This window comes from Onychostruthus taczanowskii, unplaced genomic scaffold (assembly GCF_017590055.1).
Source record: "Onychostruthus taczanowskii isolate IOZ18803 unplaced genomic scaffold, ASM1759005v1 scaffold194, whole genome shotgun sequence".
Taxonomy (NCBI): Eukaryota; Metazoa; Chordata; class Aves; order Passeriformes; family Passeridae; genus Onychostruthus; species Onychostruthus taczanowskii.
The window spans coordinates 69115-182285 of record NW_024499173.1 but is presented as its reverse complement, the minus strand read 5'-3'; the positions used below and the strand labels follow the sequence as shown (position 1 = coordinate 182285).

The following is a 113171-nucleotide window of genomic DNA, read 5'->3' as shown; positions in this document are numbered from 1 at the left end:
CCCAAAGGTCCCAGTGTCCCCCTCAGGACCCCAAAGGTCCCAGTGTTCCCATAGGACCCCAAAGGTCCCAGTGTCCCCCTCAGGATCCCGAAGGTCCCAGTGTCCCCTTGAGGATCCCAAAGGTCACAGTGTTCCCATAGGAACCCAAAGGCCACACTGTCCCCTTCAGAATCCCAAAGGTCCCAGTGTCCCCCTCAGGATCCCAAAGGTCCCAGTGTCCCCCTCAGGATCCCAAAGGTCACAGTGTCCCCCTCAGGATCCCAAAGGTCCCAGTGTCTCCCTGAGGACCCCAAAGGTCCCAGTGTCCCCTTGAGGATCCCAAAGGTCCCAGTGTCCCCCTCAGGATCCCAAAGGTCCCAGTGTCCCCCTGAGGACCCCAAAGGTCCCAGTGTCCCCCTGAGGATCCCAAAGGTCCCAGTGTCCCCCTGAGGATCCCAAAGGTCCCAGTGTCCCCCTCAGGATCCCAAAGGTCCCAGTGTCCCCATAGGACCCCAAAGGTCCCAGTGTCCCCCTCAGGATCCCAAAGGTCCCAGTGTCCCCATAGGACCCCAAAGGTCCCAGTGTCCCCCTCAGGCTGGGATTTCCATCACAAAGAGGTCTGAAGTGTTTGTGAAGTTGACAATCCCATAAAGGAATTTCCTGTGCCCAAAGTTACAGCATTTCCCTTTCCAGTGTTTCTTTGGATCCTTTGCTCCCAGAAGCGTTGTCGTCGTTGGAATAATTCCCCGAGTCTCGACTGCTCTGCTTGCAGTGTTTGTAGTCTGTAAAAACAATCTGATTTCCCTCCTCTGTGACCATGGATTCAATCACACAGCAATTTTCCACTGATTCCTCTGCTGCAGCTGACAGGTAAGGGCTGCTGAAGGGCCGTGCTCCAAATCCCTGAGGACAGAAGGGGAAGAGAGGAACATCCATAAATAATAATTATATACTGATTTAAATCATTAAATACTAATTCTGCTAAACATCACAGTCACACAAATGTGATTTATATTTACTGTGAAGGTGGGCAGGCCCTGGCACAGGGTGCCCAGAGCAGCTGGGGCTGCCCCTGGATCCCTGGCAGTGCCCAAGGCCAGGCTGGACACTGGGGCTGGAGCAGCCTGGGACAAGGGAAGGCGTCCCTGCCATGGCAGGGTGGCACTGGGTGGGCTCTGAGGTCCCTTCAGCCCAAACCAGTCTGGGGTTCCATGCTCAAGTTGAGCAGCATTGAGTGGTTTCCCACCCCTAACACAACACTTGTTTCCCTAGGGTGACCAACTCAGATTTAGGATGAAGTTTAGTTCACAGAATCCCAAAATCCCCGGGGCTGGCACAGCCCTCCCAGCCCAGGCAGTGCCAGCTGTGCCCCATGGCCACCTTGTCCCCAGCCCAGAGCACTCAGTGCCACCCCCAGGGGACACCTGCAGGGATGGGCACTGCAAAGCTCCCTGGGCAGCCCCTGCCAAGGCCTGAGCACCCTTTCCATGGGCAAATTCCTGCTGCTGGCCCAGCTGAGCCTGCCCTGGCCCAGCCTGAGGCCGTTCCCTCTGCTCCTGTCCCTGTTCCCTGGAGCAGATGCCAGCTCCCATCTCCCAGCTGCATTCACAGATTCCAACACTAAAGGGTGACTCCAACATTTTATCTCAGCCCTTTTCCTGTTCTCAGCTGTCAATCACCACAGAACTGCAGCATTTCATGCATTGGAGCCTGAGGAGGCCACACAAGAATTAAAAGAGGTACAGAGGTTTCAAGACACACTTGAGTGTTGCCCTTCTCATTCCAGAACAGGATCCCAGCTAAGCAGCACCTGTGCCAAGCTGGAGACTGGACAAAGCTCTGGAGACCACTGATAAAACCTCTGAAATGAACCCTGACTGACCCATAAGAGATAAACATATTTTTTTCCATGATATTTAAAGTTCATTGTCCTACAAGGAAGCTGTGTGATGACTGAGAAGCCAGAGCTCACCTCGATGTTCAGGGGGGGCTGGCAGGAGGGGAAGAACACGTATTTGATCTTGTTGTAGGCTTGGTAGAGCACAAAAACAAGAGGAGTGGCCACCAGCAGGACAAGCAGCAGGGCACCCATGAAAATCCCAAAAATGATCAGAGGTAAAGGTGTACCTAAAACAGGGAATAAAAACCATTCAGTCGAGGTGTTCAGAACCAGCAGAAATTAAAGCACAGCTCCAAATGTGCTGCAGAATTTATCAAAAAATTCAACATTTCCACATCATGGAAACACTCCACAACATTTCCACAGCCATGGGCACCAGGGAAAAGTGATGCTGTGCCAGTGTCTGAGATAATTTTGCTTAAAGAAGCCACAGTGTATCTCCCAATACAAGAACACAGAATCACCAAGGTGGGAAGAGACCTCCAAGATGCTCCAGTCCCTCCATCACCCCAGCACCAGCTGGGAATGCTCACCTGGAGAGGAGAAGCTCCAGGGAGAGCTCAGAGCCCCTGGCAGGGCCTGAAGGGGCTCCAGGAGAGCTGCAGAGGGACTGGGGACAAGGGATGGAGGGACAGGAGCCAGGGAATGGCTGCCAGTGCCAGAGGGCAGGGCTGGATGGGATCTGGGCAATGAGGAATTGTTCCCTGGCAGGGTGGGCAGGGGCTGGGATGGAATTCCCAGAGCAGCTGGGGCTGCCCCTGGATCCCTGGCAGTGCCCAAGGCCAGGCTGGACACTGGGGCTGGAGCAGCCTGGCACAGGGGAAGGTGTCCCTGCCAGGGCAGGGCTGGCACTGGGGGTGGAATGAAATGATCCTCAAGATCCTTCCCACCCAAAGCCTTCCATGATTATCTCAGCAAACTGAAAGGAGTTTGGTGATACTGGAATTAACAGGCACCAGCAGCCCCTTTCCAAGTAATCCAAAGGACACAATCAGGTCTTATTTCATGATCAAAGAATGGAAGATTTTCAGTCAGGGCTATAAAAACGTGGGAAAGACAAAGCATGGTCTGTCCTGAAGGCATTGCTTGGATTTAAAGAGATTCACTGAAACAGCAGGATAAAGGGAAGAGGAATACCTAGGAAAATAGATTAAAATATTTTTCTTATTCAGGTAAAAAGTAGCATTTGGTTCTTTTTTGGCTTGATAAGACACAGCAGTGAGGACCACAATTTAAATGAATCCTGAACGTGAGCCAGGCATTGCTGTTATTACATTTTCTTAGCTTTAAGGCAGTTTGAAGAGTCAGAAATTTTCACAGTGTTAATAAAATTTTATGTGGCAAATTATCTTCACCATGATTTGCTCTTGTGTTCTGAGTGAGTGCAATCCCCCCACTCTCCCTTGGCACCACGATGAGCTTTCAGCCCTAACAAATCTGATTTATCTCCTCACTCTTCAGCACAGGAGATTCCTTCCCAGAAGGACTAGTTTCAAGGATAAAACACCCTTGAAAATGTGGAATTTAGGGATTCCTTGCCCCCTGCCAAGATGTAGGGCTGGGAAGCCAAGCTCTCTGCCCGGCCAGTGCTCCCAGTGTTGATTTCCCAGGGAAGGGGTAACAATCCCAGCTGCAGAGGGGGATTGCTGCCAGGCTGTGCCCACCTGCAGGGGTGTGGATGCATTCCTGCTGGCTGTAGGCACTGCTTTTGTTGTAGGGCTCAGAGAAGGCCTGGACTCTGACACAGTACAGCGTGGAGGGGGACACATCAGGGACTGTGGCTATGGTCTGCTTCACCTCCTTCTGCTTCACCTCCTCCTGGGAAAAGCAAAACAGGGAAAAGGAGGGATCAGATCCCATGGACAGGAATCTCAAACAGGTGAGAGCTGCAGCCTCTGATGGAGGAGTGACTCTGTGAAATGTCAGACATTGCTGCAACCCCAGGATCTGCAGGGCTGGAGACTTTCCAGCTCATCCAGTCCCACATCCAGGTTGCCTCTGGAACATTTCCAGGAACTCCATCCCTCCCTGGGCACCCAGATTCAGTAAAATAAATAAACCAGCCCCTTAGATCCCAAGCAAAACTCAGCAAACACTTCCTGGGCAAGAACCAAGTGCTTCCCCCATTCTGAAATGTCACAATTCCAAGTTTCCAGGAAACTCCTTCCTGCTGCAGTTTGCTTCCTTCTCTTCTGCCCCCCTTTTGCCAATTACTGTGAAACATTTTACCCCAAGAAGTATTTAAAGAACATGGAAAGATCCATTAAAATGTGAGCTAAAAGGATGCAGGACTTCAGTGTTTGAGGAGCTTTTTCCATCCCATCACACACAGCCACATCCATGGAAATGGAGATGTTACCCCATCACTGGGAGATCAAATCACAGTGAACAGATTTCTAAAAAAGTTACATAAAAATCCCAACCACTGGGTGACAAAAGCCACAGTGCTCAGGTTTTTGACAGAATCTTTCATTAAAAAGTCCAATAAATTGACTTTTTTAAAGACTAATATACCACAAATGTGCCTCTTTTGGAAAGGAGCTCCTCAGGGAGAATGGAAACTCAGGATTTAAGCCAGAATCAATTTTATATTGCATGTAATTTGTTCACACCTTCGTATCTGAGGAATTTTTCCAGTACAGGATCCTGTAGGACAAGTCATAATGGTCCCTCATGACTTCATCCTCATCTCCTCCTGGAGGAGAAATAAGGATGTGGAGCAAAGTATCACTGAGGTCCAGCCTTACACCAGGAGGGCCAATTCCATCTGAAAACAATCAAATAAATAATTAAAATCCAATTAACACATTGCTTCAAAGACTGCCACTGATAACTTTGAAGAATCATAGAGTTAGAAGTACGATTTCATAGTTTTATACAGAATATCAAGTCCTGAGAATCATTTCAATGAATTTCACTATGTTCTTGTGAAATCCCCTCTCCAGGCTCCTGCCAGCTCATAAAGCCACGTGGCAGAAGTTTGCTGAGCAACGAGCACTTCAGGAAACCATTTCCTTACTTGTTTTCAGGGGATCCACTTTGACTTCCCTGGAGAAGCAGGATTTGGTGTGTCCCTCCCTGGCCTGCACTCTCAGGTAATAAAACCCATTGGGGGTGATGATGGAGGAGAAGTTGCAGCTGGTGCTGGTGGTGTTCTCACAGCCAGGGACACTGAGCCACTTGTCTGAGTAATCACCATTGAGCTTCTTCCAGAAGCCACTGCAACAGAGAATTCAAGAGTTTTCATGTCAGCTCCCTGAACTCCTCTAGAAAATCACATTTGTTTGTGCTGCACTTGGCTCAGTTTTGGGCAAAAAAAGGCCTCTAGTAATAAAAAAAACCCAAAAAACCAAACCAAACCAAACACCCAACATTTGAATATGAGACATTTCTGAGTGGAACAATGAAGATAAAAGGGCCAGGGAATACAAATCAGGGCTTTGGCCAAGGCTCAGCAGAGAAATGAAAAGTGGGGTGGGCACTGAGAATCCAAATGAGAAGTTCTCACGTAGCTCTGTGCAGTCCACTGCTTTCCTGCCATGCCAAAGAATTCCCAAGGAATGCCAGGGGATCCCTCCTCTTCTGTTAGGTGCTGGCCACAATATTTATGCAGCAGCTGGAGATTGAGATACAGATTTTAGAGCTGCTTCCTAATGGGATTTTATGGATGTGATTCGATGGGTTTTTATGGGATATCATGGGGGGTTTAATGGCATTCCTTGTTTTTTGATGCAATATGATTTTTATCTGGTTTTCTTTTTGTGACACAGTGTTTTTGTGTGTGATATGATGGGGTTTGATGTGATACAAGGGTTATTGCATGTGACATGAGGGGGTTTTTGTATGACTTGATGGGTTTTTTATGGGACACAACATTTCCTTTATGGGACAATATTTCTTTTATGGGACACATTCTTTTAATGTAACACAACATTTCTTTACCTGACACATTTTTTTATGTGACACAGTGTGCTGCCTTGGGTTTTCTCCCCTATTTGGGTTTGCCCAGAAGAAATCCAAGCTGCTGCCAACTCAAACCTCCACCACCTGTACTTCTGCTCACTTTTACTCATCTAATTTCTTCACATTCAAAAAGCCACTAAGCAGTTCAAGCTTTAAAAATGTCCCTCAGCATTCAGGAGTCCCTTCCATCAGGAGTTTAACCCCCCAAAAAATCCCAGGTGTTACATCAACAGCAGTGAGCCATTCACGTTCCCATTAACACACGAAGCCAGCAAATATTTCATTTTAACCTCCAGGAAACACTTGGAGAACACAATAAAAGGGATTTCAGATGGCAGGGCTGGGAATGGCTGGACTCACAGCAGGTACTGCACGTTGTAGGTCACATCCTGATTTTCCTGGCTGCTCCAAAGCAGGTGGAATTTCATGTTCAGAGCCAGGACACTCAGGTTGGTGGCACACAGGGGGTCGTTCACTGCTCAGGGGGAAAAAGAAAGCCAAAGTTACCAAAAAACTTACAGATTTTAGAGCTGCTTCCTAATGGGATTTTATGGATGTGATTCGATGGGTTTTTATGGGATATCATGGGGGGTTTAATGGCATTCCTTGTTTTTTGATGCAATATGATTTTTATCTGGTTTTCTTTTTGTGACACAGTGTTTTTGTGTGTGATATGATGGGGTTTGATGTGATACAAGGGTTATTGCATGTGACATGAGGGGGTTTTTGTATGACTTGATGGGTTTTTTATGGGACACAACATTTCTTTTATGGGACAATATTTCTTTTATGGGACACATTCTTTTAATGTAACACAACATTTCTTTACCTGACACATTTTTTTATGTGACACAGTGTGCTGCCTTGGGTTTTCTCCCCTATTTGGGTTTGCCCAGAAGAAATCCAAGCTGCTGCCAACTCAAACCTCCACCACCTGTACTTCTGCTCACTTTTACTCATCTAATTTCTTCACATTCAAAAAGCCACTAAGCAGTTCAAGCTTTAAAAATGTCCCTCAGCATTCAGGAGTCCCTTCCATCAGGAGTTTAACCCCCCAAAAATCCCAGGTGTTACATGGAATTCTTCCAACAGCAGTGAGCCATTCACGTTCCCATTAACACACGAAGCCAGCAAATATTTCATTTTAACCTCCAGGAAACACTTGGAGAACACAATAAAAGGGATTTCAGATGGCAGGGCTGGGAATGGCTGGACTCACAGCAGGTACTGCACGTTGTAGGTCACATCCTGATTTTCCTGGCTGCTCCAAAGCAGGTGGAATTTCATGTTCAGAGCCAGGACACTCAGGTTGGTGGCACACAGGGGGTCGTTCACTGCTCAGGGGGAAAAAGAAAGCCAAAGTTACCAAAAAACTTCATGTTCTGGACAGGGAATGGACATTTCTAATGTCAATAATGAAAACATAAACATTATTAATTATATAATTAATATAATTAATTATATTGCAATTCAAAGGCTGTGAAGTGCAAAGCATCCTATCAAGCCTTTAATTTAAAAAGTCAGTTAAAATCAATTCAGAAAAAAATTGAAGTGTACAAATATTGAGAGGAGCAGAAATGAACTGGTTTGGGAATAACATGAGGAGAAAAATGTATAAAATACACATCTGCATTTATTGTACTTTTTTTTTTGTTTTAATATTTTATTAAAATAAGAATGTGACACAATATTTTATTAAAATAATAAAAATTGCATGTATCAGTTATTGTAATATTTTATTAAGATACACATATATTATTTTAATATTTAAAAAATACACATGTATTCTTTTAATATCTTTTAAAGACACAGATGTGTATTAATTAATGTATTATGGGTATAATTTTCATTTACCATCAATCATTTACATTTTGATGTACCATCAACTCATTATGATGCACCACCCCTGTCCAATCTAATATTTGACTTTCTGCAGCTATTTTTTCCTAAAATAAACATCTAAATCAACTGCACAGCACAGAAAATAATTTAATTTTACATAACAAGGTGGCAAACTGCCCCCTCAAAGCCTTTCTTCAGCAGCTGTAACAATCAATTCACCAAGGATTATATAAAACCAGCATTCTTTTAAGCTCAGCTCAACTTTCTGTGCATTCATTGAGTGCCAAGTATTTTGGTTTTTTACCTCCTGCTTCAGTCACTGATTCAAAGAGAAGAGTTTTCCAAAGCACACAAAGAAGTTTTTGTTCCAAATGAATGTCAAAGTTTGCCTCATGGCAAAAAAACTTTCTTGTACTACTAAAACTCTACCCTTGACGTATTTTATGTTGATTGAGAAGGGCAAATATAGATAATATATATTTTTTTATACAAAATGAGGAGGAATTTGGCCCTTCTGCCCATTCCTGCTGCCTCAGAACACCTGGCTGTGTGCCAGTTCAAGAGAAGCCATCATTTGCAGGTAACCTGATTTCCTGGGTACCTTTCTGGGTGGTTTTCACACAGCTGGTGGGGCTGAACAAGCCTTCCTTTCCCTCCCTGGGGAGATTTGCTTGGACTTTGAAGCAATAGGTGCTGTCTGGGGCAAGGTCATGAATGTTGTCAACAGGGAAAATGTTTTTACTCTGCAGCTGCAAGAAGCAAACACAAAGAGCCTGTGAGGGGGACTGTGCTCCCCGGAACATTTTTAAATGATCATTTCAGCCCATTTGTATCATCCCCCACCTCAAAAGGTGAAATGGAGAAAGCAGGACAGTGTTTGAGCTGGAGAAATCCTAAAGGGAGGTTTGCAGCTTAGCCAGAGACTGACAGGCAGGAATATTTTGGCTCCTTTGCCATGGCAGTGGGGAGGGATTGTTCACCCCACAGACATCCCAGGATGAAGCAGGACATTCCCATCCCTCCACCACCCAAACACTCCTCTCTCCTCTGCCTTTGGCTCCCCAGACTGACCATACCCAACTGTACTTCTGGGCCTTTTGCTCCTTTGGTGTGCAATCCCAAAATCCCAGAGGTGGGAAGAGCCCTCCAGGATCACCCAGTGCCACCCCAGCCCCAGCAGCATCACCCCAAAGCCTGTCCCCAAGGCCACATCCAGACTCCTCTGGGACAATCCCAGTGACTCCAAACCTCCCTGGGCAGCTCAGCCCAAGGCCTGACCACTCTGTGAGGGGAATTTTATTCTGTCTTTAATCTGAACTCCCCTGGTGCACCTTGAGGCCATTCCTCCTTGTCCTTTCCTCATTCCTGTGCTTCCCCCCCGGCTGTCCCCTCCTGGCAGGGACTTGTGCAGAGCCACAAGGGCCCCCTGAGCCTCCTTTGCTCCAGGCTCAGCCCCTTCCCAGCTCCCTCAGGAATCCTCCAGCCCCTTCCCAGCTCCTCAGCAATTCTCCAGCCCCTTCCCAGCTCCCTCAGCAATTCTCCAGCCCCTTCCCAGCCCTGGACATTCTCCAGCCCCTCAAGGTTCTTTCTGAAGTGATGATGTTGAGCTGATCTCCCAAAAGAACACAGACTGCCCTTCGATCCCTGCCCTAATTTAGATGACTCTCACTTCCCTAAAAAAGATAAAAAAGGAAGAGTTTCTCCCCTGCTCCTCACAGGAGAGCTCTGGGTGCTCTGCAGGACACACATGCTGACTTGGAACCCAGTTCACAATGGCAACAACTCAAAAAAGTCCCTGGATGAGGGCAATCCCAATAAAACAATCCTATGATAAGAACAAAATCTTCCCACCAAGAAAAAACCACCTCCCCCAGCCTTCAAACACACAGGAGCAGTTCCACAGTGACAGAAGCAAACAATTCCATTTCAGAGTACAAATTAAATTCCATCTCTGACAGTTCTGGTAAGGTTAAATAACAAAAAAGAAGTGCTGATACCTGAGCATGTGAGGAGTTTTCCCAGAAGACCAGGTTATATTTAAAACTCAGGTCATTGATCCACATTTTTTTCCTCTGATTTGCTTCTGGAGGAGAAACCATAACTTTTACAACTCCATTTGTGGACTGCAATTCCAGTCCTGGTGGACCAATCTGGGCTGCAAATATGGAAAGAAAAAAGAAGTTAAACATGTCTACTTTGAGAAAATACACCCCAAAAGCAGTATATAATAATAAACCTAAAGTACCTGCCTATGGTATATTATTTTTAATTATTTTGAATAATCACCTACAGGATCTTAAGTTTTCATGACTCAGGTAGTTTCTAAAAGAAATTTAACCTAACAACCAACTACCATCTCCAGGTTCTAAAAGCAGTTAAAATTAAATACTACCAGCAAATGTTTTCCAAAAAAAATCAGTATAAATTATTCTAAAACCTGCAAGGCAAGAGACTTAGCTCAGTCCAACAAATCCAGCATCAAAGGAGGGCTTCAGTACCACTGGAACTGCTGAAAAGCCACAAACTTCCCAAAAATGGGGTTCTTGGAGCAACCTGGTCCAGGAAAGGTGTCCCTGCCCATGGCAGAGGGTGGAATGGGATGGGCTTTAAGGCCCCTCCCAATCCAGAGAAATTTGGGATTCTACAAAAATCTACTGTCAAAAAGGACTTTTCCAAAAAATAATATGGGAAACTACAGAGTGACAGGAAATTCAGTCAGAAAACCAGCACCACCTGGAATAGTTTTCCCTCTCCAGAAAAGACAGAATTGCAGCACTCCATGACCTGCAGATGCCTGATCTTATGTTCCTGCTGGGAAACTCCACCTGTCCTGCTGTTACCAGCACTGGAAACCACATATGGTTTTTCCAAAATCCCTCATTCCAGACTGCTCCTGCTGTTGGTGTCCCAGGGCTGGGGGCTCTGCAGGTGGGGTCCCACCTGAGCAGGTCCAAACCCTCCCCGAGGTGCTAAAGGAAGCAAAGTGTCCCCAGCAGCCCCGAGCTCGTACCGACTTGTTCTGGAACCATCTCCAGGACCTCGGACCACGGGGACTGCAGCGGCCCTGCCTGGGCCCGGACGCGCACGTAGTGGGCATCGTAGTACTCGGAGATGGCCGAGGAGAAGTCACAGCCTGTGCCAGCCACAGCCTGGCACCCTGGCAGCTCCTGCCAGCCCGTGTCCTCCAGCTCCGGCCTGCGGGACAGACAACAGCCCGGATTAAACAACAGCCACAGGAGAAACAACAGCCCCAGGACAAACACCCCAGAATAAACAACTGCCTCAGGAGAAACAACAGCCCCAGGAGAAACAACATCCACAGGAGAAACACCCCAGATAAACAACAGCCCCAGGAGAAACAACAGCCCCAGGAGAAACAACACCCCCAGGAGAAACAAAATCCATAGGAGAAACCCCCCAGATAAACAACAGCCTCAGGAGAAACAACACCCCCAGGAGAAACACCCCAGAATAAACAACAGCCCCAGGAGAAACAACAGCCCCAGGAGAAACACCCCAGAATAAACAACAGCCCCAGGAGAAACACCCCAGAATAAACAACAGCCCCAGAAGAAACAACAGCCCCAGGAGAAACACCCCAGAATAAACAACAGCCCCAGGAGAAACAACAGCCCCAGGAGAAACACCCCAGAATAAACAATACCCCAGGAGAAACAACACCCCCAGGATAAACAACACCCCCAGGAGAAACACCCCAGATAAACAACAGCCTCAGGAGAAACAACATCCACAGGAGTAACAACATCCACAGGAGAAACATCCCAGATAAACAACAGCCCCAGGAGAAACAACATCCACAGGAGAAACACGCCAGAATAAACAATACCCCAGGAGAAACACCCCAGAATAAACAACAGCCCCAGGAGAAACAACAGCCCCAGGAGAAACACCCCAGATAAACAACAGCCCCAGGAGAAACAACAGCCCCAGGAGAAACACCCCAGATAAACAATACCCCAGGAGAAACAACACCCCGAGGACAAACATCCCCAGGATAAACTACACCCCCAGGATAAACAACACCCCCAGGACAAGCAGCCTGGGATAAACACTCAAGAATAAAAGACACCCCCAGGACAAACACCCCCAGGAGAAACAATACTCCAAGATAAACAACACCCCAGGATAAACAACACCCCCAGGATAAACAGGCCGGATTCAACAACACCCCCAGGACAAACCACAATCCCCAGGAGAAACACCCTGGAATAAACACCCCCAGGAGAAACAACACACCAGAATAAACAACACCCCCAGGACAAACAGCCCAGATTAAATGACACCCCCAGGTTAAACAGCCCTGATAAACAACAGCCACAGGAGAAACAACAGCCCCAGGACAAACACCCTGTGAGAAACAAGGCTCACTCTAAGATTTTGAGAAGTTGAACAAGGGCTGGAAGGGACAGTTCCCAGCGCGGGGTGCCTGGCAGACTGCCAGGAGCACACACGAACTGACACAGCTCTGAGGTGCTCTCTCATTGCATGGGCCACATGAATATTCATGAGGATTATGCATATTCAACCTTCCCTCGGCTTCACATGCTTCAGCAATATCTTCCTTCGGGCCCTGGCCTCACCTTCTCAGAGCACAATGCAGATGGGATGGGAGACTTTTGTATTTTATTTCAGAGATGGGGTTTTGAGAGTTTTGTGGTTTATTTCCTCACGAGGCTCCCTGGTCTGTGGTTTGACAGCTACTGATACCCAAGGGGCAGTGGTAGATTCTTCTTTGCTCTTTTGGTGTTATTTGCATGGTTCTTTTCAATGTTATCTTATCATACAGATATTTTAGCCATTTTTACAAGTACTTTCAATCAATATTAGCTATTTCACTCTTGAATAGATATTGCATAGATATTTCACTATTGTCAGTTACAAAAATAAAGGCATTAGTTATTATTTCACAACTTCAATTATTATTATTTCATTAATTTCTTTTTAATTGTGTTGTATTGTATTAATTATTATTAATATTAATAGGTATTACAAATTAATAAGATATTATTATTATTAGTGTTGTTATTATTATTATTTCACTACTACAATTACTTCTGCAAAAGTTAAAGTTATAATACACAGTGCATAATATTTTGCAAAAGCCTAAACTATAATATATATTTATCACACTAAGATACACAATCCACACAGGGATTAGAGTATTAACTATGAAAGGCTGACAAATTATACTACATCAAAAGCAGTTAAAAAGAGATTACAAACTGCAGTCTATCAAAATAATTTACAAAAGCCAATAATAGCAAAATACAATAACTACATAGTTATTTATAACACACCCCCAGGATAAATAGCCTGGGATAAATCCAACCCACAACCACTGAAATTATTCTTATTTTCTTCTTAACTTTAATAAACATCACCCCTTTTCATGCTGCTTTATCATCAGTGCAATCAGTGTTATCTCCTTATAAATTATCCCACAACTGCCAGAACACAGAATTACATCCTCAGGATTATGATATTTCCTAGCCTGGCAAAGGTTTTATAATTCATGGGAAGGATTTGAAAGTCTTGACAAAAGTGGTTAAAGGAGCACAAAACCAGCAGAACTCCACTAATCATAACATGAGCCAGGAATGGAAATTAAGGGAAAATAAAAAACACAGAGGTGAAAAGTGGAGCTCAGCAATGATCAGGTTTTCAGCAGCTCTTTTTTAATCAACACACATCCACACCTCAGTAAAGAAAGAGATTTATAGAGACATTTAAAATGTCCTGGCCACAAAAAGGAGGCACAGACTTGAAGCAGTAGTTGTTTATCCTCAACTCCTACCTTGTGTTTCAGACCAGTCTGATATTTTTTAAAAGAAATCTATTTTCAAAGCAGCTGCTCTTATCTACATATTGGAAAATAAGAGCTATTTTTTTAAAAAATCCAAAATCACAGAATGGTTTGGGTTGGGAGGGACCTTAAAACCCATCCTGTTCCACCCCTGTCATGGGCAGGGAATCTTCCATAATCCCAGGTTGCTCAGAATTTCAGTAATTTTATCTAGAAATGTTTTTCAATATTTACTTCTCAGGAAAGTGCCACAAAATGCCTGTGCTAATGTGTACAAAAGAACTGGGATATGGAACAACTGAAGGAAACCAAGGAAATATTTAAGAACAAACCTTAAATAGTTTTTGTCTGGGCATTAAACTTGCAGCTGAGAAACGTGGGTTGATGAACTCTGAGAAATTAGCTGAAAGTTGTACTGAAAATTCCCTCAAATCCTCTGTGTGTGGCCACAGCTGCAGAAACCAAACAAACCAGACTAAATTTAGGAAGGACCTTGGGACACTGAGCACATCCAGAGGGGACAGCCAGGCTGGAGAGGGGCTGGAACACCAACCCTGAGAGGAAGCCCTGAGGGAGCTGGGGGTGCTCCCCTGGAGAAAAGGAGACTCAGGAGTGCCCTCCTCACCCTGCACAGCTCCTGAAAGGTGCCTGTGCTCAGCTGGGCTGGGCTCTGTCTGCAGGGACTGACACAGCCAGAGCACACAGCCTGCAGCTGCACCGAGGGAATGCAGGCTGGAGAGCAGGAAAGAGTTTTTCCAGCAAGGTGATAAAGTTCTGGAATGGCTGCCCGGGGAGGTGCTGCAGTCACCATCCCTGGGGGTGTTTAACAAAGTCTGAATGTGGCACTGGGGGCCAGGCTTTGGCTGAGCTGCTGGGGCTGGGCTGGACTCAAAGGTCTCTCCCAGCCCAGGGATTCTGGGATTCTGTAAATAAACCTAAATTCCACTTCTAAGTGTGCCAGCAAATGTCCTGCAAGAGCCCTGCTGGTGGTTCAGCATTAGCAGCAAGCTCTGTGTGACAAATAACCTGATTTCCCACAGCAGTGAGACAAACCTGGGCCAGCAGCAAGAGCAGCCAGGGATGGCTCCAGGGATGGCACTCAGCACTGGAACTGTGCTGACAATGTCACCCTGGGCTCAGTGCCCCTGTAACCCCAGTGCCAGCAGCCAGGGCTGGCCCCAGGGATGGCACTCAGCACTGGAACTGTGCTGACAATGTCACCCTGGGCTCAGTGCCCCTGTAACCCCAGTGCCAGCAGCCAGGGCTGGCCCCAGGGATGGCACTCAGCACTGGAACTGTGCTGACAATGTCACCCTGGGCTCAGTGCCCCTGTAACCCCAGTGCCAGCAGCCAGGGCTGGCCCCAGGGATGGCACTCAGCACTGGAACTGTGCTGACAATGTCACCCTGGGCTCAGTGCCCCTGTAACCCCAGTGCCAGCAGCCAGGGCTGGCCCCAGGGATGGCACTCAGCACTGGAACTGTGCTGACAATGTCACCCTGGGCTCAGTGCCCCTGTAACCCCAGTGCCAGCAGCCAGGGCTGGCCCCAGGGATGGCACTCAGCACTGGAACTGTGCTGACAATGTCACCCTGGGCTCAGTGCCCCTGTAACCCCAGTGCCAGCAGCCAGGGCTGGCCCCAGGGATGGCACTCAGCACTGGAACTGTGCTGACAATGTCACCCTGGGCTCAGTGCCCCTGTAACCCCAGTGCCAGCAGCCAGGGCTGGCCCCAGGGATGGCACTCAGCACTGGAACTGTGCTGACAATGTCACCCTGGGCTCAGTGCCCCTGTAACCCCAGTGCCAGCAGCCAGGGCTGGCCCCAGGGATGGCACTCAGCACTGGAACTGTGCTGACAATGTCACCCTGGGCTCAGTGCCCCTGTAACCCCAGTGCCAGCAGCCAGGGCTGGCCCCAGGGATGGCACTCAGCACTGGAACTGTGCTGACAATGTCACCCTGGGCTCAGTGCCCCTGTAACCCCAGTGCCAGCAGCCAGGGCTGGCCCCAGGGATGGCACTCAGCACTGGAACTGTGCTGAGAATGTCACCCCGGGGTCCCTGCCCTGGTACTCCCAGCTCAGGGTGAAATTGGTGTTCACCACGTGCACCCGCACGTCCTCTGGGCTCGGCAGGCTGCTCTGGCCTAGGAGAAACCAGCAAGCACAGAAATCAAATGTTACAATCAGAGAAAAGATACAGATAAAATTAAAATAAAATGTTAAAATAGAATAAAGTATTATGCTAAAAAGCAAATACAACATTAGGATAAAATTAAAATAAAATAACGTATTACAAAAAAAGACAACATGAAGATAAAATATTACAATAAGAAAAAAAAATAAAGTATTAAGATAAAATTAAAATGTTAAAATAAAATAAAGTATTACAATAAAAAGCAAATAAAATATCAGGATGAAATTAAGATAAAATATTACAAGAAAAACCAAAGAAAAAATTAAGATAAAATTAAAACAAAATGTTAAAATAAAACAAAGTATTATGATAAAAAGCAAATAAAACATTAGGATAACATTAAAATGAAATATTAAAAAGCAAATAAAATATTCAGATAAAATTAAAATAAAATGTTAAAATAAAATAAAGTATTATTATAAACAGCAAATAAAACATTAAGATAAAATTAAAATAAAATACTAAAATAAAAAGCAAATTAAATATTAAGATAAAATTAAAGTAAAATATTACCATAAAATAAAATCTAAAGTAAATAAAATATAATAATAATTGTAGTAAATGCAATAAAAATTAAGTAGAACAAAAATAAAATTAATAAAATAAAAACTAAAAAGTAAAAAATAAAATAGATATAAAATTAAAATAGAAAACAAAATAAAAATGAATTAAAATTTAAAAATACACACAATAAGTAAAACACAATAAAAACCAATAAAATATTGAAAAAATTTTCTACAGAATAAAAATTAAATCAAAATACAATCAAATTTAAATAAAATGAAACAAAAATAACTACAAATTTAAACAAAATAAAAGAAATAAAACACCCCTCTTGGCCTTGACGTTCTCTTTTGCCTGTTCCTATTTTACCTGAGGTCATTTAGCAAGGCCTTCCCAAGGGTTACAGTTCCAAAGCCACATCTGCAACTGCCCTTTGGGATCAGCCTGATGTTTGATTTGATGAGGAGGAAACCAGAAGCAATAAATGCCATTGCAGCTGGGACTCCCTGGCCACTCATGGCTTACCCTGAGCCTGCCTTTGGGAGAGGCTCTTCATTACAAATCCAATATTTGATTTATTTTTCCCCCACAGGTTCCCTGTCTGCAAAGGGGGACGTGTGGAAAAGCAGAATGACTGAATTCTGCAAAATCCTTTTGGAGAAGTGGGACCCACCGGCTGTATGCGGATTTTGGGAAATAACTCCTGAAAGCACAAAAACATGAAAGCCAAATCGTTCAACAAACCCTTGTGGCTCCCACTAAAGAATTTATTCCTCTTCTGACAGAGTAAGACAAACCCAGAGAATGCCAAAGGATGTTTGCTCAGAAAATAAGAAAACAAAGGAAAAAACAGATTTTTTTTCCCCCAGATATTTATCCAACACATGGCTACAATTCAACCAAAACCCTTGTGACAACAAGGGCCCCACGGACTCCAAGTGATAAAAATGCTACCACATTCCAATTATTAGAGTATTTATGTTAGCCTTGGGCAGAAATTCAAATATTTAGTGTATTTTGCCAGCTTTTCAAATCCTTAATTTACAGAGCACGAGGCTTTCCAGGACTCCTTGTCAGACCTCAGCAGGCCAGATGGCAAAAAGCAGCAGTGGGAGCAGGAGGGAGATCCTGTCCCTGTTGTGAGCAGAGATTTTCTGTGCTTTAACCCAGCCTGTGTTTCCTACAGCTGGGAAAAACCCCAGGAAGGTTATTTCCAAACCAAGAGAAAGCTGAATGGCAGCAGCAATTCTTTACGTTTTCCTTTTAAGCCAAATTTCAGCTTCCTGAAGGAATTGTATTGTTCTCTTTTGCATTCATTCCAAACGGTTCAACTTGCTTGAAGCAGTGTAAAAAAAATCACAATAAATGGCTGAGATTAATGAATGGAGGTCTAATTTATGAGACATGACCTAATAGTTCTCTTCTAATGAGCACTGCTATGCCCTGATACTTTTGGGGTTTCTAAAAACACCCAACAAAATAATGCTGTGTAATTTATGGGTATTTTTTTTAATTTACAGGTCTGCTATTTTAACCCTCCTCTCTTTGCCCTGCACTTGTTTGCTGGAGTACTGATCCAGTTCCTCAGGATACTTCTGGATCCTCCACCCTACAGACAGGAATATGTGATCCAGCCATCCACCCTTTCACATATTTCACTATTTCCAATGAGTTTTGTGCTTGCTTCCCTAAATTAATTCCACAAATCATTAATTTCCCAATGAATAGCTATGCAGGAAGGAAGGAGCAAACTCAGTGATGTTTAATCAGCAGGGAAATTTTGTGAGGTAGGAACTTGATATGCAAAGAAAAGCCTAAAAATCAACACCTCCTCCTGGCTTCTTTTATTAATGGTTAAAAGCCAGACATTTAAAACTAATTCCTGTTTGTCCACTTGAGCATGACGACACTTTGGTTCTGAGAAACCATTATAAGGGATTAGAATTTTGTGGAAAGAAGAGATTAAAAAGCAGAAATGCCTATCTCCCTCCCCTGTCAAATTCCAGTAAATTAAACCAACCCAAACTGTTCTAACACAGAAAAATTACTGCTTTGTTCATGAGATGCTCAGCAATGTTGACGGTTGAAAATAATAATGATTACATAACAAAATCTATTCAGCAACAGGAGAAAGCAAGAAATGGCAACACAGCAAACCCCTGGTCAGGGGAAATCCCAGGAGGAGCACATGATGCTCGCTGCTTACGACATCCTGGGGTGCAGGAGCCAGTGGAAAATTTCAGTCAACGTTTGAGCAGAAGAAGGAAGAGGAGGCCCCTCACATGTGACACCAGAAAAGGCTCTGAAGGACTCTGATGTGCAAAGAAACTTTGAGCAGCAGCACAGGGAAAGCTGGGCTTGGCTCAGGGGAAGGGAGAGGGCACTGAAGCAGAGCTGTTGGAATTTCCAGAGTTAGAATCAGACACTGGCTGGGATTTCAGAGCCCACCCGTACCCAGGTGGATCCAAGCCCCAGTGTCCAGCCTGGCCTTGGGCACTGCCAGGGATCCAGGGGCAGCCCCAGCTGCTCTGGGAATTCCATCCCAGCCCCTGCCCACCCTGCCAGGGAACAATTCCTCATTGCCCAGATCCCATCCAGCCCTGCCCTCTGGCAGTCTAAAACCATTGTCCCTGGTCCTGTCACCCTCTGTACAGTCTCTCTGCCCTCCTTTGGAATGCTTCGCAATCCTTCCTCTTCCAGCAACAGGTTTTGGGCAATCGTTGTTTTTTGCTGTGTAAGGGCAAAAGACAAGGCACAAGCTCCCCGTCCTGCCAGCCAAAACCCCCATCCTGCCATTCTACCTCTCATTTCCTCACTCATCCTTTAGGCTCTGCCAGACTGTGACTTCCAAGCCAAACAACGGGAATCCAAAGCTGTTTCACCCACAGCGGCTGCAGCCGCTGCAATCCACCGGGAAGGGGTGGCGTGGAGGAGAGGGACAGTCCACAGGGAATGGCTGCCAGTGCCAGAGGGCAGGGCTGGGTGGGATCTGGGCAATGAGGAATTGTTCCCTGGCAGGGTGGGCAGGGGCTGGGATGGAATTGCCAGAGCAGCTGGGGCTGCCCCTGGATCCCTGGCAGTGCCCAAGGCCAGGCTGGACACTGGGGCTGGAGCAGCCTGGCACAGGGGAAGGTGTCCCTGCCATGGCAGGGGTGGCACTGGGTGGGATTTAAGGTCCTTCCCAACCCAAACCCTGCTGTGATTCCATGACAACCCTGCGAACACGACACATCCTCACCGACACCGTTATCCCGCCCTCATCCCCGCAGAGCTCCGGGACCGCGGCGGGACCCGCGCCCCGCTCTCCCCTCGGCCCGGGGAGGGGGCCCCGCGCCGGCCCCGCTCCCTCAGGGCTCCCGGGACCCACCTGCGCAGCGCAGCGGGACCAGCAGCAGCGGCAGCACAGCCGCCAGCCAGAGCCCGCCCGGCACCCACAGCCGCCGCCGCTCCGCCGTCCTTCTACCCCATGGCTTCTCCGTCCGTCCATCCCCGGGCTCCTCCGGCTTCTCCGTCCATCCATCCCCGGGCCCCGCCGCCACTCCAGCCCCGGGCTCCGCCATCCAGGGCAGCGCTGCCGGAAGCGCCGGCGGCCGCGCTTGCGCGGAGCGGCCCGCGATGTCGGGACTGTGAGGGGCGGTCAGGGCTGTGTGAGGGCGGTGTCAGGGCCGTGAGGGGCGGTCAGGGCTGTGAGGGGCGGTCAGGGCTGTGTGAGGGCGGTGTAGGGGCTGTGAGGGGCGGTCAGGGCTGTGAGGGGCCGTCGGGGCCATGAGGGCGGTCGGGGCTGTGAGGGGTGGTCAGGCCTGTGTGAGGGGGGTGTTGGAGCTGTGTCGGTGCAGTGTCGTGGCTCTCTGAGGGCAGTGTGGGGGCTGTATCGGAGCTGTGTCAGAGGGCTGTGTGAGGGCTGTGTCGGGTTGGTGTCGGGGCTGTGGTGAGGGACGGTCGGTGCTGTGAGGGACGGTCAGGGCTGTGTGAGGGCGGTGTCAGGGCTGTGTGAGGGCGGTGTCGGGGCTGTGAGGGACGGTCAGGGCCGTGAGGGGCGGTCAGGGCTGTGTGAGGGCGGTGTAGGGGCTGTGAGGGATGGTCGGGGCTGTGTGAAGGCGCTCTGAGGGCGGTGTGGGGACCCCTGGCCCCTCCCGGAGCTCGCCGTGCCGCCCCAGGCCCCGGCCGGTGTCACCAAGTCACAGCATAGCCCGAGCTGGAGGCACACGCGGCGGTCACCGGCCCTGCACAGCCCTTGGCACAAACCCAGGGTCACGGAGCTGCTCCAGGGCTGGAGCCCCTCTGGAGCCAGGCTGGGAGAGCTGGGGGTGCTCCCCTGGAGAGGAGAAGCTCCAGGGAGAGCTCAGAGCCCCTGGCAGGGCCTGAAGGGGCTCCAGGAGAGCTGCAGAGGGACTGGGGACAAGGGATGGAGGGACAGGAGCCAGGGAATGGCTGCCAGTGCCAGAGGGCAGGGCTGGATGGGATCTGGGCAATGAGGAATTGTTCCCTGGCAGGGTGGGCAGGGGCTGGGATGGAATTCCCAGAGCAGCCCCTGGATCCCTGGCAGTGCCCAAGGCCAGGCTGGACACTGGGGCTGGAGCAGCCTGGCACAGGGGAAGGTGTCCCTGCCATGGCAGGGTGGCACTGGGTGGGCTCTGAGGTCCCTCCAACCCAGCCCATTCCATTATTCTGTGATTGTCTGGGAAGGGAGGAATCTCTCTTTAGCTGCAGTTTGTCCAATTTCTCAAATGTTCAATTGAATGCTGCAGTGAACATTAAATGCAGTGTGAGTGTTACAGCCCCTGAACTGTGGCTTTTGCTCAGCTCCGTTTTGCCAGCCACAAGTTCTGACCACAAGATCAGAGAGCTCCTCTTCTCTTTTTTTCATGTCATATTTACCATGGGCCAGCTGCAGGCTTGGGGAGGTAAAGGCAGGTGTTCACCTTTCACTTCCCACCCCTCAGCGGGCAGACCAGTGTTCTCAGAGAGGAGGATTTGAAACTCTGGTGGGCAAAGGTCTGTGCCCTCAACATCCTGGCTGTTGTAATCAGGACAGGCTTTGCTTCTTAGGGAGAACACAGACTGACTTTTGGATAAAAATGTTCCTCACTGCTGCTGCCTGTTGTGCCATGGGGTGCTGCGTGTCTGCTGCTCTCAGATCCCTGAATCCCCGGATGGGTCAGGATGGAAAGGCCCACAGTGCTGACCTGGTGCCACCTCTGGGTCACCCAGAGCCCAGGGCACAGGGTTGGGTCCAGGTGGCTCTGGAATGTCCCAGGGAGGAGACTCCAGCCCCTGTGTGGGCTCTGCTCCAGCTCGGTCCCTGCCCAGGGCAGAAGTTGTGCCTCCTGTGAGGGGAATTGCTGGGCTCAGGCCCTGCCCGTGGCTCTGGGGCCATTGCTGGGCCTGGAGCAGAGCCTGGGCCTGCTCTGACCTCTGCACACAGGGACAGAAACAGGGACAGAAACAGGGACAGACACCAGGGACAGACAGGGACACCAGGGATAGACACAGAGACAGGGACAGGGACACACCCTCACCGGGGCTCCTCCCCAGGCTGAGCAGCCCCAGCTCCCCCAGCCTCTCCCGGGCACGGGGAGGCTCCAGCCCCCGGACTGCTGAGCCTGTAGAGCTCCATCCCGGGCTCCAGCAGCGTGAGGGGCATTGCTGAGGCACGGCTGAGCCTGAAGCACGCTCAGCCTGAGGCACGGCTGAGCCTGAGCTGAGGCACGGCTGAGCCTGAGGCACGCTCAGCCTGAGGCACGCTCAGCCTGAGGCACGGCTGAGCCTGAGGCACGGCTCAGCCTGAGCTGAGGCACGGCTGAGCCTGAGGCACGCTCAGCCTGAGGCACGGCTCAGCCTGAGGCACGGCTGAGCCTGAGCTGAGGCACGGCTGAGCCTGGGGCACGGCTCAGCCTGAGGCACGGCTGAGCCTGAGCTGAGGCACGGCTGAGCCTGAGGCACGCTCAGCCTCACAGGGCTGTCACCTCCTGCCCCAGCAGCTGATAAGGAAACGCGATTATGGCATTTCTTTATGTAACCACACCTCAGGGTCACCATTTTGAACCGAAACTGCTGAAGCAGTCTGGCGCTGCTAGAAACATTTTAGAAGCTGGTAAATGTTTACAGTTTGTCTTCTGCTGAGTTTGAATGCAACTTCCTCACCGATGTCAGAAGAAAGGAGCAGAAGCTGGGGCTGTCCAGCCTGCGAGGAGAGCAGAGCTATCTGCAGAGCACAGGCGGCCTGGGGGAACACTGTGTGTCCCTGTGGCCATTGATGTCTGTCCCAAAACTCCTGTGATGGAGGAAACGAGGCCTGCTGGAGTTTGGGCTCTGCTGGGTTTATTTCTGTTGGCTGGCAGACAATGAAGACATCATTTGGTGGTTTCTTCTCATGTCAGCTCTGGAACAGGATGAAAGGGGCAAATACAGCACTTCAGTGTGTGGGAAGTGTAGGAACAGTGGTGCAGGAAGGAAGGACCTCAGGGAGCCCAAGGAGGGATCACATCTATCTACCCTTCCCAAGGGATTTGTGTAATATCCCCCTTCTCAGGCAACATCACCTGTGGGGTTTTTGTTTGTTTCATCATTAGAAAACTTGCCTTGTCTCTGTTTTGTTGCAGTCCTGTACCTGCTCTCAGCTCCCTCAGGAACGCAGAGCACAGGTGATTCATCCCCTGCCCTCAGAAGCCTTTCCCATTTTTTAACACTTTCTTTGCCATCACACTCCTTTCCCCAGACCACCAAACAACATTTCCTGTGTGTTCCTTGTCCCCCTCCTGAGTCCCCAGCCCTGCTCACAGCTCTGCACAGTGCTGAACAGCAGGAAGGATCATCTTTTGGGTCAGGCATTGGAATGATTTCCCCAGGGAGGTTTGGAGTCACTGTCTCTGAAAGTGTCCCAGAGGTGTCTGCATGTGGCCTTGGGGACAGGGTTTGGGGTGATGCTGGCGCTGAGGTGGGACTGGATGATCCCAAAGGGCTCTTCCAGCCTTGATGATGCTGGGATTAGGTTTGGAAGGACAGAAGTGTCTAGGTGGCATCGACCAGGCTGAAAGAATGAGGAAAGCCTGGCATAAACCTCTTTTTACAGCCTGTGTGCCTTCCAAATGTGTAATTTTGAACACATCTGCAAGTTCCACCTTCATGGAGAACATTTAGAATCCCAGACTGGGTTGGGCTGGGAGGGAGGGACCCCAAATCCCACCCAGTGCCACCCTGCCATGGCAGGGACACCTTCCCCTGTGCCAGGCTGCTCCAGCCCCAGTGTCCAGCCTGGCCTTGGGCACTGCCAGGGATCCAGGGGCAGCCCCAGCTGCTCTGGGAATTCCATCCCAGCCCCTGCCCACCCTGCCAGGGAACAATTCCTCATTGCCCAGATCCCATCCAGCCCTGCCCTCTGGCACTGCCAGCCATTCCCTGGGTGCTGTCCCTGCATCCCTTGTCCCCAGTCCCTCTGCAGCTCTCCTGGAGCCCCTTCAGGCCCTGCCAGGGGCTCTGAGCTCTCCCTGGAGCTTCTCCTCTCCAGGCTGGAATTTCTCAGAGATCAGTGAGTTCTGCCCTGTTCAGGGGAGCTCCAGAGCCCGGGTTCACCCCTGGGTCAGCAGGGCTGAGAACCCAACCCACTGCAAATCCTCTTGTCAGGCCCCTCACCCAGATGGGAGAACCTCTCAGGAACTGTAACGTGGCTTCAAAAACTGCCACAGACCCAGAGGGGCAGAGAGGAGGGGTGGAAGTTGGAGAGGAGAGCTGAGTGACTGCTGGCAGAGCTGATGGGCACATGGAAGAAGTTGTTCAGCAGGTTCTTTGGTGCTTTGTGCAGCGGGGAGCCCTGGGCTTGGTGCTGCTGGAGTGAGGATTTCCCCTCTCAGGTGTCCCCAGGGCCTTCTCCTCTGCCTCTGTGCTGCCACCATCATCGCACGCCCTCGGTGGCTGCAGTAATGGCCCGAGGGATGCACAATGAACGTCAGGAGCTCCAGTCCCTAAGGAAGGAATATTTCCAGGACGTTGCTCACAGGTGGCCCAAAGCCTGTGGATTATTCACAGCTCTTGCTGTGAAGCAGCTTTTTGCAGCCCTGCTTTCCACAGCAGTACAATCCCAAGGGAAGAGCCTTGCTCTGCACCCCACTTATTCAATAATAATTTTCTAGGATGATGAATCCTAGAAAATGACATTTTGCCAGGTGATAATGGATCTTTCCCAGTCTGGAAAAAAAAAAAGGCATGAAGCTCCAAGCACAAGTGTTTCTGGTTAAGAATCAATTTAAAAGCTTTTCTAGAGCTTGGTATGGATTTTTCTGAAAGCCTCTCTGGCTCTGCTGTTCAGCTGGACTCCTTCTGGACTTGGGGGGACCTGCTGGGCAGGGAAGACCCCAAAGTTCCCAAGAGGGAGAGATAAAAATGTGGAGCAGGGGGGTGGCTGTGTCCCTGACCCCTGGGTGCCCCCTCTTTGTGCCTCCCCTCCCGTGACTGGTGTTCTCTGAGCTGCTCCTTTCTGCCTTCCCTCTCTGCCCTCTCCTGGAATCTGCTCGCTGACCGCGAGCTCAGACTCTCCTCCTTCAGCTTCCTATTCCTTATTCATTCCACTTTTCTTTGCATTTCAGGCCTGAAATCTTTCCCCAAGCACTCCCAGGCCTTCAAGGGCTGTGTTTTGTCTCTGGCTTTGCCAGAACACTCCGTGCCAGAGCGAGCAGCCTCCAGCATCCCTCTGTACTTTCAGTTTACATCAGCGCGCGGCCAAAGTCCGCCTGATTTATTGACTTGCTGTCATTGCAATGTCCGCAAGCTCAGCTCAGCACGAGCTCTCCAGTGAATCGCTGCTTCCCTCTAAATTATTGCTCCTCCTCTAAATTATTATTTCTTCCCTGTGGGGCCACCCAGCCCACGTGGGGACAGAGGCTGCCCCTGGTCCCCAGGCCTGGCTCGTGCTGTGACTGGCGGGAGCCGTGGCACAGGAAGAGGCCTCTCACCCACAAAAGCTTTCCTGGGTGTGGGGCAGGAAGATTTCTGCAGCAGGGCAAAGCGCACGGCAGCCTGAACAAACTGAACGAACACAGCGGGGTTGATTTTGGCAGCCTGGAAGCGCCCAAGGCCGCGGGGCAGGGACGCCTTCCCCTGTGCCAGGCTGCTCCAGCCCCAGTGCCCAGCACTGCCAGGATCCAGGGGCAGCCCCAGCTGCTCTGGGCACCCTGTGCCACGATGTCCTGGCAGACACTTGTCCTGCTTCCGTCTGAACTCCCAACACCCCTGAGCAGCCCTGGCTGTCATTCTGCCCTGGTTTGCCTCAGCAGTGAGCCTGACTGAAGTGGCACAGCCTTATCTCTGCCTTATCAGCCTCAGCAGAGCCAGCAGCTGCATTCCATAACTCACTGTCCTGTGCACGAGGGAGAGGCAGGGATCTCCAGCCCCTCCTCAGATCCATGTGCAGTGGGCATTTTGCCCCTCTAAAAACCAAAATAAAAGGGGAGAAAATGGGAGAAAAGAAAATATAGAAAAGCTGTGGGAGGAGGGACAGGGAACACACAGGGAGCTGGGCTGGTTCCTTGGAGTGGTGATCCACACACAGGATCAGCATTCCCAGAGCAGCCTTGGGGAGAGGGGCACAAAAGCACCAATGAAATACTTTGAAAAAAAAATCAATGCAATAAATTCCATATTCCCCATGAAAGAATGCGACCAAAATTAAAAAGTGCAGAAAAACCAGGTACAGATTCCATAGAATCCCAGCATCCCAAATCCCCGGGGCTGGCACAGCCCTGCCAGCCCAGGCAGTGCCAGCTGTGCCCCATGGCCACCTTGTCCCCAGCCCAGAGCACTCAGTGCCACCCCCAGGGGACACCTGCAGGGATGGGCACTGCAAAGCTCCCTGGGCAGCCCCTGCCAAGGCCTGAGCACCCTTTCCATGGGCAAATTCCTGCTGCTGGCCCAGCTGAGCCTGCCCTGGCCCAGCCTGAGGCCGTTCCCTCTGCTCCTGTCCCTGTTCCTGGCAGGACCTGGGGACACTGGGAAGGTCCCTGAGCCTCCTCTGAGGGGAGCTGGGAGATGAAAATGGATGGAATCAATTCCTGGTTTCTTCCTGCAAGCGCTCCCCAAAAGGAGACATTTACCCACCAAGTAACAACCCCCAAAGCGTGCGATTCCCGCGTCAGGCTGGGACACAGCTTCACTGCTGGCAGCTTCCCTTTGGTGACAGAGCTCAGTTTCTCCCTGTCACCCTGGCACAGTGACACAAGCCTGTGCTCCTGCCCCAGGGCTGGGGACAGCCCTTACCCCCCTGTGCAGGCGAGGCTGCCTTTGGAGCAGGGAGTCACAGCTCCCTGCATTTTTAACATTAACAACACACATCAGCAGGTAATTAAAATGAGCCTAATTTAATTCCCACTTCAGCTGCCAAGTTTCCCACAGGCATCAGTTCATCCCACCCTAAAAACATCACAACTTTGCATCAGGGAAGAATAAATTCCATAGAAAGATGATTCCCTTAAAAACACATCATTTCTCATTAGGAAAAAATAAACCAGATCAGGTCTTTCCTTACAAAATACGATTTTCTTTTATAAACGTTTTGATTACTTTTTGCAATAAATAGTTCATCAAAGTTCAATTAATTAGCATTCTATACAAATATGACATTTCCTTTTTAGTGTCATAATCAGTGCCAGAATTGCTACAACTCCTCAGGGAGCCACATCCACCAGTGGCAAAAGTTATGGATCTTTTAATTCCTAATTTAGAGCCCAGTTTCTCGCACTTAAAAAAATAAAATGATTCTGTCAAAAGTCTGTGACCCCGTGTTTGGCCGTGGGGTTTTCCTGCTGGGGAACAGCAGTGAGATGAACCCAAAAGTCCTTTTGCTTCTCATTCCCAAGGAAGAATGAGGAGGATATTTAGGATATTATTTCTCCTGAGGCTGCTCCCACTCCTGAGTGGGGGTCTCCTGGTGCAGAGTCCTGAGGGAGCTCTGCTGTCCCCTCGTCCCCAGGCCCTTCAGTGAGGGTTTGGGGTTGCTCTGGAATCACTGTCAGCTCGTCACAAACCAGGAGCTCTTCTCCAGGAGGGAAAGGCTGCGGAGCACTGGGAGGCTTGCTCAGAAACTGGAAAACAAAGAGGAAGTGAGGATTAGGTCTCTCCAGCTGCCCCATCCTGTTTGCTCAGAAACACCGGGATTATTTAACAACACTGGGATTGTTCTGCACACATCAAGTGGCTTTCTCAGGCCTTACAATTCCCACAGGGCCAACAGTGTCATACCCTCCCCAAAAACCCTGTTCCAGCCTTGGGAGCAAGATGGAAGTGCTTCTCAAGAATAACCCCAGGGCTCAGAGGCTTGTTTGGGACAGAAAATTAAAAAAAATAATCAAAGTTTTGATTGGGAACAAACACCAAATGGTAACTGGGCTGTAGGGGAAGAGAGATTTGTCAAGAACCCTGCCCTCTGGCACTGGCAGCCATTCCCTGGCTCCTGTCCCTCCATCCTTGTCCCCAGTCCCTCTGCAGCTCTCCTGGATCCTTCAGGCCCTGCCAGGCCACAATGAGGCCACCCCAGAGCCTTTCCTTCCCCAGGCTGAGCAATCCCAGCTGTGCCAGCCTTTCCTCACAGAGCTGCTCCAGCCCTCTGCTCACCCCAGTGCCCTCAGACAAAACAATTCTGAGCTGAGTTTGGAATGAGAAACCAGCTGCTGTCAGGAGTGCTGTGCAAGGCAGGTACAAAAGGCAGCGCAGGCATCTTCACTGTCAGACCCTTTCCCACCAAACTGGCATTGGGAATGCTGTGGCCCAAACCTGCCACTGAAACATTCCCCTAGTGAAAGCACTGCCTCGGCCAAAGCACGTTTTGGGGAGGCACAGCTGCCTTTGATTCCTGGGCCAGCAGCAGCCCAAAGCTCTCCCTGTCTTTAGAGGCACCTGGAGCAAAGGAGCCTCGAGCACGTCCTGTGTGGAGCTGGTGCTGCTGGCCTGGCTGCTGAGCTCCAGCATCTGCAAACCCAGGGAGGCAGGGACAGGAGCAGGGAATTGTTTCTGTGGTTTTTGTCTGCAGGCAGGGCTGTGGAGATCCTTGGGGGATGTTGTGTCTGTGAGTGAGTGCACATTTCTGGCTGAGGCTGTTTGCTGAAGGCATTTCCCTCTGGAGTTTGCCATGGCTGGAGCTGTGACCGTCAGCACAGACTGAGCCTGTGGCAGCCACTCCATTTGGGTGTCAGGAAAGGAGGAATTAGAGCGAGCACAGGCACTGGGTGTGACAGAGGTCACCTCAACACCAGGGAGCTGGAACAGGAGAGTGGCTCAGCAGGGACTTGGGGAACTTGTTTGCTGAGCTCTGCCTTCACTTTGCATTTCGTGGATTTCACCTTTTCTTGTCCTTTCCCAGTGACTCTGGAGAGGTAATGTGCACTCAAACCAGACTCAGAATCTGTTTGGGAATTAGGTATTGCAGGGTTTCATGTGGAGCACTGGGGTTGGGACTCTAAGCAATGAGGTTTATGTTCTAATTCCTGGACTAATTCCTGGTGTTTTTGTGCAGGGGCCTGAGCAGGGTCCATAAAAGAATGATGTGGTGTAAGGTTTAAAAAATTTATGAACAATCTTACCTTTCCCTTTGAAAAAGTGGCTTCTGTTTCAGTTTGTCACCATCAGTGTAATCAGTTCACAAATGTGACTCATTTTTCTGAAGGTTGCTTCTATTTTTATTCCCTTTTTCCTTCTAAACACACTGTGCTGCTGAAGAAATGTCAGAGCAAGTGGTCAAACATTTTTTGTTTTTCCAAGCAAATTCTGTTGAGGTCTGTTTACTCCCCCTTTCCCAGACACACCCCTTGGTTCTGGATTTATCAGCTCAATTCTGGAGCCTGAACTTGCTCCCCAGAGCCGGGGCTGTGCTCAGGGGCAGCCCTGGGGAGCTGCTGGGTCACTCACTTGTGCTGATCCCTGGGGTGCAGAAAGTTCTGGAAAGTGCAAACCTCCCTTCCATTCTTGCAGGCACAGCAGAGCAGAGCTCCTCTCAGGGTGGAAGGGAAGCTGGGCCCTGTGGCTGCCCTCAGCAGAGCTGGTGTTCCTGCTGGGAACAAGGAGCTTTCCTTGGGAGCCTGGCTCACCTGGCAGCAGGGCAGAGCAGCTCTGTGCTCACTAGGATTTTGGCAATGAGGAATTGTTCCCTGGCAGGGTGGGCAGGGGCTGGGATGGAATTCCCAGAGCAGCTGGGGCTGCCCCTGGATCCCTGGCAGTGCCCAAGGCCAGGCTGGACACTGGGGCTGGAGCAGCCTGGCACAGGGGAAGGTGTCCCTGCCTGGCAGGGTGGCACTGGCTGGGATTTAAGGTCCCAACCCAGTTGGGATTCTGTGATTCCATGACACTCCTGGTGCTGAGCACAGCCTAAAGCAGGAGCCAAAGTCAGCTGCAAACCTGGGAGTGCTGAGCTGACTGAAAATGAAAGCCCCAGAGGAACTGCAGGGACTCAGGAGAGCACAGGAGTTTTTGGTACATCCTTGTTTCTGGGAAGGGATCCTGCTGCAGCCTCTTTGTCCTCTGGCTGTGTGACAGGGGCAGTGGGTCCCCATCAGCATTGGCTGCTGTCACTGCTCTCCTTTTAGCTGGAATTTTCAGACTCCACAGAATCACAGATTCCCAGAATGGTTTGAGTTGGATGGAATCCCAAAGCTCTTCCCACCCTGCCATGGCCAGGGACCCCTCCCACAGCCCAGGCTGCTCTGGTGCAGCTGATCCAGCCCAGGTTCCTTCCTCAGACACTTCCTGAAGTTACAACTCGTGGTCACACTCGTGACAGGACTTTGCTGCAGGAGAAAAAAGGAGCTGGGTTAAGTCTGAAAGGAGGCAGGAGAGACACAGAATTCTGTTGCTCACTGGCTAAATGAGGAACTGAAGTTGACACCTGGTACTCTCTCACTTCAAAATCAACAAACCCATCCTGTTTCTGAGCCATAAAAAGCTGGTGATGACAAATTACAGATCACTGACCATCAGGTGCCAGGGAAAGGAGGCAAAATAAAAGAAGCTCTAAATGTTTTGGCACTGAGAAAAAAAACAAGTGAAAAAACAACTGGCTCTGCTGGAAAAGCTGATTTTCACGTGTTAGGCAGGAAACAAACCTCTTTCAAGTGCTGTGGGAAAATGTAGGAAGGGCAGAAAACATGTTTGGTGAGTCTGTACAGATAAAAACTGGAGAAGAAACAAGCGGTGACAGCCGTGCCCACGACCAGCATGGACCCCACCAGAACAGTCACAATCATCCACACAGGGGTTACACCTGCCAGAGACAAGCAAAAGAACAATTACAACTGTCTCTATTAATTTCTCAGTAATTCTTTTCAATTCTCACTTTCTCTGTGGCTGCCCCTGGATCCCTGGCAGTGCCAAGGCCAGGCTGGACACTGGGGCTGGAGCAGCCTGGCACAGGGGAAGGTGTCCCTGCCAGGGCAGGGTGGCACTGGGTGGGATTTAAGGTCCCAACCCAGTTGGGATTCTGTGATTCCATGACACTCCTGGTGCTGAGCACAGCCTAAAGCAGGAGCCAAAGTCAGCTGCAAACCCGGGAGTGCTGAGCTGACTGAACATGAAAGCCCCAGAGGAACTGCAGGGACTCAGGAGAGCACAGGAGCTTTTGGCACATCCTTGTTTCTGGGCAGGGATCCTGCTGCAGCAGCGTGGCCCTGGGTGGGCTCTGAGGTCCCTCCCAGGCACCCCAGTGCGACTCCACGACCTCCAGCTGCCGGGTTACCGTTGTGGCTGGTCTGCTGACAGAGCTCCCTGCTCAGCTGCCCTGCCTTGCTCCACTCGGGAACCAGCGCCTGCACGCGCACGCAGTACACGCTCCAGGGCTCCAGCTGGGCCAGCACCTCAGAGCTGTGCCCCGTGTCCAGCTCAGCCACCTGCAAGCACAAAAACACGGGTGGAAGAGTGGGAGGTCAGAGACCCAGCTGTGGGATTAGCCAAGGAGTAAGCAAGCATTTGCAATTCCAACTGTACTGAATTACAAGCACGATTAGTTACTGCGCCACCATCCGCACCGCTGACCTTTGCAGCGGCGCTAACGAAGTTTTAGGCTAATGAGGGATGATAAATGAGATCTGCTGTCAGCCAAGCAAGTGAAATCAGCTAGGAGCACAGCTACACACAAACACCATCTAACTGCAGAGGGAGCAAGTGGGATGGAGGAACAGCACAAGAGGAAAAGGCTTGTGCCAGGGGAGTTGGAGATTAGGAAACATTTTTTTAACATTTTTTAAACTCCAGGAGAGTTTTAGATTAGGGACATTATGAAAAATTCCTTCACTGAAAAGCTGTTGAGCCCTGCTATAGGCTGCCCAGAGAAACGGTGCAGCCCTCACCCCTGGAAGTGTTACAAAATGTGTAATGTGGCACTTGGGGACGTGGGCTAGTGGTGAACACGGGCTGCTGGGCTAATGGCAGGAACTGATGACCACTGAGGGCTCTTCCAGCCTGCCCAACTCTGTGATTCTGTGATCTGTCATCTAGGCAAAACCAAAAAAAAAAGAAAGGAATAAAATATTTCTGGGAGCTGTGAGCTGGCTGAGCAGATGAATTTGCTGCTCAGGATCAGTTGTGTCCCTGTGACTGCAGAGCATCCCTCAAGAGGAACAGGAGGCTCTCCAGGCAGGTTTCAATCCTGGAGAAGCACCCACCTCACAGAGAAGCTGTGCAGTTCCCAGGCTCTGCCTGCTGCCTCTTGGGCCCCCAGGGAATGTCCCAGACTCGCACTTGGAAGTGCTGCAGTGCAGTTTGTTCCTCTGGTGAATGCACTGAGGGCAGCCCAGCTGCAGGAACACCTGCATCCCTCAGGAGCCTGGGAGGGGAAAAGCAGGCTGCTGGGTGGGAAGTGGTGGCCCCTGATGTCTGGAACTGAATGGCAAAGCACTGTGCAGGTAACAGATGCAAATCAGAATGACACCTGGTGGAGTCCATTGCATAAAACTGCACTGATGGACAAGGCACTCATTAACTGGGATGGGGTCTGCTGGTCAGAGGCTTCCTATTTGTCTGAAACAGAGGCCAAAAGGCTCTAATTAATACATTATTAATGATCTTTCTCCATGCACTGTGCATGGAGGAGCACAACTGCCTGTGGAAGAGGCTGTCCCTGAGAAGGAGAAAAGGAACTGCAGTGGATACAAACTGCAGAGCTGCACGTGGCCACAGTGAGTAAAAGCCTTAGGCATTTTTAGTATTTTGGGGGGTAAAAAGCCCAAAGTCCCACTGAGAGGGAAAAAAACAGAGTTATTTATAATTATGGAAAGAGAAAATTCTGTCCATGCTGCTGTTTAACTACACAGCTCCTGCATTTACTTTGAGTCCCAGCTGTAGTGAACAGACTTGATTAACTGTAATTAGTAGGGATCCATTTTTACTCTTAGAATCACAGAATCCCAGACTGGGTTGGGATGGGAGGGACCCCAAATGCCACCCAGTGCCACCCTGCCATGGCAGGGACACCTTCCCCTGTGCCAGGCTGCTCCAGCCCCAGTGTCCAGCCTGGCCTTGGGCACTGCCAGGGATCCAGGGGCAGCCCCAGCTGCTCTGGGAATTCCATCCCAGCCCCTGCCCACCCTGCCAGGGAACAATTCCTCATTGCCCAGATCCCATCCAGCCCTGCCCTCTGGCACTGGCAGCCATTCCCTGGCTCCTGTCCCTCCATCCCTTGTCCCCAGTCCCTCTGCAGCTCTCCTGGAGCCCCTTCAGGCCCTGCCAGGGGCTCTGAGCTCTCCCTGGAGCTTCTCCTCTCCAGGGGAGCACCCCCAGCTCTACCAGCCTGGCTCCCGAGCTCTGTAACCTGTGCCAGACCCTCCAGGAGCTCCCAGGACATTCCCAGGATGGCATTTTCCAGGAAAAGCAGAGATGAAGGTCAGGGAAGCAGCATACCCGGGAAGAGGCCGGGTCTGTGTCTCTGCTGCCCCTCTTCCAGTAGAGGATCCTGTACCTCCAGGAGCCGTAGTAGAGCCTCAGGGGCCACCGCTCCTGCTCGTGCTCTGCAAAGGGCCCCGACACATCCACGTGCAGCGCCCCCGAGTCCGACCTGAGCCGCACCTCGGGGGCACCGATGGTGGCTGCGAGGGGAGGGGAGGGGAGGGAGAGGGAGAAAAGGAGAGAAAAGGAGAGGAGAGGAGAGGAGAGGAGAGGAGAGGAGAAAACAATGCATTAAGAGAAGAGAAGAGAAGAGAAGAGAAGAGAAGAGAAGAGAAGAGAAGAGAAGAGAAGAGAAGAGAAGAGAAGAGAAGAGAAGAGAAGAGAAGAGAAAGAAAAGAGAACATTAGATTCAGCTGGACATTCTCACACAGCCCAAAAGTCACCTTTTAAATCATGCATTAGAAAGAAGTAGTTCCTTTTCCTGGGTCACACATAAATTAATGCTTTCCTCACATAACTGCTCTGCAAAGGGGTTTTATTTTTGCAGCTGCATTTTTTGCACCAGGTACCAATGCAAGTCCCATTCCCACACCCTCTAAATGAAGCCAGTTCCCTTTTGCCAGCCGTGGTGGCTCCAGGAGAGGAAGGACCATTTCCACGGCTGTCACTCACCTCCCCTTCTGGGCCACACTGCCATAACATCTGTCTGTCCTGAGCAGAACCCCTGGAAAAGTGTTTTCTTGGGGGCTTTGTGGGTTTTGATCATGAGCAGCTTGAAAAATGAAAACATTTGAATTATTTCTGCCTTGTGCAATCAAGACTTCTTGGCTGAAAATTAACTTTTCTATGCGAGAGTGGGTTTTTTTGAAGTAAGAAAAAATAGAAATTAATTTTTTTGCCTGGCAAAGCAATAAGCAATAAGGAAGTAACTGAATTTATATACAGGAAGTCTGGCTCCTTGAAGACAACTTCTCCCTGTCTGGAAAATAGAAATGTTCCTTATTTTAGAAGAAAATGATGCTTTGTTTGAAAATCTCCTCCAAAGAGGTGATCAATACTATGACAGTGAACGACTCTGCTTTCTGTCAGTGTTACAACTAAGATTTTATAGTTCAATGTAATTAAATTTATCTAGTTCAGTAATTAATGATAAAATGTAATTAAATGATAAAATAGAAAATAGAAATGTTCCTCATTTTAAGAGAAAATGATGCTTTGTTTGAAAATCTCCTCCAAAGAGGTGATCAATACTATGACAGTGAACGACTCTGCTTTCTGTCACTGTTACAACTAAGATTTTATAGTTCAATGTAATTAAATTTATTTAGTTGGGTAATTAATGATAAAATGTAATTAAATGATAAAATAGAAAATAGAAATGTTCCTCATTTTAAGAGAAAATGATGCTTTGTTTGAAAATCTCCTCCAAAGAGGTGATCAATACTATGACAGTGAATGACTGCTTTCTGTCACTGTTACAACTAAGATTTTATGTATTATGTAATTAAATGTATTGAATTATGTAATTAATAATCAAATGTAATTTAATGGTAAAATAGAAATGTTCCTCATTTTAAGAGAAAATGATGCTTTGTCTGAAAATCTCCTCCAAAGAGGTGATCAATACTATGACAGTGAACGACTCTGCTTTCTGTCAGTGTTACAACTAAGATTTTATAGTTCAATGTTGTTGGAACCCAGGAACTGAGAATTCCAGACTCTCTGTGCTGCCAGGCTCTGACCCCCAGGAGAACACTGCACTGACCTGAGGGCCTGGAGAAGCTTCCAGAATGGAATGACAGAACTGGGATTGTGGGTGTGCAGTTTGGATAGAAGTGTGTGATATCACAGGGTGGGAAACTCAGAGTTTAAGGGTTTAGAATGCAGTAATGGATATAAAGCAAGATGGAGGGTTTAGGGTGGAGGCTGCTCCTTCTTCACCTTCTTCTCCATGGCTTTGGGTGGTTTTGTGTCATTGGATAAAGCCCACATTGTGGGCACGGGTGGTTGGGTATTGGGTTAAAAGTGGAAATAATTGAGGTATCACTTCTTAATTGGGTAGTTTAGCCTTAAAAGACCTTGCAGAGAAAGACAGTGAGCCACTTTGTACCTTGTTTTATTAATTCTTGCCTCACTGGGAAAAGACCTCCAAGAGCATAAGGTTAGTTTGTATCCGCCAATTATTGCCATTTTTTTCTTGGCCTTGCTCTCCAAAGGGCAATACCACATCTGGTCTCTGTTTTGCATTGCCAGGGTCTGGGTACATCCTGGAGTGTCACTCATAATCACCCGTCACTCAGCAACCAGCCCACAGACCTCTGGTTCTAACAACTGGGGGAAGGAGAAGAGAAGAGAGGAGAAGAGAAGAGAAGAGAAGAGAAGAGAAGAGAAGAGAAGAGAAGAGAAGAGAAGAGAAGAGAAGAGAAGAGAAGAGAAGAGAAGAGAAGAGAAGAGAAGAGAAGAGAAGAGAAGAGAAAGAAAAGAGAACATTAGATTCAGCTGGACATTCTCACACAGCCCAAAAGTCACCTTTTAAATCATGCATTAGAAAGAAGTAGTTCCTTTTCCTGGGTCACACATAAATTAATGCTTTCCTCACATAACTGCTCTGCAAAGGGGTTTTATTTTTGCAGCTGCATTTTTTGCACCAGGTACCAATGCAAGTCCCATTCCCACACCCTCTAAATGAAGCCAGTTCCCTTTTGCCAGCCGTGGTGGCTCCAGGAGAGGAAGGACCATTTCCACGGCTGTCACTCACCTCCCCTTCTGGGCCACACTGCCATAACATCTGTCTGTCCTGAGCAGAACCCCTGGAAAAGTGTTTTCTTGGGGGCTTTGTGGGTTTTGATCATGAGCAGCTTGAAAAATGAAAACATTTGAATTATTTCTGCCTTGTGCAATCAAGACTTCTTGGCTGAAAATTAACTTTTCTATGCGAGAGTGGGTTTTTTTGAAGTAAGAAAAAATAGAAATTAATTTTTTTGCCTGGCAAAGCAATGAATAAGGAAGTAACTGAATTTATATACAGGAAGTCTGGCTCCTTGAAGACAACTTCTCCCTGTCTGGAAAATAGAAATGTTCCTTATTTTAGAAGAAAATGATGCTTTGTTTGAAAATCTCCTCCAAAGAGGTGATCAATACTATGACAGTGAACGACTCTGCTTTCTGTCACTGTTACAACTAAGATTTTATAGTTCAATGTAATTAAATTTATCTAGTTCAGTAATTAATGATAAAATGTAATTAAATGATAAAATAGAAAATAGAAATGTTCCTCATTTTAAGAGAAAATGATGCTTTGTTTGAAAATCTCCTCCAAAGAGGTGATCAATACTATGACAGTGAACGACTCTGCTTTCTGTCACTGTTACAACTAAGATTTTATAGTTCAATGTAATTAAATTTATTTAGTTGGGTAATTAATGATAAAATGTAATTAAATGATAAAATAGAAAATAGAAATGTTCCTCATTTTAAGAGAAAATGATGCTTTGTTTGAAAAGCTCCTCCAAAGAGGTGATCAATACTATGACAGTGAATGACTGCTTTCTGTCACTGTTACAACTAAGATTTTATGTATTATGTAATTAAATGTATTGAATTATGTAATTAATAATCAAATGTAATTTAATGGTAAAATAGAAATGTTCCTCATTTTAAGAGAAAATGATGCTTTGTCTGAAAATCTCCTCCAAAGAGGTGATCAATACTATGACAGTGAACGACTCTGCTTTCTGTCAGTGTTACAACTAAGATTTTATAGTTCAATGTTGTTGGAACCCAGGAACTGAGAATTCCAGACTCTCTGTGCTGCCAGGCTCTGACCCCCAGGAGAACACTGCACTGACCTGAGGGCCTGGAGAAGCTTCCAGAATGGAATGACAGAACTGGGATTGTGGGTGTGCAGTTTGGATAGAAGTGTGTGATATCACAGGGTGGGAAACTCAGAGTTTAAGGGTTTAGAATGCAGTAATGGATATAAAGCAAGATGGAGGGTTTAGGGTGGAGGCTGCTCCTTCTTCACCTTCTTCTCCATGGCTTTGGGTGGTTTTGTGTCATTGGATAAAGCCCACATTGTGGGCACGGGTGGTTGGGTATTGGGTTAAAAGTGGAAATAATTGAGGTATCACTTCTTAATTGGGTAGTTTAGCCTTAAAACACCTTGCAGAGAAAGACAGTGAGCCACTTTGTACCTTGTTAGTGAAATACTGCAGAACTCACTGCTGTGAGACTGCAACACAGATAAGAAAACATAAACATCCAAGGCTGAAATCACATCTCGAGTGCCTTCAACCCTGACCTCGACAGAGGTAGAAAAAAGAAGCCAAGAACCAGCAGAGCGTAATTAAATGACAAAACAGTGTTTATCCTCTAGCTTCTCTCCCAGAGCAGGCAGTATTTTGGGAAGAACGGGGAAAGGCTCACTGTCATCCATGGGCTTGAAGGTGAGGGTGACCCAGGGGGAGCGCAGCCGGCCCGCCTCGGCCCGCAGCCGCAGCACGTAGCTGCCGTAGGGTGACAGCGAGGACAGGTCACACTGGGGCAGCCTCGGGTGTGTCCTCAGGGTCTCATAGGTGTCCCCGGGGTAGTAGATGCTGCAGGGAACAGAGACAGATGGTAATTCCAACTGCCTAAAGGGCTTTCAGGTAGCAAAGCTGTTAATGCCAGCAGTTTGCGCTTGTGGATGTGGAAATGTTTCCCCTGTGTATAAGACTGGCACTAGGGATTTTACAGCCGTCTATAAATCCATGATAAACGTAAGGATTAAATGATAAACTGAAGAATTAAAATTCCAACTCTGTAAAAAATGCCCATTTCCTGGCAGGGTCACAAGAGTGCACTCAGCAGACAGGAGTTCAGAGAACCAGCAAACACACAGCCAGTGCCACAGCCAGGAAATGCTGTCCCAGGGGGACTCTGCTCAGAGCTGTCTCCAGGATTTGCACAAGAGGAAAAGCCAGAGAAAACAGGGCTGGGGAGTGACCAGGAGCTGCTCATGGAACAGAACCACAGAGGGTTAAAGGGACCCTAAATCCCACCCAGTGCCACCCTGCTATGGCAGGGACACCTTCCACCATCCCAGGCTGCTCCAGCCCCAGTGTCCAACCTGGCCTTGATCAATACATGATTTAATAGATTATATTTAATATATTTTATTCTTTCTGCTCTGCATCAACAGCCTGCCCAGAAATGTACTGATCAAGGGACCGTGGCTACAGAACCCAGAAAAATCTTCTGTCAACTAAGCATGAAGAGAAGGCTCTGGGCGAGGCTCAGAGCTCCTTCCAGTGCCTGGAGGGGCTTCTAAAGAAGAGGGAGAATTTTTATATGGGCAGAGAGTGCCAGGGAATGGCTGCCAGTGCCAGAGGGCAGGGCTGGGTGGGATCTGGGGAATGAGGAATTGTTCCCTGGCAGGGTGGGCAGGGGCTGGGCTGGAATTCCCAGAGCAGCTGGGGCTGCCCCTGGATCCCTGGCAGTGCCCAAGGCCAGGCTGGACACTGGGGCTGGAGCAGCCTGGCACAGGGGAAGGTGTCCCTGCCATGGCAGGGTGGGATGGGATGGGATGAGATGGGATGGGATGGGATGGGATGGGATGGGATGGATGGGATGGGATGGATGGGATGGGATGGGATGGGATGGGATGGGATGGGATGGGAGCACCTCAGAGATCAGGGAAGGACAAACACTCAGCACAACCAGGTCTCTTCAATCACAGAAGGGAAAAACCACACCCAGAGCCAATAACAGCCAGTGTCAGAACGTGTCTGTGGTTCCAAAACAAACAGCACAAAGCTGCCTTGGGTGTGAATGCCCAGGAAATGCCTCTGCCCTGTCCATCAGCTCAGCAGAGAAGCCTCTCACAGGCTGAAATGAAGGGACAGCTCCTGGGACAGCAAAGTCCCTGGAATAAAGGGACAGGCTGTGCTCTGCAGAGGACACAAGCCCCAGGCACACAGAGCTGCAGGGTGTGAATGAAAGCAGCCCAGCCCAGCCCCACCTCTTGGACTGGACAGTGTAGGTGAGGTTCCCTCTGGAGAACCTTGGTGCATCCCACTGCAAGGTGCTCTGAAGGTTGACTGAAGTAATTCTCACGTTCCGGGGCACTGGGACCATTCCAGAAGCTGTGGGAGGAACCAGAACCAACATTTCAGTGTTTGCTCCAGCACTTGTCACTCATCCTAAATTTAAATGCAGCCTCTGCCTTGCCTTTGGTGCGTATTCAAAACCAGAGGCCGATTAAATTAAATTTAAATGCTGATGCCTCTCCTGCCTCCTTATGCAACAAAACAAATTACTGGCACCAGTGGCTTCCAGTAAGAGCTTGTGACAGGGACATTGTTGTGCGTGACTGAGCTGGTGCTGCCCAGCACTCGGGGCATGAGCTCTCCCTCAGACTGAGAGAAGGGCATGGGGATTGATAAACTTCAGCACCTCTGAAGGTAAGAGAGTTATTACATGTAATTAAATGTAATTAAGGATCACTAATCAGCATTATTCACAAGTGACAAAACCCCAGTTGTTTTCCTTTCTTGGAACTGAATAAAAGAAACCCTAAACTGGTGTAAAGCATCAATGAAAAGTCATTACTGTTATGATTTAATTATTCTTACATAATTGTAGGTATTGAGACCAAAATAGCAAAGATTCCAGCCCATTACTGCACCACCAATGAGCAATGCAAACAAACCCTGCCAGAGCAGAGCAGTGCTTAAATGTCACAGGAGGCACACCCGATGAGAGACTCTAAAATAAATAACACATTTTGCATGTCTGTGGTTCACAGAATCATCAGGGCTGGAAGAGACCTTAAAGGTCACCCTGTGTCACCCCAGCAGCCCATAATCACCCCTGAGCTGTGTCCCCAGCTGATGCAGACACAAATGAAATTCCTGTGTCAGTCACCCCCCCTCTGGCAGGCAAGAGTTTAAAATCTGAACCTGGCTTAAACAAAACCGGTTTCAGACTCTGGTCCTGGAGTGTGACCCTTGCACCCAACAAATAAATCAAACACAGTCCACATCACAAATACACAAGTTCAAATCACAGGTGGGCTTGGGCTAGGAGGGCCCTCAGAGCCCACCCAGTGCCACCCTGCCATGGCAGGGACACCTTCCCTGTGCCAGGCTGCTCCAGCCCCAGTGTCCAGCCTGGCCTTGGGCACTGCCAGGGATCCAGGGGCAGCCCCAGCTGCTCTGGGAATTCCATCCCAGCCCCTGCCCACCCTGCCAGGGAACAATTCCTCATTGCCCAGATCCCATCCAGGCCTGCCCTCTGGCACTGGGAGCCACTCCCCTTGATCCTGGCATTCCACCCCTTGTCCAAAGTCCCTCTGATTTCTCTTGGAGCACTGCCCCGGCTCTGAGGATGAGGTGAGGCAGACATGCAAATTCCCAGGAAAAATCACATTTCCTTGCCAGGCTCTCTTCCCTCACAGTGCTGCCTACCTGAGGAGCCTCCAGGTAAATTGCTTCATTGGGCACTGTGGATCTGAAGAGATGAGGAAATATTTCTGGGGTTTCAGGTTTGTGCACAGCCCTCCCAGCCCAGGCAGTGCCAGCTGTGCCCCATGGCCACCTTGTCCCCAGCCCAGAGCACTCAGTGCCACCCCCAGGGGACACCTGCAGGGATGGGCACTGCAAAGCTCCCTGGGCAGCCCCTGCCAAGGCCTGAGCACCCTTTCCATGGGCAAATTCCTGCTGCTGGCCCAGCTGAGCCTGCCCTGGCCCAGCCTAAGGCCGTTCCCTCTGCTCCTGTCCCTGTTTCCCGGCTGTCCCCCCTACAGACAGTGACACGGGGCTCTCCGGCCGCGGTTTCGCCGCCACGCCCGCCTTTCCTCGCCCGGACGTGCAGTGTCCCTCTCCCGGCAGCACCGGCCCCGTTTCCCAGCACAGACTGAGCCCTGGGCCAATAACACGCACAGAGCCGGGCGGGCTGGCCCCGCTGTCCCTTCTGTCCCTTCAGGGCGCTCCCGGGGCCGGCTTGGTTCCTCACGGCCCCCGAGGAGCCGCGCCGGGCTCGGGGCAGTGCGGAGACGCCGCCGCCTCAGGCGCCCCTCGCTGCCGCTCCCCCCGCGGGCACCGCCGCTCGCCGTGCCCGCGGCCAGGCGACACCAGGAGCTCGCTCCGTTCCTCCGTTCCTCCGTCCCTCCGCGGTGGACTCACCCAGGAGCAGCAGCCCGCTGCAGAGCGCGGCCCGCAGCGCGGCCGCCATGGCGGCTCCCTCAGCCGCGGCGGGGCCGCCGCGCCATGGCAGCGGGAGCGGGGCCGCCCCGGCACCCCGAACCCTTCCGCTTCTCCACGGAGCGGGCACCGGGAGCCCCGGCACCCCGAATCCTTCCGCTTCCCCACGGGGCGGAGCGGGCACCGGGAGCCCCGGCACCCCGTATCCTTCCGCTTCCCCACGGGGCGGAGCGGGCACCGGGAACCCCGGCACCCCGAACCCTTCCGCTTCCTCACGAGGCGGAGCGGGCTGCGGGCACGGCGGCGGCCCCGGAGCTCAGGTCTCCCCTTCACACACCGGCCCTCTTTCCTCTCACATGCCGCTCTGTTCCCCCTCACACGCCGGCTCTCTTTCCTCTCACACGCCGGCTCCCCTCACACACTGCGGCTGCTCACGGCGGGGATTTTAAATGTCATAACAAAATTTTACTATGAATCAGTAATTGTACAAAATTATACAAAAATAAATTCAAGAAGTGTATTAATGCCTCGATCTGCTCTTTTGTCAGCTGAGTATTCCCGTCTCTGCCCCCATTATTCCACTTGATCAGCATTCTCTGTACAAATACGGCATCCAGCCAGCAGAACAGGTTTCACTGTAAATCCAGTAAGAGACATAAAGAATAAAAAATACTGTAACAGTGGCCTGGATGGGAGACCAGCCTTCCCCTGTGCCAGGCTGCTCCAGCCCCAGTGTCCAGCCTGGCCTTGGGCACTGCCAGGGATCCAGGGGCAGCCCCAGCTGCTCTGGCAATTCCATCCCAGCCCCTGCCCACCCTGCCAGGGAACAATTCCTCATTGCCCAGATCCCATCCAGCCCTGCCCTCTGGCACTGGCAGCCATTCCCTGGGTGCTGTCCCTCCAGCCCTTGGAAACTGTCTCTCCCCACCCTCACAGGGAAAAATCTCTAATCCAGAAGTGCCCCTCAGTTTGAAGCCATTCCCTCTTGTCCTGTCCCTCCATCCCTTGTCCAAAGCTCCACCTTTGGAGGCCCTTTAGGCACAGAAGGGGCTCCAAGGTCTTTCTGGATCCTTCTCCAGACAAACACCCCCAGCTCTTTTGGCAGGAGCCCACACTCACAGGATATTAATGAAAGGACAAAGATCTGTGTGTTCAGTCCAGAAATAAGAGTTGAACAACACCAATTCCTATGTTATAAAGTAAAAGCAGTTCTCCCTTCTTCATCTCCTCATGTACCCCGTTACTTGCTCTGTGTCTGAGTCCAAAGAGTCGCTTTCCTCAGAGCAGCAGGAGGAGTTTTGCCACTCATGGAAGTCACTAGAACAAGGCGCTCCCTGCTCACTTCCCGTGTCCTCCAGCAGCTTTTCCTCCAGAGCATGAGCACAGTGCCAGTCACCCGCATCCTCCCGGGCTGGGGGAGCAGCTGCAGGGCTGTGCCCGTCCTGCTCCAGGGTTCCCAGCAGCACCGTGTGCAGGCTGATGGTGAAGCACTCACCGTCCCCCTGGGGCTCACAGCTGTCCCCAGACAGAGGGCTCAGGAACTCGCTCCTCGTGTCCCTGTCCCCTTCAGGGCGCCCCTGGGGCTCCTGTGGCTCAGCAGCTGGCGTGTCCCCAGCCTGGCTGCTGCTGTGCTCACAGGTGCTGCTCACCGAGTACTGCCCCAGGCTGCTGGGGGTGTCACAGCCCTGGGGGACACTGCCCCTGCCCAGCCTGCCCCGCCTCGTGTAGTTGTGGTCACACAGGGCACTGCTGTCACTGTCACTGTCACTGTCAGTGTCATCACTGGCACTGCCTCTGCAGCCCCTGGCCTTGCTTTTCACCTCTCTGGGGATGATCTCCACAGAGGCCACTGTTTCTGACTCAGACACCCAAGGGGAGTAGGCCAACTTCCTGATGCATGCCTGGAAGAGTAAAAGGAATTAAATCAATCAGCCACTTTTGCACATCTGCATACAACACCATGAGAAAAAAAACCCAAATAACCTCCAGCCACGAGGCTGTCAAACAAATGATTCCTTCTGTGCCACAGTTTGGGCTTTTTCAGCAGAGTTCAGGGTATCTAGGATCATTCCTTCTTTTCCATTCCTGAACATCACAGAACCCCTGAAAGGTTTGAGTGGGAAGGGATCTTAAAAAGTCATCCACATTGCAATCCCCTGCCATGGCAGGGACACCTTCCCCTGTGCCAGGCTGCTCCAGCCCCAGTGTCCAGCCTGGCCTTGGGCACTGCCAGGGATCCAGGGGCAGCCCCAGCTGCTCTGGGAATTCCATTCCAGCCCTGCCCACCCTGCCAGGGTGAGCTGAGTCTTGTCACTCTCACAACTCTTGCAGTCACCTCTATCAAGGCTGAGCAGTTTTAATGTCCTTTAGAAATTATCTTTTGAAGCAATTTGCACCATTTTAACATCCCAAGCCCTGTCTTCCCTCTGCACTTCAGGGGATTATTCAATATTTGAAGCATTCATCATGTTGACAATAAAAAATAAATAAACCTTAGACACTCCTTAGTAACGTGTTCAGCAATTGTTGAGATGTGAAAGTGACACAGCAAAAAAAAAAAAAAAAAACATGAGGAGAAAGTCTTAGAAAAAAGTGATACCCATCTGCTCTGGGTATGTTTGTGGAAAATGAAAAATATTTATGCTGAAAAACCCTAAAGAATTAAATGTCAAAGAAGTCAGAGACTGTAAAAAATAAAACAAGCAAGAAAAGATAAAAGATGGAAACAAGAAATCTTGTTATTTGTGATTGAATTTAAATGGAGAATTTAATTCACAAATAATTGTGCCACTAAATTTCAATCTATGGAAATAAAAAACTGGCTCTGGACTGGCTCCCTCTGTGCTTGATCACAGAGAAAGTCCAAGAGAGATTATTATTATTAAACAGTGGAACAACTTCTCCTCACAGGGCAGCTTCTCCAGCCCTCTGCTCACCCCCTGGCCCCGCTCTGGGCCACACCTTTCATGTCCTGTGGGGACCAGAACTGGGTGGAATATTCCCTGAGCATGGTGGGATGATCCTCTCTGTTAGTAACTTGTCACAGAAATAGCAAGAAATGGTTTTGAATATTTGTTCTGAAGATCAGACAAAACTTAGCAGCATCTTTGCCTGAGGTAAACTGCAAACACAAACATGGTGTGCTCTTACAGAACTTGTACCTAAAGCACAGGATTGGAAGTTCCAGCTGTTAGACTTGCCCCTGGCAGCCAGAAAGGGCAGAGCTGAGATGTTACATACCAAGGTCTGAGGAAGGGAAAACTTCGGGAGGATAAAACCTGCTCTATGCGCACACTTCAGGACTGCAGCAATTATCAGTGAAACACAGACAGCACCTGCCACTGCAGCTTCGTGATACCCTGGAGAGAACAAAATCAAATGAACACACGTGGAGGAAGTGTCCCACCACATTTCAGATGTCACAGTAACAAGAGCTATTAGGAATCACCAATAATTTTGGTGAGAAGGGACCTGTGAAAGTCAATTTCAAAACAAGACCAAATCCCAAATCAGCTCCAGGAATTACAAAAGAAGTGACTCCATCTTTCTGCAGACCTAGTGGAGATCTGTATGGCTCAGGGGATAGCCAAGAGATTTGTTGCCCCAAAGTGCTGGGGCTTTGTATTTCACTCCTAAATACCCACAGTGGTTCTCTCTTGGAATGTTTCTCTCTGCAGGGAGGCTCTGAGGGACAGCACCAGGGAGCAGCTGGGGCTGGCCCAGGAGGGATTTAGGTTGGATTTTAGGGAAAGGCTCTTCCCCAGAGGCTGCTGGCACTGCCCAGGGAATGGGCACGGCCCCGAGGCTGCCAGAGCTCCAGGAGCCTTTGGCCAGCGCTGCCAGGGATGCCCAGGCTGGGATTTTGGGGCTCTGGGCAGGGCAGGGGTGGCACTGGAGGGTCCCTGGGGGTCCCCTTCAGCTGAGGACATTCCATGACTCTGTGATCACTTGTTTTTTAGGACTGAACTATAAATGTCCCTGCACCAAAAGAACACTTTGCACACCCAGCCCAGCCCCCTGCCCCACAGCTCCATTACCTTGCTGAGCCTCCGAGTCTGTAGTGACACATTTCCAGGGGGAGGGGACAGAATTCTTGTTCAGGGATGCAGTGACCCCCACAGACACACAGTAATTCCTGCTGGGATACAACTCCTCAATGAGAACACTAAACACCTCTGCAGTGGTTCTCTGCCGTGGCCTCTGCCATGAAAAGCAATGGTTTGAAGTCAGTGATAGGCTGAAAAGAGCCCCTGCTCACCCCTCCACACCTGCACCCTGCAGTGAAAGCAAGCTCAGATTCTGCTGGCCATGGTCTCTCTTTTCTTCTAAGAAATCTATTTCTATCTTTTCTTTTGCTTCTACCCACATATTTGTTTTTGGGAACCTGTTAACCATCAGAGCCATTTCACACCCTCTGTGTTCCTCCCCTAAAGCACAACTATTCCCAAATTTCCTGACCTTGTGCTCTCCATCCTGTGATTTCAGGGTGATATCAAAATCCATCTCTTCATAGATATCAATTAAAGACAGCAGCTTCCCCTTGTCTCTGAAGTGAGAGGATGGCAGCTTTATGGTGACATTGAGGCAATTTGGACAGGAAGTGATAGTCACTTCTGGTGGTCCCAGAATTGCTGTTGGAAAACAAGAAAGAGGAAAAAATTATAGAAAAAAATACACATTTTATCCAGCACCAATTCCATTTCTGTGATGCACACAGAGCTGGCTCAGCACACTCCAGAGAGATCACTGCTGTAAATCCACAAGGCCTTGCAACATTTAACTTCCACAGCCAGACCATCATCTCCCACATGGCCAGACTTTAAAGGAAAAGGAGTGGAAGGAAGAAACAGAAAGGGAACAGAGGTTTTGCTCCAGCTTCAGAGATGTGATCTTTGTATCTACACGAGATTAAAGCTGAGGTTAAAGTACAGAATAGAATCCTGGAATGGGTTGGGTTGGGAAGGACCTCACAGCCCATCCAGTGCCATGGCAGGGACACCTTCCCCTGTCCCCAGTGTCCAGCCTGGCCTTGGGCACTGCCAGGGATCCAGGGGCAGCCCCAGCTGCTCTGGGAATTCCATCCCAGCCCTGCCCACCCTGCCAGAGAACAATTCCTCATTGCCCAGATCCATTTAACCCTGCCCTCCTCCAGCTGAAAGCCATTCCCCCTTTTCCTGTCCTCTTTATTAAACCAGCTGCTGAGGGACTGCAGGGCTCCTCCTCAGGATGCTCTCCTTGTTTTCCTTGTCCCACTCTCCTCATTCCCTACAGTGTTCCCTCATTTCTGACTCTGGAAGGGGACACAGCAGCTGCCTCTGCTGAGCTCAGAGGAAACATCAGCAGTTCATCCTCCACAGCTCTCCAGCTGTTCCTCAACATCTGTTAGCTCCAAACTCTATTTTAAGCAGAGCCAAGGGTGAAGCCACCTCTGGCAATAAAGACAAATATCTTCAGCAGGGAAAAGGGCAGATTGATGGATGAACAATCCATCTCTTCCCTACACCTGGTGCAGACCTGGCACTTTTTAACTCAACATTCACCATCTGAACACACTATTTGAACAATACAAATGCTGTTCTTTAAGTTATGTACCTTATACAGTCAAGAGATTTTTACTTGGTGTTTGTCAATGCACAGCTGTATTTCCTTTATAATTATAATGTATTTATTTCAAAACCAGAGCCTCATTCCTTTAGCAGAGCTACTAATCAGGACTACTCATTTTAGAAACTTATGCATGTACTTAAGGCTTTGTAACAGATATATGAAATACCACATACAAATAGCCACCAACACAGTCACTGTGGAGTCTTACAGCAAAGGCAGCAGAACATAATTCAGGCATCAGCTGCTAATGAAAACTACAAAAAGAAGAAATGCAGAGAGAGAACTTACTCTCAGTGAGTGGCACAAAACGCAGCACAGAAGAATTGAGCACCTGAGCTCCTCCAGTGCTCTGAACAAGTGCAGAATACTCAGTGGATGTGTCCTTGAACTCCTCTGTCAGCTCACAGGAGAGCTGGGCAATGCCTGAGCACTGCTGAGCACTCATCCAGCTCTGGCTTCTGCACAAAAGAGCAAAACAGTCTCAATTCTCTGATGTGAGAAGGCATGGCAGTGTGAGGACACCATTTCTCAGGGAAAAAACCCAACAAAAACAAACAAAAAAACAAAAATCCCCCCCCCCCCAAAAAAAAAAAAAAAACAAACAAAAAACCCCCCCCCCCCCCAAAAAAAAAAAAAAAACAAACAAAAAACCCCCCCCCCCCCCAAAAAAAAAAAAAAAACAAACAAAAAACCCCCCCCCCCCCCAAAAAAAAAAAAAAAACAAACAAAAAACCCCCCCCCCCCCCAAAAAAAAAAAAAAAACAAACAAAAAACCCCCCCCCCCCCCAAAAAAAAAAAAAAACCACAAACACCCCAAAAAACCCAGAAAACAAACAAAAAAAAACTTAAGAAAAAACCCCAGGAAAACAGAGAAAAATCTCAGCCTTACTATTTTCACAGAATCCCCAAATCCCTGGGGCTGGCAGAGCCCTCCCAGCCCAGGCAGTGCCAGCTGTGCCCCATGGCCACCTTGTTCCCAGCCCAGAGCACTCAGTGCCACCCCCAGGGGACACCTGCAGGGATGGGCACTGCAAAGCTCCCTCCTCTTTGGGTCAATAACAGTAAAAGCAGAATTTGTGCCTTATTTTGTGTGACCTGCCTGCGGTCTCTGTAGAGAACGTTGTAGGATGCTGGCACAGCTGGGTCATGTTCTGCCTGCCAGGACAAAATGTGCTGGAAATTGTGGGAGTCCATCTGGAGGTTGTAAGGAAGCCCCTCCAAAATTCTTTCTAGAAAGGAAAAACATAACAAAATCCCAGCCCCCAACAAAGAACTCTGAGTTTTGCAACCATTCTAATAAATAAACCCATTTAGAGCAGCTCAGGATTTGCCCCAAAAAGCAGCCACAGGGGAGAGCTCAGCACAACAGACACAGCAATGCAAAGCACTGTGCACATGGATTACACTTCTCTCAATTCTTTCTCCAAAAAGCATGAAGTTCCAAAATGATGATTGGTGAGGATGTGCAAGCTATGAAATGTGTTAGGAAAAGCATTTTAAAGATGGTAACACTCTTACCAGGCTGGCTGCAAACAGCTGCAGACAGAAATGTGAGGCACACTGGAAAGTGAAACTCTGTGTTAATGCATTGGTGCATCCACAGCACCTGACTTGTATTGCAAGTATTCATTTGCAACAATTGGCTTCACCCCAGTACTCCCTGGTGGAACTGTTACTTTCTTTCACAACTTCCTAGACTTCCCTACACTCCCAGAGCCTGGGAGAAGGGTCCATGAACCTGGGGCTCTGAGGAGGAGCTGGGTCCTGGATCCCTATGCTGCTCCCTCCATGTGATGTTCAAGGCTCAGTGTCAGCAAAAGCACCCAAGATGTTCTCATCAAATGATGTCTCACAGGACTCTGACTGTATTTCAAACACCTTTTCAAGCCATCCCAAGAATTTTAGAACTGATCTGGGAAAATATTCCATTATTGCTTGAGTCACCCTCACGGATCCCAGACAGGTTTGTGTTGGAAGGGACCTCAAATCCCATCCAGTGCCACCCCTGCCATGGCAGGGACACCTTCCCCTGTGCCAGGCTGCTCCAAGCTGGCCTTGGGCTCTGCCAGGGATCCAGGGGCAGCCACAGCTTCCCTGGCAATCCTGCCATTCCAGAGGTTCCTACATCTTCCTGTAAAACCTCCCCAGGAGGCTGTGATCCACCCTGCCTCTCACTGCACCCAGGATTCTTTCCCTTGACCGACCCAGCTTCTCACTGCTCCCATCTTTTCAACACAGTGCTTCAAAACACTTGAAGTTTTTGTTCTGACTCTATTTTTTTTTTTTCTCAAGAACCTTCAGCCTCCCTTCTGCTTTGAGGGCAACGAGGAGAAACTTCCTGTTCTTGTTTTAAGGCACTTTGTGGTCATGCCTCTGACTGAGGAGATGCTGACTCCCACACTCAGCTGGCCAAAGCAGTCACTACTTTAATTCCAAACACATGTCTTCTCTGTTTGACATGAATTCCACGGGAAAATCTGGAGAGTTCCTTCCTTGTCTTCCCTAAAACTCTCTTTTCTCTTGACCTGTTGTGTTAAAAAGATGTGCCACAGTCAGCATGACTGTGAAAAGAGAAGAGAAATCTGAGCCTTGAACTAGAAAATTTAAACAATCTTTATGGAAATCCACAAATAATGGGTTTAACTGCAGCTAAATGCAGAACAATGGATTTCTCATGAGGTAGGAGATCACCCATTTGAAAAAAAAAAACCATCCAGTGGGGATAAATAAAGCAATATTTTAACTATTATTATTATTATCTGAACACAAGCTCAGACTTGTAATAAACTGTGTCTGCTGAATTGCTGCTGTATTCCAGTTAGCATTATTTGAGTTCTCAATGCCTCTTCTCTACCCAAACCAAATTCCTTTCAGTTCACAGCTCAAACTGCCTCTGAACTTTGTTTCAACAAACAAAGTTAGCAAAGGAAGTTGAACAGTTGCAAAACTGTTTGTGTTACACTCTTACAAAGGAGACAGAGCCAAGACAAACATCTGAGAACAAGTAACTGGGAAGATTCAGCCTGGGGAAATACACATGGTCTGGGAACTGCATGGGGAATCTTCTTCAGCATCTTGGCCAATTTGAGCTTCCACTGCCCCTGGCAGTGCCCCAGGCCAGGCTGGTCCCGGGCTGGAGCAGCCTGGCACAGGGGAAGGTGTCCCTGCCATGGCAGGGTGGATGGGCTTGCAGGTCCCTCCAGCCCAAACCACCCTGGGGTTCTGGGATGATGATCTGGCCCATTTTACAGAATTAAAGGATCCTAACCTAACAAAGCCCCTTCTCACAAGTACAGCTCAGCCAAACTGAGCTTGCTTCACCTGCTAAGCCAGAAACTGAGGAGTGCTGGAAAGACTTAGAATAAAAAATAAAAACCCTCCTATCTGAGTTTCTGAATGGGCAGGGAGGCAGAGCCATGGAATGGAATGGCCTGGACTGGACCTCAAATCCCAGCCAGTGCCACCCTGCCATGGCAGGGACACCTTCCCTGTGCCAGGCTGCTCCAGCCCCAGTGTCCAGCCTGGCCTTGGGCACTGCCAGGGATCCAGGGGCAGCCCCAGCTGCTCTGGGAATTCCATCCCAGCCCCTGCCCACCCTGCCAGGGAACAATTCCTCATTGCCCAGATCCCATCCAGCCCTGCCCTCTGGCACTGGCAGCCATTCCCTGGCTCCTGTCCCTCCATCCCTTGTCCCCAGTCCCTCTGCAGCTCTCCTGGAGCCCCTTCAGGCCCCGCCCGGGGCTCTGAGCTCTCCCTGGAGCTTCTCCTCTCCAGGTGAGCACCCCCAGCTCTCCCAGCCTGGCTCCAGCCCCTGCTCATGGCTTAAGAACAGAAAGGAGCATGCAGGGGTAACACAGGAGATCCTTATTCTGGGAATTTCTCTGGGGAGAGGTCCACAATACCATAATGGTCTCTTACTTCATTAACTCAGCAGGATTATTAATGAATTAATGAGCCCCCTGCAGTGCTGCTGTCTACCCCAAAGGCTGAGGCACTTACCAAGCTGACAGAGAGGCACTGGCACATCCATTGGGGTGCTCGTGGAGATTAACAAGCAAACCCCTCTGCTTGCAAAAGGAACATTTTGCTTCTGTTCCTACAAATACATGAAAAACAACACATTTTACTAAATGATCACAGTGAATTGCCTTAGTAAATCACTTTTAATTAACCCAAAGTTTCTGTACAGACTTGTTTTACCCTCTCCAGTGTCTGAGGGAGGGCAGTGGTACTGGAAGAGTTACTGGGGGGCACTGATCTTTATCATTTTGTGGCATTTTCATGGCAACAGCACTTTCCTTTTTCCATGAGGAATGGGCTTCTACCACAGCAGAAACCACTGTACAACTATTTCTATGAGCTTTGCATTTAGACAGTATCTGAAAATTCAATGCCACTCACTCCAACTTCATTAATACAATGAAAACAAACTTTGTTTGGCTTTGTTTGAAATAAATTCATCACCATTGTAGGAATTGTTTCCAAAAAGGGAAAAGATCAACAGAGCACTTAGAAAAAATTAATTACAAAGAAGTTATGAATTTTGTTACAATTTTTTAATGCATAAAATCTATTAAAATAATCCTTCTCTTCACTGTTATTTTTTACTCTATTAAACATCCTCCTAATATTAATATCCACAAGACCTGGTTTTGAGTTAGCTGGGCAAAGGTGTATCTATTTCTAAAGAATCTTCCCCTCAAAAATTAACTGCTATTTCATTTAACATTATTTGCAAATACAACTGGAATTATTTTCTCTGAAAAACAACAGGTTTAAAATCATGCCAGAGCACACTCTGGCATGATTTTAAATATATATATAATATAATTAATATATTAAAATTCATATAATTCATATAATATATATGAATTAATATATACAATATATTCATATATAACCTTGTATATTCCTATACTAACACAGGACAGAAATAATCTGTTAAGTTCAGGTGAACTAAACCCCTTTATCTTAGAAATCAGTCTCCCTGTGCTCAGAGTTCTGGCAGGAGTGTAGGAAGGCACTGGGTAAATGTCAGGAACTTGGATCTGTACAACTGACAGCCCAGAGCCTCAGGGAATGCTCTCTTCCCCTCACTGTGTTCATCCATTCAAGCAGAAGCCATTCCAAGAGCAGCTGCTCCTGCAGGTTGGGATTTTCCAGGGTGTTCAAAGAGTTCCCTACAGGAGAAAGCCTTGGGGATGCAGGATTCACCTGGGAAATGATTTCCTTTCCCTGTTCACCCTTGCAGTGCACCCCAGGCCCTGCCCAGAGGGGTGTGCTGTGTGTACCTTGGATCCTTGCTGGCCATGCTGCAGGGACAACAACAATCCCACTCTGGGAATCACACCAGGCTCCCGGGTGCCTCTGGCTGCTGAACAAAGGAGTCTCCTACAGGAGGCATACTCAAAGCCACGTTACTTGTTCAGCACCTCCCACTGTCTGAGGAAATGTGATAAAATGTGTTCATCTCCAGGATTCCTGTCTAAAGCTGGATGTCCTCTGCAGATCTAACACTGCCAGGGAAATTCCAGGGGAAAGCCATTTCTGTCAGAACTCTGGTGAGCTTTTGCTACTCCTCCTCTTCAGAGCTGCAGCAATCCCTGTGGAGAAGCCATGGAAAGAGCACTGAGTGCAGCCCCTGAGGCCAGGCTGTGCCCACAGGAGCTGCCTGGAGCCCCAGTGCTCCCAGGGGACACTGGCACAGCACCCACAGCTGGAGCCCATGGGATCCCACACTGGCTGGGGCTGGAGGGACCCAAATCCCAGCCAGTGCCAGCCCTGCCATGGCAGGGACACCTTCCCCTGTGCCAGGCTGCTCCAGCCCCAGTGTCCAGCCTGGCCTTGGGCACTGCCAGGGATCCAGGGGCAGCCCCAGCTGCTCTGGGAATTCCATCCCAGCCCCTGCCCACCCTGCCAGGGAACAATTCCTCATTGCCCAGATCCCATCCAGCCCTGCCCTCTGGCACTGGCAGCCATTCCCTGGCTCCTGTCCCTCCATCCCTTGTCCCCAGTCCCTCTGCAGCTCTCCTGGAGCCCCTTCAGGCCCTGCCAGGGGCTCTGAGCTCTCCCTGGAGCTTCTCCTCTCCAGGTGAGCACCCCCAGCTCTCCCAGCCTGGCTCCAACCCTGGGATGAGTTTGGTAGCACTCAGGTTCAGGCTGGATGGGGCTATATTTTCTTCCAATCAGAAAAGAAAAAAATGCAGCTTTGAAGTTTTGAAAGTCAGTGCCTCATATTCAGAAAAGCTCTCCCCTGCTTCTCTGAAACAAGCAGATGGTCTATTTACTTACATAAATCAGCTTATGGGAATACTGAGAGAGGCTGACTAACAGCAGGGAAATCTGCAGAGGAACATTCTGAGCCTGCACAGGGACCTCTGGGACCACCCAGCCCAGCCCCCTGGCCAGGCAGGGTCACCTGCAGCAGTGACACAGGAACGTGCCCAGGGGTTTGGGATGTCTCCAGAGAGGGAGACTCCAGCCCCTGCCTGGGCAGCTGTTCCAGGGCTCTGCCCCTCCAGGGAAGGAAGTTCTCCCTCAGGCTGGGCTGGAATTGTTGTGTTTCAGTTCCTGGCCGTTGCTCCTCATCCTGCCACTGGCACCACTGAGCAGTCCTGGCACCATCCTGACACCCTTGGAGCTCTACAAAATCCTGAATATACCCGAGCCAGGGAACCCCACTGTGCCTGTAGCATTATTGCCACCCACAGCTGCTGGGAGACTTTGGATAAACCACTTGTAAGGATACGGAAATCACTTAACCTCAAAAACCCAAGGCCATTACCAACAGCCCTTTTCCCTTGGGCTGCCACAGTGCTGGGGAGGAGACAGCCCCAGGCTGGGCCAGGGCAGGCTCAGCTGGGCCAGCAGCAGGAATTTGCCCATGGAAAGGGTGCTCAGGCCTTGGCAGGGGCTGCCCAGGGAGCTTTGCAGTGCCCATCCCTGCAGGTGTCCCCTGGGGGTGGCACTGAGTGCTCTGGGCTGGGGACAAGGTGGCCATGGGGCACAGCTGGCACTGCCTGGGCTGGGAGGGCTGTGCCAGCCCCAGGGATTTGGGATCCACCCTAGGGACACACGGGGACCCTCGGGGGACACAGCAAACCACGCCTGAAACAAGGGGCGCTGCGAGAGCCGCTGTTCCTCCCAAACACCAGGCCTTGGTGCGATTCCCACACCCCCAGGCACTCCCAGGCTCAATGCAGCGAGCGGGACGCTGCCGAAGGCAAACCCGGCGGGGTTTTGGGGCTCCATGTGCGGTTCAAGGAGCCGGGCCCCACACGGCGCCAGCAGAGCGCTCCCGGGAGCCGCGGAGCCCTGCAGGAATGCCCGGACAGCGGCTCAGGCCGCTGCCCTCACCGAGGGAGGGAGCGCGGCCCCGCTCCCCTCAGGGAACCGCTCCATTGCCACCGCAGGGCCGCGCCCGGGGGGACACGACACCGCACACACCGCCACCTTCCAGCCGTACCTTGCGGCGGGGAATCCCCAGGGGCTCCGCTGCGGCTCCTCATCGCTCCTGACCGCTTCTATCGCCGCCCATCCATGCGAGGGAGCCCCATTGATCCCAGCACTGCCGCCCGCGCCACCGCCGAGCGGAAAATGGCGGCGGCGAAACGGCGCGGCGTTGGCCACACCCCCTCCACAGAGGCCACGCCCATGTGTCTCTAAACAACGCTCCCATGCTGTCGAACCACGCCCCAAACAGGCTCATGTCACGCCTCCATTCCGCAAGCCCCGCCCCTTTCCCCTACAGCCCCCGCCCATTTCCCCACAGGCCCCGCCCATTTCCCCACAGGCCCCGCCCAGCGGCGCTATGGCGGCGTCGTGAGGGTTGGCGCTCCGCCCAGACTCGCCGAAAGGCCTTTGCTGCCTTTAGTTCGGTTTTCGCCTTTATTTCCGCTCCTGCCTTTATTTCCGTTTCTGTCACTCGTCCGGGCCCGCTCCACCCCCGGCTCTGCGGTGCTCGCTGTGCGAGAGCTGCGGGGGCGGTGGCTGATCGCCTGCCTCGTTTATGGAATCAGAGCCGCAGCAGGTTTGGGCTAGAGGGACCTCAAATCCCAGCCAGTGCCATGGCAGGGACACCTTCCCTGTGCCAGGCTGCTGCAGCCCCAGTGTCCAGCCTGGCCTTGGGCACTGCCAGGGATCCGGGGACAGCCGCAGTTCCTGCGGTGTGAAGGGAAGGGCCCTGAGGGAGCTGCTCCGAGGGCGGCAGATCTGAGTCAGCAGTGCCCGGAGCCAGCAGGGACATCCCTGTCCTGGGGACACCTGGGGAAGGGTTTGTCCCACTCTGCTCTGTGGGGGGTCCCTGGGGGTCCCTTCAGCAGGCCTGGCACAGGGTGGGCAGTGAATCAGAGAATCCCAAAATATCCTGAGCTGAAGGGACCCACGGAGATCATCCAGTCCCACCCCAGCCCTGCCCACCCTCCCAGGGCGAAGCAGAACTCCTAATCACAGTTCTGCTGTCTCTGAACCTACCTTATACAGCTTCCCCAAAACCTTCTGATTTTTAAGATTCCCACATTCCTCATTCCCAGTATCCCATCCAGCCCTGCCCTCTGGCACTGGCAGCCATTCCCTGGCTCCTGTCCCTGCAGGCCTTGTCCCCAGTCCCTGTTCAGCTGTCCTGGAGCCCCTGCAGGGCCCATTCCCCCCGGAGCATTCCATGGGTGCATCCTCAGCCCGGGCTGTGCTGTCCCTGGGGCTCAGTCCCTGCCAGGCTGGGTGAGGAGCAGCTCAGGCCCTGGCAGTGCCCTGGGCAGGGCAGTAGGTGTCTGAGAAAACAGCTCAAAAGCTGAATTTCCTCTTCTCTGCAGCCTCTGCCCTTTGTTTCTCAAACAAAGTCAGAGAAAACAACCTGGAGGGTTCACTGCTATGTCCCTGGCGCAGTTAATCCAACCTGATTTAAAACCAGGTTTGGCTGGGAGGGACCCTAAAGCTCAGCTCGTTCCATGCCATGAGCAGGGAGCCTCCCAGCAGCACAGGCTGCTCCCTTTGCTCTCAGCAGCCAGGCTTTGCTCTTTCTGCAGGGCACAAGCATTTCCTTCTGTGGTTTAGCATTTGATGTCTGAGTTTTGAGCAGACGTCTGATTTCTGCTGAGAATGTCTTCTTGCACAGCCTGAAACATCCTGTTTTCTACTTTCCTGTACCACAGGGGCCTTTTGTCTGTGTTGCTGTCACTGGGGATTTCAGCTTGCAGAATAATTGCCACAGTAGTTGGTAAAAGTGGCAAAGAAATGGAGACTTAAAATTACATATTTATATTTTTGCTGTCTTGATTTTTTCTGTGTGGGGTCTTCTTAAGCTTCAGTGCATCCATAAGTAGGAGAGACTGTTCCTTCCCAAATATCTACTAATGAAAAGTATTGAATAAAGATAAGTATCTAACAATAGTAAATAACTAACAGTAATAAACATCTAAAATAGTAAACATCTAACAACAGATAAAAATCTAATGGTAAATAAATATCTAACACTAGATAAATAACTAATAACAGTAAATATCTAACATTAGATAAACATCTAACCACAGCAAATAGCTAACAACAGTAAGCACCCTGGGGCAGTGGAAGGTGTCCCTGCCCATGGCAGGGGTGGAATTAAATAATTAAAAAAACCATTCCACATTTCTATGGTTCCATGGGTCTTTAACCCAAATTCTGTGTGAATTTGCGGCACCTCAGTGAAGCCAGCGAAGCTTGCAAGGTTTGCATTCGGGGGGAAGAATCTCTGGTGATTTATACTCCTTAAATCTGAGCTAAAAAAACATCAAATGATTTCTGGGGCTGCTAGAAACTCATAACTGGTCTGGGTTTTTTCCTCAGATGACTCCATTTTAGAGTAACTTTAATCATTGCTGGCAAAGAGCTGCAGGAACTGCACAGTCCTGGCTGGGACAACACATCATTCCCTGGGTGGCACTGCTGGAGTTTGTGAGACTGTGACAGAGACAAGAACTGATAAACATCTGAGTCCCACCAAGAAATACCCTCTCACACATTGAATCCCTGGCAAAAACAAGTTAAGGCTCCAGAGGTTTCCAGGGCTCTCAGACAAATATAAACACAGGAACATGCAAGCAGTGTTGCCCAAAGCAGATCCTGCCTCAGCTGGGATTTCACAGAATCTGGGCTTAAACCCCCAGGGGTTAATCAATATGGATGGCAATTGTTCTCAGTGCACACCCCAGATGAAATAATAATTTATAATTTATATTCCTCCTGCTCCGCGCTGCCTCCTCACTAAGGTGGAGCACAGAAATAGCAAAATGCTACAGTAGTGCTGGTGGAGCTGCTGGATTTATTTTGTTCCCTAAGAGAATGTGGGAAATAAAAAATATGTAGTAAAATTGAAAAAAAAAAAAAAACAACTTTGTAGAAAGTCAAGAAAGAACTTAACCAGACTGGACTGGGAGGAGGATGCTGGAAAATCCCAAGCACCCTGGTTTGGGGGCCATGTGAAGATGGACCTCAGGGGGTTTTATTTATGTTTTCCCTTTTGTAAACTTCTGGGAAGCTGGTGGATTTCCAGTCCTGGGAAGCTTTTCCTCAGGATTTGACAGGCTGACATGGAATGCACATGAACCAGCCCGTGGAGGCTGAATGAAGGGGATGGAATTTCAGAATTTCAGTGTTCCTCTAGCCCTACAAGCATTTCCTTGATCTTACTCACAGGAATAATCTCACTAAAATAAATGAGATTATTAAATGAGTGTGAGAAAAGGAGTTGGAATGGTAGAGAAAGAGTAGAGAAAGGTGCAGAAGGGGTGGAGAACTTTAATTTCCAGTGGGAATTTCAGCCTCCAGAAGCTGCTGGGCCCTGGACATGGTGTGGCACGAGGATTTCTGCCTCTCCTGCTCTCTGGCTGCTCCTGCTCAGTTTGGGGCTGGGTCAGGCTTTGTGCTCCACTGGAGTCTGAGCAGATGGGAAATGAGCTGTGAGCAGGGCCCTGCCAGGATCCCAGAATTCCAGAATCAAGGTGGGAAGAGCCCTTCAGGATGACCCAGCCCCAGCAGCATCACCCCAAAGCCTGTCCCCAAGGCCACATCCAGACTCCTCTGGGACAATCCCAGTGACTCCAAACCTCCCTGGGCAGCTCAGCCCAAGGCCTGACCACTCTGCCAGGGAAATTTTCTTTCCCAGTCTCCAACCTGAGCCACCCCTGGTGCCATTTGAGGCCATTTCCTCTCCTCCTTTCCCTGCCCCTCCTGGCAGGAGCTGTGCAGAGCAGTGAGGTCCCCCCTGAGCCTCCTTTTCTCCAGGCTGAGCATCACAAGCTTTGACTTATCCAACCTGCCCTAAAGGTGGAGTTTAAAAAGTGCTGGATCTTCTCTCCGTGGCATGGGAACCTCCAGCTTGGCATGGAGATGAATTTCTGTCAGCACCACAATGGGAATTCCAGGAAAGGACAGGTGGGAGTGTGGAAAGAGCCCCAGGGATGGGGGCAGAGGGGTTGGTGCTCCTCAGCCTGCTGAGCACACACACCCTGGGCAGGGGCTTCCACCTCCGGGTGTGTCTGACCCTGTCCCCACCCTGGGAAACTTCCCTGCAGGGCAGGGCTGCCATGGGGCATCTCCCCCCTGGCCCTCTTTTCTCTGCAGTGACTCTTTTTTGGATTTTTGGTGGGTTTTTTTTTGTTTTTCTTGGTTTGGTGTGTTTTTTTTGGTTTTTTTTTTTTGTTTTTTTTTGGGGTTTTTTTTGTTTGTTTGTTTGTTTTGTTTTGTTTTGGGGTTTTTTGTTTTTTTTTTTTAACTTTGGGGGTTTTGTTGTTGTTGTTGTTGGGTTTTTTGTTTGTTTTTTTTTTGTTTTGTTGGTTGTTTTGATTTTTTTCCCTTGCAGGTCATTAACCCTTTATTCCCCCCCAAATCTGAGGTCTTTGCCACCCTTTTAAGCCTTGTAGCCCCCCATGCTTGTAGAGAGCAGCAAAACCCCCATGGTGGTTTCCCCTTCCCCCTGTGTGGGTTTTTTGGCTGGAGGGAGCATTTTGGCCACAGCAGGACCCAGACTGCTCTGGCCTTGGCACTCAGTGGCTGCAGGGATCCAGAGAGTGAGCTGGGAGTTTCACCTTTCTCTTTTTTTAGCACAACAGGGTGAATACTGACAGGCCCTGAGTGGGAAATCATAGTTCAGCCTCATCCCTACTCCTTATTTTGAGGAAATACTGCAGACTTTTGCCAGGAGATGGCAACTGGAAACGCTCATTGTAAAACTCCTCCTTTAATTTCACAATCTGAACCACCTCCTAATAAAAGGATTTATTGTAGTGGGGACGTGTTGTTAATTATCGTTAGACCCCTGCTTTTGATTAATGCTGCTAATTAGTTTCTGCCCTTGACTTTTTCCAATTAAGGAGTGGATGCCTGGGTGCTGAACACGTGGGCAGATTCTCTAATTAGGGAGAGGAACGTGGCTTCTCCTTGTAGGTAAAGATTGGAACTTTCAGGAGCTGCTCTGGGGCTCCAGGTGGGGGGCTGGGAGCCTTTTGCTGCTAAAATTTGTGAGAAATACATTTGTGGAGAGGTTTTGGGGTTTAACAGAAGGTTCACACAGTAGGTGTTCATGTATAAATTCTGAGATAAGGAATGTTGATTTAGAAATGCCGTGGGATAGGATGGATGTTGTTGAGAGATAAATGAAGTTTTAAAAAAAAGTTTTAAAGGGTGATCTTAGAAATAAGAGTCAATACTTTGGAGAAATAGAACTATGAAAGGTGCATTGCAGTAGCAGCCACGAGGGGTAGTTTTAGATTATTAACTTTAAGGCATTTACAGCGTGGTGTGGCTAAAGCTGATAGGCCAAGAAGCACTTACAGTGCACTGTAATTAGGAAATAATTGGCTTCTGATTGTGAATTATACCATCTGTATTGTCTCACCCTTCACATGAGACTGAAAATGGAATAAAAGTTTGTAAAACGCCTCTCAGTTGCCCCATCTCTGGGTCAGAAAAGGGTGTTATCCCAGAAATTGGTGTTTTGTGTGAGGATAGAACTCAGGAGTAATTGTCTTGATTTACATGAGCAGGAAGTGAAATAACCTGTGATTAAAAGAAGTTCTCCTGTTCTTCCCTTCCCTTCCCTAGGAGGGGCTGGGGGCACTGCTGGTACTCTGGGGGGTCCTGAGGAAACAGCCTCAAATTGCACCAAGGAGGGGCAGATTGGAGACTGGAAAAGAAAAAATGGCACAAAAGAGAAGCCAGGCACTGGATGAGCTGCCCAGGGAGGTTTGGAGTCACTGGGATTGTCCCAGAGGAGTCTGGATGTGGCCTTGGGGACAGGCTTTGGGGTGATGCTGGTGGCACTGGGGTGGCACTGTTGGAACCCTGGAACTGAGAATTCCAGACCCTCTGTGCTGCCAGGCTCTGACCCCCAGGAGAACACTGCACTGACCTGAGGGCCTGGAGAAGCTTCCAGAATGGAATGACAGAACTGGGATTGTGGGTGTGCAGTTTGAATAGAAGTGTGTGATATCACAGGGTGGGAAACTCAGAGTTTAAGGGTTTAGAATGTAGTAATGGATATAAAGCAAGATGGAGGGTTTAGGGTGGAGGCTAAGTGAAAGAATCCATTACTTTGTGGCACTGGATGATCCTGGAGGACTCTGCCAGCCCCAGTAATTCTGGCATTCTGGAATTTACACCTTTAGCAAGACAGCCCTTAATTGTGATCTCCCTTTCCACAATCCACTGGGCTCTGGGAGCAGCTGGAAAGTTGCACCCAGCTCTCTTGGTTTGAAAGCCAGGTGTGTGCTGAGGGAGGCAGGAGACTCCCTTGAAATGAAAAATGTAAACCCCTTCCTCTGAACTGTTATAAATTTGAAATTTAGGGTCTCTCAGGCAAAGAAATGGGAGCAGGAATAACAGTTCTTTACTAGGACAATTAAAAATACAAATGGAATGGTATTCACAGCCCCATTTCCAGCCTAGGACAACAACTTCCCATGTGGCAACAATGTGTGGGAGCTGCAGGGAACTCCTGTGGGATTTTTCTTGATTTACATAGAGTAATTTATTCAAAAACCAGTGGGTTTGGGGCCAGTTATAATTATAAAGCAGTTATAATTATAAAGCATTCACATAACTATAATATAATTTATTTTTATAATTATATAGTATATAGTATATAGTATATAGTATATGGTATGTAGTACTATATATTATATATTACATAATTATATAACTATGTCTATAAATTGTTATATTTCTGTATATATCTTCTATTATATATTACATATTATATACTTATGTCTATACATTATTATATACAATTATATGTATTTTTATAGATTGTAATTATATATTAAAATAATTTTATATATAATTATTTACTTTTACAATTAAAAAGCCTTCACATCATGCTAAATGCACATTGCTTCATTTAGTGCAGTCAGATGTTGCAGACAGGTATTCTCACAGCTGATTTTGGTGATGTAAATTTGGGTGGCAGAGTGCTCCTGAGCTGATGCTGCCCTGCAGTGGGATTTCCTCACCCTGCACATAAAGGCAGGAAGCCTCGTGGTCCTTGTGTGCACAACCTCCCTTCACTCTTCTCCAGAGTGGGGGGAATCCAGGCAGGATTAAAAGAAATGGAGAGACTGAACGTTTCCAAAAGCAAAAAATAACCCCATTTCTTATCTTTATTTTAGAGTAACCCCAAGAACATCTCTGTGCTTTGAAAATAAATTTTCCCCTAATTTCTGTTTACTTTTGGCGTTGTGTTCTTGGACTTGGGAGACCTTGGACCTGTCCTTTCTCCCAGGTTCTCTCTAATTTCTCTCCGATTTCTCTCCGATTTCTCTCTGATTTCTCTCTAATTTCTCTCTGATTTCTCTCGAATTTCTCTCTAATTTCTCTCGAATTTCTCTCTAATTTCTCTCTAATTTCTCTCTGATTTCTCTCTAATTTATCTCGAATTTCTCTCTGATTTCTCTCTGATTTCTCTATAATTTCTCTCTGATTTATCTCTGATTTCTCTCTAATTTATCTCGAATTTCTCTCTGATTTCTCTCTGATTTCTCTCGAATTTCTCTCTAATTTCTCTCGAATTTCTCTCGAATTTATCTCTAATTCCTCTCTGATTTCTCTCTAATTTCTCCCTAATTTCTCCCTAATTTCTCCCTAATTTCTCTCTAATTTCTCTCCTTCCCTGTGCCCCAAATTCTTCTCTGGGATATGACAATGATAATTTTGCCTTTCAAAGAGGACTTTTCTCTCTTTAGCGCTGTTTGATCCCAGTTCTGCTTTGTAAATAATTTTTTCAGCTGTTCCATCAGGTGAGGTCTGCCTAAAAATGTAAAAATTGGGTAGAAATGAATGGGATAAAAAAGGGGATAAAAAAATGAGATAAAGGTATTTATCAGAGTCTGTGGGAGATTTACCCTCTACGTGTAATCAAGGCATTATATTTATAATCTGTTTATTTTTAATCCTCTCCACATCTATAAGTGGCTCAAATAACTCTGGCCTCTTGAGTTGCTCAAACCAAAGAAAATTTATCTCAGATTATCAATAATTTTTTCATCACTGAAACTGTCACGACACATTGTGAAAGCATGGATTCAAAAGAAGCCACAGCAGGTTTTTGGGAAAATGGGTTGGGATGGCTTTGTACTTGGAATATTTCATGGGATTCAAGAAAAAAAAAAGCTATTTTCGGAGGGAGAATATATTAATTTCATTAGTTGTGTTTCATTTTTGGGCTTATTTCTGGATTCAGGAAATAAAAGCTCTTTTTGGAGGGAGAATATATTAATTTCCTTAGTTGTCTTTAATTTTTGGGCTTATTTCTGGCATGAGATTGGATTTTGTTCTTGGGGGAAAATGTGCTTTAATTAAAAGATAAAGAAGAAGTCATTCTTATTGCATTATTATTATTATTGCTGTAACTACTGGAACAAATCATGCTCAGCATCTGTGTTTCCTTAAAAAGTTACCTGGCTTTAACCTGGAGGTCTGTTAAAATCCAGTTACTCCTGAAAAATCACCTTTATTTCTTCCTTTATTCTGTTTTCCATGCATCAGTCTGATAGTTCTGTCTTAGCTTGGATTTATCAGAGGGGTTTGGTGCAAGTGATCTCAAACATTTAATGCTAAATCCCAGATTTGAGCCTTAGCAGAGGGGCCCAGAGCTTTCATTCCAAGCTTTTGCCTGGGTGACTTTGGTTTGACAATAAAAGGGAAAAGGTTCACGTGCCTTAAATAAATTTACCTTGATTAAATAGATTTTTATACTCAGATTTGCCTGTTTCTCCTTGATTTTCCCTTTCAGCACCTCTTCCCAGTGGGACACACCCAACCTGCTGCTGCAAACCTTGAGTCCTCTCACAGGAATTCCTAAATTTAGCCTTTGCCAAATTCTGCCTTCACTGTGCCTGTGGTGCAGCCCGGATTTCCAGGGGTAAAGGCAGAAGAAATAAAGGTGCTAATTTGATTTTCTCCAGTGAAATAGAGCCTTACTGAGGCACTTCTTGTGTGTTTGGCTTAGAAATGAAATTATTGTTTCCCTTCTCTGAGCCTGGAATCATTTGACTGAAAGAGAGCAGGATCCAATCCACACCACACCAGGGTTTGGGGGTTGTGTGGGGACATCCATCTGGTGCTGGGCATTCCAGCCCTTCCTGGGCATTCCATTCTTTCCTGGACATTTCATTAATTCCTGGGCATTCCATCCCTTCCTGGGCATTCCAGCCCTTCCTGGGCATTCCAGCCCTTCCTGGGCATTCCATCCTTTCCTGGACATTTCATTCATTCCTGGACATTCCATCCATTCATGGACATTCCAGCCCTTCCTGGACATCCCATCCCTTCCTGGACATTCCATCCCTTCCTGGAGATTTCATCCATTTCTGGACATTCCATCCCTTCCTGGACATTCCATCCCTTCCTGGACATTCCATCCCTTCCTGGGCATTCCAGCCCTTCCTGGGCAATCCATCCCTTCCTGGACATTTCATTCATTCTTGGGCATTCCAGCCCTTCCTGGCCATTCCATCCCTTCCTGGTTATTTCATCCATTCCTGGACATTCCATCCCTTCCTGGACATTCCATCCCTTCCTGGACAATTCATTCATTCCTGGACATTTCATCCATATGGTTCCTTTCCTTTCCCTGGGGATAGTTCCTTTCCTTTCCTTGGGAATGGTTCCTTTCCTTTCCCTGGGGATAGTTCCTTTCCTTTCCTTGGGAATGGTTCCTTTCCTTTCCCTGGGGATAGTTCCTCTCCCTGGGGATGGTTCCTGTCCCTGGGAATGGTTCCTTTCCTTTTCCTGGGAATGGTTTCTTTCTTTTCCCTGGGAATGGTTCCTCTCCCTGGGGATGGTTCCTCTCCCTGAGAAGGGTTCCACTCCCTGGGAATGTGGCTCCCTCCTGCATTCCCAGATCCAGAGATCTTCCCAAGGCTCCAACCATGACCTTGTGCCACAAACTTTTGATTTGAAAGGCAAGGCCAGCAACAGAGAGCTGGGGAAAGGAAAAGGTCTTCCTTCCTTCCTTCCTTCCTTCCTTCCCTGCCCTGCTCATCCCATAAATCTGGGCTCTGCTCACCTGCATTTAACACTGGAGAGTTCCTTCCTTCCTTCCTTCCTTCCTTCCTTCCTTCCTTCCTTCCTTCCTTCCTCTCCACCCTGCCCTGCTCATCCCATAAATCTGGGCTCTGCTCACCTGCATTTAACACTGGAGAGAAGGGAATATTCCTCATTTTTAAACAGCACAAAACATTAGCTGCTAATTAATTTTCACTCAGCATGACAGGAACATCCTGATTTACCTCAACAGAAAACTCCAGGCATTCAAAGGGAGTTGGCAATTCCTTAAAAGCGAAGGTCAGCTCAAACCCCAAATGCTGTTTTGTAGGGAAAACAGAATCCTGAGCCCACTTTGGCTGTGCAGTGACTCTGAGCCATCCCCAGGGGAGACTCCAGAGCTGCCATGTTCCCACACTGTGGAGAGAATGCAGAATCCCAGAGAATCAGGGGCTCACTGGAGGTTTGGGTTGGGAGTGACCCCAAATCCCACCCAGTGCCACCCTGCCATGGCAGGGACACCTTCCCCTGTGCCAGGCTGCTCCAGCCCCAGTGTCCAGCCTGGCCTTGGGCACTGCCAGGGATGGGCACCCCAAAACTCCCTGGGCAGCCCCTGCCGAGGCCTGAGCACCCTTCCCACGGGGAAACCCCTCCTGAGAAACCCCCTGTGTAATTCCTGACTGCTCCCATACATCAATGCCATTCCTTCATCATTTCAGTTTGTAAATTTAGAATTTCCAAGCTGGCCAGCGTGAGGTGAGTGCAGGAAAGGACTGAGGGCCATTGTCTTGAAGGCAAACCCACGCTGGTTCCCTTGTTTAGGAATTCAGATGTGCGAGGGATTTTGAGACTCTCCTTAAAACGATTTTATTTAAGCTGAGAAAAAGGTGAAGGACAAAAATGAGACAGTGCCTGCGAGTCTGAAAGGTGGCAGATGCTCAGTGTGAAACAGGGGCACTGCTGCAGCCAGGGCTGACAACAAACAGCTCCTGTAATTTTGGGATGAATTGCCAATGGTGCTGCAGTGCCCATCCCTGCAGGTGTCCCCTGGGGGTGGCACTGAGTGCTCTGGGCTGGGGACAAGGTGGCCACGGGGCACAGCTGGCACTGCCTGGGCTGGGAGGGCTGTGCCAGGATCCTCAGGGATTTGGGGACACTGTGAAAGGGGCACATGGAGGTTCTGGTGCCTGGGGGGTGGAAGATGAGATGTCCCTGCTGAGGATTGTCCCTCCCTGCAGCCCGGAGTGCTCCTGGGTTCATCCCTCCCCGTCTGCCTTGGAGCTCCTGAATTCACTCGCAGCTCCTGGCTCCAGCCCGAGCAGGGACACTGCACAGCCAGGCCACCGCAGGTGACACCTCCCAGGCAGCCTCTCCTGGCAGCACGTCAGCACAGAGCCACTCCTGCTGCTCCCCCTGTCCCTGTCCTGCGGGTGTCCCCAGCGCCGGGGACCTGCGGTGACAGCAGGGATGGCAGGAGCACAGGGACACAGCACAGGTGACATCCTGGCTGGACACAGCACAGGTGACATCCTGGCTGGCACAGGGACACAGCACAGGTGACATCCTGGGCTGGCACAGGGACACAGCACAGGTGACATCCTGGCTGGCCGTGCCTAACTGATCCCATTTTTCCTGGCTGATCCCGGGTTTCCCAGGCTGATAAACCTGGATAAGGGGTTTTTAAAATAAAGAAATAATAAATAATCCTGGATAAGGGGTTTGTAAAACAAATAAATAATAAATAACCCAGAAAACAGGTTTATAAAATGAATAATAAATAATAATATAATTTATAAATAATAAATAAACTGGATAACGCCCTGCACAGGGAGCCTGCAGGGAGCTGCTCCTCCTGCCCTGAGCTCTCTCCGGGGGCTCCTCTGCTGCAGCTCTGTGGAATCCCAAATTCTGGATAACGCCCTGCACAGGGAGCCTGCAGGGAGCTGCTCCTCCTGCCCTGAGCTCTCTCCGGGGGCTCCTCTGCTGCAGCTCCACGGAATCCCAAATTCCCGAGGCTGGCACAGCCCTCCCAGCCCAGGCAGTGCCAGCTGTGCCCCATGGCCACCTTGTCCCCAGCCCAGAGCACTCAGTGCCACCCCCAGGGGACACCTGCAGGGATGGGCACTGCAAAGCTCCCTGGGCAGCCCCTGCCAAGGCCTGAGCACCCTTTCCATGGGCAAATTCCTGCTGCTGGCCCAGCTGAGCCTGCCCTGGCCCAGCCTGAGGCCGTTCCCTCTGCTCCTGTCCCTGTTCCCTGGAGCAGAGCCCGACCCCCCCGGCTGTCCCCTCCTGGCAGGGACTTGTGCAGAGCCACAAGGGCCCCCTGAGCCTCCTGTGCTCCAATCTCGGTGTAAAATCACAAGTTTAGGTTTTGCCTTTTCCCTGTCCTGTCTCTGCCCCAAAAGGGAAATGCAAACCTCTCCCGGGTGTGTCACAGCAGGTTTTGCACCACGGGGCTCATCAGCAAAAGCAGGACCAGTTTCCATAGGAAAAGGTTTGAGTCCAAAATTTATTTGCCTAAAAACAGAACAATTGGGTTTTTTTAGGGTAATCCCGCTCCCCGTTCTCTGCCATGGGTTTCCCTTTCCCCGTGAATAGGTCGGGAATGAACCGATTCTGTGGGAGGTGCTGGGATCCCACTGGCAACAATCAGCACATGTTTTGAATGATTAAAATCAGGACATTCTTGCCAAGCAGTTTCACAAATGCTCAAATATCGTCAAACAAAGACTTAATCTGGGCTCAAAGACACGTATCTCAGCAGATGTGTGTAAACCAGATCAAATCCCCTGGGAGCAGTACTTAGGAGTTATTCTTAGGCGTTGGAAGGACAAGGATGGTCCATCTGTGAATTTATTACACGAGATGAGAAAGCATCAGATGAAAGTCATTGCTGGCCTGGAGGACAGCCTGGCTTGATTTTTCAGGAAGTTTAGAGGTCATTCCTAAAATCTCAGTTTAATTACAAGAGAATCCCTCAGAATGTGAGCAGAAAATGGCGTGTGGAGCCTCTCCTCTCCTGGGGTGTGGCTGATTAGTGGAGCACAGGTAATTCTGCTGCTGGATTCAGCGGGGCTGGGATTTTGTGGGGGGACTGGAGCAATACAGGAGGTTTTTTGGCTGTTCTGATATTTCCTCCCTTGTTAGAAGAAATAACTGGCAGGAGCATAAATGTTTGAGGGGATTGATGATTTTAAAAGCATGGAAAGATTCAGGTGTAAAAGTCTCTGTGGTGCAGAATGTCAAATATTATGGGAGGTTTTAAAATTTTCTGTACAAGGTGCCAGATAAGAAAATAAAATCTAAACTACCTAGAACTGTAGCATTTAAAAATCCTCTTAGACCTGGAGTTTTTTTAGAAACCTTTGGGAAGAAAGAGTTTGAAACAATGCTTCCTTCTGTATCCACAAAAGTCTGGGAGAAGGATGGGACCGTGGGAAGCTTTCCACACGTCAGAGCTCTGGGAATGGGAGTCACACCAGGATTTTAATCTGATTGCAAAGGGTGCTGCCTTTGGAGACCAAATCTGTGCTAAGGGTTCAGGTGGGGTTTGGTCAAAGAAATGTAAACAGAATCCCAAAATCCCTGGGGCTGGCACAGCCCTCCCAGCCCATGGAGCCCCAGCTGTGCCCCATGGCCACCTTGTCCCCAGCCCAGAGCACTCAGTGCCACCCCCAGGGGACACCTGCAGGGATGGGCACTGCAAAGCTCCCTGGGCAGCCCCTGCCAAGGCCTGAGCACCCTTTCCATGGGCAAATTCCTGCTGCTGGCCCAGCTGAGCCTGCCCTGGCCCAGCCTGAGGCCGTTCCCTCTGCTCCTGTCTAAAAGACCAGGCTTTGTCTCATGTGCCACCAGAACACGGCTGTGGCTTGGGATGGCAGCCAGTGGCCACAAGAGATGTGTCCTCATCCCTTTCCCCTGCAAAGGGAGTGGGGTGGAAGCTTCCACCTTAAACCTTGTACTGGTGAATTACCAAGGATCAAGCTGCCTTTTCAGGAAGGATTTTTTTTACTCAGGTAAAATTTTCCTCATGGAAAGGCTGCTCAGGCCTTGGCAGGGGCTGCCCAGGGAGCTTTGCAGTGCCCATCCCTGCAGGTGTCCCCTGGGGGTGGCACTGAGTGCTCTGGGCTGGGGACAAGGTGGCCATGGGGCACAGCTGGCACTGCCTGGGCTGGCAGGGCTGTGCCAGCCCCGGGGATCCCATGGTGCCTTTTCTTCTCCACTTTGCCTGGATATGGAGAACAGGAATTTGGCTCAGTGTCCCTTGATGTTTCATACACCCCTGTCCTCAGTGATCTGGCAGGACACAGAAGCCAAGCCCAAGAGCTCACCTGACCCTGCCCCCTCTTAGCTGTGATTCCTCAGCACCAGAATAACCCTGAGCCTGAGAAATGGGGAGCAGGGGAGGCTGAGAATGTGGCTGCAGTCATTTTATATATACAGATATAATTTTCTATTTTGGAAAAGTGTTTCCAAATCACTGTCAGAGGAAGACTCTTTAAATTTTTTCACATTGTTTTACTCAGGTGATCACTTGTGACCAGGGCAGACTTGAAGGAAGCTCAGATGTGTTTTGTGGAGGTTTTTTTTTGCTTCCATTCAGGTAAAAGCACTAATCAAGACTAATTACAGCTGCCTCAAAGGCAGAGGCTCAGGAGCAGCCCTGGCTGCAGCCAGAGCATCCCGGGATTTCTCCAGGAGAGCTTCACCAGTTACACATGCATGATGGTCTGGAGGCAGGCAAATTTGGGGCTTTGCCCCGGGAGCTCACCCTGTGCTTTGGCTCTCACGCTCTGCCGTTCTCAGCGCCCGTTTTAGCGCTGCTTTGGGATTCTCGTTGTTGAAGAAAACATTCTTTCCTGTCCCGGGATCCCTGCCTGTGCCAGGGCGCTCCCCGAGGCACGGGCAGAGCGGGACAGCCCAGGGGTGACCTCGGCCTGATCCCACAAATTCTCCTCGCTTGGCAGCGTGGGGCTCTCCCCCTTTCTCTGCAGAGGGCCGGGCAGGAGGTGTTTTCCCTGCTCTCCAGGGATTTCCGCGCCCCTCGGGCACACCCCAGCGATCGCCCGCCGCGCGTGGGATGCGCTGAACGCCGCGGGTCCGCTGCTATAAAAATAGGATTCATTTTTGATTAAAAAGCGTCTTTTCAAGTGGCTAAGGGGCTTTTCAGGCTGGTCTCAGCCGTGCCCCGCCGTGGGGCCGCTCCGGCGGGGTGCGGGATCGCGGAGCCGCGCCCCGCACCGAGCGCTGTGTGCGCAATGCGCGGCGAGGCGCGGAACGGATCACACCGCGCTGCTACAGATGGTTTGGTTTTCATTTAAAAGCCGTTTTCAGGTGATTTAAGAGGGATTTTAGCCTGGTTTCAGCCGTGCCCCGCTGTGGGGCCTCTCCGGCGGGGTGCGAGATCCGCGTCCCCCACTGCGTGTGCAACGCGCGGCGCGGCGCGGATCTCATCACTCCGCGATACTATAGATTATTTATTCTTAATATAAAAAAACCCGCTTTCAGGTGATTTAAGAGGGCTTTTAGCCTGGTTTCAGCCGTGCCCCGCTGTGGGGCCTCTCCGGCGGGGTGCGAGATCCGCGTCCCCCACTGCGTGTGCAAAGCGCGGTGCGGCACGGATCTCATCACTCCGCGCTGCTACACATGATTTATTTTTAATTTAAAAATACGGTTTCAGGTGATTTCAGAGGGCCTTTAGCCTGGTCTCAGCTCCGGCCGTGTGCGGGATCTGCGGAGCCGCGCCCCGCACTTAGCGCTGCGTGCGCAATGCGCGGTGCGGCGCGGATCTCATCACTCCGCGATACTATAGATTTCCGGCGGGGTGCGGGATCAGTGGAGCCACGTCCCGCACGGAGCGCTGTGTGCGCAGTGCGCGGTGCGGCACGGATCCCACCACTCCGCGCTGCTATAGATTATTTATTTTTAATAAAAAAACCGTTTTTGAGGCCATGTTTAGCCCGGTGTTCCCCCTGGCGCTGCAGCGGGGCCGCTCCGGCGGGGTGCGGGATCGCGGAGCCGCGCCCCGCACCGAGCGCTGTGTGCGCAGTGCGCGGTGCGGCAGAGATCTCATCACTCCGCGCTACTACTGATGATTTATTCTTAATATAAAAAAACCCGCTTTCAGGTGATTTAAGAGGGCTTTTAGCCTGGTTTCAGCCGTGCCCCGCCTTGGGGCCTCTCCAGCGGGGTGCGGAATCCGCGTCCCCCACTGCGTGCGCAACGCGCGGTGCGGCGCGGATCTCATCACTCCGCGCTGCTGCAGATGATTTCTTTTTAACAAAAAGCCGTTTTCAGGTGATTTAAGAGGGCTTTTAGCCTGGTCTCAGCTCCGGCCGTGTGCGGGATCCGCGGAGCCATGCCCCACACTGCGTGTGCAAAGCGCGGTGCGGCGCGGATCTCATCACTCCGCGCTGCTACAGACGATTTATTTTTAATTTAAAAAAACGGTTTCAGGTGATTTAAGAGGGCCTTTAGCCTGGCCTCAGCTCCGGCCGTGTGCGGGATCCGCGGAGCCGCGCCCCGCGCCCAGCGCTGCGTGCGCAATGCGCGGCGCGGCACGGATCTCATCACTCCGCGCTGCTGCAGATGATTTATTTTTAACAAAAAGCCGTTTTCAGGTGATTTAAGAGGGCCTTTAGCCTGGCCTCAGCTCCGGCCGTGTGCGGGATCCGCGGAGCCGCGCCCCGCGCCCAGCGCTGCGTGCGCAATGCGCGGCGCGGATCCCATCGCAGCGCGCTGCTACAGATGACTCCTTTTTTAATGAAAAACTCCGCTTCCAGGCGATTGCAGAGGGCTGCCGGCCGCTGTCCCCCCGCGCCGGGCAGGGCTGGCAGCTGGCGGCTCAGCATGGAGCGGCGCGGAGCCCGGCCCGCGGCAGATGCGCCTTCAGCTGCTCCTGGCGCGGAGCGGCGGCCCCGGGCCCGGGTCAGCCCGCAGCCCGGCCCGCCTGCCAGGGCGGTGTCAAGCTGCCACTCTCGTCCCTCTGGCTGCCCCGTCCCCGGCCCGCCTGCCAGGGAGGTGTCAAAGTGCCACTGTCGCCGCGCTGGCTGTCCCCTCCCTCCCCGGCCCGCGGATGTCAAGGATGCCGCAGTTGCACCGAGCTCGGCAGCTCCGGGCGCTGAGACTTTTTGGAGTTTAAGGCTTCACTCAAAGCTTTTTTCTTGTTTAGGAAAAAAAAAAAATTTAAAAAAAATAATATAATTCCGCCGTGGCTGCTGCGAGCGGAATTATATTATATCTCTAAATCTATCAGCGCACCAATTTATTAATTGCTTTTTAAAAATTCTACTCCGTACGGCGATCAAAATATTTTAGAGAGAGCTCTTCGCGTTGTGGAAAACCTGCCAGAATCTCGGGCAGTGGTGCTGGTGATCCCTGCCCAGCTCTGAGGCGCTCCGTGGTGTTAAATTCCTTTCTCTCATCACCCAAACGGAGCTGAAAGTCCTGGCGGATCTCAGCGTAACGTGGCAAAAATCAGGGGTTTACCCATAATGTTTGGATAATGTTTAGATAATATGGATGAAACATTTAGGTAATATTTATATAATAGTTATATAATATTTATACAATATAATACAGTATTTATACAATATTATGCAACACAATATTATTATACAATACAATACAATATAATTATACGCTATATAATATTTATACACAATTTGTATAATATACGAATATTTTTATAATATTTATATAAAATTTCTTATTTCAGTATGTAGAAATTACCCACAATGATCTTTTAGCTGCTCATTGCTGCACCAAAGCACCGGAGTGAAACATTTGGGAAATCCTTGGAATTATAAACCAAATTTTTGACTTCACCCTTTGACCATTTTCTCCTGCAGAAGTTAATCAGGAGGCTCTAAAGCATCCCAGTGAAATTTTTTTGACCCTGCCCTGAGGTGAGCACATCCTCAAACGCTTCATCCCTTCCATCCTAACATATTAAAAATGAAAACAAAATATTAAAATTAAAAATCAAATACCCTTCTTTCCCTTCGTCGGGATAATCTTTAACCGAATAAATAAAACCACACAAGGGAAATGAAGAGAAATCCTGGGCGAGGCAACAACAAAAAAGCTTCGTGGTGGGGCAGCTTTAGGTCTGCACTAAAAGGCGACTTCTTGAGATGCTCAGCACTGCAGGGGCTCGGGTTTTATTTCCCGAGGGGATCTGGGGATCAGCGGGATTGAGGCACCGCTTCATTGCTGCTGGGGGTGCCTGCAGAGACAGCAGGGAAGGGAAAAGGCCACCATGGAATTGTGTCCAGGGTCCCAAGCTGTCCCTGCTGGACCTCTCTGAGAGCCTGGGCTGGGATCGCTCCAGCTGTACCCAGGGAAACCCTGGAATTCCTGGCGGTTTCCTTCCCGAACAAAAGCTGCGTGTTCCAGGTTTTTACAGCCGCGTTCCCTTTTTCCCTCAGCGCCCCTGGAATTCCGTGGTGAGGTCACCAGCGCAGCTCGCTCCAATTTAACTGCTGTGCCTTAAACCAGCTCATCCCTGGGGCTGAGGAGCACCACCCTCCCCTGCAGATCACATCCCTGATTCCTGTTCTCCCTGAATATCATCCCGGGAATGCGAGGGGCTTGTTGGGAAAACGATCCAGAATTGATTTTTAGAATTTGTCTGCATCCAGCCCTGTCCCAGCACAGGGAGGAGCTGGAGCTGCTGCAGAGAGCCCAGAGGAGGCTCCAGGATGAGCAGAGGGATGGAGCAGCTCTGCTGGCAGGAAAGGCTGGCACAGCTGGGATTGTTCAGCTGCACAGGAGAAGCTTTGGGCTGAGCTCAGGGTGGCCTTGCAGGGCCTGAAGGAGCCCCAGGAAACCTGGAGAGAGACAATTTCCAGGGGATGCAGGGACAGCACCTAGGGAATGGCCTCAAACTGACAAGAAAGTAGGGTTAGATGGGATTTTGGGAAGGAATTGTTCCCTGGCAGGGTGGGCAGGGGCTGGGATGGAATTCCCAGAGCAGCTGGGGCTGCCCCTGGATCCCTGGCAGTGCCCAAGGCCAGGCTGGACACTGGGGCTGGAGCAGCCTGGCACAGGGAAGGTGTCCCTGCCATGGCAGGGGGGCACTGGGTGGGATTTGGGGTCCCTTCCCAAACCAGCCCATTCCATGATTCCATGACTTTTCCACTGCAGAAGCAAAGTGAAACCTGTGAGAGCCTCCAAGCACCATCCCTAAATCCCTTCCAGCTTTGCCCTGCTGGGGTGCGTGGATGGCCTGGTGAAGTCTTGGAAAAATCCACTCTGCCAGAGAAGGATTTTCCTGCCTGAGGCAGAGCCTGAGAAGCGTGGCTGGTTCATGCTCCAGCTCTTCCTCCGATTTTTTGGCACCACCTCGGTCAGTGGAGATGCTGAACCTTCCAGAGGCTGCAGAAAGGTTGGGTGTCCCCATCCCACCCTGGGGATCAGAGCCACAGGAGCCTTCTCCCTGAATCCTGCACTAAATTCCCACGCAGGCAATCCTGCCGTGGAATGCCCCGTGGAATGCTCTGGCTCTCACCAGAGGCTGGAATTTAGGCTGGAAGGGCTCCAGCAGGGCCAGCTCTGGGATCGGACCAAGCTTTGCTCAGGAAGGGCTGGAAAACCCAGGATGGATCCAGCACAGCTCCCTGGGGAATGGTTTAACCCAGGGAAAGGTGACCAAGGGCAGCAGGGGAGGAGTGGTGGCGTGAGGAGAGCCCTGGAGCTGCAGGGAGCAGGTTTGGGAAAGGAGCCCGGGGGATAAAATTGCACTGCAGCCCACGGGAAGTGAATTCCCGAGGGAACCATTGTCTCAGCAGTGCTCTTTCGGGGGAGAATTCCCGTTTTCCAAAACGCAGCGTCTCCGTGGAGAATCCTGGAGCAGGGAAACCCCTGAGCTCAGGCACGACGGGGGGGTGCTGGTGGAAAGAAATCGATCCCGGTGGGTGGAGGGACGTCGTGGCATCGAGATGAGAGAGATTTAGCTCGGAAATTGCCCATTTTTTACAACATCTGTGTATTCTTTAAAAAAAAAATAAACCCCGGGACGCATTCACAGAACATCAGGGAATTTCTTACCAAGGAATCCAGGAAAGCTCTGTTACAACCACGACAGGGATGTGCTGGGCACAGAAAAACGCCCGAATTTTGCCCTGTTTTCCTTAATGACATCATTTATTGCTGCGGCTGATCTGCTTTTCTCTGGCATTATTAGCAATTTTTTTATCTATGAATTTATCTGTGTTTTTTTGAGGACCACTTTCATTTAATAGCTGACGTTTAATCCCCTTTTAATTCCTCCACTCCTCAGGACAGGGAGCCGCTTTGCAATACGTGAGGAAGCTGCTTATCCAAGAGCTCCGGAAATCTGGGAATTTCCCCTTCGGCTCCAGGATTAAGGAGAACATCGTTTCGGATTCGCTGGGAGCAGACCCCGGCGGTGCCCGGGTTCGGTGCGAGCATCCCCGGGGGTCCGGAGCTCCGGGATGGTGCTGGGAATTCCCATCCCGAGGGTCCGAAGCTCAGGTATGGTGCTGGGAATTCCCATCCCGAGGGTCCGGAGCTCCGGGATGGTGCTGGGAATTCCCATCCCGGGGGCCCGGAGCCCCGGTCCGATGCTAGGAATTCCCACCCGGGGCCCGGAGCTCGATCCGGCTCTGGGAATTCCCACCCCGGGGGCCCGGAGCTCGATCCGATGCTGGGAATTCCCATCCCGGGGGCCCGGAGCCCCGGTCCGGCTCCGGGAATTCCCACCCGGGGGCCCGGAGCCCCGGTCCGATGCTAGGAATTCCCACCCGGGGCCCGGAGCTCGATCCGGCTCTGGGAATTCCCACCCCGGGGGCCCGGAGCTCGATCCGATGCTGGGAATTCCCATCCCCGGGGCCCGGAGCTCCGGGATGGCTCTGGGAATTCCCACCCCGGGGGCCCGGAGCCCCGGTCCGGCTCTGGGAATTCCCACACCGGGGGCCCGGAGCCCCGGTCCGGCTCTCGGCATTCCCACACCGGGGGCCCGGAGCCCGGGTCCGATGCTGGGAATTCCCACCCGGGGGCCCTGACCTCGGGCCGATGCTGGGAATTCCCATCCCGAGGGGCCGGAGCCCCGGTCCGATGCTGGGAATTCGCATCCCGAGGGCCCGGAGCCCCAGGCCGATGCTGGGAATTCCCATCCCGAGGGGCCGGAGCCCCGGTCCGATGCTGGGAATTCGCATCCCGAGGGCCCGGAGCCCCAGGCCGATGCTGGGAATTCCCACCCCGGGGGCCCGGAGCTCGATCCGATGCTGGGAATTCCCATCCCGAGCAGCCTGGCGCAGTGGGAGGTGCCGGGGCTGGAATTTGGGGATCTTTAAGGTCCCTTCCAACCCAAACCGCTCCATGGTTTCACCAGTAACTCCGTGAAAAAAACTTCAGGAGCTGTCGTGCGGAGAATTCTAAAAATCCCCATATCCAGCGTTACAGCTGGACTCGGTGATCTCAAAGGTCCTTCTTAGCTAAGTGATTCCTCGAAGAATTTAATTTCCTCCTCCTCTAAACTGCCCGACGCCTTTTCCCTCCCCCGTGTCCTCCCTGCCGAGCAGGGAGAGCTGCAGTGACAATCAGAGCCCACCAGAAACCTGAATACCTGCCCTCCGAAATCCCGATAGCGGTGAAGCCCGAAAATAACACAGATCATCCTAGTTTTTCCAATGAAATCATTTTAAATGAATCAAAAGACGTGTTACATAAACCTCTCGTCGTTTTAGAAAGTAAATTCTATTTTTTTTTTTTTGTCTTTCTATGTCACTCAGCAGTTTGCAGGTAGAGAAGAGACCAAGATAATCATATAAAGGATTTTTAGTTTTAGCAGGACATAAATCAGCATTTTCCTTTCAATGAACCTTGCCACTTCCAATCCAAATTTCCAAATGCTACCTCTTCCAATATTCTTTAAATTTCCTTTATTTAATTTACTTTATTTTAAAATTTTTTTCATTCCACCATTTATTTTTAAATGCTTTGCAGCTGATTTACAGCTGCGGGTATTTCTGCATGTGTTGAGTATTTTAAAATCTGCAATAGAGATTTTTCTGCCAAACTTTAGATTTCCCTAATTTTTTTTTTATTTTTTTTTTTAATAAAAGGTATTTTACGTTTTTGGACATTTTTTCCTGGGAGATAACAGTTAAAGCTTGAATGTCCCTTTGTTAACGGGTGTTACTCTTTACCTGGAATGCCTTTAAATGATCTCAGTGTAAACCCAAATATTTCCTCAGCACTCCAGGGGATTCTCCACTCCGGAGTATTTTTGGCTCAAAATCCCTTGAGCTCTTCTGTTTGCGCGAGGGTTTTGGAGGATCGTCCCAAAAAATAAAAAGGTGACACGGAGATTTTCCCAACCCACCTGTCACAAAAAGACCATCAGGGACTTTGCCTTTTCCCTGGAAAATGGAATTATACAGGAAAAAAGGGAGTTATCCAGGATAGTGTCGAAACCAAAGCCCCGGCTCGAGGCTCCCCGCGGTTCAGATAATCCCAGGATAAAATAAAAACTCCGGGCCAGTTCTGGCAGGGAATGATGCTCCTGGACCGACCTGTCCTGTCCAACCTCTCAGCCAGGACCGAGGGGAGCGTCTGGGGTCACAGTGGGATTAAAACCACGGAGCAGCTGTGGGAAAACACTGGGGAAGGGCTGGGGGAGAGGAGGGAAAGGCTCGGGAAGGAAAATTCCCCCATGGGAACTTTATCCCAAGCTCCCGGGAAGGGCCCTGGGGAGCCTCGGCTGGGGGGAGGGGGCTGCTCCTGGGGGTGCCACGGGAGGGAAAAGGGCTCAGATCGTTAAATTGGGATGAGTGGGGTGAGCAGGGATCCAGCCAGGAGAAAAAATGGGGAAAACCTCCGAGATGGCGTTGGGAAGTGGTGCTGGGCTGAGGCATAGCATGGCTGCTCTGCTGCCTTCTCCTGCCTGCAGGAAAAACATCCTGCTCCTGCTTGGGAGAACATCCTGCTTGGAAAAACCTCCTGCTCCTGCCTGCAGGAACATCCCTCTCCTGCCTGGAACATCCCCTCTCCTTCCTGGAGGAACAAATCCCTCTCCTGCCTGCAGGACCATCCTGCTCCTTCCTAAAGGATCATCCCTGGATCATCCCTGTCCTACAGGAACATCCCTGTCCTGCAGGAACATCCCTCTCCTGCCTGCAGGAACATCCCTGTCCTGCCTGGATCATCCCTCTCCTGCCAGGAACATCCCTGTCCTGCTGGAACATCCCCTCTCCTTCCTGCAGGAACAAATCCCTCTCCTGCCTGCAGGACCATCCTGTTCCTTCCTAAAGGAATATCCCTGTCCTGCCTGCAGGAACATCCCTGTCCTGCCTGGAACATTCCTCTCCTTCCTGCAGGAACATCCCTCTCCTGCTGGAACATCCCTGTCCTGCCTGGATCATCCCTGTCCTGCAGGATCATCCCTGTCCTGCCTGGATCATCCCTCTCCTGCCAGGAACATCCCTGTCCTGCTGGAACATCCCCTCTCCTTTCTGGAGGAACAAATCCCTCTCCCACCTGCAGGACCATCCTTCCTAAAGGAATATCCCTGTCCTGCCTGCAGGAACATCCCTGTCCTGCCTGGATCATCTCTGTCCTGCAGGAACCTCCCTGTCCTGCCTGGAACATCCCTCTCCTGCCAGGAACATCCCTCCCCTGCCAGGAACATCCCCTCTCCTTTCTGGAGGAACAAATCCCTCTCCCACCTGCAGGATCATCCTTCCTAAAGGAATATCCCTCTCCTGCCTGCAGGAACATCCCTGTCCTACAGGACCATCCCTCTCCTGCAGGAACAAATCCCTCTCCTGCCTGCAGGAACCTCCCTGTCCTGCAGGAATCTCCCTGTCCTGCAGGAATCTCCCTGTCCTGCAGGAATCTCCCTGTCCTGCAGGAATCTCCCTGTCCTGCAGGAATCTCCCTGTCCTGCAGGAATCTCCCTGTCCTGCAGGAATCTCCCTGTCCTGCAGGAATCTCCCTGTCCTGCAGGAATCTCCCTGTCCTGCAGGAATCTCCCTGTCCTGCAGGAATCTCCCTGTCCTGCAGGAATCTCCCTGTCCTGCAGGAATCTCCCTGTCCTGCAGGAATCTCCCTGTCCTGCAGGAATCTCCCTGTCCTGCAGGAATCTCCCTGTCCTGCAGGGGCATGCCCGTCCTGCAGGACCATCCCTGTCCGGCAGGAACCTCCCTGTCCTGCAGGAACATGCCTGTCCTGCAGGACCATCCCTGTCCTGCAGGAACCTCCCTGTCCTGCTGGAACATCCCTGTCCTGCTGGAACCTCCCTGTCCTTCCTGGATCATCCCTGTCCTGCAGGAACCTCCCTGTCCTGCAGGACCATCCCTGTCCTTCCTGCAGGACCATCGTGCAGTGCCGAGGGCTGGGGCAGGCAATCCCATCTAACCCAGCTCCACTCCTCACAGGAAAAGGGCCAGAGGTTTGAGGCACTGGATGACCTCCCAAATCAGGGATGGGGGCAGAAATAATCTTCAACACCAGCACAGCAGTGGAGCCCGGGCAGGGCAGGAATAGGGCGGGGAAATTCCCCTAAATCCCAGTTAAGAGCCAGCCGGCTGTCCTGCAGTGTCCCTGCTCCTGCTCCCTCCATCCCAAACAGGGCAGGGCCACCAACCCCCTGCTGTGACACTGCCAGGCTGGTGTGGCATCCCAGGACCTGCCCTGCAGCTCCCAGGCCTTTGCTTTCCTGCAGGACGAGGCAGGAGGAGAAATCAGGAGCAGGGGGAAGCCCCAGCCCAGCTCCGTGGGGTGGGGTCTGCTCCTGAACCTGACCTGTGGGAGCTTTCCTGGAGGTCCCAGCTTTGGGACACGTTTGCCATGTCCCTGGGGGGTGGCTCAGGAATTTTCAGTGTCCAGATTAAAACAACCTCCCAGGCCACAAGGAATATAATCCTAATTCACAACCCAGCTGTGGGGATTATTGATGCATTCCCCTCTCTGCCTGCATGGATTTGATTTCTGTCCCTGTTCCATCCTGGTGGATCTGTTACAAAATGAGCAAGGCCACTCTTCCAATTTAAGGGGAAAAAAAGTGGATGATTGCTTAAAATCCCTTTTTTGGGGGATGATTGGACAGTTTTTACTGCAGAGCTGTTACCAGCTGGATGGATTCCAGCACTCTGGGAAAGGAGAGGGAAGGGACTGAGAGAAATGCATGAGGGGCTAGAAAGTGGCAAATGAGTGTTGAATCTCCTAAGGGATAAAAATGTGGAAGTTTATAGGGATGAGGGTCTGGGAGATGCTGAAGGACAGGGCTGCATTTTGGGAATCGGGTGCTTGTTGTGCACAAGCCATTCCAGATTTATTGGCTGTGCTGATTTACACCGGGGCTGAGCAAGGAGCCAGAAAGTTTGGAAGTTATTTGGCAAAAAAAGCAGGAATGGGAGGGGGTTTGCACCATGTCAAGAGTGGGAATAAACATCTGTGTGCAAGGTCAGCGTGAAATGAGCTCAGCAGAGGGGAGTTGGAGAGCTCTGATGAGAGGTTGCATCTGAGACAAAGCAATTTTGGGAGCTCGGTGCGGCTTTTCTGCTCGTGTGGCTCCGTTTTGCAGCAGAACCTCGTGAAAAACAATCGGGGTGATGCAGCAGGAGCTCCCTCGGTGCCATCCATCACACACCCTGCAGGCACTGCCTTTCCTCCAGGGAAAACTCCCTGCTGGGAAAGGGGAAAACACGCCCGGGGGGTTTAAAGGGGGTTAATCACCCCTTCCCCAGCTTCCTCTGCCGTGGAGAGCGTTTAAACAGAAAACCGCAAGGATTTAACCATCCCTTCCCTGCTAATCCCCCTCCTTCGGAGACTTGAAACTCTGATTTTCAAGCCTTTGCTTTGGGAAACCTTGGCTGGAGCGAGCGGGAGAGGAGGGAGGGAGGTTTGCGCGCGCTGGGAAAGGAATAACAATGTAAAAAAAAACCAAAAAAAAGTGAAATTCATGGCCGCTTGTGCCCAACCCCGCAAAGCTGGGGCTCAGCCGCCCTCCCGGCCGAGCAGGAGCTGTCAGAGGATGCTGCTGTCAGAGGATGCTGCTGTCAGAGGATGCTGCTGGAAGCGCTTTGTCCTTAATTACCCCGGCAAGGCCGGGCTGCGCCAGCTGCGCTACCTGCCCGCCCGCCAAAAGGCCCATTAAGGATGGTTTGTTAAACAGAGACCGATAAGTTGTTATCTTTCAGCATCTCCGGCTAATTAGACACGGCGAGCCAAAGTTAATTTGGTGGAAAACATTTCTCGGCTTAATGACATTTATGGGCAATTAGGCGCACGTTCACGATCCAGCCCCTGCCCGGAGCTAACAAGAGCCCAAATCTCCCTCCACGGGCTCCCGGGGGAATTCTGCTGGCACACACACCGCGGGTGGGCTTGTTCTTCTGGGAAGGGCTGGTGTGAGCACGGCAATAATGAGGCGCAGCCAGAGGGAGCAGGAGGGGAAATTAAAAAATAAAAAAATTTTCCCTGCTCAGGCTCCTCTTGTGGCACGGCCAGAATTGGGCTTTGCTCCGCGGTGATCCCTGAGGATCTCAGGATGGCTGGGCTCGGGAAAACCTCTGAGATCTCCGAGTCCAGCCTTTGGCAAAGCCGGGCTTGCCAAGCACCGGGTTCTGGAGGTGTTGGTGCAAAATTTGACAGAGGGTTTGGAGCAGCAGCACAAGTGAGGAACCTCACCTCTTCCAAACTTACTGAGGAGGGTTTAAGGGGATTTGTTTCTTGATTCCCAGGAAGGAAAATGAGTGTGGTCCTTGGTAATTGCAGAAACATGGAATCAGCAGGGCTGGAAGAGCCTTCAGGATCATCCAGTGCCTCCCCAGCAGCACCAGCAGCACCCCTGCACCTGAACCCTGTCCCCAGGGGACACATCCAGACATTCCAGCGGCAGTGGCACTGGCCAAGCCAGCCCATTCCAGAGCCTGACCCCTTCTTACCCTCAGGCAAGGACAGGATTTCACAGAATTCCCAGAATGACCAGGTTGGGAGAGACCTCCAAGCCCATGGAGTCCAGCCCAGCCCCAGCAGCTCAGCCAAAGCCTGGCCCCCAGTGCCACATCCAGGCTGTGTCAAACACCCCCAGGGATGGTGACTGCAGCACCTCCCCGGGCAGCCATTCCAGAACTTTATCACCTTGCTGGAAAAACTCTTTCCTGCCCTCCAGGCTGCATTCCCTCGGTGCAGCTGCAGGCTGTGTGCTCTGGCTGTGTCAGTCCCTGCAGACAGAGCCCAGCCCAGCTGAGCACAGGCACCTTTCAGGAGCTGTGCAGGGTGAGGAGGGCACCCCTGAGTCTCCTTTTCTCCAGGGGAGCACCCCCAGCTCCCTCAGGGCTTCCTCTCAGGGTTGGTGTTCCCAGCCCCTCTCCAGCCTGGCTGTCCCCTCTGGATGTGCTCGGTGTCCCAAGGTCCTTCCTTTGGGAGGTTCTGCCCAGCTGGCACCTCCTGGCACGGGCAGGGGCTGCTTTTGCTCCTGTCCCTCAGCAGAAAACACCGGCTGGGACTGCTGCTGCTGCTGCTGCTGCTGTTCCCAAAACTTTGTGAACCCCTGGAAGTGGCAGGGAGGTCCAGTGTCATGTTAGAGCTGAGATGGGTCAATGGCTCCAAAGTCACATGGACCTAATAATCCTGATGGTGACACCCCTGTGCCCCAGGAGTTTGGGCTAAATTACAGATTAGGGCAACTGGGCGTGCCAGGGTGCCCTGGGGATCGCCCTGGGCCATCCCTGATGGACCCCAGAGCCGAGGCCACGAGTGCAGAGAGGGAGAAGCCAAATCTCTGTTGGGGATCGCCCTGGGCCATCCCTGATGGACCCCAGAGCCGAGGCCAGAGAGGGAGAAGCCAAATCTCTGCGGGAGTGAAAAACATCTTCTGTGTCCAGGGCAGGGAGTGGAGCTGGGAAAGGGCTGGAGAATTCCTGAGGGAGCTGGGAAGGGGAAAGAGAAAAAATCGGAAAGAGATGGGAGAGGGAAAAGAGAAAAAGGGGAAAGAGATGGGAAAGGGGAAAGAGAAAAAGGGAGAGAGCTGGGAAAGTGGAAGGAGAAAAAGGGAGAGATCTGGGAAAGGGGAAGGAGAAAAAGGGGAAAGAGATGGGGAAGGGTAAGGAGAAAAAGGGGAAAGCTGGGAAAGTGGAAGGAGAAAAAGGGAGAGAGCTGGGAAAGGGGCTCAGCCTGGAGAGAAGGAACAGGGGGAAGTGGAGGGGAGCAGACAGGAGCAGAGGGGAAGCAGAAAGGAGTGGAGGGAAGCAGAGGGAAGGGATGGGAAGAAGAACAAAACCCAGAGCTTGTTGCTGAATTCTCTCTTTCCCATGCCCTGCCCAGGGGGGATAAAAAGGGGATCGAGCCCTTCCAAGGCTTCCAGGGACATTTAACACCTGGAGTGGAAGTGACAGAAGAGTTCTGCATGGAAAGCATGGCCAGGAATGGGTGAGGAGTCCAGGAAGGGGTGAAATGTCCAGGAAGGGGTGAAATATCCAGGAAGGGATGGAATGTCCAGGAAGGGATGGAATGTCCAGGAATGGGTGAAATGTCCAGGAATGGGTGAAATGTCCAGGAAGGGATGGAATGTCCAGGAAGGGATGGAATGTCCAGGAAGGGATGGAATGTCCAGGAATGGGTGAAATGTCCAGGAAGGGGTGAAATGCCCAGCACCAGATGGATGTCCCTGAACAGAGCCCAAACCCTGGCTGTGCTCCTGGGTGAGGATTGGCTCCTGCTCTCTTTGCCCTTCTGTTTTCCATCTGCAGAACACTGACAAGGATTCCCAGAGCCACTGGGAGGATAAATCCTGCTGGCTTTGCACAGAGCCCTCACCCCTGGGATGGGGCTGGAGAGCTCCCTGGATGTGCCGTTGAGCCCCTGTGAGTTTGGCTCCTGGTTTTCCAGCCCTGGGGCACTGCTGGCTGTCCCAAATTCCAGGGTGGGAGCTGCATCCTCAGCTCAGTGCCAGGAAGGTGCTGCAGGGAAGCTGGGGAAGCAAACCGGACAAAGGGAAGGTGGGATTCCTTCCCAGGGGTGCTTCTGCTTTGTCCCTGGCAGTGAAAAAGTTAAAACTCATAGGGTTATTCATGAATTCCGCTTTTTAAAAACATGTCCCATTAAAATGCAGATTTAGGCTTCCATTTGCAAAGAACATCGTTATTTCCAATTCTGTATGGGAATCCTTTTTGTATTTGTATCTTTTGGGGAGAAAGTCCAGCTGCCTCTTGTGAGATTGCACATATCTCTTCAGATGTCAACAAATCATTGAAAAGTGTCAGAAAGGGGGAAATGAAAGATAATTATTCAAACCATGGAGAGCTGCTTTGAAAGTGAATAGGATCTGTCAGATAGGCTTTGAGAACAGCAGTTGGCTGCTTGCATGGGATGTATTAAATGGACATATCCAGAGGCAAGGGATGCTGCTTTAGATTCAGATCAGTGGAAGCTGGAGGATTTTTTGGGTGGAAGAAGATGAAACCACCAGGAATTACTGAGGGGAAATCAGATTTTTTTTGGGTGGAAGAAGCTGAAACCACCACGAATTCCCGAGGGGAAATCAGATTTTTTTTGGGTGGAAGAAGCTGAAACCACCAAGAATTCCCAAAGGGAAATCAGATTTTTTTTTTGGGGTGTAAATAGCTGAAAGCACCAGGAATTATGGAGAGGAAATCAGCTGGGAAGATGTTTCATAGGGTTAGGGTGAGGTGTTAAAGGGAAGAGAAAGTTCTGTAAATAAAGGAAAATGGAGTTTTGTGTTTGTCAGCTCTGGTTTGGGATGGAGGACAAGGAGGATTGGGCTGAAGTGAACATAAATGGGGATGCAAAGGGGAATATTCCTCAAAGTGCCACCCCAGTGCCACCAGCATCACCCCAAAGCCTGTCCCCAAGGCCACATCCAGACTCCTCTGGGACAATCCCAGTGACTCCAAACCTCCCTGGGCAGCTCAGCCCAAGGCCTGACCACTGTGAGAGGGAAAAATTATTTCTAATTTCTGCTCTGCCCCTCCCTGGTGCCATTTGAGGCCGTTTCCTCTCCTTCTTTCCCCTGGGACAGGAGCAGCAGAGCCCGACCCCCCTGGCTGTCCCCTCCTGCCAGCTACTCCAAGAACATTTCAGAGCAGGAATTTGCCCATGGAAAGGGTGCTCAGGCCTTGGCAGGGGCTGCCCAGGGAGCTTTGCAGTGCCCATCCCTGCAGGTGTCCCCTGGGGGTGGCACTGAGTGCTCTGGGCTGGGGACAAGGTGGCCATGGGGCACAGCTGGCACTGCCTGGGCTGGGAGGGCTGTGCCAGCCCCGGGGATTTGGGATTCTGTGGAATTAAAGACACTTGAAGGGCTGCCAAAGGTGAGTGAGGAATGCCTGGGGTGGGAAGCTGCAGCCAACACCTCACCAGTATTTCTTATTTCTTCCAAGGTGACTTTTCCCCTCTCCTTTTCCTTTGTCTTCCTTGTGCTTTTCCCGGCTGATCCAGCTCGTGTTTGGGTGGGTGGGGAAAGGCAGGAAAACCTCCAGCAGCTTTCCCTTATTTCTGCTCTCTGGAATGGGATGGGGCCAGGCTGGACACTGGGGCTGGAGCAGCCTGGCACAGGGGAAGGTGTCCCTGCCACGGCAGGGGTGGCACTGGGTGGGATTTGGGGTCCCTCCCAACCCAATCCAGTCTGGAATTCTGGGATTCTAAAACTCTGTCAAGCCCTACCTGCTCCAGAACCCCTCAGGGAAAATCCAAAGAAGTTTTTTAAGTAGCTTTGCTTGTTGCAAACCTTGCCCAAAAGTCACAAAATGAGACCTCATTTAAAAGTTCTCTTCAGCTTTTTTAATTCAATTCAATATTTTACACTGTGCCACAGGAGCAAACTGAAACCCCATTCCTCCATTCTAAGCCTGACCAGAAAACCCCACAGATTAAAGCACAGATTTACCACCCCAAACACAAACCCAGTCTCTTAAATCCTTTTCAGAGGAGGGGGCAGGAGCCAGGCAGGTTTTCCAGAGCTGAGTCCCTGTCCCTGCCCTCTCCAGGTGCCTGCAGTGGCTCCACCAAACCCCCCAGGGCTCCCTGCCCAGATGGAAGCTGTGACAGCCATGGAGAGAAAGGATTCCTCCCACGGAATTCCTCTCCCCCAGCTTCCCCCTGTGGATTCTTTGCTTCTCTTTTCTGCCAGGGCTGGGATTCAATGTGTGAGAGGGTATTTCTTGGTGGGACTCGGATGTTTATCAGCTCTTGTCTCTGTCACATCTCACAAACCCTGAGCTCTGCAAACTGGGGATGGGATGGGATGGGATGGGATGGGATGGGATGGGATGGGATGGGTGGATGGGATGGGATGGGATTGAAGGTCCCCACCCAAACCATCCCCTGGTTCTGTCCTTGCTGTCCCAGTTGTGATGTGCTGGGACATTCCTGGAGCCAGAGGTGCTGAATCCTGGCACGCTGAATTGCTGGAGCTGCAGTCCAGGAGGGGATCAGCTCCATCCCAGGTGCCATTTGCTTCCCAGGAATGGCAAATCCCCCTGGCCAGCTCTGGCTCCGAGCAGATGTTGTGCTGAGGGAATTCTGCGGATCTGGGGAACGCCCAGGGCTCTGCTCAGCTCCTGCTGCAGCTCAGGGGGATTGAAATGAGACAGAAACAGAAAGGGAAGAGCTGAAATGAAAGAAGTTTGAAGAAACAAACAAAATTTTTTAAAAGGTTGTCCTTGGGGAGCTCTGTCCTTCCTCCAGGGAGTTTTCCAAGGAGATAATCTCTGAGATGCTGGCACGAGGTATTTAAATCCCTGTTTCAAGGCAGGAAAAGGAAGAAGAAAGTAAAGAGCAAAAGGAAAAGGTGCATTTTTTTTCTGTCAAAGCACAATCTACCTCTTACTTTGTGAAAAAAAAAAAAACAAACCATAAAAAACCCCCAAAAAAAACAACAACAAAAAAAAAAAAAAAAACCCAAAAAAAAAAACCAAAAAAAAACACAAAAACCAACCCCTTGCTCTATTTTATTGATTATTATTTCTCCAGAAAATGGGGTTTTACATTTCAATGGATTCTTCTGCTGAGAACAGAACATTTCAATGGATTCTTCTGCACTTGGCCTTGGAAAGTCTTCTTCTTCCAGCACGGTGGTGGTGTTCATATTTATATCTGGAAAGTTTGGGATTATTTTCAGTGGGATCTGTGTCCTTGCCTGTACAGGCCAATGAACCAACCCCAACAAAGCATCAGTGGGAGCTCCCTGCTGCTGCCACCCCACCCAGGACAAGCTCCTGCAGAGTTTTCCAGGGATTCAGGGGAGTTTGGGGGTGTTTTAAAGCCAGGTGTGTGTGGCTGAGGCTGGCACTGCAGACCTGGGAGGGTAACACGAGGGCCAGGCCAAAAGCACAGCCCCATTCCATGACCTGAGTAGGGCAAGTTTCATCCTTTGGGGGTGAGATTTGTAATTCCACAGAGGATTACGAGCGTCTGCCACTGAAAACTCCACATTTTGGACCGATTTATTTAGCCATTTTTATCTTTTGGGCCTGCAAAGTGTATTTTCATAAGGAGAGATGGAGTCTGGGGTCCAGCTGTTGGCTCATAAAAAGGCACTTTGTGTCTGAGGGGAGAAGTGGGCCAAGAGAATTTCTGCTAAAGGGAGAAGAGAGTTTTGAATTGGTCTGAATTTGCCTCCAAAGAACCAAGACTAAGCTGGGCAGGACAGTTTGCTCCTGATTTTGTTTTTATTTATGCTCTGGTGCGAGGGAGGTGGAAAAAAGGAGCATTTTGGTGCCCAGCACAAGGTGGGCTTTCCATCCCAGGAATCCCAGATTTCCCTGAGGTATTGCACTGAAACAATTCACTGGCAAACCACAATCATTCTCCGTGTTCATCCTCTGTGATCAGCTCTGGTCTCAGTGCCTGTGACCCCGGGGATGCCATCCTGCCCCTTCCAGGGCATCCCCCAGCCTTCCAGATCCCATAGATTCCCATGAATTCCCATGCATTCCAATGCATTCCCATGAATTCCCATGAATTCCCAAGGATTCCCATGCGTTCCCATGTGTTCCCATGAATTCCCATGCGTTCCCATGCGTTCCCATGAATTCCCATGCATTCCCATGAGTTCCCATGAGCTCCCATGAATTGCCATGAATTCCCATGAGTTCCCATGAATTCCCACGAATCCCCATGAGTTCCCATGAATCCCCATGAGTTCCCATGAATTCCCATGAATTCCCATGAGTTCCCATGAATTCCCATATATTCCCATGAATTCCCATGAATCCCCATGAGTTCCCATGAGCTCCCATGAATTGCCATAAATTCCCACGAATCCCCATGAGTTCCCATGAATCCCCATGAGTTCCCATGAATTCCCATGAATTCCCACGCATTCCCATGGATTCCCATGAATTCCCATGAATCCCCGTGAGTTCCCATGAGCTCCCATGAATTCCCATGCATTCCCATGAATTCCCATGCATTCCCATGAATTCCCATGCATTCCCATGAATTCCCATGAGTTCCCATGAATCCCCGTGAGTTCCCATGAATCCCCATGAGTTCCTATGAGTTCCCATGAATTCCCATGAATCCCCGTGAGGTCCCATGAATCCCCATTAATTCCCAGGCATTCCCATATATTCCCGTGAGTTCCCATGAATCCCCATGAATTCCCATGAATCCCCATGAGTTCCCATGAATTCCCGTGCATTCCCGTGCATTCCCATGCCTTCCCGTGCATTCCCACGCATTCCCATGAGCTCCCATGAATTCCCACGCATTCCCATGAGCTCCCATGAATTCCCATGAATCCCCATGAATTCCCATGCCTTCCCGTGCATCCCCACGCATTCCCATGAGTTCCCATGAGCTCCCATGAATTCCCATGCATTCCCATGAATTCCCATGAATCCCCGTGAGTTCCCATGAGCTCCCATGAATTCCCATGCATTCCCATGAATTCCCATGAATCCCCGTGAGTTCCCATGAGCTCCCATGAATTCCCATGCATTCCCATGAATTCCCATGAATCCCCGTGAGTTCCCATGAGCTCCCATGAATTCCCATGCATTCCCATGAATTCCCATGAGTTCCCATGAATCCCCGTGAGTTCCCATGAATCCCCATGAGTTCCTATGAGTTCCCATGAATTCCCATGCATTCCCATGAATTCCCATGCATTCCCATGAGTTCCCATGAATTCCCATGAGTTCCCATGCCTTCCCGTGCATTCCCATACATTCCCATGCCTTCCCGTGCATTCCCACGCATTCCCATGAGCTCCCATGAGTTCCCATGCATTCCCAGGCATTCCCATACATTCCCATGCCTTCCCGTGCATTCCCACACATTCCCATGAGTTCCCATGCATTCCCATGCATTCCCATGAGCTCCCATGAATTCCCATGCATTCCCACGCATTCCCACGCATTCCCATGCCTTCCCGTGCATCCCCACGCATTCCCACGCCTTCCCACGCATCCCCACGCATTCCCATGCGTTCCCATGAGCTCCCATGAATTCCCATGCATTCCCACGCATTCCCACGCATTCCCATGCCTTCCCGTGCATCCCCACGCATTCCCACGCGTTCCCATGAGCTCCCATGAATTCCCGTGCATCCCCACGCATTCCCACGCGTTCCCATGAGCTCCCATGCATTCCCACGCATTCCCGTGCATTCCCACGCCTTCCCGTGCATCCCCACGCATTCCCACGCATTCCCACGCCTTCCCATGCATTCCCACGCATTCCCCCGCATTCCCGTGCATCCCCACGCATCCCCACGCATTCCCACGCATTCCCATGCCTTCCCGTGCATCCCCACGCATTCCCCCGCGTTCCCCTCCAGGTGGGGCCGCTCCGAGGGCGCCGTGTCCCAGCCCAGCCCGCGGCGCGCTCGGCCCTTCCGCCCGGCGCGCAGCAGAAAGAGGCGCTTGTTCGCGCGGGGCCGGCTGCAGGTGCTGCCCCGTCAGTGAAATGTTGTTGGGAGAAAAGGCTGCAGGTGCCGGGCGACGCTTCCTGGGCCCTCCCCGAGCCCTCGGCCTGCCAAGGGCACACAGAACGGCTCTGTTGCCTCGAGAGTGCATAAAAAAAGATGTTTCAATGCTGTCGTCGGATCTGGGTGCTTTGCCACGGAGGACAAAAAGTCTCCTGTAAAATTGGATTTAAATAGTCCTATCTCACTTGTGCTCTGGGGGAGCAGATTCCATTGTGCCGGTGTCCCCTCTGCAGTATGATATCATAGCTTCAGAGGAAGCCTTTATCCCGAGGTCACATCAGTTTGTCCTGGGGATGCAATCATTTTTTGTGCCACGGACAATGTTTTACTGTGGAGATATGGGCCAGATGGCTCAGCCACTTGCAGTCCAGAGTGAAACAGGCTCTGTATTGTGGCTGAATAAACAGAACCTATTGTCCCCCGGCTCGTGAAACTCTTGTGGCCACGGCCGGGCGAAGATGAAGTATGAAATTTTCACCGCTGAGGGAAGAATATGTAAAACAACGAGCAAAAGGGGTGTGGGCTTCCAAAACGTTTCCTCACTTGCCCCTTCTGTTTTCCCCCTCGGTAGAGATGAGGCGTTTCCATGCCCTGCCATTGTCTGGGGGTGTTTCAGCTCTGCCGGGGCTGCGGCTCCCACCTGCCCAGCGTGTCCTGCTGCAGGTGTGTGCCTGCACAGGTACAGCTTTGCCAAGTCCGTGTCTCACCATTTATTGTTCCTGAGCCCCCAGAGCTCCCCCTCGGCCGGGGCTCTCCCGTGGGCTGGCAGCACATGGAGCCACGGAGTAGGGAAAAAGAGATTTTCCTCCACGCCAAAGAAATAAATTCCTTTTCCCCACTGTTCTTTCCCCCCCAGGGCAGACACGGCAGCTCAGAGGGGTTTTTTTTTCCCTACAGAAAAAGCACGTTTTCCTTTTAAACTCCCCCCATCCAGAGTTTCCTCCACGGCAATGTCAGAAGTGTTCCTTTCCTCCCTCTAATTGCAACCCAAGCCAACCTTGACTGGCAAGGAGAAAGTCCCTGACAGGTTTGGGCCGAGTCCAGACCTTCTCAGAGAGTCTGTCAGGCACTGTTTGACAGCATGCAAATGTATGCAAATGAGGGGACACTGGCCGAGCACCTGCGGAAAGTGTCCATCCCCTCTCCCGCTCCGCTCTGCCTGCTCCACACGTGGGGTTTTGGAATGCTGCTCCATCTCCCCGTGCCAGAGGATTCTGCGGCCGTCAGCACAACGCGGCCGGCCAGAGCCGCGCTCTTTTGTCCTGCCGGGAGCGGGGCCGTGGCTCCCGTCCAGCCCTTGTGAATCCTCCTTGCTGCCCGCTCGGACCTTCCCGCAGCATCCCGAGCCTTTCGGGGGTCCCGCGGCGAGCATCGCCTTCTGTCTCCGCGGCGGAGGCGATGCCAGACGGAACGGCGGCAGCTGGAGCGGGATGAGCCGGGAGCCCCAGCGCCGGGAGAGCGGGGCCGGAGCAGGGACAGGCACCGCGGCCGGGCAAAGGGGAGCCGCGGGCCTGGAGAGCAGCCGGGGGACCCTCGGTGCCCCCCGGAGCAGCCCCTGCAGGGCACAGGGGTGTGGGGAGTTCCTGCCCCCAGGAGGGATCCTTAAGGAGAGAAGGGCTGCGAGCCCAGGGACCTGAATTCAGTCCTGGCATGGGAAGAGTTCAGGGGCCTTTGGGACCCGGGATCCAGTCCTGGCATGGGGAGAGTTCAGGGGCCTTTGGGACCCGGGATCCAGTCCTGGCATGGGGAGAGTTCAGGGGCCTTTGGGACCCGGGATCCAGTCCTGGCATGGGGAGAGTTCAGGGGCCTTTGGGACCCGGGATCCAGTCCTGGCATGGGGAGAGTTCAGGGGCCTTTGGGACCCGGGATCCAGTCCTGGCATGGGGAGAGTTCAGGGGCCTTTGGGACCCGGGATCCAGTCCTGGCATGGGGAGAGTTCAGGGGCCTTTGGGACCCGGGATCCAGTCCTGGCATGGGGAGAGTTCAGGGGCCTTTGGGACCCGGGATCCAGTCCTGGCATGGGGAGAGTTCAGGGGCCTTTGGGACCCGGGATCCAGTCCTGGCATGGGGAGAGTTCAGGGGCCTTTGGGACCCGGGATCCAGTCCTGGCATGGGGAGAGTTCAGGGGCCTTTGGGACCCGGGATCCAGTCCTGGCATGGGGAGAGTTCAGGGGCCTTTGGGACCCGGGATCCAGTCCTGGCATGGGGAGAGTTCAGGGGCCTTTGGGACCCGGGATCCAGTCCTGGCATGGGGAGAGTTCAGGGGCCTTTGGGACCCGGGATCCAGTCCTGGCATGGGGAGAGTTCAGGGGCCTTTGGGACCCGGGATCCAGTCCTGGCATGGGGAGAGTTCAGGGGCCTTTGGGACCCGGGATCCAGTCCTGGCATGGGGAGAGTTCAGGGGCCTTTGGGACCCGGGATCCAGTCCTGGCATGGGGAGAGTTCAGGGGCCTTTGGGACCCGGGATCCAGTCCTGGCATGGGGAGAGTTCAGGGGCCTTTGGGACCCGGGATCCAGTCCTGGCATGGGGAGAGTTCAGGGGCCTTTGGGACCCGGGATCCAGTCCTGGCATGGGGAGAGTTCAGGGGCCTTTGGGACCCGGGATCCAGTCCTGGCATGGGGAGAGTTCAGGGGCCTTTGGGACCCGGGATCCAGTCCTGGCATGGGGAGAGTTCAGGGGCCTTTGGGACCCGGGATCCAGTCCTGGCATGGGAAGAGGTCAGGGGCCTTTGGCACCTTGGATTCAGACCATGCATGGGAAGAGGTCAGGGGCCTTTGGCACCTTGGATTCAGACCATGCATGGGAAGAGGTCAGGGGCCTTTGGCACCTTGGATTCTAGCATGGGAAGAGTTCAGGGGCCTTTGGCACCTTGGATTCTGGCATGGGAGGAGTTCAGGGGCCTTTGGCACCTTGGATTCTGGCATGGGAAGAGGTCAGGGGCCTTTGGCACCTTGGATTCTGGCATGGGAAGAGGTCAGGGGCCTTTGGCACCTTGGATTCAGACCATGCATGGGAAGAGGTCAGGGGCCTTTGGCACCTTGGATTCTAGCATGGGAAGAGTTCAGGGGCCTTTGGCACCTTGGATCCAGTCCTGGCATGGGAAGAGCAGCTGGGTTTTGACCATGTGTCACACACGCATCCCACAGCAACTTCCAGCCAAAATCGGGGTGAATCCTTCCAAATCTCCCGTGGCAGCTTCAGTTTCACACAGCTGAACATCCCAGCCAGGGGTGAGCCTGTGGCTGCTCTCAGGGTCACACACAGGACGTGGCACTCGGCTTCCAGAGAGCTCCCCAGGGGCTGGATCCCAGCCTGGGCACCTGGCACTGCCCTCCCTGGGGGCTGGCAGGGCAGGGGTGCCCCTCCCCTGAGCCACAGCCTCAGCTGGAACCAGACAGTCACAGGATATGGAATGTCCTGGGTGGGAAAGGACCCACAGGGACCCCCCAGTGCCACCCTGCCCTGCCCAGACCCCCCCAACCCCAGCCTGGGCATCCCTGGCAGCGCTGGCCAAAGGCTCCTGGAGCTCTGGCAGCCTCGGGGCCGTGCCCATTCCCTGGGCAGCCTGGGCAGTGCCAGCAGCCTCTGGGCAAGAACCTTTCCCTGCTCTGCAGCTGTGCCAGTGAGGGCAGGATCCTCACTGTGCTCCATCTCTCCCAGCAGGAAAAGCCAGATTGTGCTGGACTTGAAACCCAACCTGGTGAAACACCCAGAAAGATTCCAGAGCGTGAGGCAGCACACGGACACCACAGCCAGGTGCAGGCCGAGCTTCGAGGCTCAGAGACTGACAAAAATATGGGAAACATCCCTTGGGCTTGGGGTGGCAGAGGTCTGGGAAATGCAGGCGGCTGCTGGGAGCCAGGTGGATGCAGAGGGGCTGGGAGCTGCTCCTGGGGCTTTTCCTCTGCCTGGGCACGGGTGAGAACCAGGCTGCTGAGCAGGGATGGGGTGCACAGGCAGCAGGGTGCCCCCCGAGCTGCCCTGGCAGCAGTTTTGTCCCCCACCCCCCTGGAGCAGCACATCCCGAGGGAGCCGCTCCCGTTCCCCCTGCTCCGTATGGAAATCAGCCCCCGCGGAGAGAAAACCAGCGCTGCTCCGTCCGGGCTTTTTTTGTTTCGTTTTTTTTTTTTTTCTTCCCACTTTGGAGCCCAAGGTAGCTGCATTTAGAAGCTTTATGTCCTTTCTTTGCCGCTGCGGCAGGGTTGTGGTCACTCAGGCAGCAGTAACTTTGAAAAAATGACCCGTCTACACCCAAACAATAACAGAATCCCCCTTTTTATGTTGGCAACGCCCAGCGCTTTCTCTGCCCTTCAGGACTCCCCACGTAGACGCAACTGTTTGCCCAGCCCTCTTCTGAACAACTTAATTAAGCAAAAGAAAAAGTGTCACTTTCTGCCGGGCTCACAAAAACAGAGCTGTGGGGGTAAGGAGGGGACGCGGCACCAGCCCCGCATTCCTCGGAGGGCTCGGCAGGGACCCTGTCCCCAGCCCCGCTGAGCCTGTCCCCAGGTGCCAGCAGGGCTTGGTGGCACCCCTGTGCCCGTTCCCGGCACAGCCAGGCAGGTTCAAGCAGTTTCCCAAACTTCGTGAAAGGAGGAGCAGCTTTTCCCCATCTAGGGGATGGAACTGCTCATCCTGCCAGCCTGGAGGCTCCCGGATTTCCCTGGATGTGCCCTGGAGCTGCTGGGAATGTGTGGGGTGTGTGTTCACGGGGGGGCTGTGCTGCTTCCAGAGCCTCCCTCCCAAACTCCCGAGCTGCCCCCAGGGAACGGGGGTCCTCTCCTTCCCTCGGAGCCCGGCCCTGCTCCAGGGAGCTTTGCAGTGCCCATCCCTGCAGGTGTCCCCTGGGGGTGGCACTGAGCGCTCTGGGCTGGGGACAAGGTGGCCACGGGGCGCAGCTGGCACTGCCTGGGCTGGGAGGGCTGTGCCAGCACCAGGGATTTGGGAATTCTGGGACACAACCACAGGAACACACAAACACCCTCAGCCCTTCCCAGGCTGCCCCGGTGGCTCCAGCTGCTCCCTGTCCAAGGAAAGGGATGAGCCTCTCACCACGAGTGCTTCAAGGGCCTGGGCTCTCAGGGCTTTTTTTTCTTTAACGAGGGGGAGAAGTTGCTCTTAACCAGGCAGGGGAGGCTGGAGCAGAACTGTCTGGCTGAGTTATGTTCTCCCCTTCTGGCTTTATCTCCATTAAAGGGGCATAAATTCATTTTGGGCTCCAGTTGTGCAGGGGTCAGGCTCTGCTCAGCCCCACGTCAATGGCCCGGCTGTTCACCCTGCACACATGGGGGGCTGCGAGGCAGCAGGGCCTGGGGGGCTCTTTTCACATAAAGAAGATAAAAAATAGTGGTTTGCCATTATTCCCTGCCATCCCAGCCTCTGCTTTCCTGTGACTGTCCCTGGCACTTCGGGAACCCTGCAAGCCCCAAACCAGACCGTTGCATTTTGAAATAATGGAAATTAACAAAGCCAAGCAGGCCCTAAAATGCTCGGCTGTGTTTTCTTGGCCTCTTCAAGTGCTGATAAACCCTTTTATTCAGGAGTGAAGGAAGCCAGGCAGCAGAAATTACATCCCCAATGACTTGAGATCTCTTGGGATGGGGGTGGGATATTCCCTTGGGAATTCCGAGGTGGGAACAAGCACAGCACATTGCAGGAGGGGGGGACCAGAGGGACAAACCCCTCTCTGGGTGTGGGGCAGCACGAGCAGCACCCACCCTGGGCATCCTCAGGCTTCCCAAACTGCTCCACACGCATGATCACACACACAGACACGGAGAACGGCTGGGAGCGGGAATTTGCCCTTGGAAAGGCTGCTCAGGCCTTGGCAGGGAGCTTTGCAGTGCCCATCCCTGCAGGTGTCCCCTGGAGGTGGCACTGAGTGCCCTGGGCTGGGGACAGGGTGGCACTGCCTGGGCTGGGAGGGCTGTTCCAGCCTCGGGGATTTGGGGATTTGGGGCACAAACACCCCAAAGAGCCGGGGAGGGGGCGATGCCAGGTCACAGCAGCCCCCGGTGCCATCCCTGGGGGATTTCATCCCGTTCCAGGGGACTGTCCCCAGGCAGGGAGGCAGGGCAGCCCCAGGGCGGGCTGGGCAATGCCAGGGCTCAGCGCTGGGTGGTAAATCCGGGAGCAGCCTCCTCGGGCAGCCTCCTCCTGCTCCTTTCTCCCGGCACAGGGGTGCGGGAGCGGCCCTTTCTTGTGATTAATATCTGGGAAGCTTCTTAACAAGGCCGAGCTTGATAGGTGGCTCTTGTTGGAGGAAATTTATGGCCCGGTACTTCCTCAGCGAGACTTCCCACGTCGAATTGTTGAACATTACTGACCCTGCTGCCCAACACGAGGGGGTGGGGATTTACACAGATGTCTGGTAACTGTGGAAGGTGCAAAAATCCAGAAGAACAACCTGCATTACATCCATTGGAAGCGGCTGGCGAACAGAGGTCAGGGGGAGGCCCGCGCCAGCGTGTGAGCCGCAGTGTTTTGGTGCAGTTTGTTTTTTGATTAGTGCAGTTCATGACCGGGCCATCCCACCTGAATAACAATCAGCGCGATTCACGGCGGGCCGGGAGAGGGCAGGGCCGCCCGCCGAGCCGCCCATATGGAGCCGGCCCTGGGAAGAGCGGAACCTTCCCAAACCCAGATGGTTCGGCTTGACGGCTCTGGCACGGCCCCAGCAATCACCTCTGCAGAGGGAGCCAGAGCAGCCCGACCCTCCCTGCCTCCCGCCGTACCCATGGAAACTGCCAGATGGGATGCACGGGCAGCCTGGCACGGCACGGCATTGTGGAATTAAGGGTTTTTTTTTTTATTTAGAGACGGGGCAGCCGAGAGGTGTTTTACGAAGTTTTGTTCCGTTTTCAGTCTCACCAGAAGGGTGAGGCAATGCAGATGTTGTAATTAATGCCATTTCAATCAGAAGCCAGCTATTTCCTAATTACAGTGCACCAGAAATGTTTCTTGGCCCGTCAGCTTTAGCCACACCAGGCTCTAAATGTCTTAAATCCCATAATCTAAAATTGCCCCTGGTGGGTCCTACTGCAGTGTGTCTTTCACAATTCTGCTTTTCTGAAGTGTTTCATTATTTTTGTAAGGCCATCCTTTGGAACTTGTCTCTAGCTCCATTTCTCTCTCAGCAATGTCTGTCTTATTCTAAGATATTTTTAATTCAGCATTTCTTACCTCAAGGTTTGCACACAGGTGCTCCTTCTGTCAGGCTTTGGGAATTTTCTGTAAATCCATTTCCCACATACTTATGGAAACAAAGCCGATGGGATGGGATGGGATGGCATGGATGGGATGGGATCGGATGGGATGGGATGGGATGGCATGGATGGGATGGGATCGGATGGGATGGGATGGGATGGCATGGATGGGATGGGATCGGATGGGATGGGATGGGATGGGGGGGATGGGATGGGGTGGAATGGGATGGATGGATGGGGTTGGGATGGGATGGATGGATGGATGGGGTGGATGGGATGGGATGGGATAATGGGATGGAATGGATGGGGTCAGCCACTGAGCCATGCTGGCATTAAACCCAGGCTCTGACCCACTGCAGTTGGGTTTTGCTGTAATTTTTAATTGTGTGGGATTTTTCCTTTTCCCCTGCCGCTGTCTTTTCCTCACACAGGTGAGGGGAGCAGTGGGGGGACAAAGCTGCACTGGGGGGAGCAGGGGGAGGTGAGGAGGTGAGGCTGTTTGGTTTTTGGGAACAGGGAGCTGCTGCCTGGACCCTGCTGTGCTGCTCCTTCTGCTGCTTGGGCAGGGAAATCTCCACCTGTGATGGCAGTTCCAGTCACCATGGACAGGATGAATTTCTCAGGGTAAATCCCCAAATCCCCGAGGCTGGCAGAGCCCTCCCAGCCCAGGCAGTGCCAGCTGTGCCCCATGGCCACCTTGTCCCCAGCCCAGAGCACTCAGTGCCACCCCCAGGGGACACCTGCAGGGATGGGCTCTCCAGCACTGTGGGATAATCACAATAACAGCAGCTGGAAGAGCCAGAGGGACACCTCAGGGATAAAGAAAATCGAGTCCTGGCCACTGTGGTCGCTGAGCCCTCGCTGCGTTTGGGGAGGGGGGATGTGGGAGGTGTTGGGTGCTCGGGGAGGGCAGGGCAGGGCAGGGGCTCTGCTGAGCTGGCTGGGGGAGCCTGGGCCAGGGTTTGGTTTGCTGCCAGCAGCCAGGACACCCTGCGGTGCAGGGCACAGCCAGGAGCCTTTGGAACATCTGGTTCTGGAAGGGCACCGGGCAAAGGTTGGACTGGGTGACCTTGGAGGTCTCTTCTACCCCTGGGGGTTCTGCTCTTTGGTTTTACACCTCAGAGCAGAGGGCTGGGGTGGAGAAACCCCAGGAAAGGGGGAAGTCTGAGCCCGAGGAGTTCTTGTTCAGGAGTGGAATGGGAAAACAGGAGGAGGAGGAGGAAGCAGTGGTGAGAAGCCCCCAGCCTGCAGAGCCCCAGCTCTGCCTCCTCCCTCCTGCCAAGGGAGGGCACTGATCTCTCCCCCTGCTCCCCCAGAGCCCTGTGTGTGACAATTCAGGCTGGGGACATTAAAAGTGCAGCTGGGAGCTGGGCATTGCTGGGACTGTCCCTGTCCTTCAGGGTCCAGTGCAGCAGGGAATTGGTATTTAGTGTTTTACTGCTCTTAAAATAATTCCTCCCTGAAAACAAGTGAATCCCTAACCCGAGTTTCCAAACAGACAAGATGAGAGCTGCTTAAAGGAATCATTTACACAAATAGCTTGTACAGGGTCCTTTGAACACTGTGCTCTAAATCTTCAGAGTCTCATGAGTATTCATAGTGGTTTTCAAATTATTTGAAAGCGATTTCTTAATGAAGGCTAAAATATCCCTTTTAAACTTCTAAGTGATGTTGTTTTCCTTGATCACCTCTATGCATCCCATATTCCCCTGCCCTTCTCTCTGCTGCATATTCATGTCCCTGGGATAATTTCAAGGCCTGTTTGACAGTGATAAATAAAACTCATCCATCATGGAGCAGAACCTCTGGGGAAAATGAACTCTCCCAGTTCCAGCACTGTCCCTCTCTGCATGATTATGAACCTGCTCCAGAGCTGCTTGAACCCCTGGCAGTATTTAAGGAGCTGGCAGAATATTTATTCCTGGTTCAAGAGGAAGAAAACTCCCTGCTGGTTCTTTCCAGGGCCTGGGACAGGGCCAGCCCTCGCTGCACCTTGCTGACAAACGCTGGGATTTGTCCCAGCTGTGCCCCTGGTGCCGCTCCAGGAGAGGAGGGATGGAGGCTCTGGGCTGTGCTCTGACTCACCTGGGCAAGGTGGGAAGTTTATTTACCTGTGGGATGTAAACACAGTATTTTTGAGTGCCTTTTCAGCGGACTGAAGCCATTCCAGCTCGGGACAGTGCGGCTGGAAGAGCCTCCAGAGATCCCTGTGCTCGTCCCAGAGGTGCTGCTGCTGCTCAGAAATGGGAACGTGGAGCAGCAGCCCTCCCAGGCGTGGCACCAGTGCTCCCTGAGCTCTCTGAGGTGGCACAGCTGGAGAGCAGGGGGAGAAGCCAAGGAGAGGGAAAGCTGGAGCAGGCACGGCCCAGCACAGGGCACCAGGGCTGCTCCCAGCTCCCCTTCTCCCCCACAGCTCCGTCCTTCAGCAGGGAACCCCACGCCAGCCGTGGCACAGGGGTGGCACTGAGCCCTGCCTGGCTGCCAGGGGTGGCTGTTTGCTCTCAGGGTTTATCTGGAGAGGAGGGAGGCCCTGCTTCGGGATGGGGAAGGTTTTAGGGGGCCTGCTTTCCCCCAGCTACCCCAGCAACCGAGCAGAACGGGGCTGGAAATCGTGTCAGGGACTCGGTCCTGGGGTGGTTTTTTGCGGGACCCTGCCCATCCTCACATCCCAGCCTGGATGGGCTGAAGGAAAGTGAAAGTTTTCTGCGTCAGGAGCTGGAGTGGAGGCACACCTTGAGGCAGGAGGGGAGCACAGGGCAGGATTTATCTCACCTAACTCAGGTGTCCCCTTGGTCACCTCAGGTGTCGCCCGTGTCCCCTCGGTCACCCTGGGACAGTGCAGGGAAGGGTGGCTGCAATTGCACCTCCTGAAGGTGCCACATGGCTCAGCACAGCCAGAGCCAGGCTGTTCATTTTGGGCTGGTTAAATCAGGTGTGGGGGACAGAGCCCTCAGGTGTGGGGGGCACAGAACCCTCAGGTGTGGGGGGCTCAGAACCCTCAGCTGTGGGGACACAGAACCCCCCAGGTATGGGGGCACAGAGCCCTCAGGTGTGGGGGGCTCAGAACCCTCAGCTGTGGGGACACAGAACCCCCCAGGTGTGGGGTACAGAGCCCTCAGCTGTGGGGACACAGAACCCCCCAGGTGTGGGGTACAGAACCCCCCAGGTGTGGGGGACAGAACTCCCCAGGTGTGGGGACAGAACCCTCAGGTGTGGGGGACAGAGCCCTCGGGTGTGGGGGGGACAGAGCCCTCAGATGTGGGGTGCAGAACCATCAGGTGTGGGGGGCTCAGAATCCTCAGGTGTGGGGGGGACAGAACGCTCAGGTGTGGGGGCATCAGAACCCCCCAGGTGGGGGGGACAGAGCCCTCAGATGTGGGGGGCAGAACCCTCAGGTGTGGGGGACAGAGCCCTCGGGGGGGGGGGGGACAGAGCCCTCAGATGTGGGGGGCAGAACCCTCAGGTGTGGGGGACAGAGCCCTCGGGGGGGGGGGGGACAGAGCCCTCAGATGTGGGGGGCAGAACCCTCAGGTGTGGGGGACAGAGCCCTCGGGGGGGGGGGGGACAGAGCCCTCAGATGTGGGGGGCAGAACCCTCAGGTGTGGGGGACAGAGCCCTCGGGGGGGGGGGGGACAGAGCCCTCAGATGTGGGGGGCAGAACCCTCAGGTGTGGGGGCACAGAATGCTCAGGTGTGGGGTACAAAGAACCCTCAGGTGTGGGGGCATGAGAACCTTCAGGTGTGGGGTACAGAGCCCTCAGGTGTGGGGTGCAGAACCCTCAGGTGTGGGGGCACAGAATGCTCAGGTGTGGGGGGCTCAGAACCCTCAGGTGTGGGGGCATGAGAACCTTCAGGTGTGGGGTACAGAGCCCTCAGGTGTGGGGTGCAGAACCCTCAGGTGTGGGGGCACAGAATGCTCAGGTGTGGGGGGCTCAGAACCCTCAGGTGTGGGGGCATGAGAACCTTCAGGTGTGGGGTACAGAGCCCTCAGGTGTGGGGTGCAGAACCCTCAGGTGTGGGGGCACAGAATGCTCAGGTGTGGGGGGCTCAGAACCCTCAGCTGTGGGGACACAGAACCCCCCAGGTGTGGGGTACAGAGAACCCTCAGGTGTGGGGTGCAGAACCCTCAGGTGTGGGGGCTCAGAACCCTCAGGTGTGGGGGACAGAGCCCTCAGGTGTGGGGTACAGAATACTCATCACAGTGTGGGGGGAAGGCAGTGTAGGAAGGAGATGCAGGAAGGAGATGCAGGCAGGAGATGCAGGAAGGAAGGAGATGCAGGAAGGAAGGAGATGCAGTGCAGGCAGGAGATGCAGTGCAGGCAGGAGATGCAGTGCAGGCAGGAGATGCAGTGCAGGCAGGAGATGCAGTGCAGGCAGGAGATGCAGTGCAGGCAGGAGATGCAGTGCAGGCAGGAGATGCCGGAATGAAGGGTGTGCAGGAAGGCAGGAGATGCAGGAATGAAGGAGATGCAGGAAGGCAGGAGATGCAGGAAGGAAGGAGATGCTGTGCAGGCAGGAGATGCAGGAATGAAGGAGATGCAGGAAGGCAGGAGATGCAGGAAGGAAGGAGATGCTGTGCAGGCATGAGATGCTGTGCAGGCAGGAGATGCAGTGCAGGCAGGAGATGCTGTGCAGGCAGGAATCGCTGCAGTGCAGCACGAAGGGGACGCTGCGGTGCCCCCGGAGCCCCCGGCAGCGCTGCGGGACCGCAGCAGCCGCGGGGGGCTCGGGCGGGCTCAGCACGGCCGTGCCGAGCCGTGCCGCACCGGGCAGGTACCGGCACCGGGATCGCGGCCCCGGGATCGCGGCCGGGGCTCCTCGGGAGCTGCAGGCGGTGAGGAATGAGCAGCCTGACCTTTCCTCCCGGGCCACAAAGGCTGCTCGGCCCGGCCCGGCCCCGCGCCGTTGCCATAGCGGGGACATTCCCCCGCAGTTGCCCAGAGACGCGGAGCCCGGCCGGCCCCGAGCGGCCCCGCGGGCACTCGAGATGTTTTATGTGCCGCTGCGGGGCCGGGGTTAAGACCTCGTCCCGTTTTTTGTGGCCCTACTTAGCGGCAGCCCTCTTGAGCGCCGTCGGGCCGAGCGGGATGCTCGATGCTCGAGTGGAGGGAGCTGTCACGGCGGCACTCCAGCCTTTTGTCCCGGCACGTCGGCCTTCCTCTGGTGGCGCTGAGAGCATTCGGGCCGTGTCCCCAGGGCCGCCAGAGCCAGCGGCGTGCCCGGGTTACGGGAGCGATTGCCGGGGCTGGGATGTTCCCCCTCCTCCTTCCCGTCCCGGGGGCTCTGCCACTCCCGCAAATTCCTGGGTGTTTTCCAGAGCTCCCCCCGAGTGCCACCCGCTCCTCGATGGAGCTGACAAAGAAAAGGGGGGAAGTCGGTGCTGCCCTGCCAGCCAGGGCTGTAGCTCTGTTCCTCCCTTCCTGAGATGTCCCTCGGCGGATTTGAGCTCAATTGGGTTGATGGGAGCAGGGATGTCAGGGCTGAGCTGGAAGGTGGATGGGAGCAGGGATGTCAGGGTTGAGCTGGGAGGTGGATGGGAGCAGGGATGTCAGGGTTGAGCTGAATTGGGTTGATGGGAGCAGGGATTTTAGGGTTGAACTTGGAGAGGGATGGGAGCAGGGACGTTAGGGCTGAGCTGGGAGGTGGATGTGAGCAGGGATTTTAGGGTTGAGCTCAATTGGATTGATGGGAGCAGGGATTTCAGGGTTGAACTGGGAGGTGGATGGGAGCAGGGATTTTAGGGTTGAGCTCAATTGGATTGATGGGAGCAGGGATTTCAGGGTTGAACTGGGAGGGGGATGGGAGCAGGGATTTTAGGGTTGAGCTCAATTGGGTTGATGGGAGCAGGGATGTCAGGGCTGAGCTGGGAGAGGGATTGGAGCAGGGATTTCAGGGTTGAACTGGGATGTGGATGTGAGCAGGGATTTCAGGGCTGAGCTGGGAGACGGATGGGAGCAGGGATTTTAGGGTTGAGATGGGAGGCAGGGATTTCAGGGCTGAGCTGGGAGGTGGATGGGAGCAGGGATTCCAGAGCCCCCCTCCTGGAGGGTTTATTTGAAGGCCCTGCTGCCTTTCCTGCTGTTCCCAGGAGGAATGTCACACAGACTCTAAAATCCTCCTGCACTGCAGCACCTGAGGAGTCAGAGGGGAGCTTTGTCAGCTCAGGGAGCTCAGGTGGGTTTATCCAGGGGCTCGGGGGTGGGAGCTCTCAGGAGAAGGGATCAGGCTGCTCTGGGACAAGGGAAGCAGCCAAGGACACAGAGCAGGGCTCAAGGGAGCAGAACTTCACGGGGCTGGGGAGGAGGAGACTCCAGAGGAGCCACCCCAGGCTGATGATGGTGTTGGATCCTGGCCCAGCGAGGCCACTGGTGCTGCTGGGACTGAGGGAAGAGAGCTTCTCCTCTGCTCTCTCCGGTCACACAATCCCCAAATCCCCGGGGCTGGCACAGCCCTCCCAGCCCAGGCAGTGCCAGCTGTGCCCCATGGCCACCTTGTCCCCAGCCCAGAGCACTCAGTGCCACCCCCAGGGGACACCTGCAGGGATGGGCACTGCAAAGCTCCCTGGGCAGCCCCTGCCAAGGCCTGAGCACCCTTTCCATGGGGAAATCCTCCCTGAGGAGAAATCTGTCCAATTTCCATCCTCAGGGAAGGCAGCCCAAGGGCCAGGGCAGTGAGCAGGGCACAGGGATCCACCTCAGCATTTTTGGGATGGAGCTGAACTCCAGGCTCTGTGCTGTGAGGCTGCCTTGGATTCCTTTAGCAGAAGGAACAGCCTTCCTGAGGGGACCTTTGAAACTTCAAAGTGGATTCCTGAAGATCCCTCCCAGGTGAGGTGGGCTGGAGCCTGCACAAGGAGCTGCTGCTCCTCTCCCTGTGAGCTGAGTTGGGCTGACCTGAAGCCTTGGAATTTTGGGATTAGGAGTTGTATGGTTGGTCTCAGTTGGCTCTGTGGCTTCTGATTCTTTTCCTCCAAATTCTTTCTGCCGAGGGTGCTGTTGAGGCTCTGCCAATGCCACCCAGCTCCGAGGGGCTGTTCCCATTCCAGACTCCCATTCCCACGTTCTCCACGTGCCAGGCACTGCTCCACCCTGCTGTGCCAACCCTTGGGGGGAGTTCTGTGTGTGCAGGAAGGCTCCCAGCCAGGTTCCAAGGCTGAGAGGGCTTTGCACATGGAATCATGGAATGGGCAGGTTGGGAAGGGACCCCAAATCCCACCCAGTGCCACCCTGCCATGGCAGGGACACCTTCCCCTGTGCCAGGCTGCTCCAGCCCCAGTGTCCAGCCTGGCCTCGGGCACTGCCAGGGATCCAGGGGCAGCCCCAGCTGCTCTGGGAATTCCATCCCAGCCCCTGCCCACCCTGCCAGGGAACAATTCCTCATTGCCCAGATCCCATCCAGCCCTGCCCTCTGGCACTGGCAGCCATTCCCTGGCTCCTGTCCCTGCATCCCCTGGAAATTGTCTCTCTCCAGGTTTCCTGGGGCTCCTGCAGGCCCTGCAAGGCCACCCTGAGCTCAGCCCAAAGCTTCTCCTGTGCAGCTGAACAATGCCAGCTGTGCCAGCCTTTCCTGCCAGCAGAGCTGCTCCATCCCTCTGCTCATCCTGGAGCCTCCTCTGGGCTCTCTGCAGCACAGCCTGTGGGATACGTGGGAACAGGAATGTGCTGCCACAGGCCAAGCTGGGACTGTCACCCCAGGGCCACCGGGTCCAGCAGGACCTGCTGCCCTTGGAAAGCTCCGTGGTGGCTCCCATGGGTGGGGCAGGCCTGGCAGAAGTGGACCTGAAGGGTCAGTCAGGGTCAGTCAGGGTCAGTCAGGTACTGGTCCTGCTCCTCTTCCAGAGATTTTTTTTCCTGGGGAAGGAGAGAATGGGGCAATGGGGACTGGTGGCTGGACAGAGGGACCCTGGGAGAGGGGACAGGGAAGCTCAGGGACGTGGGAGCTGTGCCACCCAGCCCAACCCAGCCCAACCCAACCCAGCCCAGCCCAGCCCAGCCCAGCCCAGCAGCTCTCTGGGATCCCAGCCTGGCTGCTCTCCCTGATCCTTTGCCGTGGGCTTGGTGTGTTGGGGTTTGTTTTTTTTTTGTTTTGGTTTTTTTTTTTGGTTGGTTGTTTTTTTTCTGAATTTCTTTTTTTTTTTTTTTTTTTCCTCTCCTTGGAAGAATTAAAAAGTAGGCCTTCCATGAATAAATATAACTCTTAGCTCCATCTTATTAACCAACAGCAATTTCGGGCTAAATACAGTGAGTGCTCACAAAAAAGCCAAGAATAGAAAATTGTTTAAGTGGCCAAAGAAAGTTTCTCCCATTGTGCTGCGAGCCAAGCTATGCCAGCTATATGTAAATGTATGCAGTGGGCTCTGTGCATGTGTCCACTTTGAAGTTGCCATCTGAATTTAATTCTGCCTTTGTGATTAAATCAGGCCATTACGTTTAATCTCACTTAATAGTAAGAAACGCTCTTTGTTGTTTTCTATAGGCAACATATTCTGCCCCTAACATATACAGCTTGGCATTCACACTTCCCTATTAATCCCCGATGGCTGATAATTGCCTCAGCTCCAAGTTCTCTGTCCAATTCACAAGGGAACTGATTGCAGCCATTCTTCCCCTATACATTAATGCCCTGTTTTGGTCCCACTCCTTTGGCTCAGTGAACCCTATCAAGCTGGCCACATTTTCTGGCCATGTGGGCGTATTGTAAGATGTTAAATTAAATTCGGGGCTGACCCCCTAAACACCAGAATCCATTAGAGCTGCGAGGTAGCTGATTGACAAGTGGGGCTACTTTGCCACTCAAAAAAAAAAAAAAAAACAAAAAAAACCCAACCAAAAAAAAACCCCTGACATTAAAAAAAAAAAAAAAAAACCAAACCCAAAAAAACCAAACCCAAACCAGGATGAATATTTTTTTTCAAACCCTTCTCCCTGCTGTCTCTCTCCTTCCAATTTCATTACTGCCCTCGTAATTCCAACAAAAAAAAAACCCCGGACATTAAAAAAAAAAAAAAAAAACCAAACCCAAAAAAACCAAACCCAAACCAGGATGAATATTTTGTTTCAAGCTCTTCTGCCTGCTGTCTCTCTCCTTCCAATTTCATTACTGCCCTCGTAATTATTGCCATGGTATTGTTTCATTGATCCTACATATGTCAGGCAGGGAGCAGCTTTGGAAAAAGACCAAGGAGCTGGGAGATGTCTTTAGTTTGCTTCAGTCTGGGAGCCCGTGCAGATTTTTTTTCCCAAGTGTAATCAGTTGAGAGGGCTGGGTTTGGGGGTTCCTCTTTTTCTCCTTTCTTTTTCCTTCCCAGAAGAAGGGCCAAATTCCCACTTACTGAATGATGCCCGAGGGGCCTCAGGCTGTCATTTTTTTCTTTTCCCAGATACAATAAAAAAAAAATTCAACTCAGATTCCTGCAGGGAGAGGATTGGAATCTGAGGGACGCTCAGATTCTGCAGGGACAAAACCAACGGTTTGGGTCCCTTTCCTTTCCCAAAATCCTGCATTTAAACAGACCCAGAGGTTTTCAATCGCAGAAAAAAATTTAAACTGATGTCTCAAAAAGCACAAATAAATGGGGACTTGTCACCCATGTTGCAACAGCTTGCACAGCTCCAGAGCAGGGACTGGAATTCCATGTGACTGCAGCAGTGTCAGGTCCAGAATCCCCAAATCCCTGGTGCTGGCACAGCCCTCCCAGCCCATGGAGCCCCAGCTGTGCCCCATGGCCACCTTGTCCCCAGCCCAGAGCACTCAGTGCCACCTCCAGGGGACACCTGCAGGGATGGGCACTGCAAAGCTCCCTGGGCAGCCTGTTGTTATTTTATTTTATTTTATTTTAATTCCACAGGTATTTGAAGCCTAAAATCCACAATGCATCCCCACAGATGTTAACTCCTAACCAACATGAATTTAAAGTCATTGAATCCCAGGATGTGCTGGGTGGGGAGGGACCTTAAAGATCACTTTGTTCCACAGGCAGGGACACCTTCCACAAACCCAGGTTGTTCCAAACCCCACCCAACCTGACCTGGAATGGATTAAGGGAAAATGCTGCCAAGGAATGGGAGCCCCTGGCACAGGGTGCCCAGAGCAGCTGGGGCTGCCCCTGGATCCCTGGCAGTGCCCAAGGCCAGGCTGGACACTGGGGCTGGAGCAGCCTGGCACAGGGGAAGGTGTCCCTGCCATGGCAGGGTGGCACTGGGTGGGATTTGGGGTCCCAAACCTGCCCAAACCAGTCTGGGATTCTGGGATTCCATGGGGCAGCTCCTCTGGATTTGCTCAGCCCAGGATCCTGGCAGCATTCCTGGCTGGGTGGCCTGGGCCAGGTCCTTGGGGAATGTCCCACCTGGAGCTGCCCCAAGCAGCTGAGCAGGAGCAACATTCTGGACTTTGTTCGAGGAGTACCAAAAGAAAACAGAAGGATTTTAACTCTTGAGTCACTTGAAAACCTCCCTGTGAGCCCAGGGAAGCAGAACTCAGCTGCTCTTGGACAACCCCATCAATCTTTGGGCATTCTAATGTGAAAACATCTCATGGAAATCCTTTTATAATCAATTCTTTATGGAAGTGCTATTAAAATATTATCCTTTTATCATCAATTCTTTATGGAAGTGCTATTAAAATATTCCAGTAAATTCCAGCTCGATATAAGGGAGGATTTAAGTCCAAAAATCCTGAGGAGCAGAAGCTGATCTGAGCCTCATCTTTGGATTTCCTCCCTTTCTCCTCCCTCTCAGCCCTTCAGTTCAGAACCAAGCACTTCCTTTGCTCCAGGTAACTTTTCCTTCCCATTTTTTTGCCTGTTCAGGAGGCTCCAGGTGTGGATTGACCCGAGCAGAACCTCTGGGATTTATCAGCCACTCCTGGCAAGGACAAAGCCACCGTGACCCATCCGTTTCTGCCAGCACCAAGAACAGACAAAAGAAGTTACTTTTATTTTTATTTAAATGTAGCTGCTGCTCCCAAAGCTGTGATTCCCAACATTCACCTCCCAAGCAGCATCCCTAAAACACGGCGTGGATGCTTTTTATTTTTAGCCTGTTTCAGCCTTTTTGTGAGGAGTTCTGTGGCTCCTGTGAGGTATTTGAGTTAATTAATTAACGCTGCTACCTGGCCTCACACTGGCCTGCACAAAAGTCACTTTATTTCAGAAGCTGCCCCTGTCCTGCTGCACTCTCTGATCTTGGGGCTGGAGACTCCGTGAGAGCAAAGGGATTTTGTCCTGGTGGTTTCCAAGGGCCACTCTAAGGAAAACTGGTGGGGAGTGAGATTAATGCTTTAATTAAGGAGCAGGGAAGAAATCTGCTGGGTTTGTCTGAGCAGCGACTTGTGTTGCAACAAAACCCCCAGAGCTCCCCAAACCCCCCAGAAGCTGAATGGTGTTTAATAAATCAATAATCTGATTAAGTTTTCCACCCATCCAGATAATGACCTGACTTTATGGGGATTTTCTCTGGACTCTGCCACAGCCTCAAACTTATTTCCATTGCTTTGGGTCACACAAAGCCCTGGGGAGTCTGGCTGAGGTCTGGAGCTGGTTTTTCACCTTTCATTAGAACTCGGATGTCAGCAGGGTGGGTGCTGCTGGCTGGGGAAGCACACCCAGGAGGCAGAGATTTGCTTTGGAAACAGCTAAAAAAAGTGGCCCCAAAGCTGCTGACCGACGAGGGGTGACCCCAGCACGAAGCTGGAAGTAGCAGAGTCGCAAATAAATTAAAAATTGATCATATTTATCCCTCCCTGTGTTTAAAGACCAGTTTAAGTTTTGAACTTCTCCCAGGCTGCCCAGCAGCTGCTTTGGATTTGTTCTTGGCTGTAGCAGGGGGATGGGGACATTCCCAAACCAGGAGCCCAGGGATTCTGGGTGTCTCCTTGAAATCCTTCTGTGAAAAAGCAGGAACAAAACCGTGCCAGCTTCAAAGGGGGCTTGGAAATCCCTGCAAGGAAAAACGCAACAATTTCGTCTTGCTGCCGTTGTTATTTGCCGAAGTTTGCAGTGTTTTCCTAATAACCCCGCTGTGATTTCGAGTGGGGACCTGTGACAGCAGCAGCTGGGGGACATCACCTGAGCAGGAGCAGAGAGAGGCTTCCCCCGAATGGGCTCTGAGGATTGTTGGGTTTTCTGACCCAGAGACGGACAGTGTTGTGATAAGGCACGAAATGATGACACAGACACTGCTGCTCTCGGGTTCTCGGAGGCTGCGTGAAATCCTTGGAATCAAAACAGGGGACAAAACCGTGCCAGCTTCAAAGGGGGCTTGGAAATCCCTGCAAGGAAAAACGCAACAATTTCGTCTTGCTGCCGTTGTTATTTGCCGAAGTTTGCAGTGTTTTCCTAATAACCCCGCTGTGATTTCGAGTGGGGACCTGTGACAGCAGCAGCTGGGGGACATCACCTGAGCAGGAGCAGAGAGAGGCTTCCCCCGAATGGGCTCTGAGGATTGTTGGGTTTTCTGACCCAGAGACGGACAGTGTTGTGATAAGGCACGAAATGATGACACAGACACTGCTGCTCTCGAGGGGAACAAAAAGGAAGAAGAAGAACCTTTATTTTCTGACTCCAGCATTTATAGTTTTCCAAAGGTGACAGTGGATTGGAGGGTGACAGTGCCACCTCTCCAATGCCACTGGAGGGGCTTGGAAATCCCTGCAAGGAAAAACGCGACAATTTCGTCTTGCTGCCGTTGTTATTTGCCGAAGTTTGCAGTGTTTTCCTAATAACCCCGCTGTGATTTCGAGTGGGGACCTGTGACAGCAGCAGCTGGGGGACATCACCTGAGCAGGAGCAGAGAGAGGCTTCCCCCAACTGGGCTCCCAGGATTGCTGGGTTTTCTGACCCAGAGATGGACAGTGTTGTGATAAGGCACGAAATTATGACACAGACACTGCTGCTCTCGAGGGGAACAAAAAGGAAGAAGAAGAAGAACCTTTATTTTCTGACTCCAGCATTTATAGTTTTCCAAAGGTGACAGTGGATTGGAGGGTGACAGTGCCACCTCTCCAATGCCACTGGACAGACCAAGGGTCCAGCAATTCTCTCCACCTCCATGAAAGAATGCAAAACATAGGTTATTTACAGAACTGTGCGAGAGAAAGTTTGTTGAAAGAATGCAAACATCAGAAGGCTTAACAAAGTCTTACAAAATCAGGGCGCCAGGACAGCTGAGAGGTGTTTTAAAAACCTTTCTTCCCTTTTCAGTCTCATGAGAAGGGCGAGACAACGCACATGTTGTAATCCACAGCATCACGTTCGGAACCCGACTATTTCCTAACTATAACACACAATTAGTAGGATTCCCAGCAAATCCCTTTCCTGCGAGGAGCTGCCTCGCGTTTGGAATTCCGAGCCCGTGTCCCGGCTCGGCGCAGGGCTCCAGCTCCCGTCGCAAGCCCTTTATTCCCGCAGGCTGAGCAGGGTGCCCGCAGCCCGGAGCCTGCCCACGGCGGCAGCGGCGGTGCCAGCCCGGCTCTGAATGCTTGGCAAAGCTTTCCCGGGAGCTGCTCGAGCTGCCCAACCTGCATCTCGCATCCTGCCACCACCCAAGTCGTACAATAACCATCTGGACTGGCCTCGCAGCTCCATTCAGCGCCCGGGACAAAGTCACTGGTTCTTTTCCAGCGGCGCTGCCCGGCCAGCAGCGCCGCAGGCTGCTCCTGCAGGATGCTCCTTTCTCTGCAGGACCATCTCCGTTTGTCCTGGCGGATTCAAATGCAGAACAGCAACCCGGTCGTCCTGCTGCTCTGCCCTGGCGGGTTTTGGCTGGGTTATCCCGGCGCTCTCCCTGCCAAGCGCCAAAGGCGGGGATGGGGTGGAACCTCCCAGCTGGCAGTGCCAGGGCAGGGCACCTTCGGCAGCTGAAGTTAATATTTATTGGCTAATTATTAAATATTATACCTTTGAGGCTGCCCAAAGGAGGAGGAGAAGGAGAAGGAGGGAATTAGGACACCTGGAATGTCCAGCCTGGAGCAGCCTGAGGTCAGAGCTCCCCGGGGCTGCAGCTCCTCCCGAGGGGCAGCGCAGGGACAGCTCCGAGCTCTGCTCTGGGACAGGGACAGCACCAGGGAGCGCCTGGGGCTGGGCCAGGCCAGGCCAGGCTGCAGAGCAGGGAAAGGTTCTTGCCCAGAGGCTGCTGGCACTGCCCAGGCTGCCCAGGGAATGGGCACGGCCCCGAGGCTGCCAGAGCTCCAGGAGCCTTTGGCCAGCGCTGCCAGGGATGCCCAGGCTGGGCTTGGGGGGGTCTGGGCAGGGCAGGGGTGGCACTGGGGGGTCCTGGGGGGTCCCTTTCCACTCGGGATATTCTGCAATTCCAACTTCTCCACTCCAGGCACCTCCGCTAACGCCGGCAGTGAAAAGCCCTCGGCCAGGGAGCGTTCCCACACGGGCCCAAGCCTCGGTGCCTCCAATCAAACCCTCTCTGAAGGCAGCAGCACCTCTGGCTCAGGGATCATTTCCACAGCAAGCAAATCCTCAGGGCTCGCTCAGACAGGGGCATCCACCTGCAGCACCAGGAATTTTGAGGAGTTTTCCTTATGAGCACAGGGTAGGGACAGGACAAAGGGATAACCCGAGGGAAAACTGATTTCCAGCGAGTGTTTGCAGGGAAGCAAAACACATCCATGGGTTTGGGCTCTCTCAGTGTTTAAACTTTACCAGGGCTGGCTCATTTTTAAGGAGCTCCCAGCTTCCTGTGAGAGCCTTCAATGGAAGCGGAGAGCGAGAGCAGGGAAAATCATCCCACCAGCATTAACTCACCCCACCCTCCTCTCCACTGGATCATGGAATATCCTGAGCTGAAGGGACCCCCAGGGACCCCCAGTGCCACCCCTGCCCTGCCCAGACCCCCCCAAGCCCAGCCTGGGCATCCCTGGCAGCGCTGGCCAAAGGCTCCTGGAGCTCTGGCAGCCTCGGGGCCGTGCCCATTCCCTGGGCAGCCTGGGCAGTGCCAGCAGCCTCTGGGCAAGAACCTTTCCCTGCTCTGCAGCCTGGCCTGGCCTGGCCCAGCCCCAGGCGCTCCCTGGTGCTGTCCCTGTCCCAGAGCAGAGCTCGGAGCTGTCCCTGCGCTGCCCCTCGGGAGGAGCTGCAGCCCCGGGGAGCTCTGACCTCAGGCTGCTCCAGGCTGAACTGACCCAGGCACCTCGGGGGGCCCCTCCAGGCCCTTCCCCATCCCCGTGTCCCTCCTGGGGCTCTCTCTGGGATCTCTGATACTGAGACACCCAGAACTGTCCCCAGCACTGGAGGTGAGGCTGGCCCAGCCCAGAGCAGAGTGGGACAAACCCTTCCCCAGGTGTCCCCAGGACAGGGATGTCCCTGCTGGCTCCAGGGGCTCCTCTCCTCCCGGGAGTCAGGGGTGCACTCAGGGCCCTCCCTGTTTCACCACTAAACTCTCACGGAGGCTGACCATTCCCACGCCTTGTGCAGGGTTTTCCAGAGGGAAATGCAGGAGGGGGGCTGCAGGACTGCCCTGGCTGTTCAGAGGGACATCCTTCCCATCCTTCCATGGCCAGGCGGGTCTGGGCTCAGCGCACACAAAATCCTGCTGAGGAGCAGAGGGGCTTCCCGTGCAGCTGGGGCAGAGCTGTGCACGAATCCCCAAACACCAGTGTGAGGGAATGTCAGGGACCCTTCAGCAGCCCTTCCCCTCTGCCAAAATCCCTCGTGCTCTACAAATGCTGAAGTGGAAGCACTTTCTGCCCTTTTCCTGCTGGCTGAAATGCCCAGATCCATGAAGAAAAAAGAGAAACCTCCTCCAACTGTGAGGAGGCAGAGGCAGAGCAAACCTCCTGCTCCTGGGGTTTGTGCTTCCAGAGTCCAGAGCTTGGTTTGCAAATGGGAACACACTCCCCGGTCTCCTGGGGCTCCTCACAAAACCTCTGCAGGAATTCAGCACAGAGGGAGCACCGAGTGCAGGTGAGGGAAAACGTGAGGGGACGCTCCTGGGGGAGCTGCTGGGACTGAAGTTCCCGAAGATGTCCTTTTCCTTGAGTCGTGGAATGGGCAATTGTAAGTATAATGTTTAAATAAAAGTGTGTAATATTACATAGTAGAAAACTTAAAGTTTTAACATAAAGTTTAACATTTTAAACTACACAGGAGGACTTTGCAGGGAGCCAAGGCTTCCCTTTGGGAGTTACTGATCAGAGGAAGTGGCACCAGGACCCGTGGTGAGATGGGGCCTTTTCCTTCTTGTCCAAAGTGAAGGCAGGAAGAAGATGAGGATTTGAGTTTTTTTCCTGATCCTCTTTTCCTGTTTCTCTGTTTCACACTTTGTGCACAACCTCTTCTCCAGCAACAGCACCCGAGGGTCCCAGGGCAGGCTTGGGGTAGGAGAGGAGAGGGAGAGGAGCTCCTGGCACTCACACACCATTTTTCCTTCTCCAAGGGAATTACAGGAGTAAAATACACGGCATTTCACAGTGAAAGCGCTGGGCTGACAGTCGCTCTTGACGATCTTAAAGATCTCTTCCAGCTTTGAGGATTGTGTGATTCTCCTGCTCAGTCAAACGCGCCAGGCTCAGAGCTGTAAATGACTGCTTAGACTCCACAGAGTCACACAAAATCCTGAGCTGGAAGGGACCCACAAGATCATTGAAGTCCAACTCCTGCTGCACTGCAGGGGTTTGGTTGTTTCATTGTTTTTTTTTTCCTCCTGGGAGGGTATTTTTCATCCCTGGAGGAGGAACAAAAAAAAA

At 51.7% G+C, this 113171-nt stretch overlaps 3 protein-coding genes across 13 annotated transcripts; all 3 read right to left on the bottom strand.

The window, feature by feature from the left end:
* Positions 1–554: 554 nt before the first annotated feature.
* Positions 555–19766, bottom strand: IFNAR1 (interferon alpha and beta receptor subunit 1). The gene is given in 13 exon segments (XM_041402130.1): positions 555–882; positions 1952–2106; positions 3544–3697; positions 4492–4646; positions 4899–5098; positions 7062–7176; positions 8286–8433; positions 9682–9839; positions 10695–10880; positions 15533–15652; positions 19574–19619; positions 19621–19665; positions 19746–19766. Coding segments are annotated over 13 exon segments (1734 nt in total). The 3' UTR covers positions 555–651.
* Positions 19767–26361: 6595 nt separating this feature from the next.
* On the bottom strand, positions 26362–41479 carry LOC121334738 (interleukin-10 receptor subunit beta-like). Of its 2 annotated transcripts, XM_041402143.1 has the most exons (8): positions 41223–41479; positions 40506–40548; positions 39059–39182; positions 37486–37655; positions 33076–33260; positions 30917–31067; positions 30288–30445; positions 26362–27278 (listed from the first exon to the last, which is right to left on the bottom strand). In XM_041402143.1, exons 3-8 carry the CDS (start codon positions 39172–39174, stop codon positions 27072–27074), a joined length of 987 nt encoding a protein of 328 aa, XP_041258077.1. In that variant the 5' UTR covers positions 39175–39182; positions 40506–40548; positions 41223–41479; the 3' UTR covers positions 26362–27071. The 2 variants fall into 2 exon arrangements, with proteins under 2 accessions (XP_041258077.1, XP_041258076.1); XM_041402142.1 differs by lacking the exon at positions 40506–40548.
* Positions 41480–42062: 583 nt separating this feature from the next.
* IFNAR2 (interferon alpha and beta receptor subunit 2) lies at positions 42063–54459 on the bottom strand. 10 transcript variants are annotated; one of them, XM_041402132.1, is made up of 10 exons: positions 54313–54459; positions 52139–52450; positions 50847–50943; positions 48366–48407; positions 47943–48076; positions 47136–47305; positions 45699–45871; positions 45278–45440; positions 44481–44599; positions 42063–43141 (listed from the first exon to the last, which is right to left on the bottom strand). In XM_041402132.1, the coding sequence occupies exons 3-10, from the start codon at positions 50871–50873 to the stop codon at positions 42461–42463; spliced, it is 1509 nt and encodes a 502-aa protein (XP_041258066.1). In that variant the 5' UTR covers positions 50874–50943; positions 52139–52450; positions 54313–54459; the 3' UTR covers positions 42063–42460. The 10 variants fall into 10 exon arrangements, with proteins under 10 accessions (XP_041258066.1, XP_041258065.1, XP_041258071.1 ...); XM_041402131.1 differs by having other exon boundaries at positions 47947–48076; XM_041402137.1 differs by lacking the exon at positions 48366–48407.
* Positions 54460–113171: the final 58712 nt, after the last annotated feature.

What these genes read in the sequence shown, in the direction of transcription:
- IFNAR2 (XM_041402132.1), bottom strand. Translation starts at nt 50,873, where the DNA reads ATGTGCCAGTGCCTCTCTGTCAGCTTG. An exon ending in AGTGCCTCTCTGTCAGCTTG is followed by an intron (nt 48,408 to 50,846) that starts GTAAGTGCCTCA and finishes TTCACTTTCCAG; the next exon opens with TGTGCCTCACATTTCTGTCT. An exon ending in AGACTCGGAGGCTCAGCAAG is followed by an intron (nt 44,600 to 45,277) that starts GTAATGGAGCTG and finishes TGTTCTCTCCAG; the next exon opens with GGTATCACGAAGCTGCAGTG.
- LOC121334738 (XM_041402142.1), bottom strand. Translation starts at nt 41,271, where the DNA reads ATGGCGGCCGCGCTGCGGGCCGCGCTCTGCAGCGGGCTGCTGCTCCTG. An exon ending in CAGCGGGCTGCTGCTCCTGG is followed by an intron (nt 39,183 to 41,222) that starts GTGAGTCCACCG and finishes TTCCTCCCACAG; the next exon opens with CTTCTGGAATGGTCCCAGTG. An exon ending in TCAGCAGACCAGCCACAACG is followed by an intron (nt 30,446 to 30,916) that starts GTAACCCGGCAG and finishes TGTCTCTGGCAG; the next exon opens with GTGTAACCCCTGTGTGGATG.